We start from the raw sequence: 112,042 nt of genomic DNA, 5'->3' as shown, positions 1-112,042 counted from the left end.
ATGCAATTAGGTGAAATGGGATGTACCCCCGGTGTGTGTTCACTGGGTATGGTACACATAAACACAAGTTAAGCATTAACATGTTTCTATCCTTTTCTCTCTGAGGACTACATAAACATATACATATAGTACCAGTTTGACAGTGCTATCATGATTTTAGCTAGGTCCTCGGTAAGGTATCTAACGTGGCTGGCTGTATGGGTCAGTACCTGCCTGGCACACCCTCTCCTTTCACCTTGTTCAGCTCCCCACATGCAGAACAGTAGCTTAATGTTATCAACTCACCTTTTAATTTTCTTCTCTATCTCAGTGGCATTCGCGCCCTGCGCATTTCTCTGTCGCAGCAGCGCCATTTCGACTCAAACGGTCTACTACGTAGCATTTACAAAGTACTGTCATGCACGGTGATTATTGCCTTGACTAACTATACCGTAAACCCATGCGTACACCCCGCCAATCGTCACCTGGAGCGATATCCACTTCCTGGTGCACGCGTATCGGCCACCCCATTGGCTCTCTGTAAGAGAAAGCAGCGTTTTCATTGGACCACATCCAGGTCCAAGTTCGGCTACGACGACCCGCTGCATAAACAGATAATCTGGGCTACATTAAAGCTATGTGCTCATCCTGACTTTGATATTCTGCTCCAAACGTCACAAACGTTTAACTCGTGCATCCTGTAGCGTGGCTTCTTCTATCAATTGCTCTTCCTGCTTAGACTAAATGAATCAATTACCGACACTGCGTAGCTGTATGAAACGACCGGAAGCAAATGACAGAGGCGGATCCTGTCCAGAGAAATCGATCCGCACTCACCACAACAACATCCTCCTCGAAGCATCAGTCCTCTTTAATATCCTATTTCTGGTTCTTGTTCGGTCTCTGCTGTCATGGTGAGTCAAACAATTGATCTAACGGTCATTCACATACATAAACACACACCTATGACTGCTGTTAACATGAAGCTTTATTTGTGCTGCAGTCTGTGCCGGACAGAATGTCGTGTCCACCCTGGCCTAAAGGAAAGAAACTGGTTCACTTGGATTTGAAAGGTGCACCCCCAAGAGTAGAATACCTCCATAAGGTAAGAGCGCAGTAGCTTTCTCTGTGAGCAGCTGCAGCACAACTCTGTCACTGTTTAAATATAGTTATTCATTTTTGCTGTCCACTGATGTGTGTTTCGTCCCCTCAGCTTATCGATCTGTTCTCTAAACTGGGAGTAGACGGCCTGCTGGTGGAGTATGAGGACATGTTTCCATATGAGGGGGAGCTGAAGCTGCTGCAGGCCACAACACAGCACACTTACAGGTGTAGTTTGGGACATAAACCTTGGACTTTATTATCATTATTCAATTCCTGGGTGTGATTGTTTTTCATCAGCCTCATGCTGGGAGATCCTGTTATAAAATTAGAATGCTTCCTGTTTGTCACTGAGGTAAAACTTAATGTGCAAGTTGGGTGTGTCATAAAAAGCTTTGTTGCAGTAAATTATGTCTGTTTATGTCTGAATGCTATGTACAGCCGAGAGGAGGTACTATCTATGCAGGAGTTTGCCAAATCTAAGGGCATGGAGGTCATCCCACTTGTGCAGACATTTGGTCACATGGAGGTGAGGCAAATATCCTGCTCTCCTGTTTGTAACTGTTTGTAATGGCTAAAAATGCCCAGGTTTCAGATGGTGTTCAGTGTCAGTGTATGTTCCAATTTTCCCTGTCCCTTTTCTTAGTTTGTGTTAAAACATCGGCCCATGTGGAACCTCAGAGAGGTGCCATATTGTGTGGGTACCCTGAATCCCCACAAAGACGAGGGGGTGAAGCTGGTGATGGAGATGCTGAGGCAGGTGGTGAAGCTGCATCCAGGCTTGAACACACTGCACATTGGAGCAGATGAGGTAATTACTAGTCGTTTAGTTAACACTTAATTAGTTATTGAAGAAAGTATCATCAGTTCTCTCATGTCTTTGTCTTCATCTCCTCAAGGTGTACGTCCTTGGTGAGGGGGAAGAATCCAAAAAGTGGTTGGCCTCACCTGGACGTACAGTGGAGCAGCTTTTCCTGAGTCATGTGACCAAGGTGGCCAAGGCCATCAAGAAGGCGTGGCCTCACATGACCATTGTAATGTGGGATGATATGATGAGAGACATGAGCCAGGACGTACTGAAAGGTGAGGAAGAAATAAATGTGGTTAACCAAGAAAGTGCATGTAAGACTTGATGCAGAATTACATGTATGCAGCATAAAAAGTGATGGAGTTTGGCTAGGTACATTAACTTTGTATGGTACTCGTAGTTCACTTTTACTTTATGACTCCAGTAGATACTTGATTAAACTGTTTTCATTATGAGTTTTTTTTTCCTCTGCTTATCCATGTGGCAGCTAGCGGTCTTGTGGGACTCATCCAGCCTATGTTGTGGGACTACACCCCTAATCTGGATGTGGATAAAACAGGTGGGCACTATATACTATGGGAATCAGTATTCAAACATTCTAAACAATCAAATAGTCTCTAACATGTAGAGAGCTTTGTTTGTAATGAAGTGCTTTATATTCTCTAATTGTGTTGTCTAGTGTCTCTGCTGGAGAAGTACTGCAGTGCGGGTATGTTAGACCTGTGGGTGGCCAGCTCCTTTAAAGGCTCCACCAGTGTCTACACCTGTGTGCCCTGTACACAGAGACATGTGGACAATCATTTGCAGTGGCTGAAGGTGGCTGCTTCTTTATCTTCTGCTATAAATTTGCAGGGCATCGCCATCACAGGCTGGCAAAGGTCAGTATTAGAAGGATTCATCTTTTCTACTTTGTTGGTGCTAGTTTGGAGGTGGTGGAACCCTCGAGGGTAAATGACGGGATGACTACTAGTTTGAATCCATGACAGTGTAAATGGTTGGTAGAAATGACTGTGTAATGCTCTCTGTTTAGCATGAAACATGGCAATCTGGAAAAAAAAAAGCAACACATGTACATGTTTGTAGTGAATGAATGTGAAGCAGGGAGATGATGATAAAGACCACACATATATATGCAATTAACGAAGAGCTTTTCAATTGGTCCATATTTTTCTTACTCTTAGGTATGACCACCTGTCGGTGCTGTGTGAGCTCATGCCTCTGGCTCTTCCATCACTAGCAGCCTGTGTCCAGACACTCAACCATGGTCAGTTCAGTGCTGAGGCTCAAAGCAAAGTAACTGAAAGACTGGGTATTTCCTCAGTGGAGGTAGAGGCCATGGGGAGGTGAGGTCCGACACTGTTTTATGACCTACACTACACTGTCACTGTGTATGTGTACTGTGTACTGTGTACTATCTATGTACAGTATGTATGTACAGTATCTCCAAGTTAACCAGATTTTGTTTCATGTGTCCTTCAGTACTTCTGCAGGTGACGCGCTGTTCCCAGGAAGGAGGCTGGCTGAGTCAATTGTGGAGCTCAATTCACTGCTGAACTCAGATGACATACGATTGTTTGAGAACGACATGTGAGTTATGGGCTGTGATCAAAGATTCCAATATTGTAGACAGTAATACACCCTGCCTTTTTTGATTATAAAGCAGGTTTAGGTGCTATATAAATAGTGTGAAAGTATCAAAATGCCCAATACATGGAGAAATACACACAGCCTGTTCAGAAACTGTGGCCTCAATTGAGCTGTTAGGATTTCTGTGAGATTGTGATGTCACAACAGTACAGTCACCACCACCTTTGCAGAAATAGACACAATTTACTTCTGTAGTTACTTCTGTGTATGAATAAAGGCTGAATAACTATGTCTGCACTACTGCAGGTTTGTAAGAGGATGGTTCAGCCCGTACCACCGACGGAGGAAGATGGTGACCCCTCTTATCACCATGCAGATTCACAGCCAAGCATCAGCGTGAGAATTATTTTATGTCACAGAGACCCTCTCCACACACTACCTTGCCTTTATAAAGTTTGTTAAGAACTCTTGTTTATTCCTTGACAGAAACTCTACCTGATCTTGTCCCCTCAGGTTTTTAACTACCATCCAACAGAAGGTTGAGGTCGTGAGAGAGGAGCTGGTGCGTTTTTACCCAGATTCAACAGCCCAGGAGTGGATAGAGGAACATGTCACCCCCGTAGTGGCTCCTTTACAGAGGATAACAGAGGACATCAGAGCCTGTGTGAAGGAGATGGTGCCTTAGAATATTTTTCTAACGCAGAATCAAACTGCTTTTTTGATGAATTCTGATACTGTCTTTTAATTATTAGTTGTCCTTTTTTGTTTTCTGCAGTTAACAGGGGTGATTTTATGTGTAATTTTGCACGTACCCAAGAGCAAACTGGTATATGTAAACTGCACAAATTGTAGCATAGAAAGTAAATTATATATTAAAAAGACTTTCAGTTTATATATAAAACAACTTTATATAATTCCTGCAAATGTCTCACTGTAAACAAAAACAATTAAATCAACCAACAAAAACTTCAACGTCATTTTCTTTCAAACAGAACAGAACACAATGACATTCACAGCCCCGATTCCATACACAGAAAACAATGTGATGACCAAAGGCAGTAAAGTATTTGCCTGAGATCCAGTCTTTGGTTCACTAAAAGGATATTAATGTGAAAAGACAGAATAGCGACAGACCAAAAAACTTCACACACAATTCACTCTTAATTGAGCCATGAAGATCCTTCATGCTTGATTACAGCTTGCAAATGCATTCATCTGGATTGCACACTGAGGATGAATAAACATGCAAAAGGTGATTATCAACTGGGTGGTTCAGAAGACTGTGGGAAAAGTACTTTCCATTGACTGACACACATAAACACTTATTAGAGTTCAGTAGGAAGGCACAGGAAGTCATCTGGTGTGTATTCTCAAATAGTGATTAACTCAAAAAGGCATGATATTCATTTACAGAGAGCTACATTTACAGTGCAATGAAAGAAAAAGTCTCATTCCATATTTCCTGGAATTGTTTAAGAAAACTTTGACTTAACTAGGAAACATTTTTATCTGAACATTTTTCCTTCCCAGTTCACATGAAAATTCTGTTTAAAAAATGTTTTACGAGTATCACTGGGCCTCCATAACACCACCTGACATATTAACAAAAAACAAGGAAGTCTTTAAGGAGACACAAAAAGAGGATATATCCTTGACGTTACATGCACATGCTAATAGGTCAACATGTAACTAAAACTGCACTAACTGGTAATGCCTCAGCAATTCCATGATGCCCTTAATTCCATCCACCCAAAGTTACAGTAAGGTTGAGAGTCACAGTGTGATTACAGTTCATCTTCTTCTTCTTCATCTGAATCACTGCTGTTGTCCAAAGAATCTTCCTCCTCCTCCTCTCCATACTCTGCCTCTTCCTCCTGCTGCTTCTGTTGCTGCAGCTCCTCCAGCCCCAGGAAGCGCTTCAGCAAAGCAGCCACTGCCTCCACATCACTGACAGGTAGCAGAGGGAGAACAGGGATATACTGTGTTACCATCTGGATTTCCACACAAAACTTTTCTACTTAACTTTGAATCCGCCACTTTACTCGCACAATGTCAAGTTAACATGAGATCCAACCCTTCTGGGACCAAAGAAAAAGTTTATAATCAATGTCTCACAAGTAAAGGTTTTGTCTCATATTTCTATGATAATTTGTGGAGCTGTAAAGGGCAAAATATTGATAGGCTTGTTAAAGAATGGGAGGAAGCGTGTTTATGATGAAGATCTTTGGTATAGATGGATTCAGACCAACCACTCACTGTTTCTCAGTAATAAATTCAAAGAAATACAGTATAGAATATTTAAGACATATGGGATACTTAATGTTTAGACTAAAATAGACCCTGGTAAATCATCATTGTGTCTGAAGTGTAAATTGCCAACAGGGACATATAGATATATTGTGTAGGGAGTTGGCAAAGAATATCTAAGTTCTGGTCATGCAAAATTAATGAGGTTAGTTTCAATATTAAAACACAGGATTTGTAAAGATCTAGACCAGTTTCTATTAGGGCTGTCACCTAAAATCAGAGTAATGGGCATTTGAAGATACATATTATTGAACAAACTTTTATTTTTTACTAAAAAATGTATATTATTTGGTTGGGTCCATGGCAAAAAACTTCCTATTGTTACTCAATGGTATAGGGAAATGTTGTCCAATGGACAGGCTCAGTGCCAAGTTAAAGGTACATGACAACAACTTTATGGATATACGGCGGCCTCTGACAGACCACTTGAAGAAGGCTCAAGGTTGATTTGCTTGTCCACAGCAATAACTGACTGATGGTCAGGATAAATGGGTCTTGTAATGTGTAAAGAAATGCAAATGAATACACCGATCAGCCACAATATAAAAACCAATGACAGATTATGTAAGTAACATTGATCATCTCGTTAGAATGCAATTTTGTCTTTACAAGGGGAACCCGCAGAATATTAAGCAGGCTCACCAGAATGTAACTGGCCAATAGGTTTCAAGAATACATACAGTACAGTAGTACTAGGTTAGATTAGCTTGCTTATGTGACTGCACGAGGAATCATTGGTAGACTATCATCAATGTTGTGTAAATTAAATGTTTGGTTTTGTTTTAAGAATCTATGTTTGCTAATAATATGTTAGATTCATGTTAATGTGTATTTTCATACAAATTAATATTTTTTTTAAAAATAAAAACATTCAAAAATATTATGTTATTTGGCAAGCCCCCTGCAGTCACTATGAGGACCCTCTGAGGGGTAATGATATGCAGCAAAAGGCCACAGGTTGGAATCGAACTTGGTCCACTGCTGAGGACTCAGCTTCCCTGCATGGCGGGCATGCTCTACCAGGTGAGCTACCAGGGGGCCCAAAGTTCTAACATCTACATGTCAGCAGCAGATACCTACCTACGTCCACCCAGTGTGGCACTCTGAGTCAGGGGGTAGGAGAAGCCTGCAGCCAGACGCAGCATCAGCAGGTAGCCCTTCCCTAAATAACGTACTTTCTCTTCCTGGACACAGACGTCACACAGCTGTGTAAGATCCAACACAACTGAGAGAGACAAGAAATAAAACTTTAGATATAATATTCTGTCCTCTTAACACAAGTAGAGACTACTGTACTGAGAAACCTCCTCTCCAGTGTTACTGACGTTTCTCTTGCCCCTTCCTCCATAATGTCAGGACCAAAGCGTACAAGCTGAAGCTCCTGAGCTCTATCCTGTTCTTGGTTTTGTCAAACACAGCCTCCTCCCATTCCTCCATGTTCTGCATGGCTACAAAGAGACAGCCAGTCACGTAGAAAAGTTTCCACAAGATGCTGTCTGTGTAATCACACAAAGAAGCGGTATGAGTTGCAGCAAGTAAATGTGAAAAGTTATGTAAATCCAATTTTGCCAATTGACTAACAGATTATATAAATTCAGTTTGTGTACCTGAGCTGTAGTATGCAGCTGCCAAACCAACAGATGCTACACCTGCAATTAAAAGGAGATGCTTATTATTTTGGAGGCAGTACAGGGTGAGAGAGGAAGAGATGTTTTAATAACAGAGTTTGAACATATTGAAGGCAAAGTAAGGGGATGAGTTAGTTTGGGATATTAATTTCATATTTGAATGATGGACGAACATCTGCACACACACTTACCAACAAGAAGAGACCAGGAACGAATGCCTGGGGATCTCTTCAGGTGGAGAAGAGTGATGCTGTGCTCCTCTACTGTCATGTATCCCATCTGAACAGAGGCAAGAATATGAATCTTAGTGCTTAACATATACTGAAAGCCTATTTTACATGACCATAATTCCTGGCCAATTCACCCAAATCACATAAAAACATATTATTACATGTCCCTAGCAGTATAGCCACGCAGACAGTTTGGCACTTATGCACCCTGGTTTTAAGTTATCTATCTCTAAGATTTCAACTGCCCCAGAGCCCAAGAACTCCAGGGGCCCTAAAAGCTCCAGACTTAATGTTTATTAACATGTTTGTGCTAATTTATCCTTTTAAAATCAGGCATTTTGACTGGTTGTAGCCTAAAAGCACAGGAGTTTTTTATAAACACTAAGCACTATTTTACCTAAACTTAAGGCCCCGTCCTGTAGATGAAGTTCAAGAAAGTGGATCGGATTGGTTCATTTTAACACTGTCTTCAAAACAGTTGGTCAAAATACATTATAAAAGAAGGTTTTTTTTAGAAAAAAGTCAAAATTGTCTGAATCCAGATTCTTAAATGTGAATATTTTCTGGCTTCTTTACTACTCCATGATAGTAAACTAAATGTATTTGGGTTATGGATGAAACAAAACATTTGAGACAGCATCGTGGGCTTTGGAAAACACTGGTAGACATTTTACAGACAACAACTAATCTATTAATTGAGAAAATAATAGACGAATTAATCAACAATGAAAATAATATTTAGTTGCAGCCCTATGAGCTATTAAACTAATTGTATTATTTATTTCCTGATGTGACATGTCTATCTCTATGTTTTAAGGTCTTTATTATTTTTTTAGTTTTGAGCTTGTATGTTGCATAATTCTACTAATTAATCACTATGACCCAACAGCTATATGGGGCCCAGGCAGAAAAATCTGTTTTCAGGTGACTGAGAGTGGGAGTAACCGGGGGTCAATAGGGCCCCGTCCCTCAGTTTCACAGTCCCTAGCAGGTTAATCCAGTCTGACCTATCCAGACATAATGTCCCAGTTACTCAGATAATGTGAAATCTGAAATGTTGTGAGGATTGTCCGGAGTAGCCAGGACATTTTTATTAGAGAGACACATTTCAGTTCTTTGAGCAGTACAAATTAAAGTCCATTTACCTCCATTAAACTGGGGTGGGGGCAGAAGTGTCAGAGGTGGATAATGCAATACCTCAGAGCATAGAACCAAAACTATCTGCATGGCTTCATATCACAAGAGGTAAGAGTGAAAAATATATAGATTTTCTTTCCAGTTTGAATGAATTGACCCTGTAATTCCATCTGAAAACCCCAAAAGACAAGAAAGATGCTCCTGCTGATGATGAGTGGATGTTTGATGGATAACAACTGTCCATACATCACTGTCTCACCAGAACTGTATAAAGATACCAACTATGAGACCATTTGTATCACTTACCTTAAAATCTTCACTCTGTAAATCGCCTCTCGGCTTTAGCAAAAGAGCTTTTGTAAGAGGAAACACATGCACTGAACTATAAGGAAGTTGTTTTCATGTTGGTTATTGCAACAACTGTCCTTCCTGGTTCCGTCTGCTCTGATTGGACGGGTTCACTTCCCCCCCGCCTTCAAAATAAAAGCTTCAAATGCATACAGTTACGAGAAAAGACGCATTTGTCTGCTTACTACGCGAGCCTTTTCTATTTTCTGTAACATAATAGCAAAACATAATTTTCAAAACACAACGTCTTTCGTTTTGTACTGAACTCGGCTTAACCTTTCCATTATTTTGACAGGAACCACTCATTCTGTCATATACTTGCTAAAATCAAAACCCGGCCATCCACTAAGGAAAGTTGAGGCGTCTGTCGTTGACCTTCCCGGCTGTTTTATGGTTTTAAACCGTATATTTATAATTTATATTTGTTGAGCCGCGACAAAGTCGAGAACATTGTTTTTATTGGAAGAAGTTAAGTCAATTTTTCGTAACAGACCTCTACTCCGTTTGCGCATGCGTGTCAGGTTCACCGGCGTACACAATGGAGTCGGACGTGTATCGACATAAGAAGCCCCGACGTCTTTGAAAGCTCTCGTTTGTGTATTGTGACATATGTGGAGGTTCGTGTAGCAATGGCCCCCCGTCCACAAACAACCTGACTGAAAACTGAAAGAGTGCTGAGTAACTGCTTGAGTTCACCTGCTGTTCTGTACATATAGTACACATAGTGCTGGCTTCTCCTTCTTCTACCCCTGGCTGCCGCACTCCTGACTGTCCTCTGCATTTTCTTCAATGTCTTTGTGTGAAAGCGCAGTGAAATAAGAGACCGTCCGGTGAGTTACCTTAAAATTCGACCTTGTAATGTTACCACGGGGCCTGTCAGAGTGAAACCAACACAGTTACACAAATACATAGACTAAATCACCTCGTCATCAGAAAAATGGCCTACAGCGCAATAACATGATTTGAAATCGCATGGTCAACGTTAGCTAAAATTCAATTCTCCGTAGCTAATTCACTTAAACGTTACACATTATGGATATTGTAGCTAGTTTGGGGCTGAAACGATCACGAGCTGTGATAAAATATTCACCACTGACTCTGCATTTTTTTTCACAACTTGGGGTAGTGACATACTGCATTCATAGTATTTGTGGGTTTTTACAGCAACATCGCTGCCAGCCTACACTTGTCTTCTTCCCCTTATGCGAACACAATATTATGCAATTGCTTTGTGGCTGTTTTTTGTGGGCACTGTGTATATAATTCACGTAATCCATTTAAATTTTAATGACAGGATTCTAGTTTGTGTTCATTGCCAGTTTCCCACCATTATAGAGCTGTTGTGTTTATGATAAGCGGGCACCTTGTAATAGGACAGACAGGGAGACAGTCAGAGGAGGGTGGAGTTGACAAAACAGCACAGAGGAGCAGGCTGCAGGCACACTCGTCATTCATATGAAGAGGGAATATGCTGTGAATGATGAGCACTGAAAGCTAACGGTGCTGTTATCTATGTATCACTCTCAGATAACCTCCAAGGAAAATGTCAGATGTCAACATAGCAAAGCGCAAGGAGAAGTGTGAGAACTGCACCAAACAGGTGATTATCTGGATTTGTATCACTGTGTTGTCTTATGTATCAGTTAACTATTTTATACAAGCAGAATTTGAAAAACTTTGTCTTGCTGTCGATCATGAATTTTTTGTTATTGATCTTCCACTTACAGTGCAACAAGAAGCAGAGTGATGATGGTGCCAACTCACACCAGGAGAGAGATGAAGTCAATGGACAGGTGCCTGTTTATGCATTTATTAGCGATTGATCTTGACAAATCAGTCCTCATCTGGTTGTCCATTACTCCACTTAGTTTATATATCAGAATGAGTGTACTCCTCGGGTTGTGTTAGATTACTTTGAAATGTATTCTGTTACTGAATACACATTACATGCCAATGCTGGTCATTGGAAACGTAATGCATTGGAAGAAAATCAATCTACTCTGAAAAGGTTAAGATTACTTAAAAATCAATCATACAAAATATTGCACCTTATACAAAAAAAATGCCAGCAGCCACATAAATTTGAGTTCTCTTCTCTTGTAAACATCTCTAAACATTTTCTATGCAAATAAAATGCCCTTTGCATACTTCTCAAATAATTCACAAGTCGTTTAAACTCTAAATGATAGCCTGTTGATGGTGATTTTCAGCCCAACTGTAGTGGAAGCCAGGCAGTTCATCCTCCTTATAATATTAGCAAATCAGGACGGAATAAGATATTTGTCATGGCTTTGAAATATCATGAAAACATTAGGATTTTACACCAGGGACAATTTTAAAAAATGCAACGGACTTTTGTATTGCTGCTGTTTTTTAATCAAAGGCCACATGAAGGACTTTGCTTTTGTAACACCAGAGAAGCACTCACTCAAAATTTTCATCTTTGCTTTTTAATGTAAATAAAAAGGAATAAAAACTCCATTATACATTAATCATCAAGTGTTTTTCATGTGTTAATAGAGAATTGGTTATCATGAAGAAGTTTCATTTTTTTAAAGTCATGCCATATTTTCAAGACCTAATAAAATTTGTAATTGAGTAATTCTTGACAATGTAACTAAAACTAATTACAACTAATTAACCTCTGATGCTACAATTTGACCATTCTTTGTAAAAAAAAAAAAAAAAGAAGAAGATCTTTATGGAAATTCACAACTAAGTTGCTGGTATACACTTTTGATATAAAAAATTAGTCTCTTAAAACTCTCCATCTAACACACCCCTGTTTTGCCCTCCAAAGGTGCATGAAGGATCCCAGTTGCTGCTGAGTGCCTGTCTGTCCTGTGATGGCTGTCTATCAGAGGAGGAGAGCCTGAAGATCTCTCAGCAGAACCTGGAGGAAGTGGAGCGCGTTCTAGCACTCAACAAGGTACAGAAACCGTCTCTGGAACCTGAAAAGTGAGTGAGTTTCCTCATTGCAGTCTGAGCCATACCTAACACTGTCTCCATTGTTTCTCTGTTAGAAGTGTGATGTGTCAAAACACAAGGTGCTGGTGGCGTCCATATGTCCACAGTCTCTGCCATTCTTTGCTGTCAAGTTTGGTCTAGACATCACTGAGGCTGCCCATAAGCTCTGTGGCTTCCTCAAGACTTTAGGTGAGCAAGTGGGATTCATATATCGCTGCTTAGTTGTCACAATAAAAAACATCTTGTACAACCTTTGCACAGTATTAAAGAACTTTTTCATGGAGTTATTTAAGGTCTTGTTTTATGGTTTTCCCCTCAGAATGGCAGGTTAATTTATGTGCATGTCCACAGTACGATTTACCTAGATTCGATCAAGTATGTCTATTAACACTTCAATCTATATCATCATGTTGTCAGCTTCATTCAATCAAAATTAAGTTTATCTTCACAGATTTTGTTTGTTTGTTTGTTTTGGGTGTTTTCAGCTGTATTTGCTGCTTTGCATCTAAAAACGGCAGGTAGTAGCTATGGCAAAGAGTATAGTGAGCAGCAGTTAGCGGTTACTCTGGTGATATGCTGCCCCCTTATTTGTTGGGCATGACCTACGACATGGAAACAGGTTCTTTCATATTGCACCTTAAATAGTCAAAAAGGTAACTTCCTGAAACTCATTTCCCTATTACTGGTGTGTAGAAACTTCACCAACTCATCAGTATCTATCCCAAACATTCGATATTCTCCCCGTCTTTGTTCTCATCTGTCTGAGTTTTCCCTGCAGGTGTGCAGTATGTGTTTGACACCACTCTGGCAGCAGGCTTCAGCATCTTAGAGAGTCAGAAGGAGTTTATTCAGAGGTATCGCAGGAGGCACCATGACTCCCACGCCCTGCCCATGTTCACCTCCTCCTGCCCAGGTAAAACTTGCCTGGGCACCATATTGTCCTCTACCTCTTCACTTTTTTATTCCCCTCCTGTCAGACTGATTTTTATTTCCAGCTGAACTACCATGAACCCTAATGTTTGCCTCAATTTCCTTTTTGTTTTGTTTTTTTGCATACTTCTCCTTCCTCTCCTCAGGCTGCTGTACACACAGTCAATTTGCATGCCCCGTGCTGAATGGGGGGGCTGAGTTTGTTTTAGAAGTCGAGATAGCAGTGGTGTGCTGGTGGGGAAAGATAGAAGGCTCTTCTTTCACCACTCCCTTAATCAGAGATAGGAAGAGCAAGAGTTAAAGACTTCTTTGCCTCTTTTTGCCTTCTTTCTTGTGGGAACAAAGGCATGGACTTCCATTCATTCAGAGTGCCACTGGTCATATGTGTGGCATTGCTCAACTCCAGAAAAAGAAATCGCTGGGGAAGTGCATGCTGCCAAAGTGTTGCAATAATTATTGTAGGGACGCAACTAACAATTATTTTTATTATCAATTAAACTGTTGATTATTTATTAAAATTATTACTTAATCTTTACAATGCCAAAAAACTATTGATTACATTTTTCCAGATCCTAAGACAACATCTTATAATGTTTTGCCAGACTAAAAATCCAAAACCCAATGTTAAATTTTTAATGATTATAAAACTGAGAAAAGCAGGACATTTTCAGTAAGCTGAGAAATTTTGGCAATTTAGGGGTTTTTGCTTAATTAATTAATAATCATAATTGTTGGCTATTAATGTACTTTATACAATTAATTAATCAATCGTTTCAGCTCTTAATGATAGCTTGTTGATGGTGAATTTCAGGCCAACTGCAGTGAAATCTAGGGTTGCAGCGGTATACCAGTTTCAAGGTATATCGTGGTTTACACACTTCACACTGTGTAAATTTGATTATCTACAGTAATGAATTCTACCATGTTAGCGTTATTAAAATGCACATATTTTCAGTTCATTCATTTCTTTCAATATGATAACGAATTTTTTTTAACCAAAAAAGCTCTCTGTTTTCAATCCTTGAAGCATCAATGTAACTGATTATAATAATTTTTAATACTGTGTAACGTGACACTATGATATAACTAACAGTGATGACAGTGATACTCTAAATGATAGCCTGTTGATGGTGATTTTCAACCCAACTGTAGTGGAAACAGGCAGTTCATCCTCCTTATATATAAGGAGGATGAACATATAAGGGACAGCTTGGCATTCAAAATATGTGTTGGGCTTAGACAACGTACAGCATAATATACAGCATAACGTACAGACATTAATATTTTTATATAATGTGTAGTTGTGTTTGTGTTCCTTTATAGGGTGGATCCGTTATTCAGAGCGTGTCCTGGGCAGTCTGGTCACCCCTCATATCTGCACAGCCAGGTCTCCTCAGCAGGTCATGGGCTGTCTGGTCAAAAACTACTTCTCAAAACAGCAGGTGAGCATTTACTGTCAGAGCAGTAAAATTAATTTGGTTTGTTGGTACCACTACACATTATAAGTAACTGTTGCTGCTACAGTGGCAGTATCGGTAAAAGCTGGAGGGAATAGATTAATAAGATGGAGCAAATTGGAAAATACTAAGCTGTGTAAGTTGTCTGTGTACAAAATTAAATCATGAACCTTCCATCTGAATTAAATATGATATTTCAGATTAGTTAAGTTTCATTTCATCACTGAGATCCAGCTAGTGCACAGCTCCTGAACAGAATTCTGAATATGCTGAGAGGATATATCACTATATATATATCAGGGGATATATTGAGGAGTTCAATATCACTTAAACAAAGTAAGTATCTCTTCTTTAGCCTTGGGGTGAATCATCTATAGTATTCTGAGTTGTATAGTTGCTCTGACTAAATAAAGGAGGCTGTCACAGGTAGTGATATGTTAGTTAAAGCTTAACTAGTGGAATATCTACAACACACAACACCCTGTGCAGTGATATGACAGTATAACCATAGAAGTATAACAGATGTTCTCTTCAGAAAATTTAGTTTAAAATGCTTCACACAGCAGGTTCTGTGAAAGAAAACATCTGCATTATTATGTTGTTGTTTTTTCTCCCTGCAGAAGCTGAGTCCAGAGAAAGTGTACCATGTGTTGGTTGCTCCCTGTTTTGATAAGAAGCTAGAGGCTGTGAGAGAAGAGTTTTACAACAGCCTACTGGAGACCAGAGATGTGGACTGTGTCCTCACCTCAGGTTCGGTCCTCTGCACCGTTTACACTGATGCTCATGACAAAAAGAGTTTGCAAATGTTCATTACTATTAGAGTTGTTTTTTTACCCCTAGGTTATGTAAAATATAGCTTTTATTGTCTCGAGGTTTGGTGTCTCTGAGACCCCAGAAGTGTATGCAATAAGAAGATATATACTGGAAATATTTAATCTGTCTGAGCATCAAATACATTTTGTCATTATACTTAAAATTAGCAGTCACAATAGAGCCTTCACAATTTATTGTCCTCACATAGTAGTGTCTCAGCCAGTATAGAAACTCACACTCAATACTCTTTGCAAATGTGCACATTATGCACATCACGAGGCCAACAGGATCTATATCCCTTTATTTCTTCTTGTTGTGTACCATCTGTTTGTGACATGATGGATTTGAGACAGACCGAAGCTCACATCTGGTATCACAATGCACCTTGACGTAAGCATCTGTGATCAGGTTTTGCTCCTCTGTGTGTTTTGATTTTATCAGTGGGAAAGCTGCATCTGCTGCTGAACAAAGAAATCTGCTTTTGTTCTCAGCTGTACAACTAGAAAACAGAGTTGTTGTGGCCATTGGGTACCTCACATTGAGTGCAGACACAGTGTTGTGTTTGTGGGTGAGGTGCAGATTATAAAACACGTTATTAGTTCTTTCATTCAGTAGTCCTCTGGCGTTGCGAGGACAGTGAGAATGTGCATTCATCATGCAGCAATACGCACAACTGGCACCTCAGTATTTAGATTTAACTAGAGATCAGACTGGTCTCCCTCACTCTGAGATATCATCTGAAAATGGAAGTTTGATTCATGAACACTATTTATTTATTACATTTTGTTACGGTGAACCTGCAGTATGATTAGGACTCATAATGTTGATATAGAGTGTAACGATTGTGTGAGAGCTTTTTATGGCTTTATTTTCAGGCTTGGATAATTAATACAATCCATATGTGTTAGGTGGTTAAGATGTACCAGGTGATGTCCTGAAGAAGGCAGTGTGTGTGCTAGCCCCCACAGTTTCTCCAGTTTCCAGTTCACTATGCGCCACACAGTGTGTGCCACAGCACAGTCCTGTTCACTGCGGTGATTTTACACACAACTTTATAAAAACTAAAATCATACTTGATGATATATTATATGTACAGTATGCATTCCTTAATGCTATTTGATGTAATCTTGGATTTCTACAACAACAATGAGAATTTTATCAGTTAAACACAAAACAGTCCAGTCCTCTCTGGGGTTGGTGAATGTGATGGTGAGACAATGCTGATCAAATCTTAATTGAAGATTTGAGTTGGTTTTCATCTTTTACAACTGAGGTGTTGGTGTTTATGGAATAATTATCCTTCACTACAAGCACAAGTAGTGCTGGTAGTGCTGTTTATAATAACGTGGATCTATAATTAAGCTCTGTTTTGTGTGTAGGCAAGCTTTATAAATGAGGCCCCTGGCCATTATTCAACGCCACAGCTCTGGAACAGCAACTTCACTGGTGCACAAAGGCAGACAACCGTGATGCTCTAATTCTAGTTTAGTATTTGATGATGATATTGATTCTTTTTCTTTTCATTTGATTTATTTATTTACTCATATTTATTTACTTATTTTTGATGTTTCAGGGGAGATCTATTGCCTGATGGAGCAAAGGAAGGTTTCGGTGGAGGAGCTGGACTCAGTTCCACTGGACCATGTGTGAGTAGTTGGACTCTTTGTCATCCTATCAGTGAGAAAATGATTTAACACTTTGGATTTAATCCTACTAAAAGACAAAAAGAGACAAAAGATACAGTATCTGCTGCCATACCACCAGACTATGGAGCAGCTTCTTTCCCCAGGCTTTGAGACTCTTCAATTCATCATGAAAACTCCACTGTCTAAAAAAGATGTGGCAGGGATCAAAAGAAAGTTTTTTAAACCCTTGTTTAAAAAATGACATTAAATTTACCTTGTACCTTGTTTTTGTTGTGTGGAATATATATACAGCACAGTTTAGGCTTACACTCACTGGCCACTTTATTAGGTACACCTGTTAAATTGCTTGTTAACACAAATAGCTAATCAGCCAATCACTCAACTCAATGCATTTAGGCATGTAGACATGGTCAAGACAACTTGCTGAAGGTCAAACCGTGCATCAGAATGGGGAAGAAAGGGGATTTAAGTGACAGACAGGCTGGTCTGAGTATTTCAGAAACTGCTGATCTACTGGGATTTTCACGCACAACCATCTCTAGGGTTTACAGAGAATGGTCAAAAAATATCCAGTGAGCGGCAGTTGTGTGGACGAAAATGCCTTGTTGATGTCAGAGGAAAATGGGCAGATTGGTTCAAGATGAGAGAAAGGCTACAGTAACTCAATTAACCACTCATCACAACCAAGGTATGCGGAATACCATCTCTGAACGCGCAACACGTCGAACCTTGAAGCAGATGGGCTACAGCAGCAGAAGTCCACACCAGGTACCACTCCTGTCAGCTAAGAACAGGAAACTGAGGCTACAATTCGCACAGGCTCACCAAAATTGGACAATAGAAGATCGGAAAAATGTTGCCTGGTCTGATGAGTCTCGATTTCAGCTGCAACATTCAGATGGTAGGGTCAGAATTTGACGTAAACAACATGAACGCATGGATCCATCCTGCCTTGTGTCAATGGTTCAGGCTGCTGGTGGTGGTGGTGTAATGGTGTGGGGGATATTTTCTTGGCCCACTGTGGGCCCCTTTGTACCAATTGAGCATTGTTTAAACCCCACAGCCTACCTGAGTATTGTTGCTGACCATGTCCATCCCTTTATGACCACAGTGTACAGATCTTCTGATGGCTACTTTCAGCAGGATAATGCACCATGTCACAAAGCTCAAATCATCTCAAACTGGTTTCTTGAACATGAAAATGAGTTCCCTGTACTCCAATGGCCTCCACAGTCACCAGATCTCAAGCCAATAGAGCACCTTTGGTATGTGGTGGAACGGGAGATTTGCATCATGGGTGTGCAGCCGACAAATCTGCAGCAACTGTGTGATGCTATCATGTCAATATGGGCCAAAATCTGAGGAATGTTTCCAACACCTTGTTGAAAGTATGCCACGAAGAATTAAGGCAGTTCTGCAGGCAAAACGTGGTCCAACCCGGTACTAGCAAGGTGTACCTAATAAAGTGGCCAGTATGTTTGACTATAAAAGGATATTGTGTACATACTGTTGTATGTCTTCATATATTATAATACCTTGCCTTCCTGCACATGACGATGATTCTTTTGTCCCCCCTTTCTTACATTTGTTTATTATATTGTCCATGCAGCGTACATTTTCTTAAAATTTGCGTCCAACTTACAATTGTATATTAGCACCGAGTTGTCATTGTCATAATTATCTGTACTGTCACCTCAGGCTTGGAGAGGCTGGAGATGTGGCGCTGGTGAGGCATGAGGGCCGAGGCTCTGAAGGCTTTTTAGAACACGTCTTCAAACATGCTGCCAAAGAACTTTTTGGTCTGGACGTCCATGAAATCACATATAAGCACCTCAGGTGAGACACAGGGCGGACCCTGAGACTTATTCTGTGGAATATACTGTAGCTCCCTCTGAAATCTAGTCATCCATTTCATGCATTTTACTCCCAAGTTCTATCTATCCTGATGACCAGTTTATCACTGTTGATCCAACATCCTGATATCCTATAGTCTGAATACTTAAGAGCAACATCATGAGTGTCATATCATTTTATCTTTTAATTTAGACTTTGAATATATTATTTGTCTGAAAACTCTTCCTGTGTACCATTTTTAGGAACCGGGACTTCCAGGAAGTGACTCTGGAGCGGGATGGGGAAACTCTGCTGCATTTTGCTGCCGTTTACGGTTTTAGGAACATCCAAACCCTGGTTCACCGAATGAGAAAGGGACGTGTGCCTTACCAGCTGGTGGAGGTGCTGTCCTGCCCAGGAGGTAACACCACACCTACCAACATGATTGTGAACATGTTCATTGCTTAGTGTTTTGTTACTCTTATTACTACCCTTCTGTTTGGATCTGCTGGTGTGAGCTCTTCTTGTGTCCGCACAGGGTGCTTGAGCGGCCGCGGACAGGCGGAGAGCGAGGCGGGGGGCAAGGTAGATAAAGTCCTGATCCAGCAGATGGAAGAGGCCTACAGCAGTCTGCCAATCCGTCTCCCAGAGGTGAACCCCGCCCTTCACACCCTCTATCAAGAGTGGCTGCAGGGCCAGGACTCCCAGCAGGCCAGTACGCTCCTGCACACCCAGTACAGAAGTCAGAGCCACACACAACCTCCACACATGCAGTGGTGAGGAGAAAGGAGGTGTTGAACTTTGAAGACTTAATCAGAGTTGAATGGTCGCTGCCTCTGGTTGATTCATCATTCATGCCGGCACCATGAAGGATGAGCTAAGGACCATGCTGCACTGCGGACCAGTGAGGCAATTCTTCCATTTGGCCACAGGGGGGTGATGTCTGCTTTTGAAATTAGTGGATCCCCTGTTCCAAACCTGAGCCTGACAACAAATCAATGTCCAGAGTCTAGAAAAACACACACTTTTATGCAGACTGAAGCAGTGATGTCAGTAAACTACAGAAAGTGTGAACTATTTATGTAAATTTACTGAGCAATAAGCCGCTGACAAAACAACTGGAGTTCATGATCTGAACCAGTAGATTCTGAATGTACATTTGAGGAGTCAAATGTACTCCAAATGTAAACTGTCCATTATGAAACCTGCTGTTTTCGTTTGTGTTTAGGTTGTTTCTCCACCGTCCTCGCTGATAGATGATGTGTTCTCAAACAGGTTAATAACTATGCAACAGTGTGATCGTCGTATCTCAACAGTCAATGTTTAAGGCTGAAGAGAAGTGAAAGGTCTTTTAGTAACACTCAATCACCTGACAGTGTTTGCTTTTGTGTAACTTCCAGCCCAGTGTTTGGTTTATCCGTCCCAGTGAAGAATCAAGAGTCATTATTTTTTTAATGGTACATGATGATTTCAGTTGTTTTATCACTTTGTTCCCATTCCACAAGCTAGCATTTTAAGTTATATGTTGTTTTTGTCCTCTGTTTTACAAGATCAAACATGTTAAGCAGTAAAATATTCTGACAAATAAAGTGTTGTTTCATTTGAATGGAGAGAGAGTGGATGAACACACTGTCATCAGTTCCTAATGTTAAAGATCTAATGAAGATTTCACAAATCAAGGTCTGTAAATTATCAAGCGCTTGTTCCAATGCTGTGAGCTCCACAAATGAAATTGCACTCCATTTCATTGTACTGTGATATCTCAAGATCGTAGCAAATTTAACCAGAGCGACCTATGGGAAAATATTTCTCGCAAAAAAAGGAAATACAAAATTAAGGATCCCTAATTATAATTAAGACAGTCAATTAGAACCATTTTGCATCTCAACATACAATGCAATACCACAGGTTTTTGCTTTTGGCCTGTGACCCACCAATAAGTGTCAGGTTTTGCCTTGCAAGGGAAAAGTTTGGGGACCTGTAGCATATTTGTTATGTACAGAGCCGGAACCAGGAGTTGATTAGCTTTGCATAAAATCTGGAGTCAGGGGCAAACATCTATCCTAGCCCTTTCCAACTATGGTTAACTTTTTCACCGGACTGGCACCCGAGAGAGCACTTTATCATGTTTCCTTTCCTTGGCATTTAATCTACCAAAGGGGTATCCAGTGCAGCAATGTAGGTAGTGTAAACACAGATGTGAAGTAAATGTGTTATTTCATGTGGTGTTATTGTTTGCAAACAGCAGCGGGGCACAGTGATTCCCTGGAGGCTTACCAAACACCCTGAGGTTGGCAGAAAACAAACAGAGACTCCATCGATACTTTCTCATTTTAGCATGAACCACAAGACTAGATTTTAATTTACTCTCTGCTGTAGTTCCGCATGCTTCTTACACATGTTTGCAAGGAAAGAACGGCTAATCTAAAACCCAACGCTGAGGTAACAAGTTCTTCTTGTTTTTAATTGACAGACAAACTGGTTGGCTTTCGCAATAAAATTCCTACTTACAAAGAAAGTCATCCGTTTTAGTAGGAAGTTTAATAAACACAAATTCCCACGCAGCTCTACTGGAGATTGATTGTTTCTTTTTCATGGGATTGCCTGCTGCTGACTTCTCATCCACGGGAGCAACCATATCAGTACAGAAGTATTTGTTTTGTAGCTGCCATGAATGGAAAATGCTAAACACAGTACCAACTGTCACTGGGCAAAACAATAGGTGCGTCTTTCACAGTACAGACATGTTCAATTCAAAAGTGAAAGTATTTACATAATATACTGTTTGTTCCCAACTGTCTCCTGAAACAACTTATGATTTATATTCATGAAAATGAAGTATTTATGAGGGGTGTGTACTCATATTTGACATTGGACCCCATTTAGAACATTTCTTACTTCATCCTATCCTCCATTTCACTCTCTCACTTTCCTCTCTTCCCTGTTCTCCTCTTTCGATCCCTGTAGTTATGTGTTAACTTTACACTACCAGCAGGTTTTTCCCCTAGGCGTGGTGTGTGGGTTTAAAGCTGGATCAGATTCTGTCACCTGTCATGATTTTTCCTTAATCATTCACTGGTGCTCACATCAGAAAGAAGCACGCTTTGAGGTAAGTACTTCTCCTCCTGTGTATATTTTTATATAAAAGTGTCATGGGTGTGTTTTTTTTTTTTACTTTTTGCTCTTGAGGCAGTTAACTCAGAGTCACTCAGTGGCACATCACTGTGAAGTAAGTTGTAACTGATGTTTATAAGACTTTGAAAGTGGTTAATAAATGGTTTATAAAGCATTTCATTGTTCGAAATGCAAACTTGAGACTGTAAATTTACCATTTATTAATGATGGTATTATAAAGTGTCACCGTTTACTCATTCCTTTTTGCATACATTTTTTTTAATGTTTTAATGCACTTTCAGTGACAACAGTTGGCTTTAAGTTGTTATAGCTGCCTGAGGTTGGTTGGTGGTGTGTGTGTAAATTTAAGAAAGGAATACGTCTATTTGGATTTTTTGATTAAGTAACTTCAGTGAGAGCGTTACATACCTGTTTACTTCAACATACAAGTTTTCAACACATAACATTGTTATGATTACATCTGACAAATTGTTATAGACCTGGGATTTGCATTCAAGACATTAGTGTTCCACTCAGAAACTGTGTGCAAGGTGTTATTTTGCTGTTTTTGTACAATTTGTAGATTGTTTTAAATGCCTAAATTGGCCAAAACATCAGTGATTGCAGATATTTTTTATGCAAAGCTCACTGACGGCTGGCTGTAGCTTCATATTCAGCTAACACACACAAGAACAATATTCTAATTTGCCTCTCGGCATATGTCCCAAAAATGTTGAAGTATTATTCAAACATTTTGATCAGAAGGTTGCAAGGAGGCGGAGGGACCTATGTGTAAAATGTCATAAACTTGTTTGAATTAGATCAAAAAGAACTTGATTGTTGATTATTCAAAACCTGCTGATTTTGGGTTATTTAAACAAATAATACAAGAAAAACTTAAATGCCTCCCTTCAATGTTATCTACCTAATCTTTTAGACAGTATGACATTAGGTGAGCCTTGTTGAGATCTACCTAAGTTAGGCAGGACAGTAAGGGATACTCTGTTCTTAATATCTGTTTCTCTTTCTTCCAGTTTCTGACAACTGTGAAACCTACAGCATGTCCTGCCTGTGGACATGTTTGACTCTGCTCTTTGTAGTTCCTTTTCTACAAAACAGTGCATCATTCACCGCAGGTACTTTATTATATTGCTTGTACTGCAAATAAAGATCTACTCTACAATACATTTTGAAGTAGATAACAAAAAGAGGCATTTATTGCCCTTTTTCTCTCATCCAGCAGTAACAAATCCAGGAGTGTCAGTGGAGTGCAACCAGACAGTGGAAACCGGAGAAGCGCTGACACTAAACTGCACTATAAGGATAGTGATTGTGGACTGTACAGGTTATTCGTATGACTGGAGTAACACACATGGCAAAATACCATGTAACAGTGGCTCGAAGAAATACACCTGTGATTGGGATAATCTGACTTATGTGTCGTTGACCATGTCGAATGTCATGGAGGATGGAAATTACACCATTGTAATACGGACAGACTGTGGTACAGCTCAGTCACATACCAAACTACAAGTTAAACAGAACTCCAACAGCATCCAACGTGAGTAGCTTCCACTGTCTTAAAGTCCTCTAGCAAATGTATGTAAATGAGTGTGTGTCCATTACTACTGTCCGTTTCTATAAAATGAAAGTTCAGAACAAGTTGGATTTAATCCACATGTTAATCTAAGTATATTTTTTCTTGCCAGGTAAAATTGAGTCACCATCGCACACTGAGCAGGCCGCCAACCTTCACGTGACACCTGTCATTTTGAGTATTTTCATCGCCCTTGTTGTTTTTGGCATTTTGTTTTTCCTGTTTGGAACTAAACGAGGCAGAGGAATAATTGCATGTATCAAAAAGGTAGAGACTCAAGGAGACCCCAAATGCTCGGGGAAGGAACACTCCGATCGCCTGATAAAAGTGTGAAATTTGTGTTTAAATATTTGTGTGTGAGGATGTCCTGAGGTTTCTTCCATTTAGTTTTCCATTACTCAAATCTCTAAGGACAGGCATTCATTGTTTATCAAAGTTATTCCTCTCCAGAGCTGGTTGTGTGGCTTCCTGCCTCTGAAAAATCATACTGTCATATTACATTTTTCAGTATTCTTTGTAGTCTTTGTACAGATGGATCCATGTGGATATGATGATTTGAATTGATTAAAGATTACTGCTCAGTTTGTAAAAACAGTGTTATAACGTCTTCTGTGATTCTGAAGAGAGCTATTTTATAAAGAGTATTCCACCGCTTTACCATTGCACTCTTGTAACATTGTCAGACTCACAGCGGATGGGTTTTTCTTTATTGTTGCCTACCAACAACACAGGACAAAATGTTAGTTTATTCATTTATTTAGCCTATCATGGAGCCATGAAAGCACATAAAAATGGATCACCAGTAAACCATCATTTTCCCAGGTGATTTGGTGCCCAGTTGCAGACATAACTGCATAGTGAAAGATTATGGAAGTCAATTATGGTGCATGTCGTCACTGTCCAGTCAAAACCACATATCTCCAAATTTGGTGTTTTTGAGGTTTTTTTTGATAAAACTTTATGAGGTGAGACAATTCTCCTAATTCTTAAGCCAAACAAACCATTTACAAAGTCACTGAATCATGAAAAATGCATTGCCACGAAGTTGAAATCATGGCTGTTTTTCTTGTTGGCATTTTGGAGATAAGTGGCTTTGACTAGACAGCGGCAATGTACATGAAACAGTTATTGGTGATGTAAGATAGTGTTTTGCCAGTAACAATCACTTCTACGTCTTTGATCTGATACAGCACAACACACTCACACACTCACACACAGCTGAAAAAACAAGTGTCTCATTTCCTTTTCACGCCTCACTTCGTCTTTCAAGCACTGATGTTACAGTCAGCCTGTCAGTCAGTCAGTCAGTCAGACTGCTGCGTCTCGGGCTGAGTCTGCGGTAGCCTGCCTGCAAGGCAGCTTGCAGGATGAAAGCCCACTGGTGGAGCTGTGTGTTGGGACTACTCTGCATGCCTGCTGAGGTCATACTCAGCACCTGGACAGGTGAGTGTGTGTGTGAGAGAGAGAGAGAAAATACAATGTAAAATATAAAGTGAAAGATGGATAAGTGTTGGGCTTTAGATCCAAAACAGATGTCTTCAGTGGTGAGTCTGAGTCATCTTTCCTGTTTGTTTGCAGCTTCATCCTGTTTTTGTTTCTAAAAGCAGTGGTGGAAATATGCTATATTGATTCTTCACTTCAGTAAAAGTACCGATAAAACAATGAGTCATAAGTGAAAGTCATGCATTCAGAATCCCACATAATTAAAAGTAATTTTATCTGCAAAATGTCCTTTAAGTATCAAAAGAAACAGTACTCGATCTGTAAAAATCACCTTTGTGACTGATACAATAGCATTTTACTATTGTACCTGGTCAAGCTTCAGCTGGTTTTAGCAACTTTATATAGTTAGTTTAGTTCTGTGAGAAATCTTTCTCTAAAATGTTTTTTTTTTTTTGTTTTGGTTTTTTTTGTTTTGTTTTGTTTTGTTTTTTTTTTGTTTTTTTGGGGGGTGGGGTGTTTTTTTTTTAAGGTTGAACTGATATAATGACCTGCTAATCACTAACAATACATCTCTCTCTGACAGTTTCCCAAGAGCCCATGTCCATCTCTCAAGTAAGAGTCAACTCATCTACAAAGATCACATGCTCCACATCATTGTCTGAAACCATGGGGGTCTACCTGCACAGGGGTTTCCATGGCAAAAAAGACGTTGTGTTCCTTGCCTTGGATAAAGGACAAGTCACCCAGGATACCATTGCTAAAAACTTTGAAGGCCGCATTCACATAGCTAAAGAGCAGCAGATCACTGAGGGCCATGGATTCACCTGGGAGCTGTCTCTGCTGGGGTTGGAGGACACAGACTGGTATTACTGCAGCTGGGTATACTTCAACTCAGTCAAAGGGAACCAAGAGACCCGATCCAGCACTGGCACCATTATCATTGTCAGAGGTAGTTAAGCTCAAACATGCACTGTCTATTTGTAATACACTTGACTAACTGTTTTTGTTATTGATTTAACTTTCCTCTGTTTTCCTCACAGAGAGAGACCCCCAGGAACAATGCAGGATCCACACTGAGAATCTCATCTTTATGAGTGTGACAGCATTCACTGCCATACTGATCCTCTTCATTGGAGCAGTGATTGTGAGATCCAAACGAGTAAGTACTACTGTAAGCAGATGGACCTGCTGTCATAACCATGTAAAGAAAACACCATGGCATTCCAATTATTATGTTTTCTTTGTGTTTCTACAGTTTAAAAAGAAATTCAGACCTGCCAGAGAAGTAAGACCATCCAGACCTAACAGGCCTCAACATGTCTGTCCTCATCAGACAGTTCAACATTGTCCATACCTAATCACCTCTGCAAACCCTTTGGACTTCAGGGGTATTCTGTGATGCTAGGAATCGATGTAATGATGACGATGATGATGATGATGAGTTAGTGATGACTATGTCAGTGTGTTTGTAACAGATTGAGTCAGCAGCTCAACAAAGGAAAAGGTGTCTCACTTTGTGCTCTCCTATTCATTTCCTTTGATATTCGAATATGTCTTTTGTGTGCAGAAATGTGTTTGAGCTACCACATCCTGGCTGATGTAGATTGTAAACGCATGTGAACAGTGTTAGTGAAGAAAAAATGCAGAGCATACATTTTTGTCATCACATGTGTTTTACAGCATTCTACATATTTCCCCTGTGACTCATATGAAAATGTTGAACTTTCAAAGACATGTGAACCATTGTTTTCTGCCTTATTTGATTTGTGCAATAAATCTAAGCTTCTTCCACTTTGCTGTTGCGTTGAAGTCCTTTTTAAAAACACTTACACAGATAACACACCACTGCCTCCTTAACCTGGAGGAAGAGAAAATCCACCTCAAAATAGCATTCACACTATATTTCTTAGTATGGTAACATTCATGCATGATGTTTCCATGCTGATTTCCAGCTTAAAGGGACAAAGTTACTGTACAATTCACTTCCCATTTACTTTCTTGGTGTTTTTGTAACTACGTCTCAGATTTGCTGTTATCACACCAGATCTGTTGATCTTCTATAGTCAGTTTTACAGAACTAGCCTTTTTCAGTTTCAGTTGGAACAGTTTTTAAGTTCACTTCAACATTTTTTATTTAAAAAAAGAGAGCTTTAACAACTTCTCTTTAGGGAGTGCAGTATGTAGGCTAGATGAGGTAAAATAACAGTATGTCAGCAGTGCAAATGTGATATTGTAATCCTCACTCTCACTTCCTTTACTTCTTTTTCTTCCTTGGTCTTTTTATTTCTAGTATTTCTTGTTTGGAAACTGTATTCTCTTCTGCCTTGTGTTTACAGATTTAAAAATATGTCTGTATGGTCGGCTGTCTTTAATTTAAGTGTCAGGTGGGTTCCTCAGGTGTTTGTTTTTTTAATCCCACCTGCGCCTACTGTATATTTCTTCTTTTTTTAAATTTTATTTTACTATAGGCCTAAGCACAAAAATAAAATACTAAATATTTCCGAGAGCACAATGCCATTTTCTGCAAAATAGGATGGATTATTCCATGACAAATTAGTTCACACAGAAACCTAGGGAAAATACTTACTCAGTAGTGGAAGCTGTCAGTCAGTTGTAGTTTCTGTAGAAGATCTCATTAATTTTAAAGTATATCTAACAATACAATATGATACAATACTATACAATATACTTTACTGTCCCCACAGGGAAATTTGTCCTGGACTCAAATGCTGTGTACATAAGTTACAGTAAAATAAACTGAATAAATCAAAACAGCACCAGCTATGTCAGTCACAGCAATAAATTGGACATAACAAATATGGCACCTACCCCACGGTAAAACACAGCACATAACATATATTGCACACACCCCATAATAAATCAAAAAGAACACCATGAGCCCATTGCACAATCCCTTCAGCCTCAAGCAGCTTTGTTTAAAAGTGTGATCGAGGTAGGCACAAAATGAATTTTTAAAACGACTGAGTTTAAAGTGGGGGTCTCTGTATCGTATGTCCCTGGACTACAGCTCATATTCTGTGTGGAGGATATGCACTGGGTTGGCCAATATCCTCTGAGCTAGCCTGAGAACAGACTGTTCATATAAGGACTGAATGCTGCTGCGGAACCTAAGTACTGGTTCGTCTGTCCACGGACTGTTGTGAGTGTAACACAAGGTGACGCTTTGAAACCGGTCTGTTTACTTATGGCAATACTGTAGTTAACTGTGCAATAAAGGTAATATTTGAATTATAATTTACGCGGGTCGAAACTGACAAATGTAGCCAGGTCTTAGCACCGGTTTGCTGACTTTAGTTGACGACACGTAGCCTGAGGAAACTACCAGAGACAGGGACGTTTATCACCTTGACTTTTGGGCTCGGCTCTCTGTCGAGCTGACTGACTGACTGTCCAAAGCTCAAAACAGAGGCGGTGACGCAGAGCTGGTCACAAAGTACCAGGAAAACGATACAGTGGACTTAACTTTTTCTTGGTCCAAGCCAGGCAGCCTGTCTGTAGCCGGGGAAGAAGGATGAGCGGCCACAAACTGCTGTTGTCCTGTTTGAGCTTGAGGACTGGGAGAAGTAGATGGATAAGTCGACTTCATGATGGTGAGGCGCCCACAAACTGTATGTATATGTAGTCATGGTGCTTTAAGTGTTAGTTGTCCTGTGTGGAGGCAACATGTGTCAAACCCTGTACAAAAATGGCCTATCTACAAAGCTACGCACTCCTTGACGTCACTCAGTTATGTCAGTAACATTTAACTCTGTCTTTCAATGAGAAAACCCGTAGTGGGCAGTTATTAGTGCCAACCTTTCCCCTGGTTGACTGTGAACTGTTAATGAACTTACCTGGGTATGAATTCTATTATAATGCCTAAATAAGGAGTTATTTAGTCCAATTACAATTCTGATTCTCTGCTCATTCTGTAGGTATAAATGCGTGTGGAAGGGCATCCTTTTCCAATTGCAGCCCGAAGGTGTGTATTGTTGGCAGCGGCCCAGCAGGGTTCTACACGGCACAGCATCTGCTCAAGGTACTTCCTGTTTGGCAGTGTTGGTGGGTGTGTGACATTAAGATTGGGTGATATGGATAAAGGCTTCTTTAGTAGTATATATCGTTGTATATTGTCTAGAAAATCAGAGACTGATTATGGATACAATAACCAGATAAACAAGTTTTTAAATAAAAAATAAAAACATCTCATATTTCCATGAAGCAGTCCTGCTCACTGATTTGAAACATTGCCTACAATGGCCTAACACACCCAAAGATGTTAAAGAGATAACTATTATGGCGTAAAGGAGCGACAAAATCTCAGTTGACTAATAAATTGATACGATTTCAATCTATATTTCATCAAATTGTCTACTTCGAACAGGCATCATGGTTTTATATTTTTCACTGCTGTATTGCACTCTTATCCTTGTTAACTGTATCACATCTGCTTCAACATTATAAATGATTTCTTTATACCTTCACTTTATTTTTTTAGAGGTTTGTTGTAGAAATAACATGATAACTGATAGTATGTTGGTGTCTTACTCTTATTTGAGCCCAAAAACAAAAAACAACTATTATTGTCATTATTGTTGTTTATGGATGAAGATAAAAACACTCCAAGTCTGTAACAGTGGCAATACACTGTACATTTCTTTCTTTACTGCATGTTTCAAATGTTATTTAGGATTGGTTAAATCTTATTTGAAAGGCAGTTAAAGCTACAACAATGAATGGCAAGGAACTGTAATTTTTTGTTTATTCTGGTGGCCCGTGTGGCAAATGTTAAGGATGGTGAAACAAAGTGTACTTCGTCTTGGTGCTGTATCACCAGACTACAGAGCAGCTTATTTCCTCAGGCTGTGAAATTCCTCAATTCATCCTCAGCACTCCATCATTAAAAAATAGTTTGAATTTTATGATTTATTCAACCTGGATAAGTCGGAATCTGACCTGGTGACAGGCATTAGTAATAACTATTCTTGCTTGCTTATATACTGTAGATCATATAGAGGGATCAGTATTACATTGAGACTGTTTCAAAGTTTAAGACTTTTCAGTTGACCAAAAGAAAATGTATCTGTATGTGTAGTATTAACGTTTTAGCCTACAGCCCCACCTAGATAAATCACGAGTCAAAACAGATGAATAGATGTTCACCTTGCTCCTTCCCCATTATATCTACCACACCCCATCTCGTTGAACCGTGTTTATTTTAGAGTTGATGCCTTGTAGATAGATGTGCAAACATTCAACCTCACAGACCTGGTGTGAATAGGATAGGAAATAACCTCGCAGATCACTTTGTGTAGACCAAACTGGTATTTCTGAGTCACCTGGCTATTTTCTTTCTAATACAGAATGAACATAATGTAACACATGACAAAATGTTTTCATTAGATTGATAATTAATAGGCAACAGAACAAATAGAATTGCCATTACCATGCAAATAAACACATAAGACAAATGAAGGAAAGCACCTACTTTATTTTTGCTCTTTAAACAGGAATCCAGCGGACAGTCCAGGACAGAGCTGGCCCTCCTAACCAGTTTGTTTAGTCAATTTCTGTCCCTGTCTGTGCTGCTACCTCCCCAGCAGACCACTGCAAAAAGGAGCGCTGATGCTACCACAGTGTCATAAAATGTTCAAAGTAATGTCCTCTGCACCCCAAAGGACCTCAGTTTCCTCAGCAGATGGAGGCGACTTTGGCCCTTCTTGTACAGGGCATCTGTGTTGTCAGTCCAGTCCAGGTATTTGTATTTTGCCACCATCTCTATGTCCAAACCCTGGATGTTCACTGGTGTGATCTGTGGTGTCTTCCTCTGGAAGTTGATCACCATCTCCTTTGTTTTACTGGTGTTTATATGCAGGTGGTTGCATTCACACCAGTTAACAAAGTCGTTGATAACCCTCCTATATTCCTGTTTTTTCCCCTCAGTCACATATCCAACAATGGCTGTATTGTCGCAGAACTTTTGGAAGTGACAGTTCACAGTGTTGTGACTGAATTCAATTTTACATGTTGTGTTTTTTTTTTTCTTTTTCATCCTCACAGGCCCGCCAAGATGTTGAGGTGGACATTTATGAGCGGTTGCCCGTCCCCTTCGGTCTGGTCAGGTTCGGGGTGGCCCCTGATCATCCCGAAGTCAAGGTATCTAGTCCTCAATAGACGTGTATAGACATGCTAGAGAACTGTCCTACACTATTTGGGTATTTAAAATTGATAAGGACTTTCAGCAGGTTTTGAAGCAGCCACGTAACCAGCAGACTTTAGGTTTTGTGGTGTACAGGTATGCAGTGTGATCTAAAGTTATATTATATACTAGGACTAGAGTATAAAAAGTACACATTTACAATTTAGCATACAAGAAGTTAAAGTATCTTCCACTAGAGTGTGATCATGGCAAAAAGGTGGTCACCAAGATACCAGTTGTATCGAGAACTACAACTAAAGTGTTTTTGAGTGCTTTGCCAGGTGTTTATACTGTCTGTCTGTGGACAGATTTTGTCAACACAATAGCATCATAACTGTATAAGAAGTAAGATACAGTCACAAGGCTTTATAGGTGTATAGTTCTGAACAAATAATGTAGAAATAACTACTGAGTAGGCATGGGTCAGAAAGTCAACATGTTGAAGGGCATCGTGGCTGGTGTGATCCAATCACAGGATGGTTCCTATTTATTGTTTCTCTGTGTTGTCTTAGTTATACCTTGCTTTCCCATGCAACGTATTCTATAGTTTGCCTTACTTTAAAATCTACTATCACTTAAACTGCAAGAGTTTTACATGTCATTCAGTGTGTGTTTACATTCACTCAAGTAACTGAAACTATGTGAAACCTGTTTTATGTAATCCAGGGAATTAGCGACACCTGATATCACACACAAGAGTTCTCCTGGAGAATGCTGTGTTGTGTTACAGAGTTGCATGTGCAAGACAAAGTCTTAAAAAAGCTTTCACTCTTACAGCAGAGCGGTGAAATGAACAGAAAGATTACAACATTTAGTGATACATCCTTGTGTAATGATTTAATTTAATTTAAAGTCATAGAAAACATTTAACTGGCCTTTAAGTAGATGCTGTAAAATGTATTCAAAGTTTTGCGTTTCATTTTATTTCATATTAAGTCTATTTTGCTCATGTCGGTGTATGATTTCCAAAAAATGCTTGTACAAGACAAATAGTACACTTTGACCCCCAATTCTTACAATGAATAAAGAACTTTTGGAGGTGACAGTTCACAGTGTTGTGACTGAAGTCCGATGTGTAGAGGGTGAAAAGGAGATTTGAATGGTTCCAATTGTTGCAGTTGTCTGGAGTGACAGTCAAACTTGAAAAACCCCTGCATTAGACTAGTCTTTCAATAGTGGTCCCATAACAAACTGGTGCCTGTATTTGAGTTTAATCAGTGCTAAAGTAACTTTTTATTGTTTTCGTTTGAATAATTCAGATATTTTCTTGTTGTCAGAACGTCATCAACACATTCACACAGACAGCCAAAAATTCACGCTGCAGCTTCTACGGGAATGTGAATGTGGGGAAGGATGTGAGCATTGAGGAGCTGCAGCGAGCCTATCATGCAGTCGTACTGGTAAGGACACGAAAACACACTGCTCTGTTGTCCTAATGATGTTTGTGTGCATAAGCATCCTTACTAGTTGCTTTTTGTATATTTTTATGTAAGAGTTACGGAGCAGAGGGAAACAGGAGTATGGGAGTGCCAGGAGAAGACTTGGCCGGTGTTTACTCTGCCAAAGACTTCGTTGGCTGGTATAATGGGCTGCCAAACTGTCAAGAGGTATGCTTTAGATTGTGTGAAGACATTATCAGATTAGTCCTGTCGTTTGTTTGTTTTTTTACTTTCGTTCCATGTCTTTATCTTCAAATCTCAGTTTCTGTCTATTATCATTTCAATCCAGCTGAGTCCGGGCCTGAATTGTGAAACAGCAGTCATTCTGGGACAAGGCAACGTGGCCTTGGATGTAGCAAGAATCCTGCTGGCTCCCATTGACATTTTAAAGGTGGGAAACACACAGCCTTGGTTATTTAAACACACTACAAGGAACTTCTAACTGGTTATGAAACAGTCTGAGTTTAATACTGTTGCCTCTATATGAACTAGATAGATAAGATAGTGTATTTATTAAGGACACAATAGGAAGCACATACAAGCAAATAGAACATTAGCCAGAAGATTGTCTATTTTTATATAGTTATTCTTAATGATTGTCACTGGGTTGGATTCCGACTTATCTGGGTTGGATTATTCATAAAGTTAAAATATTTTTTTATGGCAGAGTGCTGAGGATTAATTGAGGAGTCTCACAGCCTGAGGAAAGAAGCTGCTCTGTAGTCTGGTGGTACGACACTAAAACAAAGTTTACTTTGTTTTACCATTGTCATATTACAGTTATTGACCTTACATAGACACTATGCATCCTGCAAACAGCTGTGTTTAAAAAAAGAAAAAATGGTATTAAATGTATGTTGCCGCTTTCTATTACTCGCTTTCAAAAGAAATGCTCAAGTAAGCCAGTTTATGATCTTTATGATGATCTTTTGTCCACAGGGGCCGCCAGAATCAACACAAAAAGAAAGTTGATTGTACCGGGTGTATGCGGGGTCTTAAAAAGTATTAGAAGTTCATAAATCAGTTTAGTGAAAATTAAGGCCCTTAAAAATTATTAAAAAGTCTGATATGCTGTTTTCCAAGGTATTCAATTTTATAGCTTGTTTTCAATATGTACATTTATCCAAATAGGTAAAGTTTACCTTAATTTAATCATTGCGTGACCATGAGTTGTTACCAGATAACTTGTTACCCTATTAACTCCTCATATTGTTTACTTTAAATAGATATCTGAGGCTCTTTGAGGTAAAACTCAGAAATATTTCACAAAAAAGCCAAGACTAGACCAAAGTTCTGGAAAATAATACAAATTTGCATAGCAGAACTTTTTTCTTATTTTCTACTCCATTAATAATCTCAGCACCCCTCAGGCCTGTCCCCTAGTTTGGGAACCACTGGATGAAACTACCTAATAGGTTATAGAGTAATTACAGCTCCAACAGAATTGATACAATACTAATAATCTAATGATAAATGATCTAATAATATATCAGTCACAGGGCCAATTTTCTACAGAACAAGTTTTACCTTTAAGTACTTTTAGCTGATAATACTGTACTTTTACTTAAGTAGGATTTTGAATGCAGGACTTTAACCTGTTGTGGAGTACTTTTACATTGTTGTATTGCTCCTTTGTTTTGAGTAAAAGATTTTGATACTTCTTCCACCACTGGGTTTTTGTGAGGGAGTTCGAACATGGCATGAGCAAATTGAGAGCAAATTGTAACTCATCTCTGTAAAAAGATTACCATCCAACCGTCACACATGGTCATTTTCAGTGCCTCTAAACTCAGACTGTCAGTGATGATATTAGCAACACGGTGGTGACTTGTTTGTGGTCACAGCAGCACACCGAATGCACATGCACTTACAGGAAATTTATGAAGAGTTTAAACATTTTCACTGAAGTGTGGAGATATTTAATAGAATGGAGATAAGATAATGGAGATATATAAGTAGTGTGTGTGTGTGTGTGTGTGTGTGTGTGTGTGTGTGTGTGTAGGTCCTTGTATGGGTTTTTGATAACTGAAATCCGGTATATGCACACTTCTGAATATGTGCTACATTTTCACAGATACACCTACACACTTTTTCCATGTTCACTAAAATGGCAGAAGCCACATGATCATGTGTGCATTTACTGTAAACTATGCACACAAACACAGATGAAAATACACATACGCACACACACTTAGATTGGGTATATGTACTAGTGTTAATTTTGCAATTTATGTTTATTCTTAGTCCTGAGATCAAATATCATTTAATTTTAGTCAGATTTTTATCAACAAAAGATTTTTGTCTTGTCTTAAGAACCATCAATATTCTGACCAATGGCTTTTGATATATTTTAGTCATGATGAATTAGTCAGTAAACCTTTAATCAGCAAGTTGTCATGTGGTTATAGTCAAGTAGATTGAGGAGCATTTTAGTCTAATATAAGCAAAAAAAGTGGTTTAAATAAAAGTTTAGCTAAAAATGTTATGCTGTATGCATAATATGTATCAAGAATGTATTCCTTTTTTAAAAAACAAATATAAAATAAAATCTTTCTCTCTCTCTCTCTCTCTCTCAATCCCTCTCTCTCTCTCTTTCTTCTCCCAAGTAAATCGTATTTTTCCTCCTCAAGCTCACCAAAGTTTAATATATTTAATTTTTAGTTTTGTCAATTGTTTTGTTTGTTGGTCAATTACTGGCTTCTAATGGTTTCTTTCTAATAAACCTTGCATTGGGCTAATCACTCATTCTCATTCATCATTCTCTTGCGCTATGTTCCCACCCCGCCTATTTGAGTTGTGTTACCACAAGCTAAGACTGTTAAGTTGTGATATCTTACAATCAATACATAGTAAATGTAAGTTAAAGTTTGTCGCTGATGTAACCGGTTAGAACTCGAGGTGGCTATTAGGTCTTAAAATGTATAGAATGGGTCTTAAACAAGGTCTTAAAAGGTATTAAATTTAACTTCAGGATTCCTGCATATCCTGTTGTAGCTTCAACATAATAATATAATAATAAATGTATAGCAAACAAGCAAAGCAACCACACAGCATGATCTTTAATGTATGAAGCCATTGAGGAGTGAAATAAGTACGGAAGAGAGGTGTTCAGTCTGAAACTATTTCAACACAGCAAATCTTGAATGCTTTGCCCTCAGAAGATTGCAAAGATTCTGTTGTTTACAGGATGGTGAGATCATCTTGGCCACTAAAATAATCTGACAGTTGCTGTTGCGTTAAAGTGTGAGTTTGGCAGGGAGCAACTTGTAACTCCATCTCTTTAAAAAGATTACCATCACACCTTCTCACATTGCTCTACAAGACAATCTGATATCATGCGATAACAGCTCCATGTTGGGGTTAAAGGTACATGAACTGATTCTGGAGAAAGATGGTTGACTGTTTAAACAGATTCCCAGGTGGATTGGTGACCTACCTATCCAAAGCATTGGTTTTTGACGACCTGGGAATGAGACAGTCAGCAATCTTTCTTGCTTACTGCACCATTGAATTGTGTGTTTACAATCCACTGAGATTGCCTGCAGATACATTTAATCATCAAATTTACAGAAAGTAGATGCAAATGATTTCCAGTTTTTGGTATTCTATGTGGACCACTGACTCATAACTCAAAGAAAACGGAAAAGCGTAAAATGTAAACATGTTTAAAAAAAGAAGAAGATCCCTAAGGCCTGTCACTGTTGACACTGCATTTTGCAGTGTTTTGTTATGAATGAAGAAAATAAAGAATTTGTTTGTGAGTTTGAGCCCCTGTAATGGAAAACTTCTCTTTTTTTTTTTTTTTTACAGAAGACTGACATCACCCAGCCAGCCTTGGAGGCTCTGGTCAAGAGCCAGGTCCGCAGGGTGCTGATTGTTGGCAGGAGAGGACCCATACAGGTTGCTTGCACGATCAAGGTGTGTGTCAGAAGAGATAGTTTGTTTAAGAAAGGAATAACAACTGTTGGCGATGTTTATCTTAAAAAAGAAAGTACTGTACAGTCTCTCAGCTGTAACGATCTTCTTGTTTTATGAACACTACTCCAACCCCATTCTAACCCATGTGATTTCATTTGACCTACATTAAATGATGTGCTAGTGATGGTCTGGGGAGGCATATCCTTGGAGGGTCGCACAGACTTCGATGTCATAGCCAATGGTACCCTGACTGCTGTTAGGTACCGGGATGAAATCCTCAGAGCGATAGTCAAACTTCACGCTGGTGCAGTGGGCCCTGGGTTCCTCCTGGTGCAGGACAATGCCCAGCCTCATGTGGCCAGAGTGTGTAGACAGTTCCTGGATGACGAAGGCATTGATGCCATTGACTGGCCCTCTCGTTCCCCTGACCTAAATCCAATTGAGCACCTATGGGACGTTATGTATCGGTGCATCCAACACCACCACTGCCACATTAATTTGACCTGATTACAACTCTTATATCCATTACTTTTAGCTAAATATTTAAAAACAAATTAACTAAAGATCAGTATCACACAGATTCATCATCCTGTAAAGATGTTTGTTTTCCTCAAATACAAACTTGTGGATATTTTTTTGACCAAACATAATTCATTGATTTTCAATTTAATTGAACTACTGCACACTGCCTTTCCATGTACCCATTTTAACAGCACAAGTACCCCATAGGGTACCATTACTCCTGGTGGCAAAGAACTACTAGTTAAGATCATATCGCTGCTTTCTGAACTGCTTCTGTGGTCAGTACAGTGTTACCACGGAATATAGTTAGAAATAATGTCCAGAACTATGAAAATAAGATCCAAGATGTAGTAAACCACAATTTAAACTCACCATAGTTTGTCACTAAGAGAGACACCTCTTTTCAACTTTAATTTGTTTTACTGTCCAAATGAGTCATCCCTGCTGTCTTTCCATGTCTGCAGGAGTTTAGAGAAATGGTAAACCTGCCGGACACTAGACCTGAGATGATGGCAGATGATTTTGAGGGTGTTAAAGAGGCCCTTAAAGGTAAGAAATTAAATTTATCTTCATATCCTTCCCATTTTTGAGGATTGCACTTCCCTTTTATCATTTCATCAGTCTGCTCTTCTTGAACTGGGTAAATGTGAAGATTTGCACTGTACACTGTATCTTCAGTTGACACCATGTCCTGAGAATGAGGTCATTTCACAGTTTGAGTTAACGTAGTACAATAGGTTACATACAGTAACGTATTTATAAAAAGTAATACAGAATACGAGTTTGTTTTTCTTTTCCTAAACTGGGAGTGGAGAACATGTAACATAGTAACTGTTGTAATGTAAATGTGTTGAAAGTATGGGTGCAACAGTAATACGACTTTGACATTTCAGACACTGGTGAAGGAAGGAAGATATGTACGCTGTGGTTAACAGGCGGAACATGCCCTATTGAGACCTATAGCCATATATGGTGAGGTGAATGGAAACTGTTGAGAAGAAACTGCAGGTTTAAAAACTCAAAATATATGCAAGTCCACATGCCATCATCGTCCTGATGACCTTGTGGTCAGGTCTTATCCTTGCTACAGAGATGACATTGGGCTGATTAATGGTGCTGAGCATGTTCCGGCTGATAGTGATAAGTAACAATCTCCTTGCCCCAGTTCATGGCTAATTATGAGAACCTTGAGCTCATCTCTGGTAAACATGTCAAGCAGTAAGTGAAGGATATTATTAGAAGTTGGTGGTTCGTGTCTTCTTCTTGTCAGTGCCTCTAAACTCAGACTGTCAGTGATGATATTAGCAACACTGCAGTGGTGACTTGTTTGTGGTCACAGCAGCACATCAAAATACATGCACTTACAGGAAATTTATGAAGAATTTAAACATTTTCACTGCAGTGTGGAGATATTTTTGTTAGTAGTGTGTGTGTGTGTGTGTGTGTGTGTGTGTGTGTGTGTGTGTGTGTGTGTGTAGGTCCTTGTATGGGTTTTTGATAACTGAAATCTGGTATATGCACACTTCTGAATATGTGCTACATTTTCACAGATACACCTACACACTTTTTCCATGTTCACTAAAATGGCAGAAGCCACATGATCATGTGTGCACTTACTGTAAACTATGCACACAAACACAGATGAAAATACACATACGCACACACACTTAGATTGGGTATATGTACTAGTGTTAATTTTGCAATTTATGTTTATTCTTAGTCCTGAGATCAAATATCATTTAATTTTAGTCAGATTTTTATCAACAAAACATTTTTGTCTTGTCTTAAGAACCATCAATATTCTGGCCAATGGCTTTTGATATATTTTAGTCACGATGAATTAGTCAGTAAACCTTTAATCAGCAAGTTGTCAAGTGGTTATAGTCAAGTAGATTGAGGAGCATTTTAGTCTAATATAAGCAAAAAAAGTGGTTTAAATAAAAGTTTAGCTAAAAATGTTATGGTGTATGCATATGTATCAAGAATGTATTCCTTTTTTAAAAAAAAGTTATCTGTTGCCTTTTTTTAAAAACAAATATAAAATAAAATCTTTCTTTCTGTCTCTCTCTCTCTCTCTTTCTTCTTCAAAGTAAATCCTATTTTTGACAGGCTAAACATGCTTGAAAATTCACAAAACTTTTCAAGGTTGTCAAAATCAGTGAAAATGTACATCTGATATGGGTCTCGGGAATGCATGTGGAAAACTGGCTCTATAGCGACCCCAACACTTTTGAGAAAAACGAAGCTCCTCCCCCCCTTTAACTTTTGACCGAAATTCACATTCAATATGTAACATTTGTTACATAGATACAAATGTCCTAGACTAGGGCTGAAGTCTTCCATTTTGAGTTTATTATGAGAATTTAGTGCATTTTTGGCAGTTTTCAGGGGCATACTTGAACTCATCCTAGGGCTTTAATCCAATCCACTTAAACTTGGTCAGCCTACAGACAAGATTTTAACGATGAAAAGGGTCAAAGGAGTTTTCGTCCAACGGCGTTGCCATAGCAAGGTGTCAGATTTGCATATTTTTACAAAAACAGGATGTTGTGTGTAACTCCACTGCACTTGTTTGAATCTGCCCCAAACTGTACATGTGTGGTAACAGTCCCAGTCTGAACACATCGCACCACCTACTGGCAACAGGAAATATCATGTTTTATACTTTGGTGTACTGCGCCTCCCAGTTTGAATATATCCACCTCAAATTTGGTCAGATAAGCCATAAGACATTGATGATGCATCATACCAAAAACTGTGAGTTGTTGTTGAGCAGCTTCGGTGTGGCACTGTGGCGAATTTCAAGGTGATGCCATAAAACATGAAGTTGTTGTAACTCACACATACTCTCTCACTCTTTCTCACCACTTTAAAGTTAAAGGAAACAATTGGGATCAGAAATTATCTCAAAGCCGACAGTTGTTCATTTTAAACATAAGTATCTGTGCTGTGTCAGATTTGCCAAGGCCGAGGAAGCGTCTGACAGAGTTGATGTTGAAGACGGCCCTGGAGATTCCAGGTGAGAAGGAGCAGGAGAGGCGAAACAAAGCCTCCCGTGTCTGGGCCTTTCGATTCTTACGGAGCCCTATTGAAATCCTGGCCAACCCTGACAACAACAGAACAGCTGGCATCCGACTGGCAGTCAACAGGCTGGAGGTAAACAGAGTTTGGATTTTAAAACTCAAAAAGTCATGTAGCCATGTGCAGCTGCCTAGTACATAGGTCTGGTTAAAGACGGTTACCTCTGTGTGTCCAGGGTTCAGGTGAGGGAGCCCGGGCAGTGCTCACTAGAGAAGTGGAGGATGTGACCTGTGGTCTGGTCATTAGTAGTATCGGCTACAAGAGCCTCCCCATTGATCCATCATTGCCGTTTGACTCACACAAAGCCATCGTCCCAAACAACATGGGCCGTGTTCAACACACTACAGGTACTCAGTAAATACCATAAAGAACAACACCACTCATCAAGCTAAAATGTTTAACTGAAAAAATGTAATGTATCCATCTTTCTTTCCAGGTCTATATTGTAGTGGCTGGCTGAAAACAGGCCCTACTGGGGTGATAGCCACCACTATGAACAATAGTTTTGACACTGCACGTTCCGTGGTGGAGGACATGGAGTCTGGAACGGTGGATGTATCAGCTGCCAAGCCTGGTTCACAAAGCATCAGTGGCCTGCTAGAAGAAAGAGGTACTCTACTGTCTCTTTGGTTGTTTCATCACAGTGGGAATGTTGGATTCCGCAACCTAACCAGGAGTATGTTGGTTTGGACTTAATGTGTTTTTTAATTAATTTTTTTATCCTCTGTAGGAGTGAAACCAGTGATTTTCTCCAACTGGGAAAAGATTGACAGTCTGGAGATGAGTAGGGGTGAAGCCAGTGGAAAACCCAGAGAAAAATTACTGACTGTGGAGGAAATGCTGCAGGTGGCTCGAAAGTGACTGAACACTTACAGGTGAACACTGGATCGAATAAGTGCAGTATAGAAGTACAGTAGTCGCTAACATATCAATGAGGACTTCGATGACTGACCACCATGGACACAGAAAAGAAATGGCATGATGAAGCACTTAACATGGACTGAATTCATATTGTACACATCAAAAGGTAGGGGGTACTGTAGTTTAACCCTATATTCTTTATCATGGATGCCATAATTAATTAACTATTGCAATGCAAGTCTCTACAATGTTTTTTATACTCACATTTCATAAAATTAAGTTTATGGTTATCCTGTCCATTTTGAATTATAATACAAAATAAAATGACTTATTGTGGTCTTTGAGTAGCATTTCCCCCTTGCTCAATTCTAAATAGTTTCTGCTAGTCATTTGTCAGCTTAGATGGCTACATGGTGGGTTTTGGCCTAGTTTGTATTAAATATGCTTTTTTGTGTTGGAGATATTTGCTAATCCCCATCAGGCTGACATCACTGGTTACTTGCCTGGTCAGTACATTAATGCTGCAAACTGCTCTCTGGGAGCAGTCTGGAATTTGTCCTTAGTGATGCAACTCTAATTTTCTTATACTCAACAAGTAGCTAGTTTTAAGTTATTACATTCCAAGTCTTGAATTCAAAATACAGGTGGAGACACAGCTTTGGCAGCTGTAATTTGTGCACAAACAAAAAAGATAAATATCTTTTCTATTTTCGCTTGCACAAAACCCAGTAATTATATTTGTTTTTTTAAACTCATTCCAAAGCTCATATCTGGGAAAGAAGAAATAAGGAAACAAATATCAGTTAAGAGTTTTATTTAAAGCAGAGAAAACTTGGAACATACAGAAATGTCTTCAAATGAACTCTTGCATGGTTCCACAAACCTACTCCCGACCTTAGCGGCGTCTCAATGTGGACACTAGAGTTTGTGATCAGTTTTGGGATCCCAAGATCTAAAGCATGGATGACTGCCCCTGCATCAATCTGCAGCTTTTGCACTACCTTCAAGTGCCCCCTCTGGCTTCAGGAAGGATGCCTTTAGGTAAAGGAACCTTTTCTGCTGCTGTCGTAGACAAGCTTGGCACTGCCGTTGTGGTGGCCAGCGCTGCTATAGTGGCGGCTGCTGCAGCAGGCATGGCCGGCGCTGCTATAGTGGCGGCTGCTGCTGCCGTAGGCTGGACGGCGCTGCCGTTGTGGTGGCTGCTGCTGCTGCTGCTGTCGTTGTAGGCGTGGACGGCGCTGACGTTGTGGTGGCTGCTGCTGCTGTCGTTGTAGGCGTGGACGGCGCTGACGTTGTGGTGGCTGCTGCTGCTGTCGTTGTAGGCGTGGACGGCGCTGACGTTGTGGTGGCTGCTGTCGTTGTAGGCGTGGACGGCGCTGACGTTGTGGTGGCTGCTGTCGTTGTAGGCGTGGACGGCGCTGACGTTGTGGTGGCTGCTGTCGTTGTAGGCGTGGACGGCGCTGACGTTGTGGTGGCTGCTGCTGCTGTCGTTGTAGGCGTGGACGGCGCTGACGTTGTGGTGGCTGCTGCTGCTGCTGTCGTTGTAGGCGTGGACGGCGCTGACGTTGTGGTGGCTGCTGCTGCTGCTGTCGTTGTAGGCGTGGACGGCGCTGACGTTGTGGTGGCTGCTGCTGCTGCTGTCGTTGTAGGCGTGGACGGCGCTGACGTTGTGGTGGCTGCTGCTGCTGCTGTCGTTGTAGGCGTGGACGGCGCTGACGTTGTGGTGGCTGCTGCTGTCGTTGTAGGCGTGGACGGCGCTGACGTTGTGGTGGCTGCTGCTGCTGTCGTTGTAGGCGTGGACGGCGCTGACGTTGTGGTGGCTGCTGCTGCTGCTGTCGTTGTAGGCGTGGACGGCGCTGACGTTGTGGTGGCTGCTGCTGCTGTCGTTGTAGGCGTGGACGGCGCTGACGTTGTGGTGGCTGCCGCTGCTGCTGTCGTTGTAGGCGTGGACGGCGCTGACGTTGTGGTGGCTGCTGCTGCTGTCATTGTAGGCGTGGACGGCGCTGACGTTGTGGTGGCTGCCGCTGCTGCTGCTGTCGTTGTAGGCGTGGACGGCGCTGACGTTGTGGTGGCTGCTGCTGTCGTTGTAGGCGTGGACGGCGCTGACGTTGTGGTGGCTGCTGCTGCTGTCGTTGTAGGCGTGGACGGCGCTGACGTTGTGGTGGCTGCTGCTGCTGCTGTCGTTGTAGGCGTGGACGGCGCTGACGTTGTGGTGGCTGCTGCTGCTGTCGTTGTAGGCGTGGACGGCGCTGACGTTGTGGTGGCTGCTGCTGCTGTCGTTGTAGGCGTGGACGGCGCTGACGTTGTGGTGGCTGCTGCTGCTGCTGCTGTCGTTGTAGGCGTGGACGGCGCTGACGTTGTGGTGGCTGCTGCTGCTGCTGCTGTCGTTGTAGGCGTGGACGGCGCTGACGTTGTGGTGGCTGCTGCTGCTGCTGCTGTCGTTGTAGGCGTGGACGGCGCTGACGTTGTGGTGGCTGCTGCTGCTGCTGTCGTTGTAGGCGTGGACGGCGCTGACGTTGTGGTGGCTGCTGCTGCTGCTGCTGTCGTTGTAGGCGTGGACGGCGCTGACGTTGTGGTGGCTGCTGCTGCTGTCGTTGTAGGCGTGGACGGCGCTGACGTTGTGGTGGCTGCTGCTGCTGCTGTCGTTGTAGGCGTGGACGGCGCTGACGTTGTGGTGGCTGCTGCTGCTGCTGTCGTTGTAGGCGTGGACGGCGCTGACGTTGTGGTGGCTGCTGCTGCTGCTGTCGTTGTAGGCGTGGACGGCGCTGACGTTGTGGTGGCCGCTGCTGCTGCTGTCGTTGTAGGCGTGGACGGCGCTGACGTTGTGGTGGCTGCTGCTGCTGCTGTCGTTGTAGGCGTGGACGGCGCTGCCGTTGTGGTGGCTGCTGCTGCCAGTTTTGAGCTGTTTTGGTCTGTTCAGGGTTTGTGCAAATTTCAGGTGCCCAACTGATGACTCAGCTTCCACAGCATTGGTTTCCAGTTGTACTGAAAGCGAGACAGTTGATTGACAAAAACAATTGTGAAGTGAAAGGAATTGAGTAATGTTCCCTACACTGACACACTGCTGTGAGAATTCAGCTAAAAAACTTGGGATTTTAAATTAAAAAATTTGTATTAAACTTCAGATACACCATAAGAGACTTAAAACTCTGACCACCAGTCCAACAGAACATTTGGCCCTTTGTGCATCCATGGTGTTAAAGCAGCTGTATACTTGACATTGTAAGGTGATGTAGTTAAAGTTAGGCATTTTGTTGCAACACCAGACAAAAGCATTGAACTGAAAAATAGATCTCATTGTAAGACTAATAGGCTCCACACACACACATTCTACCAGTAGGATTTCGCTGAACCTGCTCACCTTCCTTAGCTTCTTGCTCCAACATGGACTCCATTGACTGGAGAAGTGCAAAGGCCTTCTGTAACGAGAGCTCATTGGGAGACAAATCTGTTGTACAAAAAGGAAATTAAGTTAGTGCCAGAAAGTAGCTCTGAAAAGAGCTCTGAAAAGATTTGGGCACAAATGCTCTTACCTTCCATTCTCCTCTGAAGCCCATGATCAATAATTTCATTTGTCCCACCAACTGGCAAACAAGAGCCTATGGATAGTACACTTGCTATTAATCAAATGTTCATGCCGTTTGATGGCACGATACATCACAGACCAGTGACAGCTAAAATTTCACTTCAAGTTATGCCAGTTTTTGCCAGAAATCATGAAAACTTACTCTTACAGTTTCTATACTCCATTACCAATTTTTTTAAACAGAAGCTTGAAATAGAAGGAAATGTGCAAACCTTTGGTAAGCCAGACAGTCAGGACACAAATGAAGAAGGCCCAAAGAGCTCCCATTGCATCAGTCACCAAGAGAAAATGCTACCTGTGCCACACGCTGGGTCTGAAAAAGCCTCTCATGCAGGTGGCACAGCTGTTGCTGATCAGCTCTAATTAGCTTTCTTCAGAGCAGCTGCAATTCAGCCCCTCCTGTGACAAGCATGTGTTCATTTGTATTTATTTATTATGACACATGTTGGATTTATTTATTTCATATAATTTGTTTTGGTTGTATGTTTGTGAGACATTCAATTATTAAATTCAATCTCACATTAGGTCCAAACATTGATAAAGCTCCATTAAAAAGGGTAAAACAGAAGAGATATCTCTCCTCTTCAGACAGCTATGGAAGCCCTTAAAGGCCATAATAGGGACATATATGGCACATTTCCTAATTAGTAATTTATAAAAGAAAAGAAAATCAGACATGGCAGATGAAGTGAGAATAAAAGATAATAACATGGAGGCATAAAAACAATAAAATGCAAATACAAAGATATAACGAACTGTATAAATAAGTACAAGGTCATGCATCATACATTTCCAAAAGCTTGCACAAAAAGAAAGATTTTAAGGAGAGATTTGAAAGCAGCTTAGTAGAGTTAGTTTAGGTTGGAAAATCTTAAATGTATTTAAGAGCAAGGCCATTCAAGACTTTTAAGGTAAGCACAGATCATAATTTGGTCATGCCTTTTTGCCTAGGTAATGATTGTACTAATGTACTAATTAGTAGCGATGGGCTGATGAAGCCCTGTAAATGTTTTGGGACTTTCTGTGGGTTTGTGCCAAAAATACCAAGTCAGTCTATCTGCGGGCTGAGCCTCAGGACATCGACTACATGATAGACCCTCGAGAGGGTTAGGTTCAGGAACCAAAACCACCTGGTTAGGTGCAGGGAAAGCAGGGCCGTTTTCTCAAAAGGATTTGAAGCTGCTGGGCAAAGGCACGAAGCACAGTGACATCTGGTGGTTTACAAAACATATAGCAGTCCTTTAAGACTGGGGCTGAAGCACTACAACACATCACTGATTTCATGGTTTAAATCCCATTTTTGCAATGCAAATCCAGGAAGCCTGCATTTATTCATAAAATCTAGAATACTATTGCTCTTATGTGCTTAGTGCTTCAATAACACATTATTTTGCAATGCTGCAGTGCAATAATAAATACATCTACATGTCATTTACATGTTCATGCTAAATATGAATGTACCTTATTGGTGTGGTGTGGGGCCCAGTGTCCACTGTGTATCAGTGTATTTACACCTCAAGGCATTTATGTGACATTTTATCTGAGTTGAGTGGGACTCTTTAAACTACCAAACTGTGCATACAACAATGATTTGCAAATGTTTACGTTCCATATTTGTTTTACACAGCACCCCAACATTTTTAATTTGGGTGTTGTAAAATAGTTCAAATTAGATCCCCCCTCAATAAGCCATTGCTGCCCTTTTCTTTTGTTTTTCTACCACTTTCAATGCGTCGTCATGGTTGGCACACACTTGGTACTAAATTCTCCTTGATATATGATTGCTCTGACCAAGTTCTGCTACAAGCAGCAGCTTTTCTTTCATCCTCTTTCTGCTGTTTCCATCTCAGCTTATTTCCTATTTCTGTATACATTGATACATTGTAAATATATTAGGTTGTTGTTCATTTCACATATTATTTAAAAATAATGAAATCACATTTTTGCAAAAGAACATCAGTGACTAAACTGAAAGGAAGTTTTTGTTTGGTTTGGTTTTTAGGGATGAACACTGGCAGATGCAGGTTAAATCCATGTGTCTTCTATCATTGCAGAGCTTACATGTGATGTGACTTTGATTCAGAGTCATGATTTTTTTGTAATTCTCTGCTCATTAGAAGAATTCTACATTACTGTAAACGTGACTATTTTTACTTTTTTATGTACTTTACTCCTCAGTGACAGTACATTGAATATCTTTGTGTTGTGGACAAAACAAGGCATTTTTAGGATTTAGGCTTTGGGAAACACTGATCAACATTTGTCCCCATTTTCTGAGATTTCATTGACCAAACAACTAATCAATGAACTGAGAACATAATGGAGTAATTAAGATAGTTGCAGCCAGTGTGCAGTCTGACATACATGGAGAACATTGTCAGATCCAACTCATGCCTTTTACTCAAGATTTCAGCTTTTACATTCTGGTAAGGATTCAGGGTTTCTCAGTATTCCTTATTTACAATAGCCTCTTTTAGACTGTGAAATATATTTCAATGGTGGATTATTGTTACTGATGTGTAATTGGTGTCAGCTTTATTTGGATTTTTACCACATTGGTCATTCTATACCAAGTCACCTCGGCCCTCCCAGTTCATGTCATGGATTTTCTTGAAAAAAGTCATGTAAAAACTTACATTAAATTCAAGGGACTTTGTGAAATCCTGTAGCTGTTCTTAATACTTTCAGTTATGAATTATTTAAGTTTGATCCTCTTAACTAAAGTACTTTTGTGAATCTTTGTACAGTATGTGCATTCTAAGCCTCATCAATCGTTTATTTTTCGATGAATAGGGTTTAAATTTACACAACTGCAGCATGCATTCATTTGAATAGATTTTGCAGAGTAGTTACAGTAATCAAATTTATTTCACAGGTAGATATTTGTATTGTGTCTTTGTGTGACACCTACTGAGCCTGTTTTTCATTGGTTCATGAAATTCGTTACAGCTTGTAATGGCTCGGTTTGTAGTACTGTTGACATTCTGACAAACACAGGCCCATAAATCAATCCCTTAATTAAATGAGTCATCCACACTTTCAACCAAATTGTTTTGTAACAAGTAATTGATATATCCTGCTGTCTGTTTCCAACTAAGAGACGGACATATGATCAAATAAGACAATAAACATAATGTCCTCAGCAGAGGAATCCCAGCACAGTTGCAAAAAATGCTTTATTCTTTAACATAAATACGCCAAACACAACTGCACATGTGCAAGGAAATGTGTTTTCTTCTGTGTATGTGTGTGTGTGTGTCTCTCATGATCAGTATATTCCATAGGTGTGCTCCTTCCCATCTCTGTATCTGTCCAGGTAGCGCAGGGGCTGTCCATGAGGGTATTTGACCTGTGGAGGGTGGTACACTGGAGGCCGGATAAACTCAAACACCGGCTCCCTCATGTCTGCATGGAAAAGATAAGATGGACAGGCTTTATTATTAAATCGACAGAATATTGGCAGAGAAACTTTTTGACTGAATTCAGACCTTTTCAAAATCTACAAAGGGTGAAAGTCAAAATGTCGGTTCTTGCAGATTTTTTGTTTGTGAGCATTAGCATGACTCACTGAGTGTGTTGTGAAAGGTGTTGGTGACAGATTCATCCCACTGGCATTGGAAGAAGGCCAGACCCACAGGTGTCATGTTGTCCTGGTGCTTTCTGTAGAAATCCAACGTCTTAAATGTACGATCCACCAGAGAATGGCTAGAGAAGAGAGGCAACAAGAGCTTAGTGTCTTACTTCATGTTTGACACAGAAAACAACACATATGCTTGCAAATATAGTTGTAACTGATTTCACAACAACTGACAATGAAACTTGGAACTCTTATGCTTAATAAAAAAGTGATAGAAGATTAAACAACATCTTAAAAGGGATCACTTGAACCCACTAACCACCAACACCCGCTAACATCTGGCTTTTGTGTGCAGTGTGAATGTAAATGACCAGGATTTACTCCTGGGTCAATAAACCCTGCAGTAGCATATGAAATGCATTTCAGATGCTTGGATCACATGTGGACAGTGCTTAACAAGGGTAAAAAAAGCACCAAGACACACTGTGATCCGATCACTCAAACCACTTGCAGAGGTGGTCTGGGACAAATTTGACTACACACCTTGTGTAGTATAAATGCCCTGATGTGTCCCTGACAAGAACTCAACAGGAAAATAAGTCATCAATGCAAGACGTGGTGGTTGTTTTGGTGACAACACATTCTTCTTTTTTCATCTTGTCCTGCACACTTCTGCAAGTCTCAAATGACTTTGTCCTTTGTTGGTAGCTTGTACATGTTTATGAGTTTATTGAACCATTTTTTGTTGTCTTAGGTAGCCTGTATGAAATAAATCTGTCAAAATCTGGCAGCAGACTGGTTTAATAACTGTGTGCGGAGCTATTTGGCCTTCCAGCTAAACCTCACACAAATAATACTTAGAGCATTGGTTTCCTCTCTGTATGTTAAGTGTATAGTGCTCACCATGGCAAAGGCCTGACATCCTCCTGGAAGTTGATGGTTCCCTCTTGCTTGAAGAGGACATAAATGTAGCGGTGGAAGCCTGTTCCTCTGGCAGGGAAGGGAGGCAGGTAGTGACACAGCTCCTCCCCAGCCTGCACTACTCCACCAGGTATGTTCCCTCTATGGAAACATTGGTAACAACAGGCTGTAGAGGTTAAACATCAAAACCGCATTTACTCCTTTCTACTACTTCAAAAAAATCTATGTGTATGAAAATGTTGTTGGTTAAAAGTGTAACTGCTGACGTCTCCTTCTTAACTGAAGAGTCCATTCTCAGTATATGTGCACTGGAGATTCCAGGTTTACACATAATACTGTAAGCTGGATATTGTATCAAACCAGTTGTGAGGTCATAAAACACTGCTGGAATGTCCACGTATTAAACTGAGGCTTAAGATGTGCACAGAGAAAACGTTTCCCCTTCAGCTGCTGAATGTGAAAACAGCCTTCCAGTGTCAAATCAAGTCATTCTGTAACGTGAAGCTCAAACATCCAAGTGATGTAAGAATAAGCACATTTGTTATTGGAAGGGGACTTTTTTTTAACTGAACTTCCTGGTTAAGGATGAACTGACAAAAGTAAATTGAGGGGAAGTGTTATTATGTTTGTCGTTTAAGTAATTGGTCAACTGCATGATTTGATCAAGTCACATGTGTTGTAGATTATTACCTGAATCTACAGAGATTATTGACTTTCATATGATTTGTGATGAAAGGTGAACAAAAAGGGATGGCCATCTTTATCTATAGAATCTTATGTTATTATTAAGAAAGGGGCAGTGAATATAAGATTTTGTTCTGTTTTGTTCATGGTTTGGAAATTATACACTGAAATAAACAAAATAAACTAAAAATGGATGAATGAATTGTACTCTTAAACCTCCCTGTTAAAGCAACTTGGTCAACATCTTGTTTTTAAATGTGCTCTACAAAAAAGAAGTACTCACACAAGCCAGTGGATGTATTCTGCCTCATTATCCAAAAGATGCTCATCTGAAAGAGACCATCATTTATCTGTTGGTTCATTCCTGAAAGGCGATTTCCTATATTGCATAATCGACTAATCATTTAGTCAATAACGCATTGTCTATCATAAATGACAAAGAAAAGCAACAGACCCTGACATTTAAGCTGGAAACAGCATATGTTTGATGTTTTTGCTTCAAAAATGACTGGAACAATTCATTGATTATCAAAAAAGTGGGCAATTAATTTTCTTTCATTCGACTAATCGATTAATCAAAGGTTGCAGCTGTAATGGAGAGTTGTAAATTATCCCAATCTAGTGATCTGATCCTCCTGTGAAAGCTGATGCTAACCTGGACAGGTGAGCAGAAGGGTCCACAGGGAGCCCTCATCTGCATTAAAGCTGATCTGAGGGACAGATGCTGCCTGGAGAAAAAAGCACAGCGAAAGATAAAGTCATTTAGAGGTGGGTACAGAGCAAAAAAGAATAAGTACAAGTAAATAAAAAGCAATACAGATATGGAATTCAGGGAGATTCTGACACTGTTCCTCTAACATACTTCAGTTGGTGTCAGCCGATTCCCATAATGCACTTGACCACTGTTGTCCTGGCCATAGGAGATCTGGATTGGGACCTGAGGTAGAAAATAGGCCATGGGGAAGAGATCTCTGAAGACCCCATAGTGTTGTGCCAGTCTCTTTATATGAAACGGGCCGCTGCTCTTCTCCCAGGTTTCCTGCACTTTGTCCAGAGGGATTTTAACTGGTGGTACAAAGAGAAAAAAGAAATGTGAACCAATTTATTCACTTGTCAATAAAAAGCTTCAGAATACCTGTTCTGATGAGTGTGTATGAGCTTACAAGTGCGCAGACGAGAAGCCCTCTCCAGCTCAACGTTCTTCTTGTTGTCCTTCATCGCCTGCTTCCTCTCCCTCACCTCTTTGGTCCTTTTGGGGCGATAGTATGGCAGGCCAATGTCCACTCGCTCTGCACCTGCAACAAAACAAGATTAATTTAAACCGTGAATGACAAAATCCTTGGCCAACAATTTTCCCACCACCAGAGAATCACTGTCAACAGTAGCTTTCCTCCTTTCTTCTCACCATGCTCAGGATCAGCTTTTTCCATATAGCTCCTGTAGGTCTTCCACCAGGCAGGTTTGTTCTTTGCTTCCTCAGCTTGTCTGAGGTAACGAGTGTAACTGCGGTACTTCTCTACCGATTCCAGGTTTTGTACGTCAATTTCCTCATTAGGCATTGGACCCAAAGGAGGTATCCGTCTGCACAGGAAGGCTGTTGGGTGGGAACAGTAGTTAGTTTGTTTCATCGCAAAACAAAACAAAAAAAAATTGTCATGATGTCTACTTATTCCTGCCATTATTTGTATTTCTTTTTTTTTTTTCATCAATTTTGTGAATTGACCTGCTTATTTATTTGCTACTTTACTTTCAGTTTCAGTGCTGCTTAGTTTTTACATTAGTTCTGGTTTGTATTTATTTTCTGCTATTGTTCATATCTTATATTCCATGTACTGTTGTCTGTCTTGAGAGTTAATGTCATTGTTTGGGGTTTTTTTTGTTTGACAGCGGAGTATTCTGAAAATCATCTCAACTTGAATTACATTATCAAAAATGTATCAAAGTTTTGTGGTCATTGATCACCTTCATGTCAACATCAATGCTATTTAACTCGATTCAAATATTAGACAGTTTAACGTTAAGATATCAAGTGGTAACTGATATGTGATGGTAACGACTGATAATGGTAACTGATATGTATTAACAGTATCACTATTACTACTCATGAGCTGGGCCTCGTCTCTTGTTTTAAGAAACATTACCCTTCCTCACACAGCGTCACATTTTAAATTGTCACATTTTTCTGTGGAGTTCGGCAGGATGTCTTTCACAACAGCGTGTAACGGGGGTCTGCTTCAACTGATGTTACATGGCAAACAGGCACATAAATGCTGAAGCCCAGTGACAAAGTTCGTAAATGTATCATCAACACAATATCATAGTGTAAAATCGTTACAATACCTGTTGTGACAAATGTCCTCGCATTATTGACCCCTAATTCTGTCCCAGTCCGCAATGAAGCTACACAAACCGTGCGCAGCGCCATCTTGGAGTGACAGTAGTGCTGAAAATACGGTGGCCGAGAGGAGCAAAATGAGTCGGCGCACGTAATACCGACTGACCGTAATATAGTAGCAGGAAATAGTGGTAACATAAATTATAGTACGGTTCACTCGCATATTCAGTGCATTTTTTTATATCAAGCCATTTTTAACACACCTCTATTGTACAAAATATAATATATAACGTAATACTTTGTTTTTTGTGAATAAGTCTTAGCTACTGTTAAACAAAACTGTATTAGCTGTTATATTGCAATGTAGCGAATGAGTGACTGTAAACGGTAAACATTATTGTTGTAAATCTAATGTAAGCCTTGTAAGAGTAGCAGCATTACATAGTAACGTCAACTATCAAGTCGTGTTGGGTCGTTTATGTGTTTGTCGATATTCCCAACAGCACGTGAAAGCATCATTATTGCGTATGCCGTCATCAGAGAAGCTTCATCTGACGAGAGTCACACTAATGCTGTGCACGAATGTATCTGTTGAAGTGGTAAGAATTGATGTTGTGTCATTTTGTGTTATATCTAGACGGTGAGTGTGAAATTGTGCGTTAATGTACAGTTAAATCACCAGACCGTGTTATATTTAGACTATTATTTGTCCCCAAGAGTCCTAACTTACGTTAACAGACTTGATGCCAGGCTAACGTTAGCGTTAGCTACGTTAGCCTTTCCTTTCACTTGGCTGAGTTGATGTGTGATATTACTGCTTTATCATGGCTTTGTTATTGCCCAGTCCGATAACTGGCACTAACACAATTGGGGCAATTTAATGTTTTTTTTCCTCCCTTCTGAGAAATTCTATTAATATATAATATTTAAAATGTGATATTAACATGTAAATACTGAGAGATTAAGCCGTTAAGTGACATTACTGTCATTGTGTGGTCTGTTGGATGGATCAACCTCTTCCCTTTCTTCTATTTATCACAGAGGTGTCAGCTTTTTCTTCAGTGATGGATTCCCAGAATTCCAACTTGACCTGCATCATATGTCTGGAGCGTTTCAGAATCCCTGTAACCATCCCCTGCGGTCACACCTTCTGTCAAACGTGCATCACCAAGCATTGGGACACCAAGAGCAAGTCTGATATCGGACCTCAGTGCCCTATCTGCAATGAGAAGTTTACCACCAGGCCCATCCTCAAGCGTAATGTGTCCCTGTCAGTCCTGACTGAGGCTGCGAACAGCAGCAGCCACTCTTGTAGAGAGCTGCACATGAGGGGAAGTGAAGGGGCCAGAGCCATGCAGCTGTGTGATCGGCATAAAAAGCCTCTGGTTTATTACTGCAGGCAGGACAGAACATCTGTGTGCTGTGAGTGTGGCATCTCTGAGTGCGAGAGCCATGAGAAGGTGTTGCTGGAGGCAGAAAGGGAAACTCAAGAGGTAAAGTAACACAATGTTACCACAAGAGTGGACCAAATTATAACACTGTCCACTTTTCTCTAGCATCAAAGGTGATTGTGACTGTGACTACGTAAAACCTACTGTGTCAATGTGATGTATTTTCATTCCAGCTGATGCTGGAAAGGAAGAGTAAGGAGGTGGGGAAACTCATTGAAGAGACGGAAAAAAGTATTAAGGACTTGGCTGAGAACATCAATCAAGCCAAGGTGAATTCTCAATAGAAGCCCTTTCTTATGTGAAAAGAAGCCTTAAAGGAACAGTTCACCCAAAAATAAAAATGTTGCCAGTTGTCTACTCACCTTCATGCCAAAGTCAGGTTAAGTTTCGTTGTCCACAAACATTTCTGGAATTTTATAGCAAAACAGCGTGGCAGCATTCTTCTAAATAACTGAAGTAGATGGGGACTTGTTTTAGAACGTTAAAAAACAACCAATAAAAAACATACAATGGCTCCATACAGCTCATCTGGTGTCACCCAAGTCTCAAGAAGCTTTGAGATCCCAAAATGTTTTGTAAAGATATTATGTACACTCTTGACGCACGGTCGAGCTCATGCACCTACTTCAAACAGGGTGTGTGCTAACACTTTTAGCTTAGCAGCTACAGTGAAGATGTGGCTTTAAAAAGGAAGTTAAGAACATCTTTATAATCGGTTAGGGATCTCGAGGCTTCTGGAGACTTGGATAGCCCCAAGCAAGTTGTATGGAGCCATTTTATGTTTTTTTATATATATTTATTTTACATTTTAAAACAAGTCTCTATCTACTTTAGTTCCAAAAAAGTTTTGTGGACTACAAAACTTCACCCGACTTTCCATCAGCATGGGGGTGAGTAGATAATGACTGAATTTTCACTTTTGGGTGAACTTTTCCTTTAAGGTTTCACTATGTTTCAGACTATTTTTTTCAATGTTTCAGAAGGTGACTTAACGCAAAGTTGTGGAAAGAAAACATAGTTTGGGAGTCCTGTAGTTCAGGGTTTTGTTCTACTGTGTTTACCAATAATTGAACAGAAAGTTTTCTGCTCCATTCCTCTTTGCCTTGATTGATAGATTTTTAATGAAGTTCAGTCATCCCTTACGATGTTTCAAACTGATCCAATAGAAATTTAAGCTAGTGGTTTTTTTTTTCAGCAGTGCTGACCCTCAGCGGCTAAACACATTGGCACTTCCTCCAGCTGTCTCACAGTTAAAGCCAATTTTAACATGAAATCAGGCGATTGATTATTTTCCTTGCATACCAAAAGACTTGTAATGTGTTTGCATGAAAAGATCAAGTCTTAATTGACAAATCTACAGCACAGAAACAATAAAGCTGGAGATAAAGCAAAATAGTTAGGATTGGACACCTTTACAATGTGTTCCCACTTCCTCAAAGCAGGTATCTGATTCTGTATTTTCCATCAACAGGTGACTCTTCAGCAGACTTCAACCTGGGTAAATGCCAAGTTCTCCAGCCTGATTAAAATACTGGCTGAGAAGCAGGAGGCTACAGAGCTCTTCATTGAGGCACAGCAGGAAGCTGCCATCAGTGAGGCAGAAACATGGCTAGCTGAACTTGAGGAGCGCTCCAAGATGCTGAGAGAGAGCCAGGGACAGATAGCAGCTGTACATAACCTTTCTGACACAGAGCTCATCAAGGTTTGTACCCCTGCTGTTATTCTATCATTCATTCAGCTTAAATGGAAAAACTGTAATGTAACACTACGACTATACTGCACTTCAGCGTGTGTTCACATGAACGTGTAAAGTTTGACATCAGGGACTTTATGGCAAAAACAGTTTTCCATCCACAAGCTGTTGTGGATATAAAGTGTAATGAAGAATGACTTTGGTCACCTTTGTTTACCTTAGTTTAGTTTATTAAATGTATTTATTTCAGGGACTGAGTACTAAATACATCGATCTCAAAAAAGTGGAAAGATTCTTTGTTCCAGAGTTAGCTACTGTCCACTGAAGTTCATACATGATGTATGCTTTGTCTGCAATGCAGAAGAGAAATAAGCACAAACACTGCTGTTTTGGCACAAGACTAAGAAAAGAACAATAATGAAACTGTCAGATGTCTGAAAAAGGATAGATTTAACTCTGTCTTTGGCTGTAGGTGCCTCATAACAAAGACGTGGTTAAAAACAGCACTGTGCGTGAAGAGATTTAATTGCCTTGCACTTCTGACCACACCCGACAGTGGAGATAAAGCATTCAGCAAGGTGAATATTTCTACTGCTAGATGGCAGCAAAAGCAGTATCATACCTCTGCGTAGTTTAGACTGCAACCGATACAAAGCTTTTATGACTTACTCGCCCGAGTTTGAAAAACACTTGTTAAGGGAATTAGTTATGTGTAGCTTTGACTGCATGTTTATGTATGTAGGGCACAACAAGAAGCACAGTTAGTTACTAGAGTAGCAAACAGTTACAAATTAGAATAAGAATACACAAAGTGCAGCACACAAGTTATTTATTGTTACTGCTGATACTCAGTATGTTGTCACAGGAATGTCTGTTGACTATTGTTTGAACACTACTACTACTACTGTTTGCTAGAGCTGGGCTATGGCATTGTCAAATATGACAATGTTGACTCAATAATTTGATGTTGATAATGATAAAGACAATGTTCGGTTTTAATTGACACTATTGGCAGTTTATTAGTTTACAGTCATGGTTGACAAAAGTTGACATTCACTTGTAAAGAACATGTACAGTTGCATCTAAAAAAAAATGGAAGCCCTTTTCCGTAATTTAATTCAAAAAATGAAACTTTCATATATTCTAGATTCATTACACATAAAGTGAAATATTTCAATATTGCCTTGTTTTGTTTTAATGTTGATGATTAAGGCTTACATCTCATGAAAATCAAAAATACCATATATTTAAATATATTTCAAATATTTTTTCCCCTTCATGTTTGTAGGTGGGGTGGGCAACTCATCAGTAACACCTTTCAATATAATGTAGTCCATCACTAAACTACTGCAAGCTACAACCTCAGTAATGACTAAATAAATAAATAAATAATAAACATGTACTTACAGTCGTGATCAAAAGTTTGATCTCTTCACAGGAATCAATGGTCATAGAAGTTCCACGTCTCAAGGATATTCCCACAGATGTAATGCCAAACCTTCAAGATCGACTGAATGGCGTCACAGATGTCCTGTCCCGAGTCTCCAAGCTGTTGTCTGAGGACCTTGAGAAAGCTGTGAGCACCGCTGTGGGTCTGGACAAAGATGGTAATCTGCCTTCAGGATTGATTTATCCTCTGTAGCAATCGACAGTATCTTGATCCGTCAGCAGTCTCTTCCTTGATCTTTTCTATTGTTTTCTCAAGCCTGTCATTGGTCTTCAGGTTCTCCTCAGGATAAGAGGCCAATCCTAGCTGTGGTTCCCAGTCCAGCTGCTCCATGCTACCCTGGCGGGAAGGAGGGCCTCAGTGCTTGTAAGTCCTGTCTAACATTTGAAACTGCAGCTTTGCAAGTATTTACCTGGTTCTCTGGCTCTTCTGATAATGAATCATTTGAAAAAGTGCAGAAGGGGAATGAGTTTCAGTGCTTGGATGACATTAATTATGAGCAGTCAAAAATGAGGATGGCCAAGATCATACAGTGCCTTACTGGAGGAAAAAAAACTATGTGAACAGTGTAGATATCAGTTCCTGCTTCAATCGGTCGGATTCCTTTCTGTCTCCTTACAGACCGATGCTCTCTGACCTTTGACCCTCGCACTGCCAATGGGCACCTGTTTCTATCCCAGGAGAACCGGAGGGCGGAGCACCTGACCTCTGGCCCACGACCCGTCCCAGCTCATGAAGCCCGCTTCGATCACACCTGGCAGGTGCTCTGCTTTCAGGGCTTCACCCGCGGACAGCACTACTGGGAGCTGGAGGTGTCTAAGCCCTGGGCCTACCTCGGGGTAAAGAAGCATGCATGTTGTGTTTGTACACTGATTGGGCCCTGACACACCGACCAACGGTCGTCCGTCGGCCAGTGTTGGTCCAATAAAGAGCATCTGTGGCCCTAGTTGTTGTGGTGTGTCCCGCATACTTGGTACTAAACAGCCCTTGAGACGTAATGGTAATTTTGATGACCCAACCATTACCTTTTTGACACAAGGCTGTGGTTCTCATGCTGCTTTTGTCTACATGGGCCGCAAGAATGAACAGACAATGAAAGTTTCTTGTAACTGCTTTAAATAAAAAAAGATTCCAGTCATGCTAGCAGCTCTGTGAGACTGTACTTAGGCACAGGGGGGCTTTAAGCTAAATGCTAAGATGAACACACCAAGAGTCTCCAAATGACAATACTAACATGCTGATGTTAAATCAGGTATGTTTACCATGTTGGTCATTTTAGTTTAGCAGTTTAGCAATAATCACGTCGTACAGCTGAAGCTGGTGGGACGGTCATTAGTTTTACAGGTATTTTGTCATAAAACAAAGTTTTGGACTACTTAAAATTTTGGCTTGATGATGAAAAAAGAGGAAAAGTCAGGGGTGCACCATTTCTTACAATTCATGCTAAAAGGGGACCTGAAAGTGTGTATCAAATCTATCAAATTTTATTGTTGACAGTTACACCCCTACACAGCCCTCTGGTTTCCTTAGCGCAGCACACAGTTCACCCACATCCTCTCCCTCACCTCTTGACAGGTTACCTACGAGACCATCCCCAGGAAGGAGAAGGGCAAGAGGTGCATGGTAGGTATGAACGAACTGTCCTGGAGCCTGCAGCTGGACGAGCACCAGATCAGCGCCTGGCACAACGGCCGGCGGGAGATTCTAGTCGGCCACTCACAGCACAGCCGTATCGGCATGCTGCTGGACTATGAGGCGGGAACACTCACCTACTACGGAGACGGGCAGACCAGGCTCCACGCCTTCCACTGTGCCTTCACCCAGGAGCTGTTCCCCGCCTGCTGGATCGGAGAGGGGGTCAGCATCACCCTCTGCTCCACATGAACTGACTCAGAAAGTGAAGCTACAAAGGGAGCTCGGTAATAAGAAGCACTATCAAACATGGGTACTAGCAGACTCAACATAGAGGATCCCCCTTAACCTTTTAGGAGTTTTCTTTTTCCCTCTTGACACTGACTACATTGTTCTAAACAGAAGAACTGATAGCGATGAGTTCTCTCCTCCAAAACTGGCCACTTGGCTTTGGCTTATTCACATTATCATTTACCACATGACAGTAACACAGGAAAAGGTCACAAAGTGAGTAGTTTAAGAAAATACCCTTCAATTTTAGATAGATGTCTGCTTTCAGGTTGGAAAAGAACAACTCAGTATGTCAGACTATTGTACTTTCAGTACACAAAATGTCCTTGTTCTCCATTTGCTAGGTAATACACATTTTTACAGGTGACCTCACAGGCAAATGACTCATGAAATACAATCATGATCCATTGAATCCACATACGTGTGGAGGTCATGCTGTTGTATGCTGTGTGATTATTTAGACCCCAGAGAGTTTCAGAGGAACAGTGTTCAGTGCTGTGTCCATTGTGTTGTTTTCAGTGTGCAGGACTACAATTACCCCTGCACATGTGGCAAATTTGGCTGGTCTTAACAAATTTGTGTAGCACTAGACAGATTTAACTGTGCCTGACTCCGCCAAACTGCTTTTATGAAACAGTTGAAACAAAAAATTTTGAGATCTGCTTATTTGCTTTCTGGATGAGCGGCATGAGTGCAGACGTGAGAGAGTTCATGTCTGTACAGTAAATATGAAGCTACAGTCAGAGGCCATTTAGCTTTGCATAAAGACTGTTAATAGGGGGAAACAGCCAGGCTGGCTCTGTTCCAAGGTAAGTAAATCAGCCTACCAGCACCCCTAAAAGACACTAATAAACATGTTGCACCTTGTTGCTTGGCAACCTGCAGAGATGCCAGTCAATCACTACACCCATAAATAGTCATAACCTTGTTTGTACACTTTTGTTTATTTATGGTGTAAACAAGATTTAATGTATTAAGTAGTGAACTTTGGTGGTGGCTTCTGCTACCTTTGGACAGAGTCAGGCTAGGTGTTTCCCCATCTCCAGTCTTTATTCTAAGCTCATGGCTTTAGCCTTATAATAAAGGTGCAGTATATATGAATTTATATATTTCTGGTGCTCACTACAACACCTTACCAGTGTCTCTTGGGCCTAGAAACCTCCCTTCAGCACAGCGGACTGAGCTAACTAGCTGATGGCAGCTACAGTCATGGATGGGAGAGAGAATACAGTTATTAGCAGTTAGCTGTGTCCCTGATGACATGCGGCTCTCTATTTGTTTGCTGTGTGAATTCAACAGTTGGCCAATTCGTACATATTGCACCCTTAAGCCCACAGACATGGGCTGCAGTGGAATAGTCTGTTTGCTCAGGAAGGTTTCTAACTGAGTGAAATGACCTTTAAGTATCGAAGTGGCAGCCATGATTAGAGCTGTTTGAACTCTCTAAATGCTAAGGAAAGGTGCTTAATGCTTTTTTTCTTTCTCAGCATAGCGTTCACTGGACCATCCTTTACGAAACAAGATAATGCTATCCCGCAATTTCTTATGACCAAAGTCTAAATGCAGTTGGATTCTCTTAGCACTGTGGTTCTGAATTCTTCCCTTGACCTTATGACATTTTCCTGTGAGGTCAAGAGAAAGTGTTTAGGGAAAGACATACTGTATTTGACAGGAACCATGGAATGGTATCATGGTACCAAGCTTCTAACTCTCTGCAAGAAATCAAATAAGGGTATTTTTATAATGACTGCCCCTTTTTTTTTTTTGTCTCACCTGAGACACACAGTATACACACATAAACAAGTCATTGCACTATAATACAGATGAGAAAGAGTATGAGACATTTTTGCAACACTTTAAGAAGACATTTGTTGAGGAATTGCAAAAGCATAACTTACAATCACTTACAACCTACAATATTGCCCAAGCTGTCAGAAATCTGTCAGTTCTACTGGTTATACTTGAATTTGGAAAGTTACATTTTTTAAGTGAGAGAAGCAGCCTCGAGAAAGAAAATAAAATTTAGAATCATGCGTGTACAACCTCAACTAGTTTTCATCTCTTGCTCAAATTCAATACACAGACACGCAGGGCAGTACGCCACTGCAGGGCATACTAACCACTTACCACAATTAATTTCATGAGACATTGTCCTGGTAAAAGTACAATACCTGCTTGTTGTACATAAGCAGTCAGTGAAAACAATGTTTGAGGGCTGTATGTCATTAGAGAATACAGAATTGAAAATGGAGTGCCATTTTTTAATCATCTTGGGATCTGAGCATGACTGCACAAACAAATCGCCCTGTCTGTACAGTCTCGAACCTGTGATGCTGACAGTGTTGTGACGGAATCTGCTGTACTGTACAAATGTTGAAAATAGACTTTTGCCCTTTTTCCTTATGAGCACTTAGAGGGCATAGCTGTGACCTTTTGGAATGTCGAGGCACTTGGGGCTCAGGACGTTAGTCTTTGGGAAACTGCTGTGGATTTGCACAAGTTGTCCAGAAGTGCAGACGAGGACTACTGACTCTGAGAAGGGGGAAACAAGCACATTTCCAGGCTCTTAACCCTCCTGCTGACTCTGGAACATGTTTGTTAACTATACAAATGCACTATGCTGTGTTCAAAGTGGAATACCCATCATTGTGTGATATAAGAAATGCTCATTGTAGAAATAAAGACAGGTCTGTTTCACATCAATCAAGATCCATTTAATAAAATCAAATCCAATGCTTACATGCATTAGTTGAGGTCATGCTTTGTTTTTCTTACTTGAGCCATTTTACATTAATTATTCAATAAATTGGTTTGAAATAAATACAGAGCTTTATTATCATTATCATTATTATAATCATTATTATACACAGAGCCATGACAGAGCAAAGAGGAGCCTGATGCATAGCATTCTGAAAGTGCAAAGAATCAGCCACAGATGTGCAACAGATACAGTATATAGATTAGTGACCATAGAGGAAGGAAGAGTAGAGGCTCAGATACTGATGTCGGATCAGATCTACAGACTGATCTCAAACCGGAGCTTTAAGATCACAACCACACAGAGTAGAAACAGTGAGAACATCCTCTGACAGTCTTGTTAATGTTTAAAATATTTGTTAGAAGAATGAAAGGTGAAGCGAGCTGGCGGTGAGTCGGACCATGGGTGTTCTCGAATGTTCAGAGGCATGACCAAACAGGAAGTGACATCATTTGGTGACTGCTCTGCTCTTGTACATCATGAAGATAATCCCTCCTGGCAGTAGGTCCCCCCAGGCCCTGGTGGCCCTCGCTTTCTGCTCTAATCCAGGATCAGGGATTCACTGCTGGGGCTATAATCTTTGTGCTCCTCTCATCCGCTAAAACATGTCAAAGCAGAGCGAACCACCCTGCAATATGCTCTTTTACAAAAGCTAGTTTTTCTCTAGGTTAGTGTTCTTGAGAAAATATTTTTAAGTCTACATATTAAAAGCCTGTACACACAAATAATAGAAAAATAAAACACTGGATTCAGCTCGTCTCTGAAGGGATTAGCAAAGTAACTAACATTATCCGATTCAGTCTTGCTTAATAGACAGTCATAGCAAAAAAAGTTAACTTGAATATTAAAGTTTAGAGTGGTGGGGGACACCTGCAAGGCAACAAATGCTAAAATAGCTCATCAGGTTACAAAGTTTTTATCAACTACATTGAAAATAGCCCCCAAATCCTGACAACTTTGGCCAGAATAATCTTCTTGGTCCTCTAGCTACCAATACTTCTAGTTTCCATCAAGTAAAGGTAATTCTGAAGAGAATGAAGCTGATTACAATACATGAATCAGTAAAAGGAATGTAAAAAGTAAAGGCTGAGGCAGGAAAGCGATGGAATGGGCAAAAGTGAAACCAAAAGGACTGAGTTTGTAGGGGACTAAGAAGATGAAAAAGAGGGGATTATGTTATAAAGGAAAACTTTGGTCTTCCTGACGTCCGGTTAATGGAATGAGAAAAGAGGTGATCCAGTAGGATGGAGATTACAGGAGACAGAGAGGAATGAGGGTGAAATATGATGGTCTACTGGTTCTTCTTGTCCTCTGGAGGAGAGTATGGAGGAGGCTTGTCCTATGGAGAGAGGAGAGTTAGGCTATAAGACAACAGTACTGTACGATGGCCCATTTTGAGCATCAGTGGCATATTTAGTTATGACAGGCCCCAGTGCACACACACAGGGCAATGGTGATGCAGTCAAACTGCCTCTTTTCTGCTAGGAGAGGGATCGCTCTGTTTTACTTCTGTCTCTTTAAGACAGTCAAAAACAAATGGCACAACTTTGAATTTAATATGAATTCTCTGAACACCGGAGTATTTCCGAGGTTAGAATCTCTTTGCACTTTAAAAGGACAAAGTGATGGTGAATATGTCCTGGAGGTATAGAGAAGCTGACACATCAGGCATGGCTTCTTAAATGCACAATGGACAAAAAGAGACCTTCCTAATCTACTGTCAGAAGGCTCTGTAGTCTTGGACTGCTTAGAAGACTAGTTTTCAGTCAAAAGGTCCTCAGACAAACGCTGTGTCAAACCAACAGCGTTTGAGAAGCTGGAAGCAGTGAATGTTGGTGAAAAATAACTCCTTTAAGTGATCCATCCTCAAAACAAACAATTACTAAACTGTTTGTTTCAGCTCAAATTCGGTAAATATCTTTAAATGACACGCAAGTTAATACCACGAAAAATCTTGGGATCGGAAGAAGTCTCTTTGATATCTTTAAAAATGATAGAAGCACTGGAAACAATATGCATAACAGTCAGGTGATAAATGAAATGAAAACCTAAATTACCGAAATTGTATTATCAAATACAATGTCTAGTTAACTGGTAGATCAACATCAGCTGTGTAGCAGAGTAATGGAAGGGCGCTGACCTGTGGTAGGTACACATGTGTAGGAGGCAGGGTGGCACAGCTGGCGCTCGCTGCTGCTTCAGCTGCTTTTGCCTCCGCTGGGAAAGAGATTAGGAAAGAAAGATGAGAGAAGGGAGGGGAGAGGGTGTTAATTAAACACGGTTGTACCATTATTGCCTGGGATTAATACAAAATAACCAAAGCTAATCAAACCTGAGGTACAACAGGTGGTGTAATGAGGAGGGGGAAAAGACATGTAGGCAGAATTAAGACGGCATTACTCTGTGGCATCAGCTCATAGAACTATTACTATGTGGAGTGAAGGGATTTTCAAATGATTTTTTTGTTTTTAAATATGTAAAGCAACCTGAAATATGGACTTGTGCTTTCATGTGTGGCAGAACACACACTGGTTGAATCAATCAGCATCCTAAGAGGAACTTCTGGCAGCTATGGGCATGGTTTGGATGTGACGACCAGCCAGAGAAGTGACTGTTCCTTTGAAAACAACAATGTCAGCTCCTCAAGAGATTAGCATAGCTACTGTAGCATCAGTTATATCAGAACTAGAGAGTATATTTAATTGAAAGGAGAGCAAAGAACAGCACTGAAGGTTTTTCGAAATGGAATACATGCTTTTGCTCTCCTCCTGACTGGCTTTAGTAAGAGTTTGATTTACCAACAGACTTTGCGGGTGGTATCGCTCTCCTACTGTTGACTGATCTGACTGGATGAAGTAAGCCCTTGCTTTACAGTGGTAGACATCTGGTTCATCCAATCACCTGCAAAGATTTTTGGGAAAGTGCCTACCCAAACAGTTTCTAGCAGCGCCTTTTCAGATGGTTCTGAGTAACACACCATCTGGCACATCAGATGAGATATGATTAAGAATGTGACAAAAAGAAAAACAATGAGTGTGCTCAGGTGTCAACTCCATGACAACGGAAACAACTGACAACTAAGAGATGTGGTTGGCAGCGGCACCTACCAGAAACAGCTAGTAAGTGGACTTTGAGATACATGTTTTCGGTCAAACTACTGTTTTCAGGCTCAAGAATGATGTTTGAGGCTCAGTTCATCATGATATGATACCACTGAAAGATAATAAAAGATGATACTATATTACTGCCCAGCCCTACAGGTGGGTTCGTTTAATACAAGAAGAGATTTTAAAAATACTAGAGATTCTATTAGCCAAAGTCAATTCCGTTCCTAAGGTAAGCTCCCTACAACAACTCGAGCCATCACTTTCTTTACATTTTCATTTTTATTTACATCTGCGGTGAACTAGGGCAGTCACCATCTTGTTTCAAATCAGTGAGCACCTTCCCGCCATAGGGACTGACCTGCTGCTGAGGAGGGGAGGTCTGGGTCATGTGGGGGCTGCTGGCCCAGAGGAGCAGAATAAGGAGGTGGAGGTATGTAGGCCGCAGAGGCATCAAATGCTGGGGGATTGGGGTAGAATCCACCTGGATAGCAGCAGCACAGAGTGGATTAGACCAGCTGCAGTGAACATGTTCACTAGACTTGAGAGAGATTTGCATCAGGGAATCAAAGTGATAATAACTATGTCAAATATTAAAGCTCCTAACAACAAAACCAAACTGGAAAAGAGAGGCAAAGTGTAGGCTTACTATATTAACTTTAATGACATGTAAACAGTACAATATTACAATCATGGTCAAAAGTCTACATACACTTGTAAAAAAACATGTATATAATTGGCAGTCATGAATTCCAGTGATCTCTATAAATTTAGTTCTTAAACTCTCACTTTTCTGTGATGGAATGAGTGGAACACATACTACTTTGTCACAAAAAAAACATTCATGAAGTTTGGTTCCATAATGAATTTATTATAGATCTTCTGAAAATGTGATCAAATCTGCTGGATCAAAAATATACATACAAACTCTAATATTTGGTTATATGTCCCTTGGCCATTTCCAACTCAATAAGGTGCTTTTGATAGCCATCCACAAGCTTCTGGTAGTCCTCTGGCTGAATTTTGAACCACTTCTCTTGACAGAATCTGTGAAATTCAACTAAATCTGTTTGCTTCTTGGCATGTACATGTTTCTTCAGCACAGTCAACATGTTCTCGATGGGGTTCAAGTCAGGACTTTGAGAAGGCCATTCCAAAACCTAAATTCTAGCCTGATTTAGACATTCCTTCACGACTTGTAATGTGTGTTTGGGATCATTGCCACTACCATGCTTGACAGGAGGTATGGTGTTTTAGGGTTAAAGGCCTCTCGTTCTCGCCTCAAAACATATTGCTTAGTCAACAACTCAACTTTTGTTTCATCTGACCACAGAGTTTTCCTCACAAAGGTTTTTTCTTTGTCCAGGGGATCAACAGTAGATTTACTGTATGTATATTTTTGACCCAGCAGATCTGGTCACGTTTTCAGAAGACCTATAATAAATTCACCATGAAGACAAACTTCATGAATGTTTTTTGTGGCAATGTAGTATGTGTTCCAATCATTCCATCACAGAAACAAATTGATTTATATCAGTTAAAATATAGTATACTCTTCTTGCATGGTGACATTTCGTCTGGCAGAGTGAATCTCATCCATTAAAGGTGCAGAGAAACTGCTCCAGATGAGGTTATAGGCCACCATGAAAAGAGTACGTCAAACAGAGGTACGAAGTAAGATTATTCTTTGCAATTGCTTTGTCAGAGGAACAGGGAAGGCTCATAACAGTTGTTTTCTGATGTGTACGAATCAAGGTGATACTGATAACTATGGCAATTATTACAGCCTCTACCTTGTGGAGGTGGGTTGGGGTATGAATAGCCAGGTGGAGGTCCAGCAGGGTACATCCCGTTAGCAGGGGGAGGAGGGTAAGCGTAGGCCCCGTTCGCCATGTAGGGACATCCACCAAACCCAGCGGTCACAGGCTGACCTCTTGATGCTGCAAGACATAAAAGATTAAGAAAAAGTAGAGACAAAACATCAGTGCTATAACAAGAATTTTATGATACTGCTAGTGTTGATCTGTAACACATACCCTGAGCTGCGACCTGCAGCATGTACTGGCCAAACTCTATAGCTCCTCCAGCAGCGAAGACAATCTTGAATGCAGCACTACCCTCCCAGCCACCTGTAACAGAAGAAACACAAGGAGGAATCCATGTAGTTACCAAGTGCTGAAGAAATTTATGGACACAGAACACTGTGCTTTCATGTATAACCTAATTGCAGTAATGGAATGTAACTAAGTAGATTTAATCAAGTACAATACAATTTTGAGGTACTTGTACTTTACATTTTCTGCTACTATACACTTGTACTCCACTATAATTTTGGAGGCAAACATTGTACTTTTTACTCCACTACATTCATTTGATAATTTAAGTTACCCTGCAGATTGCATACTGCATCAGAGCCAAAGCAACACATTTTAAAATTAATGTATTTTATGAGCAATCGAAAAAGATAATCAGAAAAATGCTGAATATCTGATAACGATAATCCAATAATGGGCCAGGCCAGTAATTAGATTACCCCCAGTATACAGTATGTACATACATGTAAATATATGTATAATTTACTTTTACTTGTAATACTTTAGTACAAGTAAATGTACTTTAGTTTAGTGCACTTCTCGAGTATGACATTTGGATTCATTACAACACTGCCTAATTGACAAACATGTCCTGTATCTGCAAACACATACCAGTTGTGGTCACAAGTTTAAATACGCTTGTAAAGAACATGTATATCTTGGGGGTTATGAGTTCCAAAGATTTCTTAAACTCTCACTTTTCTGTGATGGAATGAGTCAAACACATACTACTTTGTCACAAAAAACATTCATGAAGTTTGGTTCAATAATTAATTGTAGGTCTTCTGAAAATGTGACCAAATCTGCTGGAACAAAAATAAACATACAGTAAATCTAATATTTGGATAAATGTCCCTTGGCCATTTTCACCTCAATTAGGTGCTTTTGATAGCCATCCACAAGCTTCTGGTAGTCCTCTGGCTGAATTTATAACAGCTCCTCTTGACAGAATCTGTGAAGTTCAACTGAATTTGTTAGCCCACATGTTCTCTGATTCTAGCCATTCCTTTACCACTTTTGATGTGGGTTTGCGATCACTGTCCTGTTGGAACACCCAACTGCACCCAAGACCCAATCTTCTGGCTGATGACTTTAGGTTTTCCTAAAATTTGGAGATAATCCTCCTTCTTCATTATTCCATTTACTTTCTTTAGAGCACCAGATCCACTGGCAACAAAACAGCCCCGCAACTAATACTACCACCACCATGCTTGACAGTATTAAAGGCCTCACCTTCTCCTCGTCAAACATATTGCTGGTCATTGTGGTTTGGCCACAACTAAATTCTTGTTTTGTCTGACCAGAGTTTTCTTCCAGAAGGTTTTTTCTTTGTCTGTGTGATCAGCGACAAACTTCCGTTGAGCTATAAGGGGCTGCGTCTGGAGTGAGGGCTTCTTTCCTGCACTTTATACTTACAAACAATTATTTGCACAGTTGATCTGTAACTGCTTTGAAATGAATCAAAGTAACTTTCCTGACATGTTCAAATCAATAATGCACTCAGATCAACGCTGAGCTCCTTAGACTTTCCCATTGTAGAGTTTGTGGCTGAGTCTAATGGCTGTATCAACCAAGCCCTATTAAAATGGGCCCAGAAAAGTCATCAAAAGTTATCAATCAGAGTCACTCAGAAGGAGTTAAGAGGCTATGCTACAAAGCAAATCTGATTCACACAACTTATGTAAACTATTGACCATGACTGTACACCAGTACACCTACCTCCAGGCTCTGCGGTGACAGTGCCCTTGATGTAATTGGCGCCCAATACAGGTTGTTTGATCTCACAGCCTTTTATTAGGTAGAAGGGCATCATGAAGGACTGCAGTGCATCCCGTCCTTTCGCCACGAAGATCACCTGGGAGAAAACAACAGCAACTAACACATTAATTCAACAGGCAGTAGAATAAGAGTTCTGCAGGTTGTTGTGTGCTCGCTGTGGCAGCATTAAGTCAGCTTGAGGTTGTGGCTGAATAACAAATCAGCCATCTGGGTCCTGTCTCTCACCCTGTATGGAGTTAGGTAGATGCTGCCCTTCTTGCTCTTTCTGAAGGCTTCGGGCAGACTGTCCGCATCACAGAAAACCAGCTCTACGTTGTCATAGTTCATCAACACACTGGAGACAGAAACAGACACAAAAACACAACCAATTAATCACAGGACATAACACACTGATGACAGAAAATCTAATTTTTCTATGACATATCTATCACATCATATTATTAGAAACTGACATTAATTACATGGGGTTTTGTTTGATTAACAATATGACTCAAACACTTTCATAACCTTTGGCTTAGCTTAAAAAATAGATCATTTGGTGTTGTGCAACTTTCCTTTTACTAAACATGGCTCATCAGTTGCTTACAGTAAATAGTACTATGGTAAAAGGATTAGGCTTACCTTCTTCATGCCATCTAGTGACAGGGTTTACTACTGGTAATGGGTGAGCCGTAATGGGTTTATCATTACGCACCAGCATGTTCTAGAAGAACCTGCCACTGATGTTAAATCATTTAAACTCTGGTGACTTGGTCTGGATGTGACAACACAAAAGAAACCTTTTATAACAGAGCAGGCCAGAGTACTGATGGTGAAGTCAATAAGCAATGCAGCAGCGATAAATGCTATGTTGTTGTTACAGTATGATTAAATAACTACTTAACCTCGATATGTTTGTCCGAATATAACGTTTAAAACACGTAAATATTTATGTAATCATGTGTAGCCTGATACGGTTGACTGCAGTGATGATATAACAGGTTGAAGGCCATGTTTGGACTTCGAGTCCGAGACCCGGTTCCGTAAATGCAACGCGAATATTCTATTAAGAAACATGGCGTTGTAACGATTAATGTAGCGTTAATTGCTATTTGGTATTTACGTGTCTATTTGTTATCGTTTAGCCACGTTTAATTTCGTGTTATATGTGATATACCATAAAGCATGTTGTTGAAACAAAGTGCTAGCTGTCGCCACCACATTTTAGATAGTTCAGGTTAGGTTATATGAAAAATAAGCTAACAGAGGCTAAAAGTTATCATTTGAATGAAGTTAGCGTCTGTTAGCTGTTATCCTTTGTGTATTGCGTCAGGAATGTCAAATGTGCTCGTTTTCATGGCACGCAAAGCACACATTTGTGTCTTTACTTGTACATTTATTCTCTAGTGACGGTCTCAACGGAGAGTGTAAAACGTGCTTGGTTAACGGGACCTGCTAGCTAGCTCGTTGCACCCGCTACCGTTAGTTACCTTTCACTGTTGTTGATGATGACTCCGCCGGACTCGGAGTTGTTCTGGTTCAGAGTCATGTCGCCGGGTCCCCAGACTCTCCGACAACAAAAAGATTATCTTAAAGGTTGTGTTCTTCTACCAGACAACGTATCTTCAGGCCTAGCTGCAGCCTCGGTGGCCTTTCACTCTCCGGTGGTAACGGTTGTTGTGATAATGCTGCTGAGTTTGCGGTTGCACCTGCCCTTCCGCCATACGTGGGAAATGCCCACAGCGTGACGTCACGCACCTTTTAAAAACGATGTGTGTTTACGGGAAAAGGGAGATTTCATGCCCCATTTGAAAGGAAAAGTGCCAAATGAGTCCATGTCCAATTCTATTTCTTCTAACTTTTTGCCATCTTTATTTACTTTTATATACACAGATATGTTTTCTTTGCAGAATTGTTATCTCTTCTCCTTTTCTTCTTCTTCTTCTTCTTCTTCATAATAAAAATAACAATAACAGTACAAAATGTCAACATTATAAGAAGACATAGACCTAGATTTGTGCCATTATTATTACAACTATTGGGCTTTTTAGGGCAGTAAAAGCTTTGTTTAACACTATTTGTGTTGTTGATATATGATTTATGTGTTTTTTCTAGAAATCCCTGGAATATTTTATTTGTATTTTTGTATTTTGTAATTTTTAATTTGTTGAAGAAAAGAGGGGCTTACTATATCAACTTTAATGACATGTAAACACTTTTATAATATTACACAGCATGTATCCTTGTAATCTGTATATGTTTCTGTATATGTACAATTGTATATATTATCTACTGAACATGGATTCACACACATTTCATTGTGTGTGAATGTCTTGCTGTTTCTTAGATTTATATCTGTTGTAATAGAGTATACTCTTGACATTTCCTCTGTTAGGGTGAATCAGTGGAATCAGAAGTATGAAATAGGACTCTTCCTTGCAATTGCTATGTCAGAAGAATGGGCAAGGCTCATTACAACTGTTTTCTGATCTGTGATTACCTGTGCATATCCAGTATAAGGCCTGTGCCTTTTACAGTAAGGGACAGCACTTCCCAGATTGAGTCAAGGAAAGGAGGTTGCAAAACTAGCCGCACGCTTGTGAAAGATGCAACAAGATGCAAATTCATGGGGTTGGTTTGCAAACAATAGTGGAGGTCTTTGTCTGTTTGGCCCTCTCTTTGTCTCTCTGACACACACGCACACACACTGTTCCAACCACAAAGTAGGACAGACTGAAATTGACTTTTTTATGCAAACGATATAAAAAAGATATAGTAGGTTGTGTAAATGTTGTATTTAATTCAAATTGCCGGGTCACATAAAGTTCACTAGCTATAGCTGTTCACTTCTATGTATAATACACAGGATATGGTGTTACTTTCACTCCTGCCCAAGTCCACAATTCATATGTAGAAGAGGCCATGAGGCAATGACACTATTGCTGGGCCTGACATGCAATACAGTTCATTTGTCCGCTTATCTAAATTCTAGATAACACTATAACTAACTACTATATTATAATAACCATCATTAATAAATAAATAATAACTTTACTTTAACTCACTGTTAACAAACAATGACATACTTTATTTACCATTCATTGAGCAATTGTTTATTGTAAAATTACAAATATTGTTTATAATACTTTATAATTGGTTAATAAATACTGGGCAGATCATCTATATACATTATTTGGATGGACATTTGAAAGCTGCAACTGATGTTTGTAAATCTTATATTGCTTAATAAATGGTTTATAGAGCATTCCATTGTTTGTTAACCTTCAAATCCCTATTAATTAAAGTTTAATTAACAAACTGTACATTTACCATTTATTGATGATATTTTTTTATAAAGGGTAACCGGATTCTGACATTCTTGTCTTTGACTTCGACTCATGTTTAGCTGATGCTGAAAATTAGAGCTGAAACTAATTAACCAACTAATCGATCAAGATTCATCTGCAACTATTTTTGATGATCAAGATATTATTTTAACACATTTTCTTCAAATGAAAATATTAAAGCCTCCCTTGTTCTTGCTGCTCAAAAGCAGGTAAATACGTGCTGGTTTTCTTCTTTTATGGTAGTAGCCTTAGCTGTAGTAGAGTTTTGGCCTGAGAAGTCAAAAGGAGTGGTTTGCATATGTTGACTTAGGATTCAGCAAATTGTGCAACCTTTTATAGGCAACGCAACGAAGCCATTAATCAAGTAAATAATCAACAGAAGAATGGGTAACAAAAATGACTGTTAGTTGTACACCTACTCTTTACACATCCTACCCTATCTATCTAAGATAGGCTACAACAAAGTGAAATTTTAAATCATTGTATCAAGTGTTTGCATAGCTATTTCTGATTTTGGACTTTCGACAGCATTCTTGTGTTTGTTATACAACATATTATGTTTTTCTGTGGCCAAAAGTTAACCCCCAAAACATTTTAAACACACAATGGTACAGTGATCTAAAAAATGTAGAAAGGTTTGTAGATATATAAAGCCTGCAGATGTGGGCCTAAGTGTAGAACCACATGTCTGTAAATACATGAATTACTGACAGACATTAACTCTCAGTGCAGTGACCAGAATAGTATAATGGAGTAAATAACCTTTTGAATAGGGCTAACACAAACCACAGGTGGACTGTCTCATGTTACATGCAGTTTCAGTACCTCATTCAGCTGCATGTGTCTTGTGAGATCCATGATAACAATGCTCACAGTAAAATAATATAAACATAATAACAGCTTGGTCACGCAAAAACCTAACGATGATGACAACCAATGAGCTAGTAAGTTGATAACCAATTCGGGATTGTGTTTTTGCCTGGAGTGACTGTGTGCGTGTTCAGGTTTGTGTGCTCAAACATATACAACAGATTGATGTCTGTTATTTTGCATTCAGACAGAATATAGGGCACTGGATGAAAAAAACTCATAAGTCACAGTTATTGGCGCTACCACCTTCTACAGGAAGTGATGACTTCCGGCTGCTGTGTGATGGTTCATCGACACACATCGCACACACAGCTTCCTCATATTACACACGCAGAGCACACCATCTTAACAGACAGGAGTGTAGTGTTCAAATATTAGCAGCAGTATGTCAAGTCAAAGTGAGCCCACCAGCACAGGAGACAATCTACTTCAAACACCTGGACAGGTATGGACTACAACTCACTATATATTGATATATCTGAGGTATACCAAATATTTGTTTCATTCTGGCTTGCTGCCAACTACTAACTATCTAGTTTATATAGTGAAGCGCCTTGGTGATGGCCAAACAATTGATGCTGTCAAATGTATGAAAATCTAATATGTTTTTACCATTTCTGTGCAGATTTTCAAGCTTTTAGCCTGTGCCCAAACCTAGAATTCTCAGATGAGTTACAATAGTGTTAAAAATTGCACCAGAACACTGAGTCATGTTGTCCAAATGGCTATTTGAAGACACCATGACTATGAATCATAATTGTTTTAGATGTATTCTTATATCAGGTGATGAGACATGACGCACATTTGTTTTACGGAAGACAGTCATACAACGTGCTACTGTATATGTTGCAATTGTTGGCAAGCAGCACATTTGGATAAGACTATTTTCAGCACACAGCAAACGTACAATATTACTACTATATGCAAACACAATGAAAATAGTTACGTGTGCCATGTGGTTGAGTACAGGTGTATTTGCATATTTATTTTTGGGTTGGGTTGCTAGTCATTCCCTTTCAAGTGTATTTCCTATTGAGTGGGTTGTTGCCTTTAAGTCCTCTTCATTATCAGCGATAGAGGAAGTCCCTTACAGAGGCAGGTCTTATCAGGAATAAAGAAAACACAAGGTTTTCATGAGACTAGTGCTGTTTTTCTTTTTTGCATTTCAAGGTCTCTTTGCACAGTGAGAGAGCTGATGGTGAGATGAGGTCACCCTTTAACACCTGTTTGTTTGATTTGATTAAACTTTCTAAATAAGCACCTTTATCTTTTGTTTTCCAGGAGCATGGCTTAACAAGACTCAGACAGGTAAAACACATCAGCTGCCTGCTCTAACCTTGCATTTCAAAGTATAATTTGTTCTGTTGGCTTATTTATTGCAGAAGATTTGTTTTAAGCTCCTTATTTTTACTACATGAAACAAAAAGACAACATTCTACTCTAGCAGCGAAGTGAGGCTGCGCGTCGCATGCAAATACGCTAACAATGGCAATGCTAACATGCTGATGTTCAGCAGGTATAAGCATGTACCCCATCTTAGTTCAGCATTCTAACATTTGCTAAGTACAGCTAAGGCTGATGGGGATTTCTTTAGGTTAGTTATTTGTTTTGGGGGAAAAAATGTATTTAATACCAAAATTTCCTTTTTTTAATTTTAGCATAAACTGCTCATAGGGGCACTATGTAGTTTGGAAAAGAAATTCAAAGTCAGAAATTTACTATTAACAATATTAATAGGGTAGAAATACAAACCCAGAATCATTTTCAGAGTCAAGAGAACACTGTTTGAAGCTAGAGAGGTGGCAGGGTCCGCCAAATATAAACAAAGTAAAACAGTATGAAATAGTTTTCCTTTAAGTTCAGTTTATTTGTTCAATTTATTTGGTCATGGAAATCAAGACAGTTTATTTTTTAGCCTGTTTAGGCATGACAATCATTCAATGAAGATGTTTCCCCTGTAATTAAAAACTCTTCTCCTTTAAAAGTGCACCTTTAAACAACCAGACCAGCTGGTCTGAATGCAGGCTCATGTGATTGGCCACCGCAGTATGGTTGTGCTTCTACAAAAGTTGATCTGTTTCATCTTTTTGCAGCTATTTCAACTTTTCGCCACTGCATTGTTTTTTTTCAGGAATGTCTGTGGTCCACACTGTCACAGCCTGAACTCACAACCCACACTCAAAATGAATAAAGCCCAAAAAATGCCTGAAAAATGGATCTGAGTTGTTGGGGATTTTTTGTGTGTCACGGGTTATATCTGCATGTTAAGACATGAAAGACATGGACAATTAAAATTCAACCAAAGGACACCATTGAGTTACATACTGTGAAATGTAAGATCCAATTTTTTGGATCTGTTTCTATGAGAGATGATTTGTTGTACAGGACCATCTTGGAAGTCATCCTAAGAAATGGTTTGGAAAAGGGCAGGCACCTTCAAAATATATTTGGCAGATGATTGGACTTTCCAGTTCTGACATAACTGATGCTATAGCAGCTATGCTAACCTCTTGAGGACCCGCACTTGTTGTTTTCAAATAAACAGTCGCTTCTCTCTCTGGGTGTCCCATCTAAACCATGCCCATGGCTGCCAGTAGTTCCTTATAGGATGCTGATCGGTTCAACAACTGTTTTTTCGGCCACAAGCGCATCGCTTAAAGCCTGGCAAGATGGATTTGAGAGATCACGTGATCTCACAAATCCAGCTGCCTCGCAAGGTAACCAGTTTTATGGGATTGCATGCAATGCTAATTGCTGGAGTAGACCTTTAACTTTCACTTTAATGGATTGCACAAGTTAAACAAGTTTAAACGGAAACCAATGGCTGTTTGCAAAACAGGAAAGAGACATTCATTCAGCATGGTTTGAAAGATAGTCAACAGTAATGTTAAGTATTCTTCTACTAAATGGGCTACAACATGTGAAGTCACTGGTATGGTCCTTCCTTTAAGTATCTGTTTTGACTTTTGTCTTTTTTTTGTCTTTCCTATGGCAGTTGTCCCCAGGCCACGTACGCAAACTGGGGTTAACGAGGAAACTGCGAGAGAGAAGGGTAGGTGATGAGATAACACAAATAACTTAATTTAGCTCATGAATCTGACAGAATCGTGGACAAAAACTGCTCTCCTCCTTTAGGATTTTAAGGAAGATGAAAACCCTGAAGAGAAAGCACGAAGACACAAGGAGCTGGAGGTATCATTATTCGTATGCTGAACTTAGCATTTAATGTTTTTTCCAACCAAGCTCTCACTCTCATTATTTCTGTTTAAAGCTGAAGCCTCTGTATAAGGAGCTATTATACACCATCACTCACAAGATGGGTAACCCGTCTTCAACGGAGGTCTTCACAGATACACAGCTTCAACAGTATATAAAGGAGGTAAAAACCTCAGCTTCACACATAACATAACTGTGTTGGTGTATGACTGATTACAGAGCGTATGTTTTTTCTCTCGCTCTATCTGTCCTATCTGCCAGGCTTTCACTATGACAGATTCAGAGCACAACAGCCTGATGGAGAAAGTACAGAGCACAGAGGTGAGAAAAGGAAGTCAGCATGTTTGTTCCAATGAATGTGTCTTTTTAGACCCCTAATGTCTATTCATAGTACATACCAAGAATCTTATTTTCCACCACCTTCTTTTCGGTTAACTGTTTGTTAGTTCCAGAAATGGTGTCATTAGCAATCGTGTTTTCCCTTGGTTCATGGAAGACTTAGGTTCATGTTTTTGGCCATGGGTTTGTTGCTCCTAACCCTAGAACATTGTACGCTATTCAGTACAACAATATGGAATTTTGCATAATTGTAGACCATTATCATTATTACCATATTGGTGCACAAAAAATTGAAAAGCTAGAGCAGAAGAAGTCAACTGAGGACTAACTACAACCAATAGAAAAGGTCATTTAGTTAGCTTTGTTGCTCTCCTCATTGAATTTACATTCATTCTGCTCAGGCCATGCCCAAAATGGCATGGGTGCTGTACATAAGCCATGTAATTGGAGGGCAAATCCTGGCAATTAGTGGATTTCTGAGTACCAAAGTATCTAAATAACTGTTTGACCCTTACAGTCCCCAGTGTACTGCCTGATGGCCACTGTAAAGGAAGCCAAAGGAATCCTGGGAAAAGACATCAGTGGTGAGTTTTACTTCAGCAGACCATGCAATTGATATTCTTCTATGGTGTGATAACTGGGACTCACTTTAATCCATCTGATGAATCTTAATGACTGCGGTGATTTGTTTATCCAGTGGCACCACAAGCTCAAAGTTTTCACTTACAAAGAATTATCAGTCTTGGTTCTTTGATGATATATCCAAATGACTTTGGTTACCCACTGATTTTTCATCTTGCACCACCAGCAGATTTACATTCTGGTACAGAGTGAGATGTCTCAACAACTATTTAATGTATCGCCGTTGAATTTTGGTAAAGACATTAGTGTTTTCCTAGGGATGAATTTTTGCTGGCGCCATCATTCAACCAAAATTCCAAATTGTCCAATCTGTTGGTTTTTACCCAAACAGGCCTACCAGCAAAGCTAATTCCAAACGTATTAGCCCCAGCTCAAGTTATGCTTAGTCACTTCACTAACTTCCTTCTTCACTCTCTGACTCTCTCACAGAAGTTAAAGCCACAGGCAACCAAATGATATGCGCCATTACCGTGAACAAACTCACAGATTTCTCTGGGTTTAATCATCTGGAGAACATTTCGGATAATGTAGTTACACAACTCACCAAAATACAGGAAAAAGGTCTAGTCATGCTTAGACATTTTAATGCAGAAATGTTACATACTATATCTTTAAAAATTAGATCTTCAGATGATATTTTGAAAGTGACTCTGTGGATGAAATCCAAGTATTTGAGGTGTTTCCCTATCCTCGCTGAGTTCCTCCATAGTGACATGTTGCATTCCAAGTGACTTTCTGTTCTGTTATGTGGAAATTTAATCCTCCACTTTAACTTCTTGGAAACTTTGTGTAGTCTTTTGTTGTGCCTACCTGTAGAGTCATCCCTGCTATCTCTGCATTACAAAAAAAGGTTGTTACATGTCTGCACTCTATGACTGAGTCTTCAACAGATCTCTTGTGTAATTTGAACAGGTTATAGTGACCCATACTGTATGTTGACCATACTGGTGGACGAGGAAGAGAGTCGAACACGCCAGTCCAGAGCCAAACCCTGTAAATCTGTTGTAAAGGACGCTGTGTCAGATGACAAAATCTACCAAACAGACATAAAGAAGCAGACCCTGAACCCAATATGGAACCAAACCTTTGTACTGTGAGTTGATGTGTGTCTAATATGTGTATCTATGTCAGTTTCACCAGGTTAAAATTTTCTTAAACTTTTTTGGTTCAGAGAGTTTGAAGACATCGCCGGCGCTAGCTTCCACCTTGAGATGTGGTGAGGAAAACATCCAGAGCTCCACTGTTTCTGCTTCTGCTCCTTTACATTACATTCACCTTAATAAAGTCATTTCTGTTTCAGGGATAAGGACGAAGAGGTTTCTCTCACTCAGAAACTCGAGGAGATCAAAACCAACTTTAATAGTTTAAGAAGGTATTATACTGTCTTTGTGATTCACACACAATAAGCTAACCAAACAAAGCAGGTGAACATTTCTACTTGTGCTTGCTTAGGATGATCAAGGAGGCCAAAAAGGAAAAAGGAACAGATGACTTTTTGGGAAAGGTTGTCCTAAAACTACAGGTAGTAAAGTTTCAGTTTTCATATCTGCCTTTTTATTAGTCACTGTCTTCTCCAGTTTAATAACCATTTGTATCATCTCACTTTAGGATCTCCACTGTACTGAGGACAACTGGTACAATCTGGAGCCCCGAACAGAGACGTATCCTGATCGTGGCCAGTGCCACCTGAATCTCAAGTTCATCCATAAATCGGTAAGTGCATGACACCATCCTGTAACATTTTGTTGGTTTGGTGTCTTATGTAGCATTTATGCATGAAAGCGTGTCAACAAACAAGTAAATAAAGATGCTGGTCTTTCATGTGTGCAGAAACAGGAACTGAAATTTATGACCACTTGTGAATACCAGTGTTCACTTAAAATATACAAATGTGTGTGGCAGGACATAAGACATGAAATTAGCTGTGTGGATATGCTTCAGTTTTAGGCAACTTTAACACTTGATTTGTGTTTTGTGGCTGACAGAGAGATGGGACGCTGAGTGCCGGTCGTAGTGCTTACATCAACTACTGTGGGATTCTGCAGCAGTTTGTTCAGGCTTACATCTCCAAGCAGCAGGTAAAGACCAAGCGCACTCTTAGTTCTTGTGTGTTTGAATCTCGTACTTTTCTTTCATTTTTCTTAACTCCCCGATCTTCTTGTGGTCTCTCTCAGAGTTCTGCTCCATGGAAAGGAGCACTGTGTGGCGAGGCTCAGACTCTACTGGAGCTCTATGCTACACAGAACGACCTCTCGCCTTTTCTTCAGGACCTGGCGTAAGCATGATGTTAACGTTCAGCAGGCTTAAAGCAGATGAGAGTATACCAGTGTTTCGATTGAAGAGAACTGATGCAGCACAGTTAACAAACAAACAAACAAATCAAACATAAAACCAACAACATAAATTAAACTTAAAGATCTAGTGTGTAGGATATTTTTTCACCGCTTTAAGCATGTAAATGTTAACTTAAATGGCAGATGCACTATAAAAATGCTTTATGGTTCTTTCTAAATGGTTGTCTGGATTAATCATGTTTCTTTAGAGTTGAGCAACTGCACAGTATAATAATTTATCAGCTTTACAAAATGCCACTGTACAAATGAACGATTCCATGCACATTTTACATAAAAAACAAGCTACTGCATTTTTCATCAAATATTATTGAATTAATTAGGAGCTGCTGAGTTTTGAGAAAGTGTTTCGCTTGTCAATATATAGTGATGTCCACAAACATTTGTATGAATATCATAACGTGGGTTTCAACCATACCATCCAGCTCTATGTTACCACTACAATGGGTTCATGCAGTGTTGTCTTTCAACTGCTCTTCTGAGTATGTCTGTGGATGTGTGTTTCCCTGACAGGAAGTGGGTGGCCTACAGTAAGCTGTACCAGAGTTTAGAGGTGGACTCATCCGTGCTGTTCCAGCAGCTAACCAGTATAGAGTACCACTGGCATCAGCAGGCTCTGCCATACCAACAGGTAGAAGTGCTAACTAGTAACAATGTACATTTACTCAAATATGATACTTACCATTTCAGTACCATTTGAGGCACTTTAATTGAGGATTGCATCATTTTATCTTACTTTCTACTTGTATTCTACTATATTTCAGAGAGAAATGTTGTGCTCCTTGACATTTATTTGACATCTATAGTTACTAGTTACTTTGAAGTCATAAGAATATATCTTAAAGGTGCAATATGTAACAATTTTAGCTTGAAACATAATAGAATAAGAGGTATGACATCACATTAAAGGCCTCTATGTATTTTGTTGCATCGATATCTAATAAAGTCAGCATACTAACCAGCTAGCCCCAGCTTGTCCTAGCAGAGACCACTAATAAGATTGCTAGTTGCATGGCTGACTGAGTTAACTGGCTAACACCAGCTACAGCAGCAGTTAGCTGTTGTTGGTGATTTGAGACCTCATATTCAACTGCAGTATGAATTCGACAGGTGGCAAATTCTTACATATTGCATCTTTAAAAAGTCAAATTTTGGATGCATGATGTTTTTTTTACACTGTGATATAATAAAGGATCTGAATTTCTGCTGACTGTTGACAACTCTATCATGCCTTATTGTCTTGGTTCCTTCACTGAAATATCAAAAAGAAATCAGAAGTTAATATCTAAGCACACAGGAGTGTTGAGAAAGGTATTGCACTCTCTCAACAGAAACAGGAACTTGGTGACTCTCTTCATGGCTTCCTGCAGTACGGACTGTGTCTGGTGGCAAAATACAGAGACATATTCCCCCCAACTCCCAGTGCAACTCCGAAACTACACACACTGCTCCGGTAAACATAGTAATATGTGTTTATTTAATTGCTGACATACTTAGTAGACACATAGATTTTTAAGCAATATGTGAATGTGCTTTTTTCAGAATCTTGGTCCAGATCTGTAAGACTCAGGCATTTCAGAAACTGAACCCAGCTCAGGTTGAGTTACATGATGAGGTCAATGATGCCATACAGGTCAGCAATCATACTGATGACATTATTACCAACAGTATGTGTATCATAAGTCTTTAACTATTTATAAAATGACATGTCTATCAGACAGGTACACAGGAGTGGTTTACCATCAAAAAGGGTTTGCATCAGCCAATGACTAAGGTAAAGACACTTCACATTATATTTGGAAATGGGAGTAATATGATTTAACCATTCATGTCATATTCATTTTTCGCACCATGCTGACATACAGGAGCTGTCAGAGATTGTGGGCGCCCTCTCCAGGTTGATTGTGGAGGTGCAGGAAGACATAAAACACAACAAGGATGTCTGGAACAGGGTATTTGTCAGGTGAGATGGACAATCAGAGGTAAAAGCATTGAAGACATTTTGACTTGGTGTAAACAGATGTAACTAATACAAGTTGATCACGGATGCATTCCATTCAGGTTTGTCACTTCCATGTTCCTGGTATTGCATGGGCAATATTTTTTACTCCTGCAATAATTAATGTGTTTTATCATCATTATAGTGCTGTGCAGGTGGATGTATTTACTGTCATCTATAAGAAGTTTGACTCCCTGGTAAGTGGCAAATGGAAGTTCCCTCAGCCAGCAGTTTTCTGGACAAACATCTTTGTAATCTATCTCATCTCATCTCATCTCAATTCCTCTCCTCTTGTCTCCTCCACAGCTCGCAAAGGAAGTGAGGGAAACCTTATCTCTGATTGAGGGTCAGATGGAGCGGACTCTAGCCAACAGCCTGTTCCCTGTTTACCTGAGCTTACAGGTCATCCACAAGGACAAGGCTTTCTTACAGAAAAGGTCAGTAAACATCCTCACACCATACTCTACACTAGTTATTCCCAACCTTCCTTTGTCAGTAGTTATACCCGCCTCCCTATCAAATGAGCTCAAGAAGCTTTGAATGTTTTGGTTTTGTCATGTTTGCATTTCAGCTACTAATTACTTGGAGTGGAAGAAACTAAATGTTGCTGACACATTTCAATTTCTATCCATTAATTGGGCCTACTTTTAAATCGTTCAACTGCCTACTCTTAGCTAATTATTTCCGCTATTTTGTGTTACTTTTAGATAATTATTTAACTTTTTATCCACTAGCCAGTATTAATTATTTCAACATGTTTTCTGTTATTTTTAGCTAATTGTCAATGTTTACTTGAAGCAAACTATTTCTACAATCTATCCATCAATTTTAGGTAATTAGGCCTATGGTTATCAGTTACATTTAGATCATTCTTCCCTCCCCTCCACCTATTAATCCATTAATTTAAGGTAATTATTTCAACAGGCTTTGGCTAATATTTGAAAAGCTTAGCCTTTACTTTCAGCTAACTTCCTCTGCTAGTTCACTAACTAGTTTTGTGCACGTGTACTGTAAACACATGACTTTAAGATGTTATAAGGTTGTTGGGAGGTGTGTAGCCTACCCGTCATAGCTTGTAGCTTACTGGTTACTGAGACAATACATTTACTTAAGATCAGCATCACGACAACTAAGTGTTTGGCTGGTTATATTTGTTTAATCAAACCGTCATTTCTATTTTTTCAAACTAGTTGAGCTACTCCACAGTCTTTCCTCTGGGAGTCATTGCTGTTCAAGATACAACTAAACCTTCTTCTACCATTGTTTCAGGGGATTACTTGAGCTGACAAACTTTCAAGAGGGCTTCAGAGAGGCTCTGCCTTACTGGCTGAACCAGGCATTCAGCACAACTCAGGACAGGGTGGAGAGGGCTGTGCAGGTAGACCAGGTAACACTCAAGTTTTGAAGCTTAACTATGATGGTAGACATATTTTTTTCATCCACAGGTAGTATTTATGATATTTTTTAAATTCCCCTCGTAGCTCCAGCCCCTGCAGTCTGGCGCTGTGCCCATAAAACACAGTTCCTCAGCAGTGGACCTGGTGGCATGCATCCAGCCTATCTGCCAGCTGTGGGAGCAGCTGTCCTGGCCTGACCCTGAGGAGGCCTTCATGCTCATGGTCAAACTCACCGAGGTACAGTATTGTACCACTGACATAGTCCTAATCAGATGTTATACTGGTCATAGTATCTGAGTTGTTGGCTGTGGTCTACCATTTCTTTCTGTGTGTTTTCAGGATGTGTGTAAGATTGTGGTGAACTACTGTCATATCCTGAAGGAGAGGGTCAGAGTGCTGTCTGAGAACTCTGACCACGGCAGCGCCATCAACATGGTAAGCACAGGCAAGGAGAAAAAGACTTGACAAGAAATGCTTCTAATGCTACATAATACAGATCTTAAATGTTCCTTCTCTGTCTGTAGCTGTGTGTGGTGGTGAATGACTTGGAGCACTTGCGGTCAGTGCTCACCCGACTTCCTACGCAGCTGAACTGGACAGGGCTTCGAGACCGTACCCAAAATGTCATCGGGGAGAGCCAGTTCAACAACACCCTGCCCTTACAGCTTCAGCAAGCCCAGAGTGTGCTCGGCCGAGAGATTCGCTCTGCTTTAGACACTCTTGGGAAAAAGGTGTGACATTCAACGTGTCACATTTGATCATCAGTAGAGCCTTTTAAACAAAGTTATGACATACAGTATGAAAAAAACCCTTCAACATGACCTCTCTCTCTGCCCTCTGTCTCTTCAGTTAAACACAGACATTGAGACTCATGTCAGAGGCATGTCGACCAGGCGGAGAATTCCCTCCAAGTCCACAGAGGATGTAGGTGACTGCCAGTTTGACACAAATACTGATAGCTTTATGTATGCTTGGGCTTTAATGCATCCCAGCGTCTGCTCTGTTTTAGGCTGCGGCCCCTCTGATGCGCTACCTGGAGCAAGAGCTACAGTATATGAACGAAAACCTGGTTCAAGAGAACTTCAACAGGTACGAGGCCTGTTTATCACCTCACAAAAAATGTAATCTAATAATTCACTCTGCATCACCTCATGAAATTGTGTCCCTGTTTTTCTCATGCCCAGCCTCCTGACCCCTTTGTGGAATAACTCAGTGAAGATCCTCTACCAGGTGGCTACACAGTATCCACAGCAAGAAGGGCTCATGGTGTTCTGCCAGAGACTGCTCTATACACTGCAGGTTGGTTCTCAGCCATGTGGTTGTCTTGACAACCAGGGCAGAAGAAAGCTTTTGTTTGTTTCTGAGATGAAGCCATGGCCAGACGACCCTGTAGCTTAGCTTAACTTAGCATTAAGACAGTAGGCAGGGGGAAATATAGGCAGGGGTTACATAAATCCACCTACTAGCACCTCAAAAGCTCACTGAGGCCCTGTTCACACCCTACATCAACATGCATCTTGAGTGATCCAATCTCAAGTGGACAGCTCTGAATCAGATCAGTCCACACCTGTCACTCGCGAGATGTCACCGCAGCCCTCTTGGAGGCAGGGCGGACGTGGCCTGGCCCTACTCCGGAGCAGGTCCATCACGGGCGTGGTCGGGTCAACTCAACGCAGTGACACTGGTGGTGGAAAAGCAAACTGGTGCGACTCGGTTTGCTGGTGGAAAAAATACACAAGTCACACATACCACTTTCATTATGGCGAAAATGCTTTTTGGGCCACAATACCGCAAGTGGCCACTGGGCAAAATTAGAAGCACAGCTGAGCGCCAACCATATATCCAGGTCTTTAATACATTCATGCACAGTACTGACCATTTGGCCCAAATGGAAATTAGAAAGTGTGTCTTGAATGCAATCCATCCACAAGAATAAATTTTTCTTGTTGTGGTTTCTTCATGCTGTTTCACACTTTATTTTGATGCTGTTGCATGAATGAGAACGCACCTCTGCAGAGGATGTCAGTTGAGTAGGTGGTCCTTCTGTGTGGCCCAGGACACAGCTGCTTACACACTGCAAAAAGAATGTGATCATATGGGGCTCCACCTCTGAATTTGCTCTGAGTGATCTGCTCTCAATGCATCCTGAACGCTTTGGGGAACTCACACCTGTACTCAGAGCTGTTCACTTGTAATCAGATCAACCAAGATGCACGTTAATACTAGCTATGAATAGGGCCTCAGTAACATGTTATATTTATTTATTTAATCTGTTCAAAAACAGATACCTAAGAACAAGATAATCTGTTTTACAGGGGAGATATAGTTTCATGATCAAGTCAATCAAGTCAAGTCAAATATTTGTATCGCCCAAAATCACAATCCCAGGGGGCTTTACAATCTGTACAGTATACAACACCCTCTCTAGTTAGACCCTCGACACACATTTTATTCCCTGCTGTGTGAATTTCAGTGCCTGGAGCAGTGCTTCCATGCTGAAGGGAATGGGCTCCCTCTGAATGCACTCCACTCAGATGAGTACAAGGTGAGCAACTAAAGACAGTGGAGGTTCATTTCATTGAGTCTTATCTATTTTCAAATCCACATTTCCTCAGACCAAAATGAAAAAGACAGCATATTTAATCTTTCTCTTCTGTGTCCAGGCTCTCAAAGCTCACCTGACTCACAACTCTCTGAGCAGCCAGCAGCTTGTAGAGAAGTTTCTTGAAAGAAAAATATGGGAGCAGGTGAGACAGTCGCCCGCAAGAGATGACTCTCAGATTACGGTAAACTAATGCCATTTGTTTCTGTGTTACTGATAGAATGTGTACAGCGGAGAGAAGTACGGTGCAGTCACCCTCCTCACGTCCTACAGGAGATCAGACCACAGACTCAGAGTTGAGGTGTTAAATGCAGTCAACCTCTTGCCAATGGACTCTAATGGTAAGCCCATGCAGTACAATCAATTCAAAATGCACTCTGCTCATTGCTCCTGATGACCTTTGATGTTTTTGGCAGGTTTAAGCGATCCGTTTGTGCAGCTGTGTCTGGAGCCTTACCACATTTTTCCTGAGGTAGAGCCTCGCTGCACTCAGATCAAAAGCTGTGATCTTAACCCTCTTTTTGATGAAGCCTTTGAATTGTAAGTAGTTGGTCTTATACTTGTCAATACTCTACGTAACATCTCAGGTTACACTCTCACAAGTGAACCTGGGCAGCCATCTGCTTTCCAGATATTTCTGACCTCCTTTATCTCCATCCTCGGCTCTCTGTCTCCTCTATATCACAGTCTGGTATCCTTGGATCAGTGCCAGACTCAGGGGACTTGCCTGGTTGTGACAGTTCTGGACCACGACACTTTGAGGACAGATGACTTTGAAGGCGAGGCCTTCTTGGCCCTGAAAGCGATACCAGGAGTGGCTGGAGGAAAGGAAGGAGATGGACAGCCAGACGCAATCCCTGCTCAGATCCGACTGCCTCTGATGCATCCCAAACCTAATGGTATGGTCAAATTTCCACTTAAAAAATGTATAAAAACAACAATATTCAAAACAAGAGAGATCTATAATTGTATTCCAAGGAAACTGTGTATTATTATGTTGCCTGTGGCATTATATCCCTTTACCCACTCTAGTGGCTTTGACTTACAGGGAAACACCAGATGATTTGTCAGAGACTGAGGAAGGGAGTTGGCCAACTAGTTAGCTAGCCACTCTATTGTTTACTATAGTTTCTATCGTGTAATTCATATTCATTGTCAATGGTGGTTGTTTAACAATGAAGACAACATTGATCCTATTCTGCTCCGCAATGTTATCAAACTCCCTCCTTTGTCATTGTTGTGATTGAGAGACCCATAGCAGCAGAAATTACACACTGTGTTTAAAGCAACATTATGTAGAAATTGGCATTTTGTGCAAATTGGCCTCCCACAGTTTCTGAGAGCAACACCACTGTGGTAAAGACAAATCCCAGGTCTGTAACAATTTGTCGGATGTAATGTAGGTGTTAATTACAAACAAAGCTCATTAGCTGTTAACAATGTTATGTCTTGAGAACATGTATCTTGAAGTAACCTTGTATATAAGATTGTGATCCTACCCTCTCACTTAAGTTACGTATTTCAGAAAGTGATAGGGAGTGCAGTGGCTGTGACACACACTTACAAGACACTGTACCATCAAAATGACTTTGAAGCTGTTTTTTTGAGGTTAATCTGATTAAACACAGATATTCATGCTAAATGTTAGCATAAAAGTCAAACAAACACACAAACCATGCATAATAAAAGAGGACCTGCCTTGAACTTGCACTAATAACTTCTTTAGCTCATTGTTTTGGCTCACTAGCTGCTCTCATCAACTCCATTTCCAGTTTAGTGGAGCATTTACCAGCTAAATAGCCCCGATGTTTCCCTCAAAGTCAGCGAGGAGCAAAACATAGCTACTGTAAAAGGAGACTTAATATTAGGTGAGCATTGGTCAGGTGGCCAGAAACAGAACTCCAAATGAATGCTAACGTTCCTATCATAGAAATAGATGACTGCAAAAATGTTTTGCCACTTTGTCAGGTGATAATACTGTATGTCAATGTTGTCTTTACAGCTTGTTCTGCGACCTGCCGGTTGCTGACAAAAAATGTTTGCTGCCTTAAGGGCCTTAACATGTCACTTGATGTTGTGCTTCATTTTAAATGTTTTCAATTACATTATCACAAACCTGTTGGTTCCAGGCATCCAGGCAGTTGCATTTTTTTAATGCTACATTTTAAGATTGAAAACAGAGGATGCATTTTATCCTATCACTAATTTGTACTTGGCCAAGTTTTTTGTCAGTATATTTGAATTTGATGCTGAATCAGTGCCCAATTTGAATCCCAAGCCAAAAGACCTTTTATTTAAATGAAAACATTCAAACTTTAAGTCAAAATGTCAGTTGGATGTTACTTATTGAGTCTTTTTTATCAAACATAAGTAATCAGCCACATTCTGCTTTTCTGAATGAATGAATTTTCTCTTTCAAATGATATTGGCATCATCCAAATAGCGAAAATCAAATCTAAGTGCCTGACTTGTTTCTCTTTGGACATTTCCCAGAGGACAGCATTCTGAAGTTACTGGAGTCCAGGAAAGGAGAGCGAGAGGCTCAGGCCTTTGTGAAGAAGCGCAGACAGAGAGAGAAGCAGTCCCAGGAGGGGACTCCTACGTAACAAACACACAGACAACGTCTTCCTCCAAAAATATATGATTTGTTTTTAATGATCTGTACCAAAAACAAAGAAAAAATCCACTCAGAAGGAAACACTGGTGTTGTGTGAGCTGTGTGTGGACAGTATGCTGAGCATGGGTTCACCAAAGACCATCACAGTGATCATGAACACTTTCACATCTGGGTTAAAACCTCACACACCTTTAGATATCCGTCTGCTTCCTGATGTTTTGTCTAATCAGTGCAAGAGATAAGTATGACATCACTATCAACTATGTGTATGTTTTTTGTATATATATATAATATATATATATATTTGACTACATTTGACAAAATGAAATGTCAAAGATGACTACGAATGTAAAAATTTTGGCAGAGAAACCAGTCACACATTGATTTTAAACATAGCAAATGAGCGGTTTTAACAAAAATGTGTGTGGGTTAACATGAAAAGCGCTGAAGTAAAAATTAAAAGACTACACAAGTTGACTGAGTACATTTGCCTTGATTGTAATAATATGCTTTCCTCTTCCAGTTTATGTAGAAGAATATTAGAGAAAACCTGAGTGCTTTAACAGAGGCCATCTGTTGTAGATTTAAACAAATATTACCACATTTTTAAATATTTTCTGGCATTATTAAACATTAATTGACAATTTCAAATTTCATTTGATAAAAAAAAAAACTATGATAGAAAAAAAAATCTAAATTAAACAAGAATATCAATATAATCTAGACAAGCGCTACCAGCAAACTGGTATTACGGCCCCCTTTTGGCTGTAGCAATAAAGGATCATTGTCTGGATGAAACTAAATATGCCCTTTAAGTGTTTTCAGTCAGACCTGTTGATTTAGTTAAGACAGCTCATCACCCTCAAAAAACAAAAAAAGAGACTAACCTGCGCAGAACTTTGAGAACTTTGCTGTCACACAGCTACATTTGCCTCTTTTTAGAAATTATAACACAGTTACTTTTGATACCCTGATCACACAATGGAGTGAACCAGAGGGATAGTACCAGGCCAACAGGCATCACTTAGTAACACCACGGCCAAGAAGAAAATTGTTTTATATTCACTTCCGTGTTGTCACGAGCATGTGCACCTCATCCTTGAGCAGAGGTATATCTCAGTCTATATGGCCTTTACAATTAGTGGCTTACTTTAGTAGAAAATACTTCCCAGTTAAATAGTTCATAATGAAGATTGCTCCTTACTGTGGATTATCATGAGTAACTGTCTTTATTTCTGGAGGGTGATCACACAAACCAGATGGATAGATAACACGCTGGAAATGTGTTTTCATGAAGCCAAGCTTATATTTTAGAACATATCAGAATATGTTTTAGAACTATGTATGGAAATGTTTCATGTTAGAATTAAAGGGGAAATCTGTCTGTTTTATTTTAAACCTGGGCCCTACATTTACATGTTTTGGTGTGTAAAGGACTCGTACTGACTAGGGGTGTGCATCTCTCCCTTATAAGACGATCCAATACGCATCTAGATACAGGGGTTCCAATACGATTCAGGGATGATACATTTTTAATACAGGACGATTCGATTCAATACGATACAAAATAATTGTATCTTAATAAGAATCTGTATGGAATGAGTAAATAGTGGAAGACAAATGCAATTTTGAAACCACACTGAGGGAAGCAGCAATGACAATAATGATTGGTACGACTGTCATTTATGTCCATGTTAGATTGTCTTCTACTCAATGGCTGTTGCCAATAATGATTGTGATTATGACTTTTGCAGTAGATACTGACCAAAAAAAGACTTGCTGCATGAACAAACATTTTGACATTATTCATATAAACTCACACAGCCAGGCTCAGGTGCCTGACTCTGGCAGTTAGGGGGATATGAAACAATTACCTCACTACAGGCCTTGCCAAGTTGTAGCAGGAGACACTGTCTGATATCTGTCTTTGTCTTGATTTTTTGTGCTTGTGCAAGCCAAACTAGCAACCACATAATTACTCCTCATGGCCTGCATGCATTTCATCATATCGTCTCTCCAGGTACGTGTTACCACAGTGCTACCGGCAAACTCACAAGCGACTAGAAAATAGTCGACTATATCGATACAGGGTCCGCACATCGATGTACTCGCATCTTTAATGATAAAAAACTGATTTCTTGTTCATATTGGTGAATCTTTACACCCCTAATGCCTACCAAAAGTTTAGTGAATTGGTCCAGTAGATAACATCAGCTGGCATCCGCAGCATAGCTAATCCTTTGGGGAAATTCCGACTGTCAAAGTTATGTCCACTGAAAGTGGTCGTTTTTGCTACTGACAGGCTGAGGCTGTTATTGTGTTGTAAGTGTCTGACAACATAACGGAAACTGACACTACGGAGATAGACCTTTTGTCATACAAGAAAATCCTTTTTGTAACCAGGAAACATGAGTCTCGCTTAAGGGGAAGTGACGATCTGAAATCTCGCAAGGTGAGTGTATAACATTTTTGCCTCATCTACAGTGTCAAAATCAGTTAAATATTCAGCCATGACTTTGGAAATAAATTCTTGCTGGCAGTTTCTCGAGGTAAACTCCAAACTCCTCTCTCTACCTCTTTCCATACGTCTTCCTGCAACAACTCACCTCTCCCAAGATTTCACAGCAAGACTTCTCCTCGAGCAAAACTGTTTCTGGTTACAAAAAGGATGTTATTATTTTACAAAAAGGTCTCTCTCTGTAAAATATCATTTATGTAATGTTGTCAGGCACTTAGAATAACAACCTCAGCCTGTCAGTGGCAAACACAAGCACTTTAATGGAGGTGACTTTGACAGTCGGAGTTGCAATTAAGGATTATGTGTTGCGGCTGCCAGGTCAGGCGATCTACTGGACCAAATCCAAAACCTTTAGTAAGTATGAATCATGTATGCACCAACATGTTTAAATAAAGGGCCCAGGTTGAAAAGACCGAAATTCCCCTTTAAAGAAATAACATCAGGTATTCAAATTATCGTCACAAATCAAGAACAAGGTATAGAACAGTGTTGCTGGTCAAGAGCATTAACTAGTAAAACGTACTGGTGTTCCATGGGTAACACTGGAGAAATCATTAATCCTAAATTCTATATTAGGAGCTTCCACTTAATGACCTGTGCTTTACAAAGTGGTCATTCATCAGTAAAAGTCCTCTTAAAAATACAAAGATCAGGTCAGTGCTTGTGTCGTTACCATATTATAAAATGACCTCTGCATGATTTTTGAATGGATGCTGAGATCGAAGGCTGGTATCTGTGGAATCCGGACTGACTGGTCTGGAATCAGTGGTGGTCCTGGCTGCGTAGTGAGGTCAAGAGAGCTGCTGCTCCGGGGTCTGTTCAGGGCAGAGTGGGCACTCTGTAGAGGTGGAGCAGCTCTCACACTGAAGTCCATGGCCACAGGTCAGGGACACGGAGCCCTGCTCTCCACACGTCACACAACACTGTCTCTGCTTCCTGTACACCACCTTGGAAAAAAGAGGGAACTATTTAGACCTCAAACTTAAACCTGAAACTGAAAGCTATTGGATGTTTTAAGCGACCACATAAGATGTTCACCAATATTTTATGAGCACAAGAAAACTTAAAATCAAGGTCAACAAAGATCAACACATATAGCTAGTGTGCAGCAAGGCTGTGCAAAAGGTCATTCAAAACATTGATTTTTTTGTTTTGTTTAGTTTAAACGCCATATACTGTAGGTTTGGGTTTACCAGCTCTTTAGATTGACTAACATAGATGTAAGTTGTGGTATCACCTGTTCCACAGCGTGTAAGCAGCTACAGAGCTGGGCCTGCAAACTCAGGACTGACTCCAAAGGCAGTCGGTGTAGTAGCTGGAGTTGGTGCAGTGCTAGATGGGGATTATCTCCATTCCTTAAGCTCTCCAGTGCCTCCTGCAGGAGAGAAGCCTGTCTCTGTGCCTCCTCCTCAGCCTGCCGTGCTCTCTCTGCTTCCATGGCTAACCGTGCTGCATGGGCACGGGACTCCTCCGCATCTGCTTTCAGTGCAGCCCACGACTGTAAGAGGCACAATACAGAATTCACTGTAATTGTAATTCATTTTTCCAGTAATTGCTATGTGCATAAACATGCAGGTCACTGCACTGACTCAAATAGCCATTTCACAATGTCGCGTGCACTGCCCCACTACCTACCTACCTGAGCTGTGTGTCTCCAGCTGTGACCCCACTGCTTTAGTGCCCTATGTGCTTCCTCCAGCTCATGTTTAAGCCTGGAAGTCTCTGCACAGGGGCCAGAAGGCAGGAGGGTGGGGGGTGTACCAGGGGAACCCTGGCCTGATGGAAAATGCTCCCAGATATTAGTGCTCATACCATTAAGACCTGCGACAAGAAGAATAAATATTGACAAAACCATACAGTCATACTCTACACCACTTGATGTCCTGAAGTGAAGTTCACAAACCTAAAGAGCTATGAGATGGTCCCAAGAATGTGCTTTCTGATTGGCCAGGTTGTGATAGATGAGTAGAAAAGAATGGTGAAGCATGTGGCCTGATTGGGGGAGATGGTGACGGGGAGCTAAAAGGAGCAGAGCTGCTGAAAGATCCTGGGATATTTACGGGGGCAGAACTTTGAAACTGGCTACCTCCTGGAAAAGCAAAGAGACAAATAATTAGTAACGTTCATGAGCATATGCATAGTACTGCTAAATGGTGGAATTTCTGCTCATATTTAAATTGTATGTAGCTGAGTGTGTTTTTTTTCCATTGCGTCTTACCCATCATAACTCCCACACTGGGCAGAGCAGAATTGCCCTCCAAGCTCCTCTCCAATGCCGACACACCAAAATCATTCAGGTCAAGATCATCTAGGGCTGACTCTACAATACATACGAGACCAGAAAAAATGTGTCAGACTTGTTTAAGATTTGTATTGTCACGACTGCCCTAAATGTTGTATACTTACCAACAACTGACTCTACAGTCTCACTGGTGGGATAAAAAGGCAGGGCGTTAGCATTCATGCCTGAGGAGATGCTGGATCCCGGGGGTCCTAGAGGGGCAGGACTGGGCGGTGTGGCGGCCAGACTGGAGGGGATGCTGGAGGACAGACTCAAAGGGCTGCCCACAGGCAGAAACACTAACAAGTCCTGAAGGAGAACCAATGTGGAATGTGGTTGTTTGGCAAAAGTGATGTGACTTTATTTCTGTGTCCTTGCAGAAAAAAAATTATTACCAAGAAAAGTTTACTTCCTGAAGACAATATGTGGACTAGCTCAAAGTATGCAGAGTTTTAGACTGTACCTGTTTGCTTTGTGTTGATGCTAATTCTCTATTGCGCTGCTCAAGAGCAAAACTCCTTTGCTTAGCCTGAAAACACAAACAATATAAGAATGAAGACATGAAAACATGCAGGATAAGCCTCTATGTAGTAAGTATGACTTAATTCATAATTTCCATTTAATAGTATCCCATAATGCCCATGTTCTGCCCTTCTCACCTGATCCTCCCTCTCAAATCCAGGTGCTCTGCAGTACGCTCCCTCTCCTGCCCAGGGAGACAGAGGCTCTGCTCCTCCACTCAAGTCCTCACACAGGGACAAAACACTTCCCAGCAGTCCCTGCTCTGTAACACATGATGCTGTAGATGGAGAGAAGGGGTCTGACGTTGAACCAGATCCAGGTCCCATGTTGTGTCTGCTGGGACTAGAAGAAGCTTCCTGGGCAGGAAAGGGATCTGGAGGTCTGGGGGGTGGAGGGGAGCTTGGTGTGGGGAATGATGCTTGCTCTGGTACAAAGGGCTCTGGAGAAGGTTTTAAAAATAAAAGAAATACTGTTAAATTGCAAAATGAATCAGATCAGATGGTTTTTAAGATGTGATCAGAAATGTATTGCAGAGACTCACTTTCAACATGAGCAAAGGCACAGAAGGGCCCTCTGGGACAGCTGCCACACTGCTGCATGTCGTTACACTTAGTGGATTTATAGATCTGTGACAGAGGGAGAAATCAGCACATGTTGATTTTCACCGCTTATGATTTCTGGTCTTCTCTAAGGTCACATATAAATGGACAAACCTCTGGGTGGAACTGTTGCTCTGTTCTTGTGTGGCAATACTGACATCCCTCTGCTCCCTCACATTTACTCGGATCTCCCCATTCCTCACTCTGTTTCACAGCTGGACATGGCAATGCTCTGTGGCGGCAAGAGCAAACAACAACTTTGTTAAATACACCCACAAAGGCAAAAACAAATTATTTATCTTATCTTATCTTATCTTATCTATGTAATGTTTTCCTTTTAAATGATGTAAGGGATCACCTGTATTTGTGCTTGTGCGGGCTGCGCCTCCTGTCTTTGCTGTTATGGTAGTATGGACAGGCATAACCTTGACGGCACAGACGAGGGGGTTTCTTACAGAGTTCTGTCTTGTAGTGGGACAGCACGTAGTTGTTATCTTAAGATTTAAAACAGACAGAAGCAAACAATGAGGAAGGCAGATGGTGAGGACTGGACAAGAGCCATCAGCTCAGATACTTGACGGTAAAGTTCTGCCAACAGACAAACCACAGTGAGGGTGTCTTTTTACTGTGTTTAAAAGGGTTGACTGTGTTAGGCCTTTTATAGCACAGTTACCAACACATTCCCACTTCTTACAAAATGTTCTTTTAAAAATAGCTACACAAAGAGAAAAATCTGATGATGCAGTGTGGCTGCAAACACAGGGGGCTCGAGCAAAAAAACAAACAAACAAACAAAAACACAAAGTCATCCAGCCAAAAAGTTGAAAAACCTGGCTCAACTTTTGCTGGACTGGAATGCAAAGTCATCAGATTTGATGCTGTGTTGGCCAGTTAAATGCATGCAACTGCACATTCCTTTTAAATTAATTATAATAACAATTATTTCTACTGTTGAGCAACACAATTGTTGCAAAGGAATGTAAAACAGTTGCCATCTAGAGATGTAAAACCTTGTCTCTGAGTGTTATAAAATGCTGTTTAGTGTGGTCACGATACTTGAATTTTTAACTTCGATACAATACTTTGAAGAATATGGATATTGAAACCAATTTTGAAACCACAAGGAACATATGGCCACAACATTCAGGGCATAACATTTTCAATTTTGATCAAAAGATAAATACAACAAGGCTGTAACATGACAATGAGATTCGACTTTTCTTTTCTTGGCTACTAGCAAAGAAAAGCAGAACAACTGTAGGAAACATTAAATATTGCACTTTCTTCAGAAACTTTGGCTTTGTACTCTGACTCGCTGTCAGAGAGAAGACGAGATGAGAAAGTGCGGCTGGTACCAGCTCTCTGGCAATCTCAAAATTCCATCTGATTTGGAATCGATTTTCGATTCAAAACAATTCTTGATTTAATGAATAAAAAAGGGGGCACTTTTTCCAGCCTATCGCCCCATAAATGTATACTGCGTGCCAAAATTTCACTGGTGTCTGCTGAAATACAATAAGAAACACAACTGGAAATTCAGATTAACAATCTAAATATAAATCAAATACATTTTTATATCGCCCAAAATCACAATCACACTTCCTCCGTGTGTTATACAATCTGCACATCGGTCATTGTTGTACAAGACGCTAAGCAGGCGCAGGGTTTTTGAAGTAAAACAGACACTGCACTGAGATATTTTCTTCACCACAAAGTTTAACTAAGTTGTTTAAGGTGTGTTGGTCAGCTGGTCCTGTTTGGTACTGTGTATTGCTGCTCCACTCTCTTAATGTTACTGTCTGTGTGATGGTGTAAAAAGCATTCACGAATATATGGCCTACTTCCCATTTGTTTTGTAAAGGTAATTAATCAGTCATTAACTGAGAGAAATGCTTGCAACCGCTGCCTTCTTTTGGAGATGAACTTCAAGATAATGCGTGCATGCTGTAAATTGTCCGGGCGCTGCACTACCCTCACAGTTCAGTTCTGCCTTTTCCATTCCGTCAACATCACGCTTTTAATTTTATTGTATTATTTTGACATTCGTGAATCAATTCTGAATCGTTGGAGATAGGAATCTCGATTCTTAGTTGAATCGATTTATTTGCCCACCCCTAGGCACCAGTGTATCGATACTGTAAAAAAAATTATTGAAAGCTTGCAACTCCCCTCCAGTTAGTTAGAACTGAAGAAGCCTCTTGGATGAGAGGTGAAACGTCTTCAAGAAACTGAAACAAGTCCAGTTGCCTACGATATAGCACTTAGAATTACCATGACCTGGATGACTGAGAACCTTAATCAACATTATTGAAACCGTTCAGAATTCATATATATCAAAAAAATTAAATTATTGTGCAGTGTTTTGACGCCTGCTTCCAAACTCATGAATCTGTTACTCAATCTGGACTTCCCTGGAACATAACTGAAGTTTCACTGGTAAAGGAACAAGTCCCCATCAATACAGCACCTTATGTATCTTAATGCTGGGCTGTTTTGGTTGTGCTCACCTGGTGAAGTGCTGTAACACTAGCTCCTTTTACACAGCCCTTTCAAGGGAGGGATATTGCGCCTTGCCGTCTGTATAAAAGTTATAGAGGCGGCTTGAGAGGACAGTCTTGTTCTGTCTCCGATCTGCCAGCGGCGGTAGTAACAGAGCTGTGACAGACTGGGGCAGCGGTATACCAGCGCTGCTTGGTTCAGTGTAAATAACACAAAGGCGGTGTGGAGGGGAGCCTTCGTTGCTATTGTGGAATCTCTGTGTATGACGGGCTACAGATTTACCTTGCCAGCGCGGTTCCTCACTCAGGATCTTCTCTATAAGCGCTGTACTTGCAGCCTGTCCTGACTGGCCGTCTCCTCCGCCTCCCTCTGTGGCCCCAGAGCCTCCCTGAGACTCCATTACCTGCACTTCTCTGTAAATCCACAGTGTAAACAGACTGTAAGCAACTACAGCACAGAAACATAAACTAATATAAAGTCAAAGATCAGTTGGTTTTATATTACAGTTAAGTTCTTTAAGCACCTAATATCATAAACAGGGCTGCGAAGGTCATGTGATCCGTGTGCAAAGGCACAGTGGGAGCCGTTTTTGCTGCAGTGGCCTTTTGCATCTGTTTCATGGATACAAGACCCTGTCTTATAATAGCGAAGGTGGTATCTGCGCTCTGTGTCACCTGCTGTCCGATGTAGAAATGGGCATCTGGAACACACAAACACACACACAAAAAAAAATCACATTCAAAACATGGAATACACACACATAAACATAAGCTTAAGTGTTAAAGGAGTAAATTCTGCCATCATTGTCTAATAGAATAACAATACAATAAGAAAAGAAATTAAAGCAGTATTAGCAATTATTTCAAATGATATTGAAAAACAGATATACAGGTCTTTTGTATACGTATTTTTTAACTTGCGTTGCAATTTATAATTATTTTAGTGATATATCGAGAGGTTTTTTGCCTGTAAAATGTCTGATTCCTAACAATCAAACACAATGAATCCATTTTCAAATTTTTTGCAAATTCATTTTCTGCCAATTGTTTCAGTTGTACTTTTTACTATACTATTTATATACTAGGCCAATAACAATAAAACATTGCAACAGTTGCTAAACTAAAAATAATGGTTCTTGCCCAAACTAGGTAAATATGTATATGAAACAACTTAGCAGCTGAACTTCTGTAGGTAATTTTCAATGCGTAGGTCCTACAGAAATATTTAGAAATTAAACTAAAGTTTCAAAATTCTTCCAACCTTTGTGTCATGCTGATAGTTTTCTTTGCAACTACGATTTGAGATGAGAGCTGGAAGAGAAATCGTCTGAAACGTTCACTTAGCACTCTTGAAGTGGTTCATGTATCAAAGACATCCAAGAATGACCCTGACACCACTTCCAGTCTGACATTAACATTCCCTTTGTCAGTGTGTGACGACCCCTCCCACTCTGTTTGTGATTCCTTGTGTTTTTACCTGTTCCTGTCTTAAGGCAGACACAATGTCACACAATGTCACAAAGAGGTTGTCATATAGAACACAAAGGCTCAGCACATTTCAGTCTAAAAGAGTCCCACAGAGGGTGTGTTCAGATGCTAATGCCAACTGGCAAAGAATATGCATCAAACACAAATCTTCCAAGGTGTTCAACTTGATATACAATTGAGGATAGGGTGTATCCTCAATAGCTACTTCACTGCCTTTGACCCAAAAAGACCGAGAAGATCCTTTGCTATGCAATGGTCCACACATTCTGTTGATTCACTTGAGGAGTTCAATTTCAATGTAATAAGGCCATTTATATTTAGCCCCAATCACTGTTTTACAGTTATACACACAACACCAACTACAAGAGTGTACTTCACACACATGTGTCAAGATCACTATTATCAGCATTCCAAATACAGTGTTGGAGTTAGTTAACAATTCAGTGCAAGGGCAACAATAACACTTCCCCTTTACAGAGTTTGTAACATGTATGGGTCTATTGAGGGGCAAACATGATATGAAGCAGTCTTGTAAAACACTGAAATCTCAGTTGCACTCACTCATCTCCATCAGGACAGGTGCCTGTTCCCTCATCATATTTGGTACAGTAAACATCTGGGCTGTAGTTGAAGGTCCCATCCCGTCTTCGGATGGGCCTGCGCCGCCGCTGGTTTAGAAAGTGCCAGTGAAAACAGGAAAACGGCCTGTGTTGTGTGCATTTGTGCTGTACAAACAGGGGGCACTGCTCAGTTCTGAACTCCTTCAGATATCTGGGAGAGAGGGAAGCGAGTCAAAGCATCAAAACAAAAGTGGAATACACTACTGGACAGTGTTAGTGTATTTTACACTTTCTTGCACAAGCAAGAGTGCATTCGTACTTTTTTACATTACATTCAATAATTACTTATGGTGATTATTTTTCTACGGATCCGTGTCTCACCATACCTTATCGTGTGCTGCTGTGACAACCCTCATCCCCTGAAAAACTAATCGTGTAACTAAACTAGCATTGACTTTATGCAGCAGTGAGACATATTTACCAATACAGAACTTTAACTGTGCAGTATCACAAAGCTTGAAAGAAATGTAAGATAAAGCTACAGTGAGAGAGTAACGTTAGGCCTCTTTCTCGAGACCCGCTCCAGATAATAAGCAAATTATCGCTGAATAGCCTTGATACGGTCATTGCACAGAAAAACAAGTGTATCATTCACTCATTTTTTGAGATAAATTTAGCTGTATTTTGGTATATGCAACTACACGTGAGGTTGTGTACACTTCGCTAGCTAATCCAGCTAACTAGCTACGTACGTGTAATGTTGAGGTTTCTCGGGCTGCACGTTCAACACGGTTGCGGGAGATGTCGAGCCCCCAGCGGGCGAAGACGAAGAGGACGAGGAGGGTCCCCCGGTAGTCGTCGCTGCCGAAGATGACGGGGGCTGTGAGTGTGTTTTAGACATTTTACGGGTTTGAAGCCTAACAACAAGAACCTTGTTTTTAGCTTAGTAGCTAGCTATTCTTATTAGCTTCGAAATCCGCATTCTACATCGATGTGAGCTTGCGCAAGGCAGGAGGAAGTAGTAGCGAGATGACAACCTAGCGACAACACGGAACTATGGGACATGAAGTTCAATTATAACTTAACCAACGATTGGGCACCTCATGAAACATAAACGAGATTTAAACATTTAGTACATACAGTTTGTTGGTAGAAAAATGAGACATGGGAAAATGAGCCATAGCGTTCACCTTTGTGTTTTTTATTTGCTTGATATTATCTATTGCTTTTTACATGTCTATTTCGGGAGGTGAACCAATGAGCGCGTAGTGTTTAGGGGCATGACGTCACGGCAAAGTATTAATACTCGGCCTCAACCCCCTCCCACCACAAATCGTTTTCAACGGTGACGTTCGACATCTTGTTTGGTACGGCGAGTCCTTCAAATCAACCGACGGTCTAAAGGTAATTATTGCTGGCTCTCTATGTAGGTAATGTACGTGAATTGCTTTTAACAACTATGGCAATGTATGTGAGGATCGTGTTTCTACCTACAGACATTTTTTGCAAACAGGCTAGCATGTCGCCATGCTAACATTAGCGTTAGCTAAAAATAGAACAATAGAACCTTACCTTTGACGTTTCTAGTTAAACGTCACTGTTTGGTGCTACAGTCAAACTAGACCTCGTTAACAAGCCCATGGTTGGCTAGAGTTAATAGTTGAGATTAATGTTATAGTAATGGTAAGTGGCCATAAATTAAGCTAATTTTATGTAGGCTAATGTTGGTTGAGCTCAATCGAGGCAATGTCGCCTGGGGGTGACATGAGAGTCTGTGAAAATGGCGAAGTCGAAAAGCAAAGGCTGACTGGCCGGGCTTGGCAGGGTTCAGGCGAAGAGTGTTGTGACGGGACTTTCTGATTGCGGTACATTTCCAAACCAATTAAATCGTTGTTTTAACCGGTCATGGCTCAATTTGAAGACAGGGCAACCTCTAGTAACGTCGACACGTTTTAATGGTGAGTTTTATTTTCGATCTTGTTTGTAGACTGGTATAGCGATGATGGAGGGAACCGGAGCTCACTCGACGTCTCCCAGTTGTTACAGCATGGGGGAGGGGAGCTGAATGTGATTGTAGGCTAGGTTAGCATATTAGCGTGACAATAATATCAGACTCGTAAGGTTACGTCAGTTTCGTTCTACGTAAAATTTTGACACACGAACTATCAACGATTTTAATCTCTTCTATTGACTGTTTTTAGCAAGTACGCCATGGCCCGTACCAAGCAGACTGCCCGTAAATCTACCGGAGGAAAGGCGCCAAGGAAGCAGCTCGCTACCAAGGCAGCCAGGAAGAGCGCCCCTTCCACCGGAGGAGTGAAGAAGCCCCATCGTTACAGGTGTGAATAACATTTTTCATTAAAAGTTTTGAGTCTATAGCTATTATATGCTATACTTGTCGTATATAAATACCATGCGCTCAAGCGTTTTGTTTGTTTAGGCCTGGAACTGTGGCTTTGAGGGAGATCCGTCGTTATCAGAAGTCCACGGAGTTGCTCATCCGCAAGCTGCCCTTCCAGCGTCTGGTGAGAGAAATTGCCCAGGACTTCAAGACCGATCTGCGATTCCAGAGTGCTGCTATTGGAGCGCTCCAGGTAAATAAGGCTTAAATTAAACATCTGTACGGTCATGGCACTAGTAGTCAACGAAGTGGTTTCTATGAACCTAATGTGTTTCCATGTCTTTGTTTTTAAACAGGAAGCCAGTGAGGCTTACCTGGTGGGTCTGTTTGAGGACACAAACCTGTGCGCCATCCACGCCAAACGTGTCACCATCATGCCCAAAGACATCCAGCTGGCCCGTAGGATAAGGGGAGAGCGGGCCTAAGCAGCTCGTGGCAACATTGCCAAGACAAATGATTCTATTTATCATACTTAACCATTCTTGTGGACATTTTTATTTCTTGGGTATTTTTTAATACGTTTTTCTTTTTTTTTTGAATTTTGTATTGTATTTTAGACTGGGACAATTCATCAATCATTCCACACGCCTGAGTACATGTACGGTAGTTGGAAATGTTGTGCAGTAGGAGTATCCATCATGGGTCATCATTACTACATGTTACAGCCATTATGCCACCCCTCAAGTTTTTTTGTGGGTAACAGGCTTATTCTGGGGATGAAGCAAGGATGAATCTTCACATCTTCCATGGGGTCCAGGGTTTCTTCACAAATCTACCATTTACCACAAAATGCCAGCATGTCATGCTCGTCAGGTTTCACCAGTGTTGGGATATTGGCTGCTACGGTTGATACCCAACACTTGGTGGCAAGAAGCATGGCCCCCTCTGTATTTTTCTGGACTGCTTTTTACATGTTTTTCAACATAAAATCTTGGCAGCTACATTTAATACTATTTATGGAAATGTTGTCACATGTCTTTCTATTAAAGTCTTTATGAGTAGAAAGCCCTGTGTTCTGCCCTTGATTTGCAATGTAGTTGTGGTATTCAGACAGTAATGCAGTGGGTATGTTATGACAGGCATTACATTTATTTACAACCACACTGAAATGAGCTGATCACTGTTGGTGAACTGTCATACAAACCACTCGGTATGCTTGAAACCAGTTGCTGTAAAAACAAACACAAAGATGGTAAGCTTACTCTTAAAGATGTGGAGATGTGATTAATATGAACTTATGACTGTCTCACCAATACGACAGACAATCTCTTCACACTCCTTGATGGTGCTTGCTTGGAGTGCCACACAGCAGAAGCCAGTAGACTGGGGGGTGTCTGGGGAGTTGCTGTGAACAGAGCCAATCATATGCTTAGATGACATGCAGGTCCAGCCAATGACAACAGCTGTGATGGCTTGGGTATTGCGTCATTACATGTCGTAGGAGGGGAGTGACCTAAACTAGCTGTGAGGGATGTGGGGTGAATCTTTGCAGGTTAGAAATATGCTCGTTCACCTTGCATTTCTGGCCTCTGCTACGAATGTAATGAAAGCTTGTTGCATAAAGAATTGGTATACAGTATGTGTTTAATACTTACGCCACACAGAATGCAAATACTGTGTAGTCTGGTTGACCAAATCTCCCAACACATGAAATCTCAGGATAGTGATGCTGAAACAGCTCCTGAGCAAACACATATAATGCATGTTATTGACCATTGTCAAGCATTAGCAAAGAGGGACTTGTACACTACTGATTACTTCTGATTGGAACTGTGTCCACTTACCTGCTTACTGCTTCTGTCTGTGCAAGTCAAATGTGTTTCCTTCATATCTAACAGCACCTCCTATGAAACAAATGACAATGGCCGAGAATATGTTGATAGTGACGAGTAAGTGTGTAGCGGGATATGACGTCAGACCCAAACATGCCCGCAGCAACGTAAGCTTTATTACCTTGCTTGGTTGGTTTTTCTGCAGCACTTGTGGAATGGCGTGCTGCAGCACCTCCTTGCCTCCAAACTGCCACAGGATAAGACTAGATATCACATCAGTTATACATGAGACTAGTGCCGTTTTTCCACTTGCGAGGCGAGCCGGCGACGGACCTGCTCCGGCCAGCCCCGCCTCCAAGCGCGCCGCGGTGACGTCTCGTGACTGCGACGTTTCCTATAGTGCTGCTTCACAATAAAAGTTTTTAAATGACTAAATAACGTGGGGCTTTTATTGTGAAGAACTTATAGTAATTTAAACGTGTTTGTAACTGAATTAGTGGAGCCACTTTGTTAGCGGTGATTCTTGGATAGGACTGTGGGGATCGGCACAAGCGCGGAATTGTTTTGAGACGCATCTTCAGGCCCAGCTGTGATAGAAAAGCAAAACCCCAGCTGTGCCGAGTCAAACCGAGTTGAGCCAGGCCGGCAGATGTAATGGAAAAACGGCATAGTACACATATAAACAGAGATTTAACATTTTTTAAACTATAAAGCAAAAGTGATTACTTACCATTCCAATGCTTGTTTTTCCCAAGAACTGCACTATGTAAACAATCCTGTTGAGAAGAGGTGCCAGTGTCTTAATGTCAAGAATACAATTGATACAATACAATGATCCTTAAATCATAATTATGGATTAGTCACCAACTTGCCTTCCCTCTTTGAGACACTGTGACGGAGAGCTTCTCTGGTCCTTGGTAGCTGACTGCTGGGAGGGAGCAGGACCAAGCTGCAGGCTGGGGTTCTCCATCCTTAGGGCCCGCAGGTGTTTGATGAGGGGCCGATACACTGTTCCATCCTGAGCCCTCCATCTCAGAACACTGATGGTCAGGGGGCAGCCCTTCAGCCGAGACAGCACCACACCTGCCTTTGAAAATAGAAATAAATGTATTGTAACTCTCTGGACAACAACTTTGAAGGCATATACAGTCGCAAATGTAGACAGAATTCTAAGAGCGGCAGGTTTTTCAATCATGCAAACGCCTATCAGGTTTGTCAAAGGTGTGACTGGCCGGTGACTTTTGCTTTGATTAATAGGTTAATGCAGACAGGATTTGAGTTGGACTATAGTATTTGTCCCTGAACAACATCATTATGTGTGCACACTGTAGAGCTCATGGGGAAATCTTAATTGGTTCTCTGTGTATAAAGCCTAATGTACTACTGCAGTGAAACCTCAAACACCACCATAGCCCTCACAGAGCCTGGGACCGTTGGTGTGTGGTTTCAAATAACTTCCTCACTGTTCTCATTTTTGCACCTGCTTAGAATTAGGTTTTGGCCCTATTTCCAAGTTGAATCATGTTTACCATGTGCCCACATCTACACAGGCCTTTTCACTTTTTCTGTCTGACTATTATAGGAATTGCGTAATGTCACCAAACTGACACCTATTGATTAAAAGGATAAATTGAAAGTCATCTCAACTGAACTAGTGACACATGTTGGCTCACTGTTTTGGCTTTCAGAGACACGAGAATAGACCTGTCACTGGTTATTGCGTCAATATACAGTATAACACTGCATGTTTGAAGATACCTGTCCATTCTTGGAATTCCTTAGAGATGTCCCATTGATCTCATCAATGATGTCACCAGGGCAGATAAACATGTCGACTTGAGCCTGACTACCAGGCATCAGATCAAGAACGAAGACGCGACCACTGAGATACCTGAGTGACAGACAGGCCAATGATGCAGCAGGCTGTACAGATCTATTTATGAGTACATATACTTGATGGGAAAAAATACTTTGTAGGGGGAGATACAAACCTCAACACCATCCCTACCTCCCGACAGGGCACTACTTCATATGTCTCACACACCTGGAAACACACAAACAATTAACAGCCTGTCTGCTACATGCTGTTCAATTATCTCACTGCAGTGTGTCCTGCTTGGGAGATTTGTCTAAGTATTTTTCCAAGGATCGTAAAGCTCCTATGGCCACTTAAACCATAATAATATTGTAGTGATGCTGTGAGTTACTAAATAATAATCATGTTTTTTACCGGTAGGAGCCAGCTCTCATCAAGAAAACTGCAATTCTGTGTAAAGAGACCAAAGGTATGAGTACAATCCTTTGATTTCAAAGTGATTTGACAGAATAGCTGCTTTCGCTGCATGATAGTTGGCATTAGAGTAGACAAGGTTATATTTTGAAGGAGAATCCTGTCTGGCTTGACAATACTGAAAATGGATAGACAGTAAATTTGTGGTTTTTAACAGTATAAATAAAGGAGTTGCTCTGACCTCCATGTTCAGTTTAAACTCCATGTGAGAGAGGACCAGCAGCAGCGACATGAAAGGCTCTGAAAGAGGGAGAACAGTGTTGTTGATGATGGACACTGAATGGCAGTGATGACAGCTTTGCTCAGCATTTAGTGAAAACAATGAGATCAAGTAAAAAGTCTCACCCACAAACTCCTCATTCCTTAGAATTGACATTGACGGGCTGTACCACTGGAAGGGGTAGAAACAGTATTCCCAAAGCTGTTTTAGTGTATTAGAAAGACTTTCAACCAACTCTAGCAATGAGCAAGAAACAAGAACAAGAAAGGACATATATAGGCAGCAATCTCTATATAATTGCATGTTGTATCTGGTCCATGTATCTGACCTCCAGGACTCTGGGTGTGTGCAGCAGGTGTGTGATGAACTGTGGCAGAGCCTTGCGGCTGAGGGCCAGTCTGAGCAGGTAGCGGCCTCTGCCCTGAGCTGAGAGCAGCTTTCTGCAAACTCTGGTCTGCTCCAGTGCCAAGGACAGAGCAGACAATCTACACACATCACCAGAGACAACGGGTATTGGCAAGGCTTGAAAATGTGCTATATTACAGTATTGTCTATTAAAGAGTATAGTTATAACAATGTTACACTTCCTGTCAGTTAATACAAGCAGGGTGTTGTTACCTGCCACAGGCATCATGTTGAGTAAGCTGTTCAAAACTCTGCCAGTAGTCTCTGTGTACCAGACTGATGACTGGCTCTGAGGTAGAGCAAACACACACTCAGTCCATACCACAAAAACATACTTCACATGTAGTGCTTCAGCAGATTTATTATTAAAGGAAAAATTCAGTCATTATCTACTCAACCCCATGAAGATGGAAAGTCAGTCTGACTTGACTTGACTGAAGTTTTGTAGTCCACAAAACATTTCTAGAGCTTCACATCAAAAAAGCTTTGCAGTATTCTCCTAAACAACAGAAGGAGATGGGGACTTGTTCAAAACATAAAAAAAAAACAACCCAAAATACATAAAATGGGTCAATACCACTCATGAGCGTAATTCAAGTTTTTGGAAGGTCCGAGATGCAGACAGGGTGCACGCTAATGCTTTTAACTTAGCAGCTACAGGGAAGATTTTGGCTTTGAAAAGGAAGTAATTAATAATGTTTTTCTGTGAAGCTCCAGAAATGTTTTGTGGACTACAAAACTTCACCCAACTTCCATTAGCATGGGAGTGAGTGGATAATGACTGAATTTTCATTTGGGGTGAACTTGTCCTTTAGGAAATATATAAAAATACATCAAATTCAACCACCAGTTTAAACAATTACAACTACTGATGCCAGGTATACAAGCTTTCAATATAGGTATGTTTTCAACATTGCAGTTTAACAAATATGGCAAACATATCATGGGGTTACTGACGCTGGAGCCCCTTCCTGAGGACCAGCTCCAGGAGTTCACAGCAGGAGGCGAGATGAGGGTTGGCGTCCGTCACCATCTCTCCATCTGACTGCAGATTCAGGACACACACTGGGACGTGGAAGAAAAACAAGCAATTGACAGTGGGTGTGTTGTTGGCCCAAGTGACAGTTGCCACCCGTTTTTAATTCGTGATCATCGCCATTTCACTAATCAACACTGCTGCCGGAGAAGCACTGCAGAAGATGAACCATCTTGAATATGTTGTATATGTGATAAAATACAAAGATAATGCTTTTCTCATACGATCAAGACAGTCGTTTGTCTTGGTGAGCCACAAGAAGCGCAAAGTAGGACGAAGCAATCACCTGCGTCTGAGGCTGAAATTATGATCCAATAAAACCACGTTTGCATTATGCGTTTCCTAGGATCCTTACCTTTGAGAGTGGCGAGTAGAGGGTCTTTTGGTGCCATATTGAGAGGTACAGCTATGATCAGAGGCTGTCGGTGTTAACAGACGCAGCTCCCTGTCATTTAAGCACAGCGACACGCGTTGTAATCACACTTCCGCGTAGCCACCTAACATACCGAGACACCTTCCCATTCCACAGGTACTGAGGGGGAGTCGGATTAAACACTGTGACTGGTCTTTGAAACAAAGACACGTTTATCAAACAGCTACCGGTGCTTAAAGACGCTCTCTGTGTCTCAAAATAAAATAAACATATGAGATATGACGTGTTTATTGACTGTAGTGACATCTGCTGTTCTGTTTCAAGACATAAACACGGCCGTGCTGCCTTCAAGGACTCAGTGGAGGAGGTATTGACAGTAAACTTGCGAGTGTTATTGCCTGTTGAATGAGCTAACGTAGTTAAAGTAGCTAACCCATAGTTTAGCGGGTTAGCTACTTTAACTACGTTAGCTAATTCATGTGCTGCAGAGACTTAGCCTATAAAGTAACCCAAGATTTGTTGTATGTGTTTTTTGATTTTTTTTGTTCAAATAAACAGTAACCCACTTGTAAATGGCATAGTTAAACTAAAGCTAAGTCTTTTACAGCTAATGTGAAATGATACATGATCATACATCACCTCTTGGACCTAACAGAAAATTCTATGTGGCTAATATAGCTATACCATTTCCAAAAGTACCACAGAATGTATAGTACAGTACCACGTAATATATGGTGTAGTACCACAGACTTATTATAATCTAGGGATATAACATGATTCAGAAATCGTCCATTTTGCATAATGAGTACTTTATATTAGTATATTTGTGTTATACATACATGTAAGCACACTACTTAAAATTAGTCAGGGATATTGGGATATTTTAGTGTTTCACTGGATTGCTTTTCTTCTGTGATTTGTGTTTTGTGAATAATTTCGGTCCCCAAAAATAAGGTGACACGTTTCATTTGACATTTGTTACATATCCATGCACATGCATTTATGCACCCATATGACAATATCCCAAACGAATTTTGAGAAGTGTATATGTTGATCTGATTACTGTTTCCATGTTGTCATTAAGAAAATAAAAAGAATCATGACATCAATGTTTGCCTTAATTATACGTGTACTGTTCTTTTTATGACTTCCACAGGTCAGAAAATGACAGCTGTTTTCCTGCTCAGATTTTCTCTGCTAACAGATATAAAGGTCTTGACTATGTTTTTGAGGTGAGTGTAGCCCAATGTGCTGTAGCCTAGTCCATTTTGTACTAACTTTTGGTTTTAATCCCATAATATGAGTTTGTGTTTTCTAAATGGGGAAGGGAATATTACAGTAAGGGAGGACAAATTCCACACCTTCTTTGACTGCTCTTGATGAGTATAAGTAAAAGTCGTCATTTTCTGTTCTACTACTTTTGCCTGAGCATGACATTTATCCCTTACAACATAAAGTGTTTGAATCATCAGAAAAGTTGCATGAAATAAAAATACTCAAATACCTAAAATGTCTACTTAAGCGCAGTACTTGAGTAAATGTACTTAGATGATCACATTCCATCACTGCCAGTATCAGAGTAGACAGAATCAAGTACAGACCTGCTGTGAGAAAGAGATGTGACCACCAAGGTGGTTTTGTCACCTTGATGAAATACTTGTAAGAATCCAAATATAGATGTTTCTCACTGACTTTTAAGAGTCTACTAACTTGAGAGCTTCCCGTGAGGTCATACAAAAAGATTTACAAGCACAGGAGACAGCAGTTGTTTTGTGAAACCCAGAAAGAAAAAAAGTGTGAGACACCGTAACAATCCCACACATTTCTTTCTCTTTTTGTCAGATATAGAACAGCAAAAACACTTCTTTTTCTTAAGGTTGTCTTTGAACTACAATATAGTCAAACCTTCTGTGAGATCTGCTGTAGAATCACCTGTCATGAAGCGATTCAGTGACAAAGTGTTTGCGTTACTGTCTGCTCTGTTCATGTTCATGATATACTGAACAGACTGACCTGCACGTATCTGCATAGATTCAATCATATCCTTGGTATCAGCTCTATATACGCTGACTTTTGATAGAGTAGTAAATACCACCTCCCTGTGGTGAAAAACATGCAGTGCCCCCGCAGGAAAAAAAACCCATTCAAAAGCTGTGAGTGGGCTATCTAACAGTAAGACCTTCATGAGGATTCAGCAGTAGTGGAGGAAGTATTCTGATCTTTAGTGAAAGTAGTAACACTGCAAAGTATTGCAGTGTAGAAATACTCTGTTTAAAATTCATATTAGCATCCAAGTATACTTTAAGTACCAAATATATGTTTTCATCGTGCAAAGTGGCTCATTTCGGTATAATATTTATTATATAACACTGCAGCTTTGCATTTCATTGTATTTTATCTGCTGGCCTTAATGAGAATCTACCACAACAAATATGAACATATGAAGTCAAAAGTGATTTGAGGACTTTGTGGTGAGATTGTTTTTTTCTTGCTTTAACAATTTTCTGGCACACTTTGGTGTGGAGCTACTGTGTCCAAAAAGAAGATGTTTTCTGTTTTCCTAATTGTTTTTTTATTTTAATAATGCCTTCACAAATTAATACATACACAGAGAAACAAACAAAACACTGAAAGGGTGGTGAGCCTCATGTCTAATGGAGCTGGGGTTAAAAAACAAAAAACATTCTGTACTGCATACAACACCCTCTGTCCTTAGACCCTTGACTCGGATGAGGAAAAACTCCATGAAGAAAAAAGGGAGAAACCTCAGGAAGAGCAACAGAGGAGGGATCCCTCTCCCAGGATGGACAGGCATGACTGCGGTAGAGTATTAGGGCCAGAGATGAGGGAAAAAATGAGAGGAGAAAGTTTGTTTTTTTATTATGCTCTCGTCGAAATGTTGCATAATGAAAATAAAAAAACTTCCTCCTGACATTTTTTTTCTACTCTTCTGTACATGACAGATGTTGTAAGTACAGAACCGAACAATGTTTACAATCTATCTGTAATTTAAAGAGATGACCGAGAGATGATGTCAAATTGGGGGTCAGTATCTTGCTCAAGGATACTTTCAGGTCTCTAATTCAGGCTTAAGGGTTGGGGTTAGGGTTCATCGACTTTAAAGGAATAGTTCACTCTAGAACGAAATTCAGTCACTATCGACACACCCTCATGCTGATGAGAAGTCCAGTGTAGTTAAATAGTGTTCACCTATCAAAGTTCCATTTTCAAAAGATATCCCAGGCAAGTTTTTTTTTCCCCCATGTCCCTTTAGGGGCTCCGTAGACTACAGTTATACAGAGCCTATACTGTAACTGTCTCGGCTGACTAGTTCAGTTTCTTCTTAGAGAGCTGGCATATGTAGCTTCAAGTTTAACCTCATGAACAACTCCAGCTGATGAGCACCTCAGCTTGGAGTTTGTGTGGAAAGCTTTTGAGTTTTTCCTCAGGTTTGTGTAGAGGATTATCAAGGTCAGTGGACAGACACAACTTTTTTCATCTACACACATACAGTGACACACTGAAACATTGTCCTTGACCACACCAAAGGCTCCATTTTTTAATTCCACAGCACTATCAAACCTGCGTTTTGTTGTGTATTATAACCATATAACCATAAATAAGTAGTTAGTGGTTAATGACAACTGGTAATAAATACTGAGATGTTAAAGAATCTAATCAAAATGTGAAGGAATCATAAATGAATGGTTAAAACATATACTACTCAGCACTAGTTGATTAAACATGCACCTACTGATTGAATTGATGATTAAACTACTGTATTGTGTTAACTTGGAATAAAAAGTAACCACACATGTAAGAGTGAAATTATGTGACACACTTTATTATTTTTAAAATGCAGAACAAAGGGTGATCAGAGCTAATGGTGTATCCTGAGGAGAGTACCTGTCGTTACTCGACAGTTTTTTATGTGAGTAGGGCTCTGAGGAAAACAATGACTGTCCAATCAAGACTTTCTTGTGGAAAGTTACTTGAGCATTGTCAATTCCGTGTTCCAGAAGTTCATTCAGTGCTGTTTAGGTTATTTTCTAGAACAAGACGTTTCATCTCACTGCCATCAAATATGTCTTCGAGAGATTCACTGGTGATGTGTTTCCATTTATCAATTAAAGATGTGACCACACTGTGATTCTCTAACAAATCTTTAAGCTGAGAAACTAGAGGGAGATATAAAAAGAAATTCCCCCTTTTCTTGTACTCCTACCAATATAGGCACTGCAGTTGTGGCAGTAAAAGTGGATTTCTGTCTCTGTTTGGGCTCACTCCAGGCAGCAGCATGTTTAAAAGAGAAATCAATCAAATCTTGTAATGAAACTCCATTAACTTTGTGGCTCAGAACAAAAGTTGTAATCATAAGATGAGCGTGGCTTGCAGAAATGTTAGATCCTGGATACAGGGGTACATCTTGGGTGTTTCTCTGTAGAAAAAGATAGAAGGAAACCTTGAAACAGTATAGTTTTGCTGTAACAATGCTCAACTTGCAAATTAGTGGCAATTAAATGTTTAAAAGTTTGGACCTATTTTATATGCTTGCTGCATGTCCATATATTACAATTTCAGCTAAAACAAAATCTTGGTGTTTTGTTTTGTTTTTTACCTTCTCTGAATAGCAAGCTGGGTCAGTAAATTCTACTGGCTCCTCATCACTTTCCTGTTTAAAGAAAAATAGAAAATATCCAGTAAAATGTTTTTCCCACTTTAGATGGAAAGTTTTATTTGATTATTTGTGTTTCTAGAGCTGTCTAGAGATGGAGCAAGGGCCAGAATAACTTTAATCCAGTCCACTACATTTTGTGTTGCTGTAACTCACTTAACTCACAAAAATGCATATAAATGATGTGGGAGCCTTAGGTCGTTTGTCCATATAGCATTTTTTTCTGAGTGCCAGTGTCTTTTGTCAATTGTTTCCAATGAGAAGTGCTCAAAAAGTGCTGCACCCAGGTCTTTTTTTCTGAGCGCTCTGCCTTCTTTGTGCAGCCATTATGAGTGCTTCTAGTTGAAAATCTCTGGTGTCATCACTGTCGCTCCTTGTCAGGCAACCAATCATATATTAGATGGGGTGGGCTGCGTTACCCTGGTAACCAAAAAAATGGAGGAGAAGTTTGCTCTGGTCGTGTCTGTCTATCTCGAGCTGTACTATATGTCAGACAGAAATTATCACAACAAATACAGAAAAGCCCATTTGTGGGAGCAGATCAGCCAGACACTGAATGTTGCTGGTGAGTGCTGTGCTTTTATCACTGTTATCTTTACATCGACCCTGTCTCCATCCTGGTTGTCAGCAAGCTGGGTGTCATTTTCTCCAGCTTCATTGACCTGTTTGTTGTGAGAAAGATTATTATAACTAAAATCTCATACTGTCTGCAATTTTGTAATGATCTGCTGTAAATCTGGACCATAAAC

At 40.3% G+C, this 112,042-nt stretch overlaps 14 protein-coding genes across 14 annotated transcripts in view; 7 read left to right on the top strand and 7 right to left on the bottom strand.

Annotated features, from left to right (window-relative positions):
• ogfod3 (2-oxoglutarate and iron dependent oxygenase domain containing 3) overlaps positions 1 to 649 on the bottom strand; it is a 27,312-nt gene extending 26,663 nt beyond the window's left edge. The window contains exon 1 of the mRNA XM_073490039.1: positions 286 to 649. Coding sequence (XP_073346140.1) covers positions 286 to 353 — 68 coding nt within the window. The 5' untranslated portion in view covers positions 354 to 649. The remainder of the gene's footprint in view (positions 1 to 285) is intronic.
• Positions 650 to 797: 148 nt separating this feature from the next.
• Positions 798 to 4,442, top strand: hexd (hexosaminidase d). Its single transcript, XM_073489894.1, has 12 exons — positions 798 to 893; positions 983 to 1,084; positions 1,193 to 1,308; positions 1,522 to 1,609; positions 1,727 to 1,891; positions 1,980 to 2,163; positions 2,376 to 2,447; positions 2,568 to 2,766; positions 3,070 to 3,231; positions 3,368 to 3,475; positions 3,782 to 3,871; positions 3,989 to 4,442. The coding sequence occupies exons 1-12, from the start codon at positions 891 to 893 to the stop codon at positions 4,158 to 4,160; spliced, it is 1,461 nt and encodes a 486-aa protein (XP_073345995.1). The 5' UTR covers positions 798 to 890; the 3' UTR covers positions 4,161 to 4,442.
• Positions 4,438 to 9,164, bottom strand: cybc1 (cytochrome b-245 chaperone 1). The gene is made up of 6 exons (XM_073489895.1): positions 9,084 to 9,164; positions 7,602 to 7,689; positions 7,390 to 7,431; positions 7,108 to 7,278; positions 6,863 to 7,007; positions 4,438 to 5,422 (listed from the first exon to the last, which is right to left on the bottom strand). The coding sequence occupies exons 2-6, from the start codon at positions 7,687 to 7,689 to the stop codon at positions 5,260 to 5,262; spliced, it is 609 nt and encodes a 202-aa protein (XP_073345996.1). The 5' UTR covers positions 9,084 to 9,164; the 3' UTR covers positions 4,438 to 5,259.
• Positions 9,165 to 9,631: 467 nt separating this feature from the next.
• Positions 9,632 to 20,392, top strand: narf (nuclear prelamin A recognition factor). Its single transcript, XM_073489662.1, has 12 exons — positions 9,632 to 9,955; positions 10,653 to 10,725; positions 10,853 to 10,918; positions 11,926 to 12,054; positions 12,149 to 12,281; positions 12,871 to 13,005; positions 14,346 to 14,464; positions 15,100 to 15,229; positions 16,866 to 16,938; positions 18,637 to 18,774; positions 19,035 to 19,192; positions 19,310 to 20,392. Exons 2-12 carry the CDS (start codon positions 10,669 to 10,671, stop codon positions 19,549 to 19,551), a joined length of 1,380 nt encoding a protein of 459 aa, XP_073345763.1. The 5' UTR covers positions 9,632 to 9,955; positions 10,653 to 10,668; the 3' UTR covers positions 19,552 to 20,392.
• A 4,373-nt stretch (positions 20,393 to 24,765) lies between these two features.
• LOC141015625 (uncharacterized) lies at positions 24,766 to 26,716 on the top strand. Its single transcript, XM_073489761.1, has 4 exons — positions 24,766 to 24,925; positions 25,509 to 25,874; positions 25,966 to 26,084; positions 26,181 to 26,716. Exons 1-4 carry the CDS (start codon positions 24,850 to 24,852, stop codon positions 26,322 to 26,324), a joined length of 705 nt encoding a protein of 234 aa, XP_073345862.1. The 5' UTR covers positions 24,766 to 24,849; the 3' UTR covers positions 26,325 to 26,716.
• Positions 26,717 to 28,096: 1,380 nt separating this feature from the next.
• fdxr (ferredoxin reductase) lies at positions 28,097 to 41,295 on the top strand. Its single transcript, XM_073489760.1, has 12 exons — positions 28,097 to 28,536; positions 28,861 to 28,964; positions 30,986 to 31,081; positions 32,402 to 32,524; positions 32,618 to 32,731; positions 32,853 to 32,954; positions 36,374 to 36,481; positions 37,468 to 37,552; positions 39,960 to 40,159; positions 40,260 to 40,431; positions 40,521 to 40,694; positions 40,815 to 41,295. The coding sequence occupies exons 1-12, from the start codon at positions 28,458 to 28,460 to the stop codon at positions 40,943 to 40,945; spliced, it is 1,488 nt and encodes a 495-aa protein (XP_073345861.1). The 5' UTR covers positions 28,097 to 28,457; the 3' UTR covers positions 40,946 to 41,295.
• A 653-nt stretch (positions 41,296 to 41,948) lies between these two features.
• On the bottom strand, positions 41,949 to 44,831 carry LOC141015937 (uncharacterized). The gene is made up of 4 exons (XM_073490159.1): positions 44,744 to 44,831; positions 44,479 to 44,544; positions 44,307 to 44,393; positions 41,949 to 43,930 (listed from the first exon to the last, which is right to left on the bottom strand). Exons 1-4 carry the CDS (start codon positions 44,796 to 44,798, stop codon positions 41,949 to 41,951), a joined length of 2,190 nt encoding a protein of 729 aa, XP_073346260.1. The 5' UTR covers positions 44,799 to 44,831.
• A 2,857-nt stretch (positions 44,832 to 47,688) lies between these two features.
• mrpl38 (mitochondrial ribosomal protein L38) lies at positions 47,689 to 52,152 on the bottom strand. The gene is made up of 9 exons (XM_073489969.1): positions 52,054 to 52,152; positions 51,119 to 51,307; positions 50,877 to 51,008; positions 50,576 to 50,778; positions 50,369 to 50,441; positions 49,997 to 50,042; positions 49,012 to 49,170; positions 48,100 to 48,236; positions 47,689 to 47,936 (listed from the first exon to the last, which is right to left on the bottom strand). Exons 1-9 carry the CDS (start codon positions 52,136 to 52,138, stop codon positions 47,800 to 47,802), a joined length of 1,161 nt encoding a protein of 386 aa, XP_073346070.1. The 5' UTR covers positions 52,139 to 52,152; the 3' UTR covers positions 47,689 to 47,799.
• A 428-nt stretch (positions 52,153 to 52,580) lies between these two features.
• Positions 52,581 to 61,301, top strand: trim65 (tripartite motif containing 65). The gene is made up of 8 exons (XM_073489415.1): positions 52,581 to 52,647; positions 53,090 to 53,541; positions 53,673 to 53,768; positions 54,971 to 55,201; positions 56,631 to 56,799; positions 56,916 to 57,005; positions 57,261 to 57,478; positions 58,215 to 61,301. Exons 2-8 carry the CDS (start codon positions 53,113 to 53,115, stop codon positions 58,521 to 58,523), a joined length of 1,542 nt encoding a protein of 513 aa, XP_073345516.1. The 5' UTR covers positions 52,581 to 52,647; positions 53,090 to 53,112; the 3' UTR covers positions 58,524 to 61,301.
• Positions 61,255 to 69,988, bottom strand: wbp2 (WW domain binding protein 2). Its single transcript, XM_073489417.1, has 8 exons — positions 69,766 to 69,988; positions 68,522 to 68,630; positions 68,237 to 68,372; positions 66,461 to 66,553; positions 66,218 to 66,364; positions 64,786 to 64,908; positions 63,461 to 63,537; positions 61,255 to 62,659 (listed from the first exon to the last, which is right to left on the bottom strand). The coding sequence occupies exons 1-8, from the start codon at positions 69,822 to 69,824 to the stop codon at positions 62,612 to 62,614; spliced, it is 792 nt and encodes a 263-aa protein (XP_073345518.1). The 5' UTR covers positions 69,825 to 69,988; the 3' UTR covers positions 61,255 to 62,611.
• Positions 69,989 to 72,816: 2,828 nt separating this feature from the next.
• unc13d (unc-13 homolog D (C. elegans)) lies at positions 72,817 to 88,139 on the top strand. The gene is made up of 34 exons (XM_073489504.1): positions 72,817 to 72,937; positions 73,774 to 73,800; positions 75,488 to 75,544; positions 75,628 to 75,684; positions 75,764 to 75,871; positions 75,970 to 76,029; positions 76,565 to 76,631; positions 77,602 to 77,782; positions 77,861 to 77,905; positions 77,990 to 78,061; positions 78,142 to 78,211; positions 78,298 to 78,402; positions 78,675 to 78,767; positions 78,864 to 78,964; positions 79,554 to 79,671; positions 80,372 to 80,493; positions 80,583 to 80,673; positions 80,758 to 80,814; positions 80,906 to 81,003; positions 81,185 to 81,236; positions 81,346 to 81,476; positions 82,309 to 82,426; positions 82,521 to 82,673; positions 82,776 to 82,871; positions 82,961 to 83,167; positions 83,286 to 83,360; positions 83,446 to 83,525; positions 83,621 to 83,735; positions 84,910 to 84,981; positions 85,100 to 85,183; positions 85,259 to 85,379; positions 85,455 to 85,578; positions 85,726 to 85,937; positions 87,532 to 88,139. The coding sequence occupies exons 1-34, from the start codon at positions 72,878 to 72,880 to the stop codon at positions 87,642 to 87,644; spliced, it is 3,342 nt and encodes a 1,113-aa protein (XP_073345605.1). The 5' UTR covers positions 72,817 to 72,877; the 3' UTR covers positions 87,645 to 88,139.
• Positions 88,140 to 90,875: 2,736 nt separating this feature from the next.
• On the bottom strand, positions 90,876 to 99,111 carry unk (unk zinc finger). Its single transcript, XM_073489506.1, has 15 exons — positions 98,874 to 99,111; positions 98,123 to 98,332; positions 96,598 to 96,774; positions 96,357 to 96,487; positions 93,934 to 94,069; positions 93,690 to 93,807; positions 93,518 to 93,602; positions 93,114 to 93,415; positions 92,918 to 92,983; positions 92,580 to 92,763; positions 92,392 to 92,493; positions 92,077 to 92,262; positions 91,813 to 91,994; positions 91,411 to 91,671; positions 90,876 to 91,120 (listed from the first exon to the last, which is right to left on the bottom strand). The coding sequence occupies exons 1-15, from the start codon at positions 99,020 to 99,022 to the stop codon at positions 90,965 to 90,967; spliced, it is 2,445 nt and encodes an 814-aa protein (XP_073345607.1). The 5' UTR covers positions 99,023 to 99,111; the 3' UTR covers positions 90,876 to 90,964.
• Positions 99,112 to 99,448: 337 nt separating this feature from the next.
• Positions 99,449 to 101,527, top strand: LOC141015869 (histone H3.3A). Its single transcript, XM_073490086.1, has 4 exons — positions 99,449 to 99,525; positions 100,323 to 100,460; positions 100,562 to 100,715; positions 100,819 to 101,527. Exons 2-4 carry the CDS (start codon positions 100,333 to 100,335, stop codon positions 100,945 to 100,947), a joined length of 411 nt encoding a protein of 136 aa, XP_073346187.1. The 5' UTR covers positions 99,449 to 99,525; positions 100,323 to 100,332; the 3' UTR covers positions 100,948 to 101,527.
• A 61-nt stretch (positions 101,528 to 101,588) lies between these two features.
• On the bottom strand, positions 101,589 to 106,657 carry LOC141015868 (uncharacterized). The gene is made up of 16 exons (XM_073490085.1): positions 106,601 to 106,657; positions 106,167 to 106,274; positions 105,423 to 105,498; positions 105,133 to 105,289; positions 104,930 to 104,975; positions 104,766 to 104,824; positions 104,525 to 104,560; positions 104,286 to 104,338; positions 104,053 to 104,185; positions 103,167 to 103,381; positions 103,025 to 103,070; positions 102,476 to 102,541; positions 102,307 to 102,366; positions 102,118 to 102,203; positions 101,773 to 101,867; positions 101,589 to 101,691 (listed from the first exon to the last, which is right to left on the bottom strand). Exons 1-16 carry the CDS (start codon positions 106,635 to 106,637, stop codon positions 101,657 to 101,659), a joined length of 1,308 nt encoding a protein of 435 aa, XP_073346186.1. The 5' UTR covers positions 106,638 to 106,657; the 3' UTR covers positions 101,589 to 101,656.
• Positions 106,658 to 112,042: the final 5,385 nt, after the last annotated feature.

Source organism: Pagrus major, chromosome 20, assembly GCF_040436345.1.
Source record: "Pagrus major chromosome 20, Pma_NU_1.0".
Lineage (NCBI taxonomy): Eukaryota > Metazoa > Chordata > Actinopteri > Spariformes > Sparidae > Pagrus > Pagrus major.
The sequence above is the reverse complement of the archived record's forward strand: the minus strand, read 5'-3'. Positions and strand labels throughout refer to the sequence as shown.

What these genes read in the sequence shown, in the direction of transcription:
- unc13d (XM_073489504.1), top strand. Translation starts at nt 72,878, where the DNA reads ATGTCAAGTCAAAGTGAGCCCACCAGCACAGGAGACAATCTACTTCAA. An exon ending in AGAAAGTACAGAGCACAGAG is followed by an intron (nt 76,030 to 76,564) that starts GTGAGAAAAGGA and finishes TGACCCTTACAG; the next exon opens with TCCCCAGTGTACTGCCTGAT. An exon ending in AGCTTCCACCTTGAGATGTG is followed by an intron (nt 77,906 to 77,989) that starts GTGAGGAAAACA and finishes TTTCTGTTTCAG; the next exon opens with GGATAAGGACGAAGAGGTTT.
- unk (XM_073489506.1), bottom strand. Translation starts at nt 99,022, where the DNA reads ATGTCTAAAACACACTCACAGCCCCCGTCATCTTCGGCAGCGACGACT. An exon ending in ACCTGTCCTGATGGAGATGA is followed by an intron (nt 96,775 to 98,122) that starts GTGAGTGCAACT and finishes TGTGTGTTCCAG; the next exon opens with ATGCCCATTTCTACATCGGA. An exon ending in AGCCCTGTTTATGATATTAG is followed by an intron (nt 96,488 to 96,597) that starts GTGCTTAAAGAA and finishes GTGGATTTACAG; the next exon opens with AGAAGTGCAGGTAATGGAGT.
- LOC141015868 (XM_073490085.1), bottom strand. Translation starts at nt 106,637, where the DNA reads ATGGCACCAAAAGACCCTCTACTCGCCACTCTCAAAG. An exon ending in AAGGAATGAGGAGTTTGTGG is followed by an intron (nt 104,825 to 104,929) that starts GTGAGACTTTTT and finishes TCCCTCTTTCAG; the next exon opens with AGCCTTTCATGTCGCTGCTG. An exon ending in ATGAGAGCTGGCTCCTACCG is followed by an intron (nt 104,339 to 104,524) that starts GTAAAAAACATG and finishes GTGTGTTTCCAG; the next exon opens with GTGTGTGAGACATATGAAGT.
- narf (XM_073489662.1), top strand. Translation starts at nt 10,669, where the DNA reads ATGTCAGATGTCAACATAGCAAAGCGCAAGGAGAAGTGTGAGAACTGC. An exon ending in ACTACTTCTCAAAACAGCAG is followed by an intron (nt 14,465 to 15,099) that starts GTGAGCATTTAC and finishes TTCTCCCTGCAG; the next exon opens with AAGCTGAGTCCAGAGAAAGT. An exon ending in ATCACATATAAGCACCTCAG is followed by an intron (nt 18,775 to 19,034) that starts GTGAGACACAGG and finishes TACCATTTTTAG; the next exon opens with GAACCGGGACTTCCAGGAAG.
- LOC141015625 (XM_073489761.1), top strand. Translation starts at nt 24,850, where the DNA reads ATGAAAGCCCACTGGTGGAGCTGTGTGTTGGGACTACTCTGCATGCCT. An exon ending in CACCATTATCATTGTCAGAG is followed by an intron (nt 25,875 to 25,965) that starts GTAGTTAAGCTC and finishes TTTTCCTCACAG; the next exon opens with AGAGAGACCCCCAGGAACAA. An exon ending in TGATTGTGAGATCCAAACGA is followed by an intron (nt 26,085 to 26,180) that starts GTAAGTACTACT and finishes GTGTTTCTACAG; the next exon opens with TTTAAAAAGAAATTCAGACC.
- LOC141015869 (XM_073490086.1), top strand. Translation starts at nt 100,333, where the DNA reads ATGGCCCGTACCAAGCAGACTGCCCGTAAATCTACCGGAGGAAAGGCG. An exon ending in AAGAAGCCCCATCGTTACAG is followed by an intron (nt 100,461 to 100,561) that starts GTGTGAATAACA and finishes TTGTTTGTTTAG; the next exon opens with GCCTGGAACTGTGGCTTTGA. An exon ending in CTGCTATTGGAGCGCTCCAG is followed by an intron (nt 100,716 to 100,818) that starts GTAAATAAGGCT and finishes GTTTTTAAACAG; the next exon opens with GAAGCCAGTGAGGCTTACCT.
- fdxr (XM_073489760.1), top strand. Translation starts at nt 28,458, where the DNA reads ATGAGCGGCCACAAACTGCTGTTGTCCTGTTTGAGCTTGAGGACTGGG. An exon ending in AGGTTGCTTGCACGATCAAG is followed by an intron (nt 36,482 to 37,467) that starts GTGTGTGTCAGA and finishes CCATGTCTGCAG; the next exon opens with GAGTTTAGAGAAATGGTAAA. An exon ending in TGTTAAAGAGGCCCTTAAAG is followed by an intron (nt 37,553 to 39,959) that starts GTAAGAAATTAA and finishes GTGCTGTGTCAG; the next exon opens with ATTTGCCAAGGCCGAGGAAG.
- hexd (XM_073489894.1), top strand. An exon ending in GAGTAGAATACCTCCATAAG is followed by an intron (nt 1,085 to 1,192) that starts GTAAGAGCGCAG and finishes TCGTCCCCTCAG; the next exon opens with CTTATCGATCTGTTCTCTAA. An exon ending in TGCACATTGGAGCAGATGAG is followed by an intron (nt 1,892 to 1,979) that starts GTAATTACTAGT and finishes CATCTCCTCAAG; the next exon opens with GTGTACGTCCTTGGTGAGGG.
- cybc1 (XM_073489895.1), bottom strand. Translation starts at nt 7,689, where the DNA reads ATGGGATACATGACAGTAGAGGAGCACAGCATCACTCTTCTCCACCTG. An exon ending in TTCCTGGTCTCTTCTTGTTG is followed by an intron (nt 7,432 to 7,601) that starts GTAAGTGTGTGT and finishes TTTTAATTGCAG; the next exon opens with GTGTAGCATCTGTTGGTTTG. An exon ending in GAGGAAGGGGCAAGAGAAAC is followed by an intron (nt 7,008 to 7,107) that starts GTCAGTAACACT and finishes TGTCTCTCTCAG; the next exon opens with TTGTGTTGGATCTTACACAG.
- trim65 (XM_073489415.1), top strand. Translation starts at nt 53,113, where the DNA reads ATGGATTCCCAGAATTCCAACTTGACCTGCATCATATGTCTGGAGCGT. An exon ending in CTGACACAGAGCTCATCAAG is followed by an intron (nt 55,202 to 56,630) that starts GTTTGTACCCCT and finishes ATCTCTTCACAG; the next exon opens with GAATCAATGGTCATAGAAGT. An exon ending in TGTGGGTCTGGACAAAGATG is followed by an intron (nt 56,800 to 56,915) that starts GTAATCTGCCTT and finishes ATTGGTCTTCAG; the next exon opens with GTTCTCCTCAGGATAAGAGG.
- wbp2 (XM_073489417.1), bottom strand. Translation starts at nt 69,824, where the DNA reads ATGACTCTGAACCAGAACAACTCCGAGTCCGGCGGAGTCATCATCAAC. An exon ending in CCCCAACCCACCTCCACAAG is followed by an intron (nt 64,909 to 66,217) that starts GTAGAGGCTGTA and finishes GCTGCTATCCAG; the next exon opens with GTGGATTCTACCCCAATCCC. An exon ending in CCTCCCCTCCTCAGCAGCAG is followed by an intron (nt 63,538 to 64,785) that starts GTCAGTCCCTAT and finishes TCTCTTTCCCAG; the next exon opens with CGGAGGCAAAAGCAGCTGAA.
- LOC141015937 (XM_073490159.1), bottom strand. Translation starts at nt 44,798, where the DNA reads ATGGGAGCTCTTTGGGCCTTCTTCATTTGTGTCCTGACTGTCTGGCTT. An exon ending in GACTGTCTGGCTTACCAAAG is followed by an intron (nt 44,545 to 44,743) that starts GTTTGCACATTT and finishes TACTATCCATAG; the next exon opens with GCTCTTGTTTGCCAGTTGGT. An exon ending in GGAGCAAGAAGCTAAGGAAG is followed by an intron (nt 43,931 to 44,306) that starts GTGAGCAGGTTC and finishes TCTCGCTTTCAG; the next exon opens with TACAACTGGAAACCAATGCT.
- mrpl38 (XM_073489969.1), bottom strand. Translation starts at nt 52,138, where the DNA reads ATGGCGCTGCGCACGGTTTGTGTAGCTTCATTGCGGACTGGGACAGAA. An exon ending in GAGGACATTTGTCACAACAG is followed by an intron (nt 51,308 to 52,053) that starts GTATTGTAACGA and finishes CCCACCCAACAG; the next exon opens with CCTTCCTGTGCAGACGGATA. An exon ending in ATCGGCTGACACCAACTGAA is followed by an intron (nt 50,442 to 50,575) that starts GTATGTTAGAGG and finishes TTTTTTCTCCAG; the next exon opens with GCAGCATCTGTCCCTCAGAT.